Raw genomic sequence first — 143,547 nt, 5'->3', positions numbered from 1 at the left:
TAGAGGCCCAACCTGAGACCTGGGACCCTCACACTTGCCATACACACAGTAAGACAGTCCCTGCCTCAAAGAGTTTACAATCTACTTAGCCAAGACTGACAAAGGAAGACATCCTAGGGAAGCTGAGATGGAGAGGGAGGAAGTGACTTGCCCGAGGCTACATGGGAAGTCTGTGACAGAGCCAGGAACTGAACCCATATCTCCTGAGTCATGTCCTGCCTTACCATAGGGAAAAATAAGCCCTTCTTTCCCACAGCAGGTGTAGGCTCTCCTCCTTTCCTCTCCAAGGCAGAGATAACCCCTTCTTCCCTCTTTTGGAAGGACAATGGAAGAAAGGCTGCTTCTTCCCGTGCAAGGTCTTTGACCTACGGTTGTGTATAGCTGTCTGGTGTCACACGGGAAATGTGCTGTAGGAATCTAGAATTCATTGATAATGCATATCTTCATTCTTTCCTGGGAGGAAGGGAGCTTCATTGTGTCCATCATGGTTTATCCATAGTGCACCTTCCATTCTGCCCCCTTGGGGAAAGAGGCCAGCCTTATGGGTCTGGGAATCGGGATTCAAATCCCAGCCCTGCCACAGACTTTCTCGATGACCCTTCCTCACATGGGCACCTGGCCAGCAAAGCACGTCTACTTGTGTGTAAGCAGAAGCATGTGAGCAGTCCTATTGACATCAGTGGGATTTAACATGTGAGTCCAGTTACACACGTGCTTAAGTGCTTTGACGGAGAGGGGCCGGGGTTGCCTAACACTAGGCACCTAAATAAGAGCCTGATTATTGTAAAGTGTAGGGCACCCACTGCCCTCATTAATGTAATCAACTCTCAATGTCAGCCTCATGGGGCTTGAACCTGGGTCTGTAGGGACTCATCATGGGACCTAGCAGTTAGCTTGCATTACCTAGAACCAGAGCTCCTTGAAGCCCAGCCAGTGCTTAATTTGTAATGAAAGAGGTACCAGGGCTCAAGCAATTAGATGCCAAGACTCAAGCAATTTTTCTACATTCATAACTAATGCAGCAATCCCAGAGGTGCCGGGGCTCTGAACGGCCGAGCCCAGAGGTGCCGGGGCTCTGAACTGCCAAGCCCAGAGGTGCCAGAGCTCAGCCCTGGTACAAATTAAGCACTGAGCCTAGCTCAGATAGGAGGCTCCACCCCTGGGCCCCAACTGGTGGAACACTGGTGCTCAGACTGGCCTGCTTCCCCGACGTAAGCCAGAAGGAGGAACAGGAAGTTGTCTGTACAACCGGGCAGGGCCGGCTTTAGGAGGTGCTTTAGGAGGTGCACGGCCCAATTTGAACAGTTTCGATGGGGCCCCGGCAGAGATGACTTTAAAAAAAAAAACCACGTAAAAAAACACGTGGGGCTTGTACTCCCCGGGCGGTGCTCCAAGTCTTTGGCAGCACTTCGGCGGCGGGTCCTTCACTCACTCCAGGTCTTCAGCGGCACTGAAGGACCCTCCGCCGAAGTGCCACCGAAGACCCAGAGCAAGTGAAGGACCCGCCGCCGAAGTGCCACCGAAGACCCAGAGCAAGAGAAGAACCCGCCGCCGAAGTGCCGCCGAAGACCCAGAGCAAGTGAAGGACCCGCCGCCGAAGTGCCGCTGAAGACCCGGAGCGCCGCCAGGTGAGTAAAAATTAAAAAGGCGCCTCTAGCCAGGGAAGGGATTCTCACTGGGCGCGGGGCCCTCTTAGGCGCGGGGCCCGATTCGGGGGAATTGGTGGAATAGGCCTAAAGCCGGCCCTGCAACCGGGCTCCATCCTGCTTTGGACTGTTCACCCAGTGCTAGCTCTTGTCTAGGGTTACCATATTTGAACATTCAAAAAAGAGGACACTCCACGGGGGGTGTTGGCCCCGCCCACAGTTCACCCCTGTTCCTCTCACGCTCCACCCCGCTTGGCACCGCCACCTCCGCCTCTTTGCCTAGGGGCTGCCAGCACTGCAGGCTCCTGCTGGTGGACGGACACCGGGAGCTGCTCCAGGAAGCACCACCAGCCCTGGGACTTTGGACTTAGGGTTACCATATGTCCGTATTTTCCTGGACGTTTTTAGATATTTAAAAATTCCTCCCAGACGGCGATTTAAGAACTAAAAAGCCAGACATGTCCGGGAAAATACAGACGTATGGTAACCCCGCTCTTGTCTCTTAGTCCTGATCTCTTGGTGTCCTGACTTGACCTGATTCCTGGTATCTGCATCACGGCTTCTGACCTGGTCCTGAAGCTTGGCTGGTGTGGGGGCCCAGCCCCCTGCCCTAAGCTAACCACTAGGCCTGGCCCTGGCAGTCAGGCTACCATTATTTAGGCTCCTAAATGATGGATTCAAGTGCCTAAGTGTAGGCACTGAAATCTTTGGCCTAAATGTCCCTGATCCTCTATTTCTCCTTCCCCACTATGGGACTAGTAGCACTTACATCACAGCGCTGCTGTCCAACTGAGCACATTAGCATTCACAAAGCATGTGGAGATCCTCATCTGGACGGTACAAGAGCAGAACCTGATCCAATGCCCCTTGACTTCAATGACAAGACTCCCAATGACTCCCAAGGGCTTTGGATTGTGCCCAAGTATTAAGGCTTCCTGCTGTAGGTGATTGGAAGGGCAGTGCATTAGTTCCAGCTACCGTTCTGCAAGTCACCTTGCCCATAATTCACCCAAGTCATTTGCTGGTGTGGGGGGAAGGGGATCCAGATTGGGTTTTTGTCCATTTGGAAAAATAACGACGTAGCGATTTCTTTCACTCGCCCTCTCCTCTGCTGCACCGGTAGCTGTGCTGGCAGCATCTGAAGCTGATTGATTAGTTTAATAACAGGCAGTTGATATGCAGCCATAAAATTATGCACTTTTACTCATCAGCCTGATTGAACTCCTCTGCTGCTGACAGACCAGGAGCAGAACAGCAGGGTTATAATAATGAGGGAAACAGCCAGGGGAAAAGTTAGGGTGTGGTATTTTGTTGGGATTTTTTTTAAAGCCAAGGAAGAAAATGACCCTGAGGAGCCGTCTTTGGATAATAAATACCGAAATACACAGGGAAATGTTCAGATGCAATTAGCACTGAAGTGCCGCTAAAAATTCACAGAGCAGTGAGGCATCAGCATGGCTTCTTTTGTACAAACCCTGTCTCTGGTTTCCAAAGGTTGTGGGGCCTGATCTTGCGAAGTGCTGAGCCTGCTCCTGCAAATAGCTGAGCCGTCTCCATTTCCATGGATGGCAGTGGGAGTTGTGGGTGCTCAGCACCACGCAGGATCAGGCAGATTCAAGTTGGGTGCCATATCTGCTGGGACATGAATATGGGGTGCTGGACGACGTGGGCTTCCATTCTTGCAGATTCCTAACAAGGAGGAAGGGATAGCAGTAGCAGACTGGAGTGGGGGAGAACACGTGTCTGCAGTGCTAAAGGGGGTGCTAAAGGGGGTGATTGCTAGAACCCAAGTGGAGAGAGGATGGAGTGGTGAGAGCCTGGGAAGATATTCAATGGGACTAATTACTAGGGCTCCTGCTGTGTGGCCTGTGCCACATGTGAATATTCCCCGGCCTATTGATTATGCTTTTCAGGCTGAACTCTGCTCTCAACATCACTGGAGCCACTCCAGATTTACACCAGTTGAATTGAGATCAGATTCTGGCCCTTATAAATTACAGCATGCAAATGTAAAGCAGCCAAGGGGAAAAGAGAGGCTTTATCTGGCTGCAAATCGATGTGCTGGGGGAGGGAGAGAGCTTCCTGATGGAAAACAATGCCCCCCCCACTCCCCATTCTGCATGGATGGGCTCTCAAGAGTTTCTTTCCCTTTTACTTATTTTTCAGCACTGTTCAGTGCTTGGGTCTGCAGCACTGACTGTCATGTGACTATTGCACATTTTATTTATAAGATTCATTTGTCTCTGAGCAAGGCAGCTGCTTGTTATATCTGGGATCCCTGTTTGTCTCACTGCCACAAAATGTTTTAACCGTGTGCTGCATTTCCAACAGGTGTATCACATGAGAGCCGGGGCTAACAGGCAGGCATGGGCGTGACAGAACTTAGGGCCTGACCCAGGGCCCATACCAGCCTTCCCATTGACTTCAAGGGGCTTTCGGAGCAGGCCCTAGGCTGCATGTACAGCACTGTTGGATGTTATACATAGCATGTGTCCCCGTTCAAATCCATGTCAGTGGAGTGTTTCTTCTTCTTCTCCACCTCCCATTTACCCCATTTATGGGTTCTGTCTCCAGTGAATCTGACCTGTTCTCATGGGTGGTAGGTAATGGAGGCTGGGGGAGGATAAGTCTCCCCAAACCTCACACTGCTGGGAGGGGCCAGTGGTGGGTTTGGGGACCCCCTGCCACGGCCCTGGGGCTGGAGGAGCTCTCCCTCCCATGGCAATGGGGCCACAGTGGGGGCACAGAGTGTTTCCGGTCTTGGGTCCACAGTGGGGGGGTAGTGTCCCCAAGGGGAAGCCTCACCCGCTGCCCATGCCTGTTCTCATTCTTCGCTTGTCATCCATGGTCTCACGCTGGGCATGGCTACACTTGCAGATGTAGAGCGCTTTGAGTTAAACCAGCCTTCATAGAGCGCAGTAGGGAAAGCACTGCAGTCTGTCCACACTAACAGCATCAAGCACACTGGCGTGGCCACATTTGCGGCACTTGCAGTGGCATTGGGAGTGGTGCATTATGGGCAGCTATCCCAGCATGCAAGTGACTGCAACGTGCTTTTCAAATGGGAGGGGTGGGGTGGAGTGTGACAGGGAGTGTGTTGTGTGTATGTGGGGGGGAGAGAGAGTGGGGTTTTGGGGGTCTGAGAGCATGTCAGAATGTGTCTTGTAAGTCCAGACAGCAGCAGACCGCCCCCCCGCCTCTCTCACACACAGCATTCCACAGTAATGGCTTGCATAGCGGCTGTCAGAAATGGAGCTTTGAAAGGGCATTTCCGCATTCAAAGCAATGACAAGAGTGGCCACTTGACTTAAGGGGATTATGGGACGTTTCCAGGGGCCAATCAGAGTGCAGTAACGCAACACCTCATTCACACTGACGCACGGGCATTGTAGCCAAGGTGCAGCAAACGTTATTCCTCTCACCGAGGTGGAGTACCAGCAGCACTGTAGCTACGGAGTCAGAGCACTCTATGGATCTTGCCAGTGTGGACGGGTAGTGAGCTAGTGTGCCCGGGGCTCCTTTATTGTGCTGTAACTCACAAGGGTAGCCAAGCAATCTGTGTCCACTGGCTACCACTGAAACTTTTGGCTACCACAAAAACAATGAGAAGTCTTTGTGGTATCTTAGAGACTAACAAATTGATTTAGGCATAAGCTTTTGTGGGCTAGAACCCACTTCATCAGATGCATGAAGTGAAAAATACAGGAGCAGGTATAAATACATGAAAGGATGAGGGTTGCTTTACAAAGTGTAAATAAAGACTGGGAATGGTTGGATCATTACAAAACCTAAACTTAATTTGCCCAATACTAATTTCTCCCTACAGTTACTCACACCTTCTTGTCAACTGACTTTAATGGGCCACTCTTTTACCACTACAAAAGTTATTTTTCCTCCCTTGGTATGTGGCTGTTAATTGATTTATCTTGTTAGACTGACCTCACACTTGGTAAAGCAACCCCCATCCTTTCATGTATTTATACCTGCTCCTGTATTTTTCACTTTGTGCATCTGATGAAGTGAGTTCTAGCCCACGAAAGCTTATGCCCAAATAAATTTGTTAGTCTCTAAGGTGCCACAAGGACTCCTCATTGTTTTTGCTGATACAGACTAACACAGCTACCTCTCTGAAACCTATTGACTACCACTATTTCTATGTATAATAGAGTTCTGGATGCTTTTGTTGCAGTCATAGGTCTGTAGTGTAGACCAGGCCTAAGTTTGAGGGTGTTTATAAGTTAATGGAGTCCACAGTTAGATGCCAGCACTCAGTGTAAATAGCTTAGGAGGGAGTGACTAACATTACATGAATCCCAGCCTAAGCCTTCTCCCCAGGCATTGTTGCCAGTGCCTTCAGAACTGTCTGTCCCCGAACCTACCACCCTACCCAGTTCTTCTGACCGACTACTTCCACCTCCCTTGTATTCAGGGAGGAGTGTAATGGGTCACATCTGCTCGGAGTCAGCCAGAATTACCACACAGCTCCCTACAGGGTTCCAGCACCTGCTGTATCATGTCTTTGCTAGTCTCTTTCTAGCGTCTACCCTTAACCCTGGGGCTAGTTCATTGTCAACTAAAATCAGTGGGAGGCTTTCTGTTTTGGAGTTGGGTCAGACCCGAAGAGGAGTATTCCTGGCTGATCCCAAGAATTGGGGGAATGTGATCCTAGAACTAGAGGTGAATTAAGATTTATTGGGGTCCTGGGCACAAAGAACACTTGGGCCCCCCACATCCCAGGGACCCAGGGACACTGGAACCAGGGAGCCAAGCCTCCCCACTTTTTAACATGTATAGTCGCCTTGGGCAGGCGCAGAGCGGCGGCGGCAGGGGCTGTGCTTTTGATAAGCTGATAAGATGATCAGCTCCCTCGCCCCAAACCACAGCCCCTGCTAGCAGCGCCAGCCTCTTCCCAGTGGGGGGGATGAGGTGGGCCTTAGTCCCCCCTCGCCACAGGACCCTGCCCTAGCTCCTCCTCTTGCCCCTGAGGCCCTGCCCCCAGGCCAGGCAGGAAGCCAGAGCTGGGCTGTGTTAAGAACTGCCCAGGGAGCCCGGGCTGCTGTTGGGAGCCCTGGACTCTCCACCTGCCTTGGGTGGCATGCCCCAGCCAGAGACCAAAGTAAGCCGGTGCACCGTACCAGGGCGGCCCAGCTTCCCCAAGTGGCAATTTAAAGGGCCTGGGGCTCCCAGCAGCGGCTGGAGCCCCAGGCCCTTCAAATTGCCACCAGAGCCCTGCTGCTGGAGCCCTGGGCAGTGGGGCTCCGGGGGTTATTTAAAGGGCCGGGGCTCCTGCTGCCTCTACTGCCCTGGGCCCTTTAAATAGCCACCGGAGCCCTGCCGCTGCTACCCCAGGGCTCCGGGGGCTATTTAATGGGCCGGGGTGGTAGAAGCAGGGGGGTCCTGGGCCCTTTAACTCCCAGAGCTCTAGAGTAGTGGCAGGCCTCCTGGGGCTATTTAAAGGGCCCGGGGCTCCCACTGCCTCTATGGCCCCGGCCCTTTAAACCGCTGCCAGAGCCCCAGCTGCCACGGCTACCCCAGCGCTCCGGCAGGCTCTGGCGGCTATTTAAAGGGCTCAGGGCAGTAGAGGCAGGGGAGCCCCGGGCCCTTTAAATAGCTCCCGGAGCCCTGCTGCCAGAGCCCTGGGCTAGCAGCGGTAGCCGGGGGCTCTGGCAGTGGTTTAAAGGGCCCGGGGCAGTAGCAGTGGCCGAACCCTGGGCCCTTTAAATAGCCGCCGAAGCCCTCGGCTGCCACTGCTACCCCAGCGGGGGAAGGAGAGGGCACTTACTGGTACAGGGCGGGCCAGGGCTGGCTCTGACCCACCCATCCCCGCCCCTTCCGCCCACGACCCCAACCGAGCCCCGTACCGGTAAGTCCCTATTTCTACTTTCACCCCTGGCCCCAGGGGATGGGGACACCAGCCGGGGGCTGCTCTCAGCCCCCCCCCCACCTAGGGCAGATGGAGGAGGGGCTGGGCCCCGGGGAGAAGAGGAGGAGAAGGGGGCAGAGCCCTCCTCACACTTCTACACAGTTTCCGGCACTCCCAAGGCCTCCAAATTGGCTTGGGCCCCCTGGGCACAGGCCCCATGGGCCCTTGTGTTAATCTGCCACTGTGTCTAGACCACAGAAGTAGAAGTCAAGACTCCTGGGTTTACTTTCTATCTCTGCCAATGAATTCTTGTGTTGTTTCTAGACACAAGCTCTCTGTCCCTTAGGCCTGGTCTACACTAGGACTTTAATTCGAATTTAGCAGCGTTAATTCGAATTAACCGTGCACCCGTCCACACCAGGAAGCCATTTAATTCGACCTAGAGGGCTCTTTAGTTCGAATTCGGTACTCCACCCCGACGAGGGGAGTAGCGCTAAATTCGACATGGCTATGTCGAATTAGGCTAGGTGTGGATGCAAATCGAACTTACTAGCTCTGGGAGCTATCCCACACTGCACCACTCTGTTGACGCTCTGGACAGCAGTCCAAGCTTGGATTCTCTGACCAGCCACACAGGAAACGACCCGGGAAAATTTGAATTCCTTTTCCTGTCTGGCCAGTTTGAATCTCAATTCCTGGTTGGACATCGGGGCGAGCTCAGCAGCACCTGCAACGATGCAGAGCTCTCCAGCAGAGGAGTCCATGCAATCCCAGAGTAGAAAGAGGTCCCCAGCATGGACAGACCGGGAAGTCCTGGATCTGATCGCTGTGTGGGGCGATGAGTCTGTGCTTTCGGAGCTGCGCTCCAACAAACGGAATGCAAAGACCTATGAGAAGGTCTCCAAAGCCATGGCACTCAGAGGATACAGCCGGGATACAACGCAGTGCCGCGTGAAAATCAAGGACCTGAGACAAGGCTACCAAAAATTCAGAGCGGCAAATGGACGCTCCGGAGCCCAGCCCCAGACATGCCGCTTCTACGAGGCACTGCATGCCATTCTAGGTGGGTCTGCCACCACTGCCCCACCAGTGACAGTGGACTCTGAGGATGGCATAGTGTCGACGGGCAGTTCCTCGGCGTTGTTCGCCAATGGGGAAGATGAGGAAGGGTTTGTGGAGGACGGCGCAGGCGACAGCGCTTACAATACTGCTTTCCCCGACAGCCAGGATCTCTTCATCACCCTCACAGAGATCCCCTACCAACCCTCCCCGGCCGTTAACACGGACTCAGAATCAGGGGAAGGATCAGTCGGTAAGTGTTATAAACATGGAAACATTTCTTTATTAAACAACAGGAATATATACTATATAAAAACTAGCTAAAAAGTTGTCCATATAAAACTATATAAAAAGAAGGTCCACACATATAGGGATTGAACAGAAATCCTCTTGGGACAGTTCCACGAAGCTATCGTACAGGTACTCGAAAAGCCTCCGCAGGAGGTTCCTGGGGAGAGGTGCCTTATGTGGTGCTCCGTTGAAGCACACTCTTCCGCGCCAGGCCATCCTCAAGTAGAAAGGAATCATTGCCTCGACCAGCATGGCTGCATACGGTCCTGGTCTGTGCAGGGAGTCTCTCAGCATCCTCTCTCTCTCTGCCCGAGTGACCCGCCTCAGGGTAATGTCGTTCAGCGACTGCTGCATCTAAGTAGGGCAATTAGTGTACTGTTACTACTGTGAATGCTTGAGTTTTACTTTGCATAGCAAAGACCTTCGTTTAACAGCCACGTGTTGGAGGCCGCAGAGGAAAAGCATACAGTGATCTTTCCCGGGCACAGCCGCGAGGGGCTGGAACGGGGTCAGACTTTCTGCTTTCCTGATTGCCTTCTGCGGGAGGGCACAGCTATCCATTAACTGTTAAGCAGCCTATAGTCTAGGGCTTACCAGGCCTGGTAGATAAACGGATTCAGCTGTACCGCCCCGCTTGTCCGATCTCCGGTGCAAGACTGCAGCCACTGAAAGCGTATTCCGAAATCTCGAACTTGTCCTGACAGCTCGTGAGACTAGGTGCCCTGTATGGTCTTGTTCACAGAAACTGAGTAGACTGTGTTCAGTGTTCACAAACATGTATCTTTTCAAGGAAATCATTTCCTTTTTCCCATCACACAGCTGCGGCTCTTTCACGAACTGCCCCGCCATCCCCCTCACAGAGGCTGGCGCAGATTAGGCGGCGAAAGAAAAAGACTAGGGACGACATGTTCTCGGAACTGATGGCCTGCTCCAGAGCCGAGGCGGCCGAGCAGAGACGGTGGAGGGAGACCCTATGTCACCACCAGCGCTCACACATCGAACGGGAGGACAGGTGGTGGCAGGAAGACCAGCAGGCGACTCAAACCCTGCTTGGGCTAATGAGGGAGCAAATGGACACGCTCCGGCACCTTGTAGATGTTCTGCAGGACCGCAGGCAGGAGGAGAGAGCCCCCCTGCACTGTATCTGCAACCGCAATCCCCCGCCACAAAGTCCTGTCCCCCCCTCACCCAAATTTATTTTAAAACGTGTGTTGGAAGGGGGGAAACCCGGAGAAAGGGGTATGTAACCGCAGATCGAAGTCAACAGTCACTGAAACAGGCTCAGGTTCAGCTTCTCTGTAAATCAAGTGGACAGTCATAGGTTACCCTGCTCTCCGAGGAACCTAGCTTTCAAAGCCTCCCGGATGCACAGCGCTTCCTGCTGGGATCTTCTAATGGAACGGGTGTCTGGCTGAGCGTAATCAGCAGCCAGGCGATTTGCCTCAACCTCCCATCCCGCCATAAAGATCTCCCCCTTTCTCTCACAGAGATTGTGGAGCACACAGCAAGCTGCAATAACAACGGGGATATTTATTTCGCTGAGGTCCGAGCGAGTGAGTAAGCTCCTCCATCTCCCCTTGAGACGTCCGAAAGCACACTCCACGACCATTCTGCACTTGCTCAGCCGGTAGTTGAAGAGTTCCTTCTCACTGTCCAAGGCGCCTGTGTAGGGCTTCATGAGCCAGGTCATTAGCGGGTAGGCTGGGTCCCCGAGGATCACTGTAGGCATCTGCACATCCCCAACCATTATTTTGTGGTCCGGGAAGAAACTTCCTGCCTGGAGGCGTCTAAACAGACCAGAGTTCCTGAACACACGCGCGTCATGAACCTTGCCCGGCCACCCGACGTAGATGTTGGTAAAACGTCCCCTATGGTCCACCACAGCTTGCAGCACCATAGAAAAGTAGCCCTTTCGGTTAATGTACTGGCTGGCCTGGTGGGCTGGTCTCAGGATAGGGATGTGAGTCCCATCTATAGCCCCACCGCAGTTTGGGAATCCCATCGCGCCGAAGCCATCTCTGACGACCTGGACGTTTCCTAGAGTCACTACCTTTGAGAGCAGTTGCTCAACGATTGCGTGGGCTACTTGAATCACAGCAACCCCCACGGTAGATTTGCCCACACCAAAGTGGTTCGCTACTGACCGGTAGCTGTCTGGCGTTGCAAGTTTCCAGAGGGCTATGGCCACTCGCTTCTGCACAGTCAGGGCTGCTCACATCCGGGTGTCCTTGCGCTTCAGGGCAGGGGCCAGCAAGTCACAGAGTTCAAGGAAAGTGCCCTTACGCATCCTGAAGTTTCGCAGCCACTGTGTTTCATCCCAGACCTGCAGCACTATGCGGTCCCACCAGTCCGTGCTTGTTTCCCGGGCCCAGAATCGCCGTTCCACACCATGAACTTGACCCATTGCCACTATGATCTCCACTGCGCGGCGTACCATGCTTTGTGAGAGGTCTGCGCCACTCTCCTCACCGCGCTGCCGGAGCCTCCTCGCCCGATTTCTCAGCATCTGACTGTGGAAGAGGTGGACGATAAGGTGCGAGGAGTTGACAACGGCCATAAGTGCAGCAATGATCGCAGCGGGCTCCATGCTCGCAGTGCTGTGGCGTCCGCGCTGTAACCGACCAGAGAAGGGCGCGAACAGATTTCCCGCCGGCGCTTTCATGGAGGGAGGGCGTGATTGACGGTTCAATGACGACAGTTACCCAAAACCACCCTCGACACATTTTTCCCCCCAGCATGCATTGTGGGGAAATCCCAGAATTCAAATGGGCAGCGGGGACTACGGGAACTGTGGGATAGCTTCCCACAGTGCAACGCTTCCAAAGTCGACGCTGGCCCCGTTAGTGTGGACTCACAAAGTCGAATTAGTGTCCTTAGTGTGGATACACAAATTCGACTTCATAAGGTCGATTCCACAAATTCGACTTAAGTAGATTCGAAATAGTCTTGTAGTGTAGACGTACCCTTAGAGGAATGATTTAGGATGGTCCTAGATGAAAGTAATGGCATGGAACATCATTGCCGAAGATACTCTTTAGTATATATTATTTACAGAGCACCATATCCTTTCATGGCTCGTCACAGAGATAAATATGTGCTTCCTGTACCAAACAGCCTACTGTCTATGTGTTACAGCACAGAAGAAAAGGAAGACATGGTTTGTAACTGAAACTGTGGTGCTGTTGTTTTCAGAGGACTGCACTTTTCAAATTCTAAGAACTCTGCCTATGGGCAGCCATCTTGCTCTCAGAGCTGTTGCAGCCTGTTACAGAGGTGACGTTCTTACATACACTGTGCTCTCTCACAGAGACTTTGCTTTTGTTCTTTCTTAATGTAAAATGAAAGTAGAGCTCTTCAAAACGTTTCAAACAAAAATTAATGCAGTTGACAAGTGACTTCTTTTTAAAAGAGATGACCTTTGCAAAAAGCTTTAGGTTTATGTGTTGGTTTTTAAACAAAATCAGAAAACAATTTTTTCTGGTGTCTCAGGGTCCATTTCCTCCCTCAACTTTTTGGAGCAAATTGTGGAAAAAAATAAAATGACAAATTTTCACTATTCAAATTTTTCATGATTTTTTTAAACAAACAAACAGAAAAATTACTCCTTTTCAAAGCCTATGGAACAAAAAAAACTTTTAAATTCTTTGTGGAAGTTTCCTCCTCCTCTCCCCCCCCCAACCAACTCTAAATAAATGTCAGTTCAGATGGAAACTCTATAATGGCATGTATATGGAAAGCATAAGAGAAGGACAAGGCAGGTGAACATAACATGTGGACAGGGGCTATGACCAATAAAGATCAGCTGAGTCAAAAAGATGTTGCACAGAAATCTTACAAACTCGTCTGTATTTTTAAGCAGAGAGAGCAAGGGGGAGGGGGAGGTAGCACAGGAGCGGAGGGCGAAGAATACAGGGTTTGAATTGGGAATTCAAAGAGTGAGGATTAGTACTAGCTCAGAAGAAGAGGGTTATTCTCTCAGGGCTGGGGACAGCATGAAAAGAGGTGTGGGCAGAGGACACAAGGGAGCGTTGAGATAGGAGAATGGGCAGACGTGACACAAGGAAACTGATTTTGGGGCCTACGGTGTGGCCTGAGATACCTAACTCTAGGCACCCAATTTTGGCCTTAGTGAAGTTGCCAGCTATGCCACCATAATAGCGTATTCCTGTGGGGCGGGGCACGTCAGGCAGGCAACAGCTAGGACTACTGACTTAGTAAAGACACCTATCACTAGTGCATTCCTCGTTTGACTCTCTGCTCACCTGTTACCTGGGTTTAGATAACAGGTAAGTCACACCCACTCCATGTGGTGCTCTGTCCCCTCATACCAGCTGGACCACAGAGACTGGTGAGCCTATTGCAGCCTTGGCTAACAGAGCTGGGGTCTTCTAGCTCAAGCAGCAGAACAGAGGTCGGCAACCTTTCAGAAGTGCTGTGCCGAGTCTTCATTTATTCACTCTAATTTAAGGTTTTGCGTGCCAGTAATACATTTTAATGTTTTTAGGTCTCTTTCTATAAGTCTATAATAGAAAACTAAACTATTGTTGTAAGTAAAGTAAATAAGGTTTTTAAAATGTTTAAGAAGCTTCATTTAAAATTAAATTAAAATGCAGAGCCCTCTGGACCGGTGGCCAGGACCCAGGCAGTGTGAGTGCCACTGAAAATCAGCTCATGTGCCACCTTCGGCATGTGTGCCATAGGTTGCCTACCCCTGCAGTAGAGGCTCATGCATTTAGACCCAGAGTCCTCAGGTTCGATCCCTGCTGCTGATGGGCCACCCACAGGCATAGTGTTACACTAGATTGTTAGCTCATGGGGCCAGGGATTGACTGTTTGACTAGGGTGACCAGACTGCAAGTGTGGAAAATCGGGACGGGGGAGGTGGGTAATAGGAGCCTATATAAGAAAAAGACCCAAAAATCAGGACTATCCCTATAAAATCGGGATATCTGGTCACCCGAGTTTGGACAAGGGCCCTGAACCCTGTTTGTGATCCTTAGGCATGACCACAATAGTAATCATAAATGATAACCTCCTGTACCTCAGGCTTATCAACTGTGAGGAGGAATGCCCCCAAACACGGAGTCTCTGATTTTAATTGAATCAGATTCTCTTTATTTATTGATGTGGAGGGTCAGCAGTGTAATGCCATACGGAAAGTTCCGAGAGAATTTAATAGAGTAAATGATCATCTTTCCCTAGAGTTTTAAAAGTCTCTGGGATTTTGGAGTAGGTCTTACAGAATCCAATTTATTTCTATGAAGTCCTCGCCATTTCATCCTTTATTTTTTCCTCAGGACTTTCCACAAAAGGATAGAACAACTTGCTCAGCTTGAGACAAGGGAACAGTGCACCCAGCCAGCATACAGTTACATAAGAGCTTTCAGTCTTGCTGTCTGTCTCAAGCCCTTCACCATTTTGTTTTCCTTCATTAGGCCCCTGCTGCCCTTTCTCAGAACATCCCTCCCTGCTCTCTGTAACACAAACACCAACTGCAATCCAGCCAGAGCTGACAGGCCGTTTCCTCTCAGAACTGAAAGGTCAGGCGTCCTTGCCGCAGCCCGAGTTCCTGAGCCCAGACACCTTCTCAGATTCAGGGACGTCGGTTCTTTATTTTTCCTCCTGTACCAGGAGAGCCCTGTGTTTGCCAGGAAATTCGGAAAGTTGCAGGGTGAATGGGAGGGAAAGTGCCCTGTAGTGAAATACAGCTGCAGATGTAGTCACTGCTATTTTTTTGGCACTGTTAATGAGGGTGTATGTTATAGAATTGTCCCTGGATTTGCTTTCTTCTGGCTGGTTATTATACTGCATGCCATGGCCACTTGCAACTTCAGCCCTGGAGACAGAATTCAGACCCCCATGCTCCACTTGAGAAGGCCCTGCCTGCCTCTGAAGAGAGCCGCCATTAGCAGATGAGAAGCTCCATTAGAGAGTAGACACAACATAGGGTGGGATTTTCAGACGCGCTCCGTGTTGATGGTAAAACTCCCATGGTCGTCAATGGGAGCAAAGTTAGGCCAAAGGTGAATAGTGAAGATGGAGCCTATGACACATAGCCAACCAAGTCTGATTGCCCTTAAAAATAGCGAGGGCCTCTTTGCTGTTCATGGAGGCTACATATCCTGTGTGGCACTTTCAATACAAGTCCAGAGGCAGCAAAAAACCTGACTGTACTGAGGAGTCCTCTTTCCCCATTCCCTCAGTAAAAAAAAAAGGGCAGAAGAATTATTCCCCATGGGTCAGTTTTAAAAAGAAAGGAATCTAGTAAGTGCGAGTCATGGAATCAAGGCGTGACAGACAGCTGGATCCTTGTATGCAGTGTTGTAGCTCTGTCAGTCTCAGGATAGTAGAGAGACAAGATGGGTGAGGTAATATCTTTTATTGGACCACCTTCTGTTGGTCAGAGAGAAAAGATTTCGAGCTGACACAGAGCTCTTCTTCAGGTCTGGAAAACTTAGTCAAGAGTGTCACAGCTAAATACATGATGGAACAGATTAACATAAGTAGTTAACACATATTTCAAGGGACCATTCAAGGTGAAGTAGCCCATTAAAAGACAGCTATAGGGCAATTCTTCATTTGGTATCCAGCTACCACAGAGATGTACACGTTAAAAAGCAACTAGATCAAAAGACATAAGTTTGCCCAGGGCTAGGAGCTCAAGTGTAGATAAAATGCCAGTGGCCACCGCATTTCTAACACTACATTGATTAGATTAATAGGCTTCATATGTTTAAGTCCAGAAAAATATGAATGATAACTGTGCTAAGTATGTTTAAGAACAATTTATTAGATGCCCAAAAAGTCACAACCCCACAATTAAGAAAGGAAGCCATACTGGTTAAAAAATCCAACGTGCCTTAGAGAGGAAATGAAGGCAGGTCTAAAAAATAAACTAAGTATATAACCTTTTGAAGAATGAAGAAGTTGATAGTCACGAATATAAATCAGAAGCTAGGTGTAGTGAGGCGGTTTGGCTCCCGGCTGCACCTGAGAGGGAGGAGCCAGAACCGCCGCCACAGTGGGCGGAGCCATTGCCGCCTGTCCCCACCCCCGGAAGTCAAGGGGCGGGACAGGAAGTATAAAAACCCCAGCCCAGCGCTCAATTGCAGCCCGGCGGCCGGAGAGGACAGACATTCCTGACCGAGCTCCTGCTGGACCGAGCCTGCCCCGAGCCAGGTACCCTGAAGAAGGCTGGCCGAGCCTTCCCCAAGCCTGGTATCCTGAAGCGGACTGGCCGAGCCTCCCCCGAGCACGGTACCCCGAGGAGGACTGGCCGAGCCTTCCCCAGGCCCGGTACCCCGAGGAGCTACCTGAGCGTAACCCGGACCCGCGTCCTGAGGAGCAGCCCGAGCTAGCCGACACTCAGCACGACGAGGAGCCCATGGTGTGGGACCCAGCGCCAGACACCAGTACTGAGCAGGTACCCATGGAGGGGGAAATGGAAAGTATCCCGGGGGTAGCTGACCCCAGTCTGGCTACAGCAGACGTGGAGCTGATGTCGGTGTGTTGCGGTCAGGACCCCACCAACCCAGCAGCAGACTAACTGCTGCTGTTAGGGCCCCGGGCTGGGACACAGTGGAGTGGGTGGGCCTGTGTCCCCCCTGCCACCCCACTCATGGGTGGCAGTCTCCCCCTCACCCCAGCGCTCAGACAGTGAGCCCTGAACTATTGCTGTTGCTCAGCTCCTGCCAAGGACCTGAGCCCTGAACTATTGCTGTTTGCTCAGCCCCTGCCTGAGGGTCTGAGCTAGAACTGCTGTTTGCTGCCCCGCCCTGACTGAGGGCTTGGGGCTTAAACCACTGACTCTGTTTGCTCAGCCCCTGCCTGAGGGTCTGAGCTAGAGCTGCGGTTTGCTGCCCGTCCTGGCTGAGGGCTTGGGCGTAAATTACTGACTGTGTTTGCTCGGCCCTGCCTGAGGGTCTGAGCTAGAACTGCTGTTGGTTGCCCCGCCCTGACTGAGGGCTTGGGGCCTAATCTACTGACTCTGTTTATTTTTTTGCTCAGCCCCTGCCTGAGGGTCTGAGCCCGTGGACCTTCGGAGACTGACTTGCGGATTTAGGCCGTGTAGTGACGCGGTCTGGCTCCTGGCCGCACCTGAGACGGCCGAGCCCCCCCCACCGGACCCTTAACGTGGTGCCTTCTCTGAGGACTCTCGCCCAGGATGTGGGCGTGAGCTCTTGAGGCCGGTGAAAAGGGGGCCGCGGGAGAGAGGCCTCCCGCCCGAGAGATGGATCTTTCCCAGCTCCTGGCCCTCATGACAGAGAGCCAGGAGTGACAACAGGCAGCCCAGTCGCGCCAGCAACAGGAGCAGCAGGCCGCCCACCAACAACAGCAGCAGCAGCTCGTCGAGCAGCTAGGTGCTCAACAACGGCAGCTCATTCAAGACCTGGTTACCCAGCACCAGGACTTTCAGCGGCAATGTGTCCAGCAGCTCGCAGTGGCACTGACTCGACCGGGGGAACCCCAGCCAGGAGGTGCTGCAGGGGCCCCGCGGCCCAGCCCCCCAATCCGGCTGACGAAGATGGGGCCCGGCGACGACCCCGAAGCCTTTCTCATCACATTCGAGCGGGTGGCCGTCGTCGCCGGCTGGGCCCAGGACCAATGGGCCACCATCCTGGCCCCATACTTAACGGGGACTGCTCAGACGGTCTATTGAGGCTTGTCTGTGGAGGCAGCCCAGGACTACAGCCAGGTGAAAGCCGCTATTCTGTTCGCCCTGGATGTGAGTCCAGAGACCTACAGACAATGGTTTAGAAGCCTGGCATATCCTCCAGGGGCCCGGCCTCGGATAGTGGCCCAGGAGCTGCGAGAGACCTGCAAAAAGTGGCTACAGCCCGAACGCCGGACATCAGAGGAGCTGATGGAGCAGGTAGTACTGGAGCAGTTCGCTCATGTACTCCCGCCGCGAGGAAGATCCTGGGTCCTCCGCCATAGGCCGGCGACAGTGGCCGCGGCCGTTACATTAATGGAGGACTTCCTCGCAGCTGAAGCCCCACTGGGTGCGGCTGGCCGGACAGCCCCGCCCCGGACGGAGCGCCCCAACCCCGAAAAGAAGGGGGCGCCCACCCTCACGGATATACGAGTTTCCTCCCGTGGAGCAGAGGCCCGTACCCGTACCGCCGCGTCCTCCGGGAGACCCGCTTGGACCCCGGTGCCCGCACCAAGAGGGGACTACTGGCACCCGCCTGGAGGTAACCCCGGGACCCGGTCACGGACGGGACGAGCAGACCTGGGGCCCTGTTTCTCCTGTGGAGAGTATGGCCATTTACAGCGGGACTGCCCAGGACTGGAGTGTACCTTTAGCCAGGTTTACTCAGGGGAAGGCCGTGCCCGGCGTTGGCAAGCGGCCAAGATCACCGTGCCCGTGGTCATTGAGGGGCGCCCGACGGTGGCCCTCCTCGACTCAGGCTGCGGCCAGACACTGGTCTGCCAAACCGTGGGCCCGCCAGCTGACAACCGCCTGGGGAAGATTCAGCTGCAGTGTATCCACGGGGATGTACAGCCCTACCCAAGTACCCGGGCCCAACTGACTATTGATGGGGTCACCCAGCTGATGACAGTGGGACTCGCTCCACGGCTGGCGTACCCGGTGATCCTGGGTCGGGACTGGCCCGAGTTCCCCGCCGTACTACGCCACCATGCCAAGAGCAGCCCGCGGGTCACGCCAGCCTCAGAAGGGGAGGCCGCAGAGACCGAGGAGGACGAGGCAGGAGTCCCCGACCACGCCAGCCCGACAGGGGGACCTAAAGGTGCAGCCCCAGGAGTCGGCGAGGATCCCTCGGCGCCTATGGACTTCTGCTGGGATCAACGGGCCGACCCAACACTCAAACAGACCTATGACCAGCTGGCCATCGTAGATGGGACTGTCCTCGACCCACATCGAGCGGCGCAGTGGCCGCACTTTGAGCTGCGGCGGGAGCGCCTGTATCGTGTTGAGAGAGACTCCCGCATGGGGGATACCCGGACACAACTCCTCGTGCCTCAGTGTCACTGCCGGGCAGTCATGAAGTTGGCCCACGACATCCCAGCGGCCAGGCACCTCGGGCACGAGAAGACGCTGGCTTGAATCCTGGGGCGCTTCTTCTGGCCAGAAGTACACCAGGAGGTAAAGAATTATTGTAGTTCTTGCCCGGAATGCCATTTGGCTGCCCCAGCCCGAAACCCCAAGGCACCACTGGTCCCGATGCCTCTAATCGAGACCCCCTTCGAACGCGTGGCCATGGATCTGGTGGGGCCTCTCCCAAAGAGCAGTGCGGGGTTCCAATATATTTTAATCATAATGGACTATGCTACCAGGTTCCCGGAAACAATCCCTCTCCGAAACATCACCGCCCGCACCATCGCAGCTGAGCTGGTGAAGGTCTTCGCCCGCATCGGCCTGCCCCGGGAGATCCTCACAGACCAGGGGACGAACTTTACGTCATGGCTGCTCCAGCAGGTATGTGAGCTCTTGGGAATAAAGCAACTCCGGACCTCTGTATACCACCCCCAGACCGATGGGCTGGTCAAAAGATTTAATCGGACGCTGAAGGAGATGCTGCATAAGTTTCCCCAGGAGGACCTTCGCCAATGGGACCAGCTCCTTCCGCCCCTGCTCCTGGCGGTGCGAGAAGTTCCCCAGGCATCAACTAAGTTCTCACCCTTTGAATTACTGTACGGCCGGCAACCCCGGGGCCTGTTGGACCTCATGCGGGAAAACTGGGAGCAAGCCCCATCACCAGCCCAGGGCCTATTAAAATACGTACTCCAGCTCCAGGAGCGCCTTCAGCAGGCGGGAGCTCTGGCACGGGAGAATTTGAAAGCCGCCCAAGAGACGCAGGCCCAGACGTACAACCGGGGAGCCCAGACTCGGGACTTTCAACCCGGAGACCGTGTGTTACTCCTCCTCCCCTCCAGTGAATCAAAGATTTTGGCCCGGTGTCAGGGACCATATGAGGTGGTCCGGAAGGTGGGCCCGGTTACCTATGAAATTAAGCAGCTGGACCGGAAAAAGAAGATCCAGCGCTACCACGTCAACCTCCTAAAACCCTGGCGGGAACGCGAAGGTCTTCTGATTAACCCCTACCCGCCAGAGCCGGAGCTAGGACCCCAGGTCGCCCATACCGAGGACCCCGGGGAACCCCAGATTGGGGCGACCTTAACCGAGGAGCAACTCAAACAAACCCGGTGCCTCCTACAAGCCTTCTCCCGCTCCTTCACGGCTCAGCCAGGATCCACTACCTTGGTACAGCATCGAATCCAGACTGAGCCCGGGGTGGTGATCCGGGGCATGACCAGGCCCCTGCCGTATCATCGGAGGCAGGTCATTGAGGAGGAGGTACGGGCTATGTTGGACTTGGGGGTGATTGAGCCGTCGCAAAGTGAGTGGCGGAGCCCAGTGGTGCTGGTACCAAAGCCCGACGGCTCACAGCGGTTTTGCATCAACTTCAGGCGTGTCAATGCCATCTCCAAGTTCGATGCCTATCCCATGCCTCGGATAGATGAGCTGTTGGCCCGCTTAGGGGAGGCCCGTTATATTACCACCCTCGACCTAAGTAAGGGGTACTGGCAGATCCCCCTGGAACCAGCCTCCAGGGAGAAGACCGCGTTCCCCACCCCCACCGGCCTGTACCAATTTACCCGGATGCCTTTCGGCCTCCATGGGGCCCCGGCCACCTTTCAGCGCCTAATGGACCGCCTCCTCCAGCCACATCAGGACTACGCTGCCGCCTACCTGGATGACATGGTCATTTACAGTCCTCGGTGGGAGAACCACCTAGAAAGGGTCACAGCTGTCCTGAGGTCCCTGCGGAAGGCCGGGTTAACAGCCAACCCTAAGAAATGCCGCATTGGCTGGCAAGAGACCACGTACCTGGGATATACTATTGGGCATGGACAGGTAAAACGTCTTGTCGGCAAGGTCCAGGCCATCGCAACCTGCCCCCCGCCAGCCACGAAGCGCCAGGTGCGCCAGTATCTGGGGCTGGCAGGGTATTACAGACGGTTTATTCCCCAATTCGCGGCGATTGCCGCCCCCTTAACGGGGCTCCTGACAAAGGATAGCCCGCGGCAGGTGAAATGGACCCACGAGTGCGACGAGGCCTTCCAGACACTCAAGACGAGCCTCTGCAGCGAGCCGGTCTTGTACAGTCCTGATTTCCACCGGACATTTGTTTTACAGACAGACGCCTCGGAAGTGGGACTTGGGGCCGTCCTTTCTCAAGAAACAGAGGGGGAAGAGCATCCGGTTCTTTACATCAGCCGGAAGCTGTTTCCCCGAGAGAAAAACTATGTGGTGGTCGAAAAGGAAGCCCTCGCTGTGAAGTGGGCCTGTGAAGCCCTGAGGTATTACATCCTCGGAACCCCCTTCACCTTGGTCACCGACCACTCCGCCCTCCAGTGGTTAGCCCGCATGAAGGACCATAATATGCGGCTGCAGCGGTGGTACTTGGCCCTGCAGCCCTATGCCTTCACTGTGCGTCATAGGGCCGGGAAGGACCACGCTAACGCGGACTTCCTCTCCCAGCTGGGGGGTATGGAAGGGGCTGGCCCCGCTGCCCGGGAGCCAGCCTTGAGGGGGGGGCCGTGTAGTGAGGTGGTCTGGCTCCCGGCTGCACCTGAGAGGAAGGAGCCAGAACCGCCGCCACAGTGGGCGGAGCCATTGCCGCCTGTCCCGCCCCCCGGAAGTCAAGGGGCGGGACAGGAAGTATAAAAACCCCAGCCCAGAGCTCAGTTGCAGCCCGGCGGCCGGAGAGGACAGACGTTCCTGACCGAGCTCCTGCTGGACCGAGCCTTCCCCGAGCCAGGTACCCTGAAGAAGGCTGGCCGAGCCTTCCCCGAGCCCGGTATCCTGAAGTGGACTGGCCGAGCCTTCCCCGGGCCCGGTACCCCGAGGAGCTACCTGAGCATAACCCGGACCAGCGTCCTGAGGAGCAGCCCGAGCTAGCCGACACTCAGCACGACGAGGAGCCCATGGTGTGGGACCCAGCGCCGGACACCGGTACTGAGCAGGTACCCATGGAGGGGGAAATGGAAAGTATCCCAGGGGTAGCTGACCCCAGTCTGGCTACAGCAGACGTGGAGCTGATGTCGGTGTGTTGCGGTCAGGACCCCACCGACCCAGCAGCAGACTAACTGCTGCTGTTAGGGCCCCGGGCTGGGACACAGTGGAGTGGGTGGGCCTGTGTCTCCCCTGCCACCCCACTCATGGGTGGCAGTCTCCCCCTCACCCCAGCGCTCAGACAGTGAGCCCTGAACTATTGCTGTTGCTCAGCTCCTGCCAAGGACCTGAGCCCTGAACTATTGCTGTTGCTCAGCTTCTGCCTGAGGGTCTGAGCTAGAACTGCTGGTTGCTGCCCCGCCCTGACTGAGGGCTTGGGGCTTAAACCACTGACTCTGTTTGCTCAGCCCCTGCCTGAGGGTCTGAGCTAGAGCTGTGGTTTGCTGTCCGCCCTGGCTGAGGGCTTGGGCATAAATTACTGACTCTGTTTGCTCGGCCCTGCCTGAGGGTCTGAGCTAGAACTGCTGTTGGTTGCCCCGCCCTGACTGAGGGCTTGGGGCCTAATCTACTGACTCTGTTTATTTTTTTTGCTCAGCCCCTGCCTGAGGGTCTGAGCCCATGGACCTTCGGAGACTGATTTGCGGATTTAGGCCGTGTAGTGACGCGGTCTGGCTCCTGGCCGCACCTGAGACGGCCGAGCCCCCCCCCACCGGACCCTTACACTAGGAATTGTAGAAAATTGTAAGGAAAGCAAAAGGACACAAAGATAAATCTATGGCTGGTAGAGTTAAGTACAATGAGAAGGAGTTTTTAAAGTATATTAGGAACAAAAAGAATCCTAACAATAGTAGTGATACATTGCTAGATGGGAATGGTAGAATTGCCAATAATAATGCAGTCCAGTGACTTATTCATCTTTATCCATCATGAGGTCCAAAATAGAATTGCCTTATGTTGGGTACAATACCTTTTGTGTTAGAAAAATCATCTATAATTTTTAAAATGCTAATGATACTTTACTGCTGGCTGCATGCGTCTTCCAGCATATGTGTCCCAAATTGAAGTCCCCCAGAACAGCACAGTTTTTCCTTCCACGCATAACAGACCAATGCTGAGGCAACAACTCATCCTGATTTGATTCAGTGGTCTGTAACAGACCTCCACAATTACTGCCTCCTGGGCTTTGTTAGTTAGCACACTGATCTGTACGCATTCAAGATCCTGCACTTCTGAGCTAACTCCTACACTTGGCTACACTTACAAATTTGCAGCGCTGCAGCAGGGTGTGAAAACACACCCTCTCCAGGGCTGCAAATTGCGGGGCTGCAAAGCGCCAGTGTGGTCAAAGCCCCAGCGCTGGGAGCGCGGCTCCCAGCGCTGTCCATTATTCCCCACAGGGAGGTGGAGTACGGATAGCGCTGGGAGAGCTCTCTCCCAGCGCTGGCGCTTTGACTACACTTAGCGCTTCAAAGCGCTGCCGCGGCAGCGCTACCGCGGCAGCACTTTGAAGTGCTAAGTGTAGCCACTGGAATGGTGTCTTTAATGTAGAGCTCTACCCCCCACCTCTGTTATGCTCTCTATCCTTGCTGAGCAGTTATAACCAGTGATTTGGCATTCTAATGATGCAAATCATCCCACCAAGTTTCAGTAATGCCCATTTACCCAGGCTCCTAGCTTTGGTATATAAACAGTTGGAAAAATTTCCTTTGTTGCACATTTCTCCCATCAATACCTCATCTTGTGCTGTTAGTTTAACATCCTCCTGTCTTCTCCCGTTAGTCTCCAGCTGAGAAGATTAGCCCCTTGTTTGTGAGATGCCCGCCATCCTGTTCCTACAGCCCCCTCTCCCACTGGAATGTGGCCTGAAGCATCACAAAACCAAAGTCTTCATCTTCACACCGGTTGTGCCACCACCAGTGGTTCACATCCAGTATTTTCTGCCTTCTTTCAGTCATGAGACTGGAAAGATATTTGAAGATATCACTTGGACTTTCCTCTTCTTCATCTGCCTTCTAAAACCCTGAATCTCTCCCGAATCTGTGTAATTCCACATGGGGCCGAGTCATTGGTTACAATGTGTATCATCACCAGTGGAGACTTGCCAGGTGTCTTCATAATCCTGCCCAACCTTGCAGTTGTATCTTGTAATTCAATCTACTCTGAGCAGAGTACGACCTGCATTACTCTCAAACCTGCCCTGGACTGGTTGTAGGGGGATGGGCAGACATGAGTCCAGCCAAGTATAGCCCATCTGCTGTTCTTCATGCAGCTTTCTGAACAGGTGATGAAGCTGGTTCCCTGACCTGCCAAAGCTGTTTCTGAAGTGTAGGCAGGAGCTCAGTAGGGCCTGGTCTACACTAGGACTTTAATTCGAATTTAGCAGCGTTAATTCGAATTAACCGCGCACCCGTCCACACCAGGAAGCCATTTAATTCGACCTAGAGGGCTCTTTAGTTCGAATTCAGTACTCCACCCCGACGAGGGGAGTAGCGCTAAATTCGACATGGCTATGTCGAATTAGGCTAGGTGTGGATGCAAATCGAACTTAGTAGCTCCGGGTGCTATCCCACAGTGCACCACTGTGTTGACGCTCTGGACAGCAGTCCGAGCTCGGATGTTCTGATCAGCCATACAGGAAAAGCCCCGGGAAAATTTGAATTCCTTTTCCTGTCTGGCCAGTTTGAATCTCAATTCCTGGTTGGACATCGGGGCGAGCTCAGCAGCACTGGCAGCGATGCAGAGCTCTCCAGCAGAGGAGTCCATGCAATCTCAGAGTAGAAAGAGGGCCCCAGCATGGACTGACCGGGAAGTCTTGGATCTGATCGCTGTGTGGGGCGATGAGTCTGTGCTTTCGGAGCTGCGCTCCAAAAAATGGAATGCAAAGACCTACAAGAAGGTCTCCAAAGCCATGGCACTCAGAGGATACAGCCGGGATGCAACGCAGTGCCGCGTGAAAATCAAGGACCTGAGACAAGGCTACCAAAAAATCTAAGCGGCAAACGGACGCTCCGGAGCCCAGCCCCAGACATGCCGCTTCTACGAGGCACTGCATGCCATTCTCGGTGGGTCTGCCACCACTGCCCCACCAGTGACCATGGACTCTGAGGATGGGATAGTGTCGACGGGCAGTTTCTCGGCGATGTTCGCCGATGGGGAAGATGAGGAAGGGTTTGTGGAGGACGAGGCAGGCGACAGCGCTTACAATACTGCTTTCCCCGACAGCCAGGATCTCTTCATCACCCTCACAGAGATCCCCTACCAACCCTCCCCGGCCGTTAACCCGGACTCTGAATCAGGGGAAGGATCAGTCGGTAAGTGCTATAAACATGTAAACATTTATTTTTTAAAAAACAGGAATAAAAACTATATGAAAAGAAGGTCAATGCATATAGGGATCGAACAGAAATCCTCTTGGGACAGTTCCACGAAGCTCTCGTAGAGGTACTCGAAAAGCCTCCGCAGGAGGTTCCTGGGGAGAGGTGCCTTATTGGGTGCTCTGTGGAAGCACACTCTTCCGCGCCAGGCCATCCTGAGGTATAGTGGGAGCATTGCCTCGACCAGCATGGCAGCATAGGGCCCTGGTCTGTGCAGGGATTCACGCAGCATGCGCTCTCTGTTTCTCCTGGTGACCCGCCTCAGGGTGATCTCGCTCGGCGACTGCTGCATCTAATTAGGGGAATTACTTTAATGTTACTATTGTGAATGCTTGACTTTTCCTTTGCATAACAATGACCGTCGTTTAACAGCCACGTGTTGGAGGCTGCAGAGGAAAAGCATACAGGGATCTTTCCCGGGGACAGCCGCGAGGGGCTGGAACAGGGTCAGACTTTATGCTTTCCAGATTGCCTGCAGCAGGAGGGCACTGCTATCCATTAACTGTTAAGCAGCCTAAAGTTTACGGCTTACCAGGCCTGGCTGCTACACGGATTCTGCTGTCCTGCCATGCTTGTCCGATCTCCAGTGCAAGACCCCAGGCAATGAAAGCGAATGCCGAAAATTCGAACTTGTCCTGAGATCACATGAGCTTAGGTGCCCTGTATGGTCTTGTTCACAGAAACTTAGTAGACTGTGTTCAGTGTTCGCAAACATGTATCTTTGCAAGGAAATCACTTCCTTTTCCCCCATCACACAGCTGCGGCTCTTTCCCGAACTGCCCCGGCATCCCCCTCACAGAGGCTGGCGCAGATTAGGCAGCGAAAGAAAAAGACTCGGGACGAGATGTTCGCTGAACTGATGGCCTGCTCCAGAGCCGAGGCGGCCGAGCAGAGACAGTGGAGGGAGACCCTCTCTCAGCAGCAGCGCTCACACAGCGAACGGGAGGACAGGTGGCGGCAGGAAGACCAGCAGGCGACTCAAACGCTGCTTGGGCTAATGAGGGAGCAAACGGACACGCTCCGGCACCTTGTGGATGTTCTGCAGGACCGCAGGCAGGAGCAGAGAGCCCCCCTGAACTGTATCTGCAACCGCCCTCCCCCGCCACAAAGTCCTGTCCCCCCCTCACCCAAAATCACAAGAAGGAGGGGCGCTAGGGGCCGTGAAAACTGTCACTCCACCCCAGCAGAGCGCTCATGTACCAAACAGCTCTCATTCCCTAAAGTATGAGAATTGCTTCCCTTCCTGGCTCACCCGATCCCAAATCCCAGTTTCATCCCCCAACTGTGTAGTTGAGTATTAAAAATAGTTTGCTGTTCATTACTGTTTCCGTCATGTTTCTTTGCAGAAGACTTTGTGTGAAGGGGGGGGAGGGGTTTGTTAATTGCATAGGACAGCCACCATTAACAGGGTGGGGTACAGACATGGGGGCAGGATCAACAGCAGGTCACACACAGAGTGCAGTCACTAGGCACCCGGGTCACTCTGCGAGGTGTCTGCTGCCCCAGGTCAGTCTGGGAGGTGTATGTTGCCCCAGGGTCCGAGCGCCTGGCATACACAAATGGCAAGGCAGGCTGCCCTTACCATGCCCTTCCACCCTAGCCATGAACCTCTCCGATGCCCTGAGCCCCAGCCAGAGCCATCATCCCCCCACACCTACTCACCCTTCCCACACACCCCTCACCCCTTCCTGCAAACCCTCCTGTAACCGTCCTCCCCCCAGAGACCGGTGTAGGAGCAGGAGCCTGTCAGTCCTCGAGTGTAGAAGCGGTCTGTACATCACTGCACACCGTACCCACCACAGTCTGCATCCCTGTTTGAACCCTTGAACGCGAATTCGTTAGTAAAGAAAACTTTGTTAATTAAAAATGTTCCAATAACTTTATTTTTAAATGTCTGTTGGAAGGGGGGAAACCTGGTGAACGGGGTATGTAACCGCTGAAAAAAGTGAATAGTAACTGAAACAGGGGCAGGTTCAGCTTCTCTGTAAAGAGACTGGACAGTCATAGGTTACCCTGCTCTCTGAGGAACCTAGCTTTCAAAGCCTCCCGGATGCACAGCGCTTCCCGCTGGGCTCTTCTAATGGCACGGGTGTCTGGCTGAGCGTAATCAGCAGCCAGGCGATTTGCCTCAACCTCCCATCCCGCCATAAAGGTCTCCCCCTTGCTCTCACAGAGATTGTGGAGCACACAGCAAGCAGCAATAACAATGGGGATATTGGTTTCGCTGAGATCCGAGCGAGTCAGTAAGCTCCTCCATCTCCCCTTGAGACGTCCGAAAGCACACTCCACCACCATTCTGCACTTGCTCAGCCGGTAGTTGAAGAGCTCCTTGTCACTGTCCAGGGCGCCTGTATAGGGCTTCATGAGCCAGGGCATTAGCGGGTAGGCTGGGTCCCCGAGGATCACTGTAGGCATCTCCACATCCCCAACAGTTATTTTGTGGTCCGGGAAGAAACTACCTTCCTGCAGGCATCTAAACAGACCAGAGTTCCTGAAAACACGCGCGTCATGAACCTTGCCCAGCCACCCGACGTAGATGTTGGTAAAACGTCCCCTATGGTCCACCAGTGCTTGCAGCACCATTGAAAAGTAGCCCTTTCGGTTAATATACTGGCTGGCCTGGTGGGCTGGTGCCAGGATAGGGATGTGAGTGCCATCTATAGCCCCACCCCAGTTTGGGAATCCCATCGCGGCGAAGCCATCTATGATGACCTGGACGTTTCCCAGGGTCACTACCTTTGAGAGCAGTAGGTCAACGATTGCGTGGGCTACTTGCATCACAGCAACCCCCACGTTAGATTTGCCCACGCCAAAGTGGTTCGCTACTGACTGGTAGCTGTCTGGCGTGGCAAGTTTCCAGAGGGCTATGGCCACTCGCTTCTGCACACTCAGGGCTGCTCGCATCTGGGTGTCCTGGCGCTTCAGGGCAGGGGCCAGCAAGTCACAGAGTTCAAGGAAAGTGCCCTTACGCATCCTGAAGTTTCGCAGCCACTGTGATTCATACCAGACCTGCAGCACTATGCGGTCCCACCAGTCCGTGCTTGTTTCCCGGGCCCAGAATCGCCGTCCCATAGCATGAATGTGACCCATTGCCACCATGATCTCCGCGGTGCGGGATCCCGTGCTTTGTGAGAGGTCTGTGCCACTCTGACACTTCATGTCCTCACCGCGCTGCTGGAGCCTCCTCGCCCGATTTCTCAGCAGCTGACTGTGGAAGAGGTGGACAATAAGGTGCGAGGAGTTGACAACGGCCATAAGTGCAGCGATGATCGCAGCGGGCTCCATGCTCGCAGTGCTGTGGCGTCCGCGCTGTCACTGACCAGAAAAGTGCGGTAACAGATTTCCCGCCGGCGCTTTCAGGGAGAGAGGGCGGGAGTGACAGTTGAATGACGACAGTTACCCAAAACCACCCTCGACACATTTTTCCCCCAGCAGGCATTGGGGGCTCTACCCAGCATTTCAATGGGAAGCGGGGACTGCGGGAACTGTGGGATAGCTGCCCAGAATGCACCACTTCCAATGTCGATGCTTGCCCCGTTAGTGTGGACTCACAAAGTCGAATTAGTGTCCTTAGTGTGGATACACAAATTCAAATTCATAAGGTCGAATCCACAAATTCGACCTAAGTTAAATCGAACTACTCTTGTAGTGTAGACATACCCTAGGATTGCACCGGAAAGACTCATTGCACCAGTGCTAGCTGCCTGCAGTGCATGGTAATGGAGACACAGTGCCTGTCCTCACTGGGTGCATCTCCACTCACCACCAGTGAGAGCAGCAGCAGAAACTGTACTGTTGAGTGGTATATACAGCATGGGGCCTAACCCTCAGAGCTGCGCTCCTAGTCTCTGATGTGCCCTGCCTCATGCAAGCAAAGCCCCCTCATTGTCCACCTTCAGATCCCGCCTCAAAATCCAACTTTGCTGTGATGCCTAAAAAGACACGAGAGTGGTTAGGCTGCTGGTGCCTACCACGCTGACCAATATTGTCTCATTGTTTCTTGGTACTGCCCAACTGTTGTCTCCTGAATTACACTGTAAGCTCTCTGGCAGCAAGGACTGTATTTTTGTTCAGTCTTCTTACAGCACCTAGCACAGTCAGGTCCTGGTCCACGGCTGGGGATCCTAGGTGCTGTTGCAATGCAAGTACTAAATAAATTCACGGAAAAGCGAGCACAGTCCCAAGGGAGGTGTGACCACCAAGGCACCATCGTCAGAAATGTCATGTTTGGATTGTATTGTATGGTGTCTCAGGCGCGTGGGGCCATAATTCTCCGGTGTATATAAGCCCAATGGGGTAGGTAAAGACAGACAGTTTATTGCAGAATTAGCACCGCTTTTCCTGGCAGAGGAAAACAGTTTTGCTTATTTTCTGCACAACTTTTATTTTGAGCTCACAGCGAGGCAAAATGCCAGGGAGCGACAGCCTGTTTACCTAAGAGCAGCTAAAAGAGGCATGTAGCAATCAAGGTATTGAGTGGGTAGGGCTGAAAATAGATCGGCTTGGAAAGGCTTTGATCAAAAGCGATCAGCAGGGGACTGGATGGCTCAGAGCACTGGTAATGAGATACGGTGACTTTCGTACTCAGGAGGCAGGCTCCAATCTAGCCCAAGCTAATGAGTAGGCTGGGTGAACTAAACTGGTGAGCTCAGTCTGGTTCCTTGTGAGCTGCTGCCCACCGCATGGTTGGAAGGCCCAGGATGAAATGGGCCATGGAGACTGAATTGCCCTCTCTGCCCCTACTGGATATAACCATTCAGCCTCCAGAACTGTCAGGGGGTATTTTTCACTGTGCCCAATGTCAGAGTCTCTCTCTTTTCTTATAGTCAGTAAAGTCGGGCAGAGAATGAGTTATCACCATCTGTGCAGGCTAGGGGAAGAGGGAAGAATGCTGAAACAGGGCAGCATGGACAGGCCACTGGCCCTGCCATCAGGGGCGGCTCTAGGCATTTCGCCGCCCCAAGCACGGCGGCACGCCCCAGGGGGGCACTCTGCCGGTCGCTGGTCCCACGGCTCCGGTGGACCTCCCGCAGGCGTGCCTGCGGATGCTTCACTGAAGCCGCGGGACCAGCGGACCCTCTGCAGGCACGCCTGCGGGAGGTCCACCAGAGCCGCCTGCTGCCCTCCCAGCGACCGGCAGAGCGCTCCACGTGGCCGTGCCACCCCAAGCACGCGCTTGGTGTGCTGGGGCCTGGAGCCGCCCCTGCCTGCCATCAGCTGAAGTGGCGCTGGAATGTGCAGCTGCCATTAGGACTGATACAGACTCCGAACAAGGAGTTACAGGCATAGCCTGAAGCTGACTCGAGGAAGCCTGAAGGACAGATGCAGGTGAGAACCCATGAGACAGAGAGAGTCCTTCAGCTGTGGTAGCCGAGCAGCTAGACCGGGGCTGCAAGAGCAATACCCAAACCCAGAGAACCTGAATCACCAGTCTCCTGAAACCTCGCTGCCAACTCTCCACACTGAGATGATGGGTTTGCTCCCAGGCCCTGGCTCTGCTGTGTAAGGCCAGGGATCGAAAACAGAGAGGTTTCTCTAAAGAGCAGTGGGGAGACACCAGTATTTCTCTTTGCTGCCTGATGGACAGAGGGCACACCCAGAGCAGATGTTCAAGGCAGCCATGTTGGGAACATCCATTTGTTTATGTGTTCTCCTCGCCTGTTCTGGTCATTCCAAAATGGTCACGCTCCCTCCATTCTAGTGACAGCCTCATCTGGTCCTGGTTGCAGGTCCCATTGCCATGGTACAGGTTCCGCCTTTGAGCCACCCATGCTCTATATCAGGGGTTCTCAAATTTAATCGCACCGCAACCCCCTCCTGACAACAAAAATTACCACACGACCTCAGGATGGGGGACAGAAGCCTGAGCCCGCCCATGCCCCAGCAGAACATAATTTCTTAGTGCAATAATGCTGGGGCTGAAAGGGCTAATCCTGGGATCCATAAACAGGGGAATCTCGAGTAGGAGTAGAGAGGTTAATTTGGCACTGGTGTGACCACTGCTGGAATCCTGTGTCCAGTTCTGGTGCCCAGTATTCAAGAAAGATGTTGATACGTTGGAGAGGGTTCAGAGAAAGACATGAGAATGATTAAAGGATTGGAAACCATGCCTTATAGTGACAGACTCAACAAGCTCAATCTATTTAGCTTAGCAAATGAAGGTTAAGGGGTGGCTTGATCACAGACTATAGGTACCTCCATGGAGATGAAATATTTGATAATGGGCTCTTCAGTCTAGCAGAGAAAGGTCTACCAAGATCCAATGGGTGAAAGCTAAAGCTAGACAAATTCAGACTGGAAATACAGGGTACATTTTTAACAGTGAGGGTAAATAGTCATTGGAACAATTTACTTAGAGTTCTGGTGGATTCTCCACCAGTGGTAATGTTTAAATCAAGAGTGGGTCTTTTTCTGAAAGCTCTGTTCTAAGGATGATTTTGGGGACAGTTCTCTGGCCTGTGTCATAGAGGGAGCAGACTAGGTGATCACAATGGTCCCTTCTGGCCTTGGAATCTGTGAATCTATTAATCATAGATAGTGTATAAGAATAGATGGGTTGTGGGTTTGTTCCACATTGTAATTTCTGGGTTCTTTGCCTTTAGGGGTGGGGTTTTCAAAGGTGTCTAGGAGATTTAGATGCCCGGTTCCTATTTGAAATTAATGGGGACTGGGCATCCAGCTCTCTCAGATGACCTTGAAAATCTCAGCCTCGTTCTCCACATCAGTTCTCCTATGCTTATCTAGTCTGACCTCCTTTATATCACAGGCCACCAACACCACCTCATCCCCTCACACTAAACCCAACAATCAAAATTAGACCAAAATATTGCGACCCACAGGAGCGTCAATTATTATGTACCACAGTGTCGTTGCAGCCATGTTGGTCCCAGAATACTAGAGAGACAAGGTGGGTGAGGTAGTCTTTTGTATGGGACCAACATCTGTTGGTGAGAAAGACAAGTTTTCTCTGAAGAAAGCTCTGTGTAGCTCGAAAGCTTGTCTCTTTCACCAACAGAAGTTGATCCGATAAAAAGTATTGCCTCGCTCATTGTCTCTCTCTGTTATGGGCCACAGGCAGAGAAAAGGAGGGACTGAGGTGCACCAGTGCCTGAGGCCCCCGCCATGGCAAGGAAATAATTAAAAACTACAAACTGCAAAACTACAGCAGTGAGCAGCTCAGAGAAAGCTGCCAGATGTCTGGACTTTCCCACAGCATCTGTGCTTAGATAGAGAAATCTGAATGGAAAATAAAAATAACAAAACTTTGCAGCATGGCTATTTTTGCCCTGGGATCATGACGCCTTTCCGGTCTCCTGCTCTCAGATAAAACTGAGTGGATCTCCAAATGCACTAACTGTATAAATATTGGCAGCTCCCCGGCTGGCTTTTCATCACCAGCCAAATCTGCGGATGGCAGTGAGTTCATGACATCTCTTATGTGAGCTTAAAGGGGGTTGTTGAATACTCCGGCTCACTCCAGCTCTGCAGAGAACAAGATAGCAATAAAATGGTGTGACCTTCCGACTTCATTTGAAGGCCTTTCTTGCATGCTGGAAGATGGGTGTGCTGGCTGGGTGTGTCTGTCCACTGGGAAGTTGCATATGTCTGTGTCCTTCCTGTATAATATTTGAAGAATACATCCTCTTAGTTTTCATCCTTTCCATATTCTCACGTACACATATGATACTATCTCTGTCAGGGCCTAAATGATCAAAAGGTAGGCAAGCTGAGGGCTCCATCCAAATCCCATTGAAACGAATGGGAGCCTTTCCCTTGACTTTAGTACAGGTGGGATCTGGCCCCAAAGGAACCTACATAAAGGTTGGATTTTCAGAAGTGCAGCTATGGGCTGCTTTGAAGTTTCAATGAGCTGTCAGCAGGGAACCTTGTCAAGTGGAATTTGCCTAGCTGCACGGCTACTGTCATCCTAGGTGTGTTGTGATGCTGTAAATGTTGCAGATTAAAATACAGGGACAAAACAAGGGGGTAGACCGAGACATGCCCTTGGACAGTGGTTGATGGAGGCCGATATGATTTAGAACAGGGGTGGGCAAACTATGGCCCCCGGGCCGGATCTGGCCCATTAGGGCTTTGGATTTGGCCCATGGGATTGCCACCCCTGTGGCGCTGCGGCCCCCGTGCTGCTGCTGGAAGTGGCCGGCACCACATCTCTGCAGCCCCTGGGGGAGGAGGGGCAGAGGGCTCTGTGCACTGCCCTCACCTCCAGGCACCACCGCCGCAGCTCCCATTGGCTGGGAACGGGGAACCGCAGCCAATGGGAGCTTCGGGGAAGGTACCCGCAGGGGAGGGCAGCACGCGCAGCCATCTGTCCCCCATCCCCCAGAGACCACAAGGACATGGTGCTGGCCGCTTCCAGGAGCTGCGCAGTACGGCGCAGGGCCAGGGCAGGCAGGGATCCAATCTTAGCTCCACTGCATGCCACTGTCACCCCAGAGCCGCTCCAGGTAAGCGGTGCTGGCCCGAAGCCCACACCCTGAACTCCTCCTGCACTCTGAACCCCACCCCTGCCCTGAGACCCCTGCCACACCTGCACCCCAATCCCCTGCTGCATCCCTCCTGCACCCCTTCTGTGCCCAACCCCCCTGCCCTGAGCCCTCTTGTACACCCCGCACTCCTCCTCTGCCCCAACCACTTGCCCTGAGCGCCTTCCTGCACACCACACCCCCTCCCACACCCCACACTCCCTCCTGCACCCCAACCCCCTGCCCCAGCCCTACATTCATGGCCTTGCATGCAATTTCCCCACCCAGATGTGGGCCTCAGGCCAAAAAGTTTGCCCACACCAGAGTTAGACTGCAAGTACTTTGAGCCAGGGACTGTGTCTTCACATATGTTTGGACAGCACCTAGCACAGCAAAGCTTAGTTTAACATTTGCCAGTAGTCTAGATTCCCTGATCATATTTGTGTCTCTTGATCAAGTGCTCGTTCTAAGCCATTGTCAGGGCTGATTCCCTATTCTGGCACTTCGAGTGCAGAAGGTGGGGCCCTCAAGGATTCTAATAATTAATACTGGCCACTCCAGGCTTGTGTTAAACTCCCACGGTTACAGCTTCTCTCTGACCTTGGATGGGTAGATGCTGCCACCACCCAAGTGCAGAACCCCTTTGAGAGTCCAGGAAGGCGCACTTGGGAATTCCTTCCTGTGGGGTACCCTGAAGCCCTTTGTCACACACACACACACACACACACACACACACACACACACACACACACACACACACAAAGACACGGGGAAGAGCTGAGACAGAGGGAAAAAAAAGGGAAATCTGCCAGCTAATTAAGTAACACGTGCACAAACCTCTTAAGACACACACACAAAACAAAAAAAGAAAGAAAATACATCTGGAAACTCAGGCTAGATTTTAAAAGAGCAACTACAAGGATTAAGTACCAAGAATAGCTTCTTGAGGTCCAGCTTAAAGGTTACAAGTAAACCAAAAGCACCTGAGGTTAGCACAGAGGAATCCACAAGCCATAACAAAATAACCTAATCGTGTCCTCCTAGACATTTCCTGATCTACTTACATATCTGGGGTTTTAAATGAGTAGTTTCTAGGTATGATACTGATGATTTTTTCATACCTGGCCCAAGCTTCTTACAGTTTAGCTGCTGCCCTGTCTGCCTCTCCCCAGGAGAACAACCACAGACAGACAAAAGGGGAGTCTTTTTTTCTTCTTCAATTTTAAGAAGTCTTAGCCTTCCCATTGGCTCTTCTGGCCAGGTGCCCACTCCCTTCCTTTTACCTATGCAGAGCAGTGAGACTTTTTAACCCTTTACAGGTAGAGCAATTAGAGAACAGCTACTAAGAGAGATTTTATAGCTGCTGGCTGGCTGGGTGTCCAGAAAAGAAAGCTACCCTCCCTCCCTCCCCCTGCTTCATTTATCACAGTACCTTGGACACCTTGAAGTTGTTGTGTTTTGGCTTTTTTTAAATCTAGCAAAAGCCTAAGTTCCCAGATGTATTTTCTTCCTTTTTTTATTAATAACATTTACCTCTTTTAAGAACAGAATTGGATTTTTGTGTTTTAAGAGGTTTGTGCCCCTGTTGTTTAATTAGCTGGTGGCTACAGCTGATTTGCATTTTTTTCCTCTCTCTCTTTCTCAGCTCTTCCCTGGAGGGGGCGAAAGGGCTTAAGACTGGAGTCTGTGCTGCCCCTCCTCAGAGGCACGTACAGAAGTGCCTAGGAGGGCTGCTCTAACTTATCACAACCTCCATAAGGCTGCCGCTGGGCTGGGCAGCAGCCCATAATCCCCTGTAGTACGCTTCATTATGGCATCCCGCCCTGTGTGCTACAGCTTAGGTCAGCTCTATATTGCTCCTACACCAGTAGAATGCTCCCCTGGCTCCTGTATGGCCGCATCACTTCACCAGCCGTGTACAGGGACCCAAGCACGGGGAAAGGGATAGAGAATAAGACTGAGAATATATTATTGCCCTTATATAAATCCATGGTACGCCCACATCTCGAATACTGTGTACAGATGTGGTCTCCTCTCAAAAAAAAAAAGATATTCACTAGAAAAGGTTCAGAAAGAGCAACCAAAAAAAATTAGGGTTAGTTTAGAGAGGGTTCCATATGGAAAAAGATTAAAGAGGCTAGGACTCTTCAGTTTGAGAAAGAGGAGAGGGGAGGGGACATGAGATAAAAATATAAGAGATGTTGAGATGAGTGAAAAAGGATAAAGTATATTATTTATTTAACACAAACACAACACAAAAACTAAATTAAAAAAAATGAAATATAGGGCAAAAAAAATAAAAAAAAATCAAAGAAGTCTTCTTCTTTGAGGAACAGCTTGGAACTCACTACTGAGAGGAGGGGGGAGGAGTGAAGGCAAGGGGAGCTGGGGAAATAATAAGGGGGAAAAGGGCTAAATTCATGTAAGTCTATTAGATGGGATGGGTAAGAATGGTGTGGAATGGTGTCCCTAGCCTCTGATGGGAGATGAGGATGAGGAGAGATCACAGAGATGATCATTGCAGATCATGGTCCCTCCCTTTCACTCCCTCTGGCATAGACCTGGGCTTAGATGGATGGATGGGATAGATGGATGGTGGTCTTTTTTTCTTCTTATGTTCTTATGTTATGAAGAGTTCACCCCCTAATTGGCAAATATCCGGGCACAGCACTACCCATTAAAATTCAACCTTAGACTGACAGATTTTAAGGTCAGGAGGGACCATCAAGATCATCTAGTCTGACCTCCTACACATTGCAGGCCACAGAATCTCACCCACCCACTACTGTAATAGACCCCTAACCTCTGGCTGAGTTACTGATGTCCTCAAATCATGGTTTAGAGACATCAAGCTACAGAGAATCCACCATTTACATTAGTTTAAACCTGCCAGTGACCTGTGTCCCACACTGCAGAGGAAGGAGAACCCCCATCTGCAGGATCTCTGCCAATCTGACCTGGAGGAAAATTCCTTCCCAACCCCAGTTATGGTGATCAGTGTGATCCTCTGTACAAATAGGATTGCATCAAAGAAATACCTGACTCTTTCATCAATTTCCCCTCCTTACTGAGACAACCTGCAAGCTCCCATAATTTTAGCTAATGATCTGGGTCAAAAGGGATAACAATAAGAGACTCTGGAGTGCAGTGGAGTTTAAAGTTGGCCCAAGAGGGAATTTTGTGAACACTTCTTAGAAAACGTGTTTTCTTTTGTTTTAATTATGAAAATTCATCCGTTTAAAAAATCCAAACCTTTTGATAGCTGAATGGCTGGTAACTAAAGGAGGCGGGGCAGGGGCAGATTTCTTGAAAGTTTAATCAAAGGCTTTTCCTCGTGTCTTTTTTGAATGTTGAAATATGTGGCAGAGAGTTTTCTTTTTTTTTAAAGTCTTGAGAATGGATTTGAAACTGGATTATTGCTGCTCTGATTCCCCTGAGGCTGCAACGCTGGGCTGGCAATCCGGTGTGAGAGCTTCAGATAAAGTCTGAGTGAGCATCTCAACGGGTGTGTTTCTTATCCAAACCAAACCTGCCTAGCGTCTGAGGATGACTCACTGATTTATATTATACTTAGCACCACAGGGTATTCAGCCTGGTGACTGAATGTTCTAATGTCTCTTTCCAGGAAAAAGCCTTTGTGAAACAGAAGCGAAACCAGGTCATTGCCATGGTTTAGGGGAGTCGATTCTTTGCCAGAAACGGTACCGCTTCTGTTATGTCTATAGCTCGGGCAAACAAAAGGCCAGATTGTGAGAGGTGAGGAGAAGCTCCAACTCCTGCTACGTGAAGTCAATGGGAGCTGGTGGATCTTGCTCACATGCTCAGAGCCTAACTGAATGCCTCATTTGGGGTTGGGAAGGAGTTTTCCCCCAGGTTAGACTGGCAAACCCCTGGGGGGTTTCCACCTTCTTCTGCAGCATGAGCCATGAGTCACTAGCTGGTTTGAACCAGAGTAAATGGCGGATTCTCTGTAACTCCATAGGCGCCGGCTCCGTGGGTGCTCCGGGTCTGGAGCACCCATAGGGAAAAATTAGTGGGTGCCCTACCAGCATCTGCGCTCCTCCACCTACCTCCCAGTGCTTCCTGCCCAGCAAGCTCGGGGGGGGGGGAGGAGCAGGAATGCGGTGCGCTCAGGGGAGGAGGCGGAGCTGGGGCGGGGATTTGGGGAAGGAGTTGCAATAGGAGCAGGGAGGGGGCGGAATTGGGGTGGGGTCTTTGGGGAAGGGGTTGGAATGGGGGCGGGGCAGGGGCAGGTCCTCATGGAAGGGATGGAGTAGGGGCGGGGCTGGGGGCAGAGTGAGGGTTGAGCACCCACGGGAAACAGGAAGTCGGTGCCAATATGTAACTCTGTAACTGTAAGTCTTTAACCCATGATCTGAGGACGTCAGTAGCTCAGCCAGAGGTCCTGGGTCTATTACAGGAGCAGGTGGGTGAGGTTCTGTGGCCTGTGATGTACACGAGCCTTCTCTTTTGGCTGTCTGCACCAAGGTCTGCGCCAGCGTGGACTCCGAAACGAAGCCGTCCCAAAGAGATCAAAAAGCTTCACAGATCATTCAAAATGTCCTCAACAAGTTTGCAGGCGAAACAACCCAGGGGAGAGCTCAGATTTTTCCTGAGGTGACCGTACAGAAAAGTGTATGACCCCACCGTACAGAAAAGTGTATGACCTCCATCACAATTCTCGGGGAGAGTGGTGAGTGGAAGGGAGAAATAGATTGCATTTGGAGGGGATTGCATACAAGTTTTGCCATTGCCCGCTGAGGGGGAGAAAGGAGTGCTCTGTTACTGCCATCAGCCCTGTGGTTTCGTCCTAGCTAGGGTGGGTTGGGCTGTGCCTTAAACGAGGCGAACATCTGGGGTTGTGCCAGGGCTGTTTTACTGTAAGCACATCTGCCAGATGCTGGCTCGCCAGTCACTCAGCAAGTACATCTTGTTTGTGTTTTTTCTGCAAGTACACTCCCGGCGGGTTATGTCAGAGGTGAGGAATGCGGGCCAACCTCTGTCATGAGATCAGCCTGACATTTTTAGGCTGAACATGTACCGTATTTTCTGGAAGAGAGCACACACATTGTGCAGGGGATTTGGGGCCTGAGAGAAAATGAACGATTCCCCCCCTCCCTGCTTCATCGCCAGCCGATGGGGTAAGCCTGGGGTGGGCAGGGTTTGTGGCATGGGAAGAGGAGCTTGAATTAAAAGTGCCTGGAGGCTTCTCTGATTGATACCAGGGGAAGTAAGTTAATAAGGCGGCGCCCAGCTAGCCCAAGAATACAGGGGGTGGAAAGGTCACAGCCACTTTTGCCACCTGCCACAACCACAGAGATGGAGAAGCTGAGAATCAGGCCCTGTGTTTTAAGTGAATAAAATGGGGACTGAGCCCAATAGAAAATCTATAACATATCCATGGTGTTGCCTCCAACTAGATTTCCAAAGCTTTCTGGGTGGGGCCTAATAAACTTCAATTGTTTCTCTTTCATTCTTATCTGTTCGGTGGCATTTCTTTCCTCATTGGTTATGGGTGCAAAAGGGGAGGTTGGCCCAATGGCCAGTCACATTCAGCTTACCCGAGCAGGAACATCTACACTGCTGTTTTTAGCCCTGCAACTTGAGCTCCGCAAACCTGGGTCACTTGCCCCGGGTTCTGAGACTCAGCACCGGAGGGGTTTCTTTGCATTGTAGATGTCCCCGGAGGAGCCAGGAGGGCTCTTAGTCAAGCTGGTCAGAAAAGCTTTGACAGAACCATTTTCCATTAGGAAATGAAGTTCCATTGACATGGAACGGCTTCCCGAAATCATGTCAATTTCAATAAAATTTTGTTTTAGAGGGAAAAAAATGGGAGAAACATTCCGGCAATGCTGAAATGCCCCATTTCAACATTTTTCAGGGTGAACCATTTTGATTTTTCATTTTGATTTGTTTATTGTGTATGATATTATATATGACAATATACAATTTTTTTAAAATGTCAAAATTGATATGATACATTTAGATTGATCCAGAAAATTTCAAAATGTTCTGCTTTTGTTCTGAATCAGAATCTAAACAAGTTTCATAATCTTTTGTGAAATGGATTTTCCATCCTCTGCTCATTTGTAGTCCTTAGTGCCCTCTGCGCACAGCCACTATGTGGGGCAGAGGCACACCTCCAGTGAGAGGAGCCTGTTAAAGGCACCTCCTCTTCTTTTGGGTAAGAGAACGAGAGACAGGAGAACTGAAGGATGATCTGAGCTGGGCTGAAATGATGGACAAGAAAATGATCTGAATGACATTCTCATCCTGCTTTGCTCCAGTCGCTGTTTGTTATTCTTGCTCATTGTGTCACGACAACATTTAGGCCTTGATTCTGCATTCAAATTCTTTTTGCCAGTGTAAAACTTCAGTGGGACTCCTGTCAGGATTCCCTCCCCACTCTGAACTCTAGGGTACCGATGTGGGGACCCACATGAAAGACCCCCTAAGCTTATTTCTACCAGTTTAGGTTAAAAACTTCCCCAAGGCACAAATTCTTCCTAGTCCTTGGAACAGAAAGATTTGGGAAAAGGACCACTTGGAGTTCCTGTTTCCCCAAAATATCCCCCCAAGCCCTTCCACCCCCTGTCCTGGGGAGGCTTGAGAGTAAACAAGGTGAGCACAGCACAGCCCCTTGGTTTTTTAGGACACTAAAGCCAATCAGGTTCTTAAAAGCAGAACTTTATTATAAAGAAAAAGTAAAAGAAGCACCTCTGTAAAATCAGGATGGAAGGTAATTTTACAGGGTAATCAGACTCAAAACACAGAGGATTCCCCTCTAGGCAAAACTTTAAAGTTACAAAAAAAACCCAAAAACAAACAAACAAAAAACCAGGAATAAACCTCCCTCTTAGCAGAGGGAAAATTCACAAGCTAAAACAAAAGATAGTCTAACGCATTTCCTTCCTATTACTTACAATTTGTAATCTAAGATGTTTAGTTCAGGTCTGGCTTTAGGAGATGTATTTTCCCTGCTCTGGTTCTTCGCTGTCCTGGAGAGAACACACAAAGAGAGCACAAAACAAAAACCTTCCCCCACAGATTTGAAAGTGTCTTCTCCCCTTATTGGTCCTTTTGGTCAGGTGCCAACCAGGTTATTTGAGCTTCTTAACCCTTTACAGGTAAAGGAGGGATTTTATGCTACCCTTAGCTGTATGTTTATGACAACTCCATACTGGCATCAGCATCCACCCATGCTGATCCAACGGCGGGACTGAGGTCTTACACTGTAAACAGCTCAGAGGCAGGATCTTTCTCCAAGGTGCTCGACATACCTGTGGGAAGTATGAATAATTAATACTAAGCGAGGAACATGCACGTTTACGTTTGATAAGAAATCAGTGAAAAATAGTGAACTCGTTAATTTTTGTTACGCTCCTCCTTCAAATTGGGGGAAATAAGCCAACATGATATAGAGACCCTTGATCGCTTTGGGGAAGGTAGTCCAGAAAGGCTGAAGCTTGTATGCTACTCTTCCCCAGGTGGTATATTGATCGCCAAGGTAAAAATAAGCATCTTTAACCATCTTTGGCAATTCATTACCGATCAACATGATTCTCTGAATCACAAATTAACAGGATGGAAGGCACATAGATTGTTTTTAACTTTATCCATCTGGATTGTTATCCCAAACAGTAACAATATTAGCTTTAGCCATAATATTGCAGACTGATCCAAGAACACTATTCTGCAATATCTATCCGCTCTCTGCTTCTGACCCAAGCAAGCATCAGGGGACACCAGTTTCATTAGGCAGTGTTGAGCAGTTAGATGCTCTGTTTCTGCCAATACACACACTGCGGGTTCTTTATTGCCTAATTGTCCCTTTTTCTGAGATGGCTTACAACAAATTCAAACGCCATGGAAAAAGCAGTGCTTTAGCTGTCAGGGACAGGACTGTCACAGTCTGAGACAAGGTGGGCGAGGGAATATCTTTTATTGGACCAACTTCTGTTGGTGAGCGAGACAAGCTTTCGAGCCACACAGAGCTCTGCCTCAGGTCTGGGAAAGGAGCTCCCAGCATCACAGAAAAACGCAAGGTGGAACAGATTGTTTAGTGTAAGTAGTTAGCACATATGGTCAGGGACCACTCAAGGTAGGACTGAAAAGAACAGAAGGAGGCAGAAAGAAAACAGGTGAAGAAAGCCTTCAAACCCAGGGGCCTGATTCTGATCTCACTTGCAGCCGTGTAAATCAGCAGTGGTTTTAGTGGACTTGGTTGTTGCACTGGTATACAACTGATGTGAGATCAGAATCAGATCCCACATCATTAAGGCAGTAGAGCAGGAGTTACATATGTAATACCCATTATATTATGGTCTGTGGGTAAAATTTTCAAAAGCGCCTAAGCAGTTAGGGACTAAGTCCCATTGGCTTTCAATGGGACACGGGCTCCTAATGATTTAGATGGTCTTTGAAAATTTTACCATATATAATATAAATATATACTGTAAGGATTCCTCTGCCCCAACAGTTGGGTTGCTGGTGAGTGTGGTTAGAGGGTTAGAGAAAGGCCAGGAAATTGAAAGGGAAAGAAAACTCTTTCATGTGGTGCTGTCTGTAGCCAGGTGTAGTGGACACAGGCACTTCTGGCTTCCTTATTTTACCTAGATTCATAGATTCCAAGGCCAGAAGGGACCATTGTGATCATCTAGTCTGACCTCCTGTATAGCACAGGCCAGAGAACTTCCCCAAAATAATTCCTAGAGAAGATCTTTTAGAAAAAAACATTCAATATTGATTTAAAAATTGTCAGTGACGGGGAATCCACCATGAGCGACCCTTGGTAAATTGTTCCAATGGTAAATTATTCTCACTATAGAAAATTTACACTATATTTCCAGTCTGAATTTGTCTAGCTTCAACTTCTAGTCATTGGATCGTGTTGTACCTTCACTGTTACATGGAAGAGCCCATTATTAAAAATCTGTTCCCCAGAGAGGAACTTGTAGACTGTAATCAAGTCACCCCATAACTTTTCTTTGTTAAGCTAACTAGATTGTGCTCCTTGCATCTGTTAATATGAGGCAGGTTTTCTAATCCTTTAATCATTCTCATCGCTCTTCTTTGAACCCTTTCCATTCTCCTTGAATTGTGGGCACCAGAACTGGATACAGGATTCTAGCAGCAGTGGCCACACCCGTGCCAAATACAGAGGTAAAATAACCTCTCTATTCCCACTTGAGATTCCCCTCTTTATGCATCCCAGGATCATATTAGTTCTTTTGGCCACAATGTCTATTAAGAGCTTATGTTCAGCTGATTATCTACCATGACCCCCTCCTTTTTCAGAGTCACTGCTTCCCGGGATAGATGCCCCCATCTTGTTCGTATGGCCTACATACCGAGCTGGCCCCATCACTATAATATCAGAACCATTTTTTAATTTATTGTCACAATTCTCTTGTGAGGCAGGGAAGCACTGTTATTCTCATTTTAATGATGGGACTGAGACAGGGAATGTCTACACAGGGATGTGATTCCCAGCTGGATGAGACATATGCATGCTGGCTCTGATTTTACTCTGCTTGTTCTTCAGGGTAAAGACAGGCTGCTACAGAGACATCCCTCTGAGAGCCATTGGACAATATTTCATAAATTTCCTCCTCGATTTCTTCCACAGACTCCAGACCCTTGTTTTATTCTTTATTGCTGTCTCTGTAGGCTAGGAGATAGATGAACAGGACCATGATTTATGGACTCTGCCTGTGGAACAACTGTTTGATTTCTAATGCAAACAAACTTCACATAATTAGAGATGGGCTCAAGCTATAAAGCTCAATTCCAGATTTCAAATAGCCCAGACTCCAGGGGGTGACTGGATCCAAGCTTTTGAATCAGCCTGTTAGAAATATGACATAGGGAGATATACACCTATTTCATAGAACTGGAAGGGATGCTGCATTCACTAGGCAGGACCAAGTACTAATTTTGCCCCAGATCCCTAAGTGGCCCCCTCAAGGATTGAGCTCACAACCCTGGGTTTAACAGGCCAGTGCTCAAACCACTGAGCTATCCCTCCCCCTAGAAAGATGGGATTCTTTAGCAAAACTGGGATCAGGACCTAGATTTGAATGCTGAACAACCCCAAAGTTACACCGATGGGAAGCATCAGGTAAACAGATGATTTAAAAAAATGTGGACTCATGAGACATGCTAAATATACTGGCCTTTTAGTACCATCCCATCTATAGCTGCAAGGAGCCATTGGTTTAGAACCTAGAGGGTGGCTGGTCCTTGCATGATGACCACATCTACACCACCACTCACAGTGCTGGGAGGGCACTGAGTCATAGACTGTGAGCCTTGTGGGCCCGAGCACCACAGGATGTACCGCCCACAGAAGGCCTGATTGGCAGCGCTCCTAGGGTCTCTGATTGGTCCAGGGACACTATTTAAGCCTGGAAGGGACACCAGGAAGTTGTCTGTGCAACTAGGTGGCTCCTCAGCTGTTAGCAATGCCATATCTTTACCCTGCTCTGTTTTGTTCCTGTCCTGCTCAATTCTGGTCTGGCTCAGGATCTGGTTACTGACTTCAGCTCTGATTCCTGACGTCTGACTGCAGCTCCACCCACTAGACCTGGCTGCCCATGCCCAGGCTGTTACAATAGCCTTGTCTAAGCCGGGACATTACCTTAACATTTCCCACCTTTGCTACTCCTGCTGGCGGTAAGAGTGTAGGAAAGACCCGAGTGTAGACTTATTCTGAACAGGGTTCCTGACACACTGCTTAAAACACCTTGTCTGTTTTAGTGCTCCCATCAGCAGACACATCACCATTCTGTGCCTTGCCTTCCCCATCTGTGAAATGGGAGTACTGATACTTGCCTCCTTTAGGCAGCACTTCGAGATTTAGGTCTAGAAAGTGCTATAGAAGGGCTAGGTGCTATGATTCCGTTCTGCAATTCTGAGAGACCTTTGTTCAAAACAAAAGCATGAGCGAGATTTCCTTGCATCCTAGTGCATGGTGCGGAGAGGAGAGAAAGGAGGGAGCAGAAGAGGAGTGATTGCTGCAACTGCTGGCCTCGAGAAAGGCTTTGCTTACTGGGAAGCTGTGAATGGCACCAAAGCCAGGACTGTAGAGTGAAACAAATTCCAGCTCTGCCTTCCAGCAGGGCCTGATTTAAATTGGATGCTCGAATAATGGAGTGACTATCATCACATCTACCCAGGGACCTGCCTAGATGCAAGAGAGCAGGGGTGTGACAGGTACATCCATATACAGTCTATGCAAAGGTTAACAATGTCTTCCTTTCGATTCCCATGTATAAATGTGACTCAGAACATCCCCTTAAAAAAGGCTTAATGGCATCTTAGCCTGGAACATGAAATGTTTTCCAGGATCACCTTAAGCAAAAACAAAACAAAAAACCAAAGTGCCCACCGAGTCAGCACCTATGCATCTTCTGTTGGTGGAAGAGACAAGCTTTGGAGCTACACAGAGGTTATTGTTAGCTGTAGTATTTTGGACCATTTCTGTAGATTTTTTTTAAAATTAGGGCGAGGTTCCAATGTATCTTTATGATCAAATGAAGTGCAACAAGTGTGGAAATCTCATGCTGTCTCTAGAGGGCCTCTTTTCCTATATCAAAACTCCCATGCAGTAGACTCCTGGGCACTTTTGCTAACTGATTCAGTAATGAGTGCAAATGCAGTACAGGCAACACCCAGAGTTCAAATATCATGAGATGGGTTGGTTTAAATATCGTAGAATCATAGAACGACAGGACTGGAAGGGACCTCGAGAGGTCGTCTAATCCAGTCCCCTGCACTCAAGGCCGGACTAAGTATATTTTCTAGACCATCCCTGACAGGTGTTTGTCCAACCTGCTCTTAAAAATCCCCAATGATGGAGATTCCACAACCTCCCTGGGCAATTTATTCCAGTGCTTAATCACCTTGACAGTTAGGAAGCTTTTCCTAATGTCCAACCTAAATTGCCCTTGCTGCAATTTAAGCCCATTGCTTCTTGTCCTATCCTCGGAGGTTAAGACCAACAATTTTTCTCCCTCCTCCTTGTAACAACCTTTTATGTACTTGAAAACTGCTATCATGTCTCCTCTCAGTCTTCTCTTTTCCAGACTAAACAAATCCAATTTTTTCAATCTTCCCTCATAGGTCATGTTTTCTAGACCTTTAGAAAACATGACCATGGGTTTGTTCATTTTAAATAACATTCTTTCGGGGTTTTGAACCTTTACGGTCACACCTTCAACTGTTCCCTGTAAGCAGCAGGACTAGAATCTTCCTTTGCTTTTTAATGAAAGCTGAGAGTTTTACCGAATCATGTGACTCAAAGAGCTGGAACTTGAAGAAAAATACCAAATATTGTGAGACTCATGATAAAATAGCAAAAACTGGCAATGCTGCAAACATTAACTAGTTAATCTTTACAACATCTCTGTGAGATGGATAGGCAGGCCACATACCCTGCATGTCACAGATGGGGAAACTTCAGCACAGAGTGCAGGATCCTTGGTTGTTGTAATTAAATTAATTAATTCAGTGATGTTCTGCTAATTTACATCAACTGAGGGAATTGAGAGATTAAGTAGAATACTCGAAACCATAGAGCTTGGATTAGAATTCAGAAGTATAACTGGGCAAATAATGAATTTTTCATTTTGTCGGCTATTTCAAAAAGTTGAAGAAAAAAACTATTCCAGGTGAAATGAAATGTCTTGTTTCAATTTTGATCATATTTTAAATGTTTGGGGATTTTTAAAATAAACTTAAAGGAAATGTTTGAATCAAAAACTCATTTGAAAGCAAAAGATTGACATATTGCATTTTGAAAATATTGAAGTGAAACATTTTGATTTTTTTCAGATTTTTTTTTCAAAATGAAGAATTCAGCAAAATTGACACCAATTTGTGGAATGTTTCGGTGTTGCTGAATCTGCATTTTTTTGGCAAAAAAAGTTTCAGCTGACAAATTTTGCCCAACTCTATTCAGGAGTTCCTAGTCCTGGTCCAGTGCTTTGTCCACTAGACAAGATTGTGTCTCAGTTAGGACGTAACAGGCTCATCTCTCCTCAGAAGAGGCGCTGCAGGGGAATAACAAGGCTGAGGTCGGGGGTGACCTGGATCAGGCTTGGTGCCTGGTTGTAGGCAGAACTATCAATCTTCTGCTCATGAAGACAGATACGGGGTGGAAGCCCCAAACTCAGTGACGAGCTTAAAAAAAAAAAAAAAAAGAATAAGCACAACAAATAAGAATTTGAAAAAAATCAAGCAGTGGGCAATTCCATTTTCCTTGTTATCCCTTCGCCAGCTGTAATGATTATTTCTGATTTGTATTGCGCTCATGCCTAGAGACACCATTCAGAATCAGAGCCTTGCTGCGCTAGGTGCTGTACATACACAGAGCAAAAGATTGTCACTTCCTCAGGATAGTGACTATCTATCTGGCTTTAGCCAGCTGCTGCTCTTCCAGGGCTGGTTCCAGCTAGTATGGAGAGAGCTGGGAGATGGTGCTGTTTGACAGACGGGAGCTGTAGGTGGGTGTCAGCTGCATACCGTTGGCCCTGCAGCCTGCGTTCCCTATTGGTGCCATGCAGATGTTGAGTAACATGCGGGAGAGAGCTCAGCTTTGCACAGCTGTGCAGGTGTCGGCTCCAGAAATGGAAGAACAGTCCATAGCATCCCTCTGTGTTCAGTCCGAGAAGAGTACCTGAAATGGCTCAGGCTATCTCCATTACCCAGGCACCTCCTGGAATGTGTATCTTCTGCCACTGTATGAATGTCCTACATTTATAGACACCGACTCTGGGGGTACTCCAGGGCTTGAGTACCCATGGAAAAAAATAGTGGGTGCCCAGCATCCACCAGCCACAGCTGTTTGGGGGAGCTACCGATCAGCTGTTTGGTGGCTGGCAGGAAGCGCTCGGAGGAGTGGGCAGAGCAGGGGTGGGAAGAGGCAGAGTGAGGGCGGGGCCTCAGGGGAGGGGGCGGGGCAGGGGCCGGAAGAGGCGGAGCAAGGGCAGGCCCTCGGGGGAAAGGGGCAGAATGGGGGCAGGGCCTTGGGGCGGAGTGGAGGTGGAGCACCCACCGGGAGAAATAAAGGTCAGTGTCTGTGCCAACATTCACGCCATCCACCCAGAACCTGATTCGAATGACAGTCTTAAATGACAATGGTGACGGCAGAATTTGCCTCTGCGATTCCCCTCAATGGATCTCAGCTCCTTTGCTGTCCTTGGCATTCGGACAGAGCAGGGCGGCTGTGATCCTTCACATGCATCGTGGAGGAGGATTTCACCCTGACTGGAAAGCGTATAGAGAGACATTGCCATTTAGGAGTCCTGAAGTCCCTATAGTCCTAGTGCCCCACACAACTGGCCCTGTGCTCACTGTGAGAGGTGGAGGTGCTGTTTGGTGTCCGCTGGCCTGCTCCATCCTCCCAGGCACGAGCAAGAGTGACTGCAGGGAAAGTATTGACTTTCTTTGCCGAGTGCTGAAGAAGAGAGCCAGAATGTCAGACAAGGGAACTGTGGCTGTCTCTAGTCACAGAACAAGCAGAGCAAATGCTGCCTGGTACCCGCTTTCCCTGCATAATCTTCCCAGTTCACAGCAATGCTGCCAGGCTGGTCTTTTGTGTGAGCAACGTGGGCGACCCCGTGGGGCCCTCCGCAGGCTCACAGCTCGCATCTCACTCTCTTCTAGGGCTTGGGGCCACAGCAGGTTGAAGGCATCCCCTCTAGGAAGGTTGTCTCTGTCTCAGCCGGCCCCTGGACATCTCTGCTGAAGCACTCATGGGTGGCAACCTGTCTGCTAGGGGGCCACCAAAGAGCCAGCAGCTATTAGCAGCTTTCAATCACTAACAACCTGGGCCAGATTCATCCCACCAGCCTGGCGATGCTGTTTCCCATTGCCAGTCCTCGAACCCGCCCTGTCTGCTGTGAAGGATGTATGCCAGCTGCCCAGGCTCTCCTCCTTGACTAGCGGTTCAAGGCTGGGAGATGGCAGGGAGTCAGAAGTCAGTGCAGGGAAACAGATAACTGACAGGACAGGAGGAGTGAGGTGGAGAAGCCTGAAGGTGCAACAGAGAGGAACAATTGTATTTGGCACATTTATAGTGCCTGGCACCTGAGAATTCCAAAGCACTTTACAAAGGTGGGTGTTACTGGGCAGAGCAGCAAGGTAGGGCGCACTGCAGTGTGCGTAAATCCTCTCTCTCTCGAATGCCCTTGGGCAGCGTTCTGACGCCGTGCACACGAGGAGGGGCACTTTATATCGTCTCGCTGAAAAAGTTTGTCTTAACTAAAGTATTACAATTAAAACTCAACCCTGAATAATTGAAAAGTGCCTGAGCCCAGAGCCATGAATACAGGAATGTACATTTTAAATTATTTTTAATATGCTCTACAAGGCATCCATAAAAGACCTCTTGCCAATAGGCATTTGAATTCCTTGCGTTAGGCTTTGCAGAATTTAAATTCATTACACTGTGAGGGATTGGAACCCCCCCAGAATTTCAATTAGATGCAGCTCTCATATCGTCAAAAAAAAAGGGGAGGAGAGGGAAGACTGAATGGGGGATTGGAAACAGGACACAGCAGCTATCATCTGTAGGTCACTGGTTTCAATCCAGGCCAGGCCCTTAGCAATCTGCCTATGTTGCAATGAATTGTTAGCTTCAGCCCAGTGTCTCGGAAACAGGTGTCACATCATGGACACTGATATTTATTCATGTTTGTAAAGCTCTTGGAGATCCTTATCTGTATGTGCAATGGGCACCTTTCTTGGCAGCTAGGCCTATATCAATATTAATTGGCACCCTTGGCTATGTAAGTATTAGCTGTGACCCCCTTGCTGGCAGACAAATCAGAGATGCCAAGGATGGAATGGGCCATGGAGACCGAGCCATGGGATCTCTGCTAATCTGTCCCCCAACCTAGCTTTTTAAGGGCCTCCTCTCCCTGAATAGCTCCAGGAGTGGGCTCTGTATTATATTATATTATATTTTATATTACTGTAGTGTCTAGTAGTCATGGACCAGGGCCCATTATACTAGGTGCTTTACAAACAGAACAAAAAGACAGGCCCCACCCTAAACAGTTTACAACCTAAGACAAGAGACAACAGGTGGGTAACAGACAGACCACTGGGGCAACACAAAGAAACAATAAGACGCTATTATAATATTACATAAGTACAAACTCAGAGCAGTGTGATCTTCCTGAGTCTGCAGACAGACAGCACGAGTGCCTCTATCACTATTCACAAGCATCAGTAGGGGGGAAATGCCATGATTCTTGACGATTTTACTGATGCCTATAGAACTCTGAATACCAAACCAAAGTGATGTTCAGTTCACACTGCCACTGCTTGGTAAATCTCTGAGCAGTAGCAGAGGCACTAGTGCTGCCAATCTGCAGACTGGGGAAGGTGAAACTGCACTGTTTAAACTTGTTTCACATTCAGGAATTTAATTTTGCAACCTTAAAGGCTAGAAAAGAAATTTAAAACCAGAAATTGGAGCTAAAACCCTGCATACATTGATGGTTTATGGTCATGTAAGTGGTGATGAGCGAACCTGACAGTGATTCAGTTTGGCAAAGCATCCAAAACGCTGGACCCTTCTCAAAAGTTCATCTGAACTTCTGCCCTGTAGACACTGACCTGGCAGAAATCACAAGAAAACAAGATTTCTTATAGCTTTTCCAGCAACTCCTCTTTTCAACCAGGGGGCCAGGAACTGGTGTTTTGCTATTTCTGCCCGAAAGGAGGAAATTCAGAAGCATGTCAAAATCTTTTCTAGTGTGGTGAGTCAGTTCTTATTTTATCCAAACTGGTTCATTCTCCATCCGTCATCGTAGCCACATTCCAAGCATGCGACTACACTTTTGGGGGTCCCTCCCATCCCATCAGCCTCCCCAGCCTCCTGGCCCAGCAAGATAAAGATCCAGACCATCCCCGAGCCTTAGCCCCCTGATTCACTTCCCTGCTGGTCACATCCAGATGGATTCACGCTCCCAAATGACAAAATACTCCTGACCTCCCCCATGACAGTGGGGCCATCTGACTGCTGCCAAACCCTCCTCCCCCACACTTTGCGAGCGTCTGCTTCAGGCGCCCACATGCCTGGCTTGTCTCAGAGCCCTATAGATCCTCAGGCCAGAGCCAAGGCAGCTGACACGGACTGACCCCAGTTTAACACAGGGCAAGATGCATGGGGATACGGATGTAACCTTTCCATTATTGTGATGAGAGCATTAAAGAGGCAGCTACTGTCTGTCACCATTTGTGCAGTATTCTAGACAACGTGGTCCGTGAACCTAGCACGGCTGTCGTTTCCGACTCCCTTGTGTCCTGAGTTGGGGGATGGGGGTGTTTGTGTGTTTTCAATGCATCTAATACTAGGCCAGGAAAAGGCAGATCAACAACAACAACAAAAAAGATGATTCTCTCTTCAGGGAAGAAAGCGCGAGGGGCAGCGAAAGCTCAAAGGAATGTCTAATCCCTTTCAACTGCTAAGGGCCTTTCTGGGTTTGCAAGTGCCCCTCCTGTGAGGCACCCCAGCGTGGAGACATTGTCACAGGCTGTGTAGTCCAGCAAAACAGGAATGTTGAAAACTGAAGAGGCCCCGTTCCTGGGGAGGGGGGGGGGGATCGAGGGAAGGAAAGAACCGTAATGTCTACGAAGAAGAAAAACACATGGAAAGGGAAGGAGACAGCCTGCCATCTAGCGGGATTTGCAGGCTGCTTCATGGCAGCAGTTATATAACCTGAAAATGGGAGGCGGGGGAGGACAAAAAACCACCCCAAACTGTTTTTAATGCAAATCCAGTCCGAGCATTGAAACACAAAGGAATGTGTCTGCATGCTGGGGAATCTCAGGTTATTTCCCCGTGTCATTTTCTCTACCCGTTGAACTGCACAACCCAGCAATATTAGTGGCTGCACGGCCTTTCTCCCAAGACGTACAGGGCTATTGGGTACATCTGCTAGAGAAATGCAATGAGACATCGGAGCATAAATGCATTAAAAGAAATACACTGATCTCAAAAAGTTGAATCAAACGGCTGTGTGTTCTCTTGCTTTTTTCCTTCCAGCCTATCTTCCCCTCTCCTCCCACCTGATTCATTCTGTCCATCTAAAGTCCCACTGGCTTTTTCCTGCTCTTTATTACATTTTTTCCCTATTTTTTAAATTTAGGAATCATTAACAGGGTTACCAATCCTTGCCATGCAACCATCAGAAACAAAACAAGAATCATTACAACAGTGAGCTTTTCTTGAAAGCGATGTTATCCGGGACTGTAGTTATCAGATCTCTCTCTTTAACAGGGTGTTTACCATAGAACAGAGCGAGCATCTTTACAACACCTATGACATGTGGTTTCTAGTGACTGGATTGAATTGAGCAAAATCGTTGATTACACGCATTGAACAGACCAGGCACGTCTATCAAATGGTAATCGTCACCAAAAATGGACAGGTGTGTTTTTGTTTTTGGCAGGTGAATGTACTTTGTCGGAGTATTGAATAAAAGGTAACCAAATAGCTAAGTATCTATTTGTTCTTGGTCTATTTTGCTGGGTATGTAATTGGTGTGTTAATTTTTCCATAATGTCACCCTGACGTTTTATGAACCATTCCTCGCTAGCTGGACTTTATTCCTTTATTAAGCAATTCCTTCTCCTTTCCTTTCTTTGAAAAGCAGCTTCTCCTTCCTCGCCGTTCCTGTCCTGTCTCTCATTTGCCCCACACTGTGTTACCTCTGCCCTCTTCTGTCTCCTAGGTTGTTTGCCTCCCACCTCCCCTTCTTCTCTCCGCTTGTCGCAGCATCATCTCTGTCCCCCTTGCTCTTACCTGCACTCCCTTGAATGTCCCTGCTCCCTTCTCCTAGTGGGCAGAGCACTGACTGAGACAAAGACATCCTGGGTTCTATTCCTGGCTTAGCCACTGGCTTGCTGGGTGACCTTGAGCATGTCACATCGTCAAGCTCTGCCTCAGTTCCCCCCATGTAAAATGTCAATAATGTAAAGTGCTTTGAGGTCTACTGATAAAAATGCCATGTACCAGCTGGGTGTTATTGAGCCATATACCAGCTCCTTCCCTTCCCCAAACCTGAGTCTGTCTCTTTCTTCCCTCTTCTGGAGATTTCGCCGAACAGCCTGGAGCCTCTTCTTCCCTCACGTGGTTCTCCTTTAGAGGGGAAGGGGGAATGCATTTGGGAAGGTAAAAGGGGCATAATCCATCTGGGACAGCATCAGATGGGAGGAGGCAAAGGGTGAAATCCTGGACCCACTGAAATCAAAGGCAAAGCTACTGTTGACTACAGTGGGGCAGGATCTCACACTGTGAATCAGATGGAGGAGAAAAAGTGGGACAAAGAGTCCACTGACAGGGGGGAGTGGTGGCTTTAGCATGTAGATGCCAAAATATATTGATGGATACAGGCTTCCCCCTAAGCATGGCGGGGTTGGGGGGGAGTAGAAACCCCTGAGACTTCACTGCAAGGTGGGGAGAAGCCTGATAGGCAGGTGCGTTGAGTGAAGGGAGGGGATTGCCAGGGTCTTATGGTGGCTTCCATTGCTGCAGATACACATCTGAACCTCTGGGATCCCAGCCCTTTGGAAGTTCTCCCATCACTAGCTCACAGGTCCTGTTACAGCACGGAAGAGGGTTTGACACGAGGCTGTCCAGTTTGAGGCCATGATCATTAAGTTTCACATTAAAAATAACCCAACAGTCATCAGGATATGCAGAGAGCCCTGTGGCAGCCCCCATCCCCTGGGGAGGTGTCCCTGGGAAAAATCTGAAAATTATTGATGAGAAAAGCCTGGATCCCCTCTTCATTTGCCCCCCAACCCTCATGTTGCCTAGCAGCTCCTTTTTATAAGAAGGGACTCCCCATATATCAGGGAGTTTATATAGGTCCGAGTTTATACTCAGGATTGTAAGGATCCATGATGTGAAACCCAGGTCTGCAGAGCCTGGGATGACTGACATTCCCACATGCCACTGGGAGTCTGTGCTGAGCCACAGGAAGTACTGCCCAAAGGATCCAGTGTGACACCGCCCTATGGCCTTCTGATTGGCCAAGCACACTATTTAAACCCAATGGGTGGCCCGGGAAGTTGTCTGGGCAACCATCCAAACTTCTGACTCGCTGCAACTCCAGACCTTACCTTGTCTTCTGATCTCCAGTCTCCGACCCTGGCCCGACGCTGATATTGACTCTTGCCTCCTGATTCCAGCCTGGTACTATCTCTCGTCTCTGAGTGCGGCCTGATTCTGACTCTCGCTTATCGAACCTGGTGCTGGTGATTTCTCCCACCCCTGCTCACAGACTGCCGTCCTATGGCCGTCTTTGATATGTGGACCCCAGTCCAGCCATGACTGCTAGGCCTGAATGCCTTGCAGTTTGCTGAGACCCACTTTTGACCCCCTCTGTGGGAGCCCCTTAACAGGGATATGGAAGGGGTGGGTCCATCACCACCCACTGGACCCCATGGGATACCAGGTCTGCAGGTGCGGGTCATACAACTCCAACCGAGAACCATCTGCTGCAGTCCCAAGGGACACAGCTCCTAGGAGAAAATCAGACACTCCAAGAGCAGCTAGGGTGTCCCAGGAAGAGAAGTCCAGACTCCAGGCTTGGGTTGGGCCACTGCCTTCTGAACAGGGTCCCACAGTATCGCTACCGGAATGTTTTGATAGGACCCACCAGAAATTCAGTGGGTCCCTGAGCCAATGACATCTCCTTTTCCTCCCTCTCCCTGGAATGTGCCCCACTGACCAGGCCAGGGTGGGACTAGCCATGGGTTCGCTGGCCGGAGAAGCGCTGGATTAGGCCTCCCCACTGCAGCAGCAGGACAGGCCAATGTTAATGGACTGGAATGTCTTCCTGCCAGCATTTTCCACACTTTTTGATGACTCTCATTGTGCTCACTCAGCAGAAGCCACACTATGAAGGCTCCAGCAAGGGCCAGGTTCCTCATACTCTGCCCAGTTCTGGCAGTTTGCAGCTGACATTGAGTGGAACAAGGCACCCCGACTGCATCATTTTCAGTGTGGACTTAGTGAGGAAGTAAAGGAGAACCTTGCCCTGGTTGAGACCTCGACCAGCTTGGATGCCTTTATTGACCTCTCTCTCTGTATTGACAACTGGCTGCATGAGTGAAAGGAGGACAGAAGAGGCACCATGCCACTGCTTTGCCCACATCCCAGGGCCCAACCATGAACCAAAGCAAGTTGATTTAGGCCACTGACACTTGACCCTGGAAAAAGAGAAACAGCGACAGAACAATAACTTATGCTTTTGTGACAGAGCACCAGGATGTTAGAGGGCTTTGCCTTCACCCTCCCACTTCCCCAGTTTTTGTCACACAGACAGCAAGCAGCAAAAGACCAGAAGTCCGAAGTGCAGACAATGCAATATTTATTGGGATTAGTTTCCAAGCAAGCATATTCCGAAGCCCTTCACACCAGCTGGGCTTATCTCTATACGCCGGTAAGAGTCTGTTCCTCAGTGTTCCCTTCCCAGTTCTGATGCCGCAGAGCGTTTACCCCGCATCCCCCTTCCCAGCTCTGACACCGCAGAGTGTTTACCCCGAGTCCCCCTTCCCAGCTCTGACACTGGAGAGCGTTTACCCCAAGTCCCCCTTCCCAGCTCTGACACTGCAGAGTGTTTATCCTGTGTCTCCCTTCCCAACTCGGACACTGCAGAGCCATCCTATGTCCCTGTTCCCCATTCCCAAATCCTTGTTCCCGTTCCCCCCTTAACAAACATGATTCCAATTTCCCTTCCCCCCACTTCCTGTTTGACCCCAGTTTATATACTAATATTCTCAGCTATACCTTAACCAATCATTTTACTGAAATTTAACTAACCAGTCCTCGCATAATTCTCTAACCAATTATATCCCACTACCCTAATTAACTTACACCTAGCACAATTAATTATACAGCAGACAGAAACAATTAGAGAACCAGACAGAGTAACAATAGAAAAGTGGGGGCCATAATGGTAAAACAATACAGAAATGAGGGTTTCACAACCACAATCATTGATAAGTGATTTCTTGCCAGACAGGATGCTGTCAAACTAAGTTTTCTTTAACCATCTTGAGCTCTGTTTCTTTATCTGGTGGTGATGGGCACTATCGGGACAGGATTGTCTTCCTAACAGCCCAATAGCACCTTATTCAATGTGACGGGTTTGGAATGTGAGGATGTGACCGTTCGCTTCCCAGCTTACGGCTGCCCCTGCTGCTTAGCCAAAGGCCTTAGCCTAAGAACAAGGCCTCAGACTATCCTAGTGAGAGAAGGCCCATACACAGGCGGACTGTGATTTTGATTCTTTGTTTTTATACCCCTGTAACTATCTAAGGCCTGGTCTACACTACAGGGGGGTGGGGGGGTCGAACTAAGGTATATGCTTCAGCAGCGAAGCGCGCGCGTGGCTGAACTACCATACTTCCTTTCTCCTTTCCTACCTGTCCAGGATCGAACGACTCGAACTCCCGCCCTCCCCCGCCACCCGCCGCGCGGTGGGTTCGTGGTGAGGGAGTCGTCGGGAGTTGACTTCGAGCGACTAGCGCGGAGCGAGCGTATTAGACGCGATAACTCAACTCCGAGAAGCGAAACTCCGGTGCGACCGGGGGTAAGTACTAAGTGATAAAAATACACCTACGTTCTTATAGTATAGGCCTTTACAGGCAGGCCTGAATATCTAACGCAGGACATGCCCATGTCCCTTGCCAGTCGCAGACATCTCCCACCAAGGAATCAGGAAACAAGCGAGCCAGGCCATGTGGGAGGAGGGCAGCTTGGGCACCACCACCGGCACTATGCTCCTAAACTACCCTCCCAGCCCCTGAGGGAAAGCCAATCCATAACACGTGGGCCCTCCCCATGCTGCCAAGGACAAATAAAATTATGTACCATGGATGGGGCCCTGATTGATTCTGGGGCTACCAATAACTTCATAGAGGATAAAGCTACTCAAGCACTACAAATCCCCCTCTGATGTTTTAAGTCTACATCAATCTTTGGAGAGATGATAGATGGGTCCCTCCTTTCCCTGGAGACAGTGACACAGGAAATAATATCCCTAGAGGGCATACACCAGAGTCATTAGGAAGCGTTACAATTCAATGATCCATTCTCCACACTTCCCCCTAATTCTTGGTATCACCTAACTGGAGCAGCATGACCCTTGCATCTCCTGGCAAGAGAAGAAGATCAACTTCCCCTCTGAATACTACTGAAGGGTCTTCCTGCATGCAGCAGACCCCAACCTTTTGATCTGGGGCTTGTGCAGCCTATCAGAAGCAACAGCATCTGTGGGGGAACCCCAGATGGTGGTGACTACTAGTCAGAAGAAACCACTCCCAAGCCTGAATCCCCATCTCCCTGATAAGTATTGGGATTGTGCAGATGTTTTTGTAAAGAAGAATGCAGATACGCTACCTCTGCACTGGGATAATGACTGCCCCATAGACTTGCAACTGGCAGCTGCCAACTGGATCCAATGGATTCCCCATATCCAGGGGGAGCTTAAGGACCATCTTGAAAAGGTGAAAAGGGACTACAAGAGGTACGCAGACTGCCGACACCAGGAAGGCCCATCTCTCACAGCAGATCAAAAAGGTTGGCTCTGTACCAACTGGCTGATCTACAAGCTAGACCACCACTTCCTTGGACCCTTCCAGATCTGTCAGCAAGTCAACCCCATCACCTTCAAATTGCAGCTCCCTCAATCCCTTAACATACATCCTGTTTTCCCTGTATCTCTCCTAATGCCTTTCTTAGAGGACCCCTTTCCCGATCGGTCCCAACAGCCTCCCCTGCTGCGCCAGGTCCAAGGGCTTGAGGGATATATAGTCCACATTGTCCATGACTCTAAAATTGTAGAGGGGGAGACTGTACTACCTAATGGATTGGGAGAGCTATGGTCCTGAAGAGTGCTCCTGGGAATCTGCTGCCCGTGTCCTGGTAAAAAGGTTTCATCAAGACCACTCAGACACACCAGGCCAGGTGCTTGATAAGTTTATGGAGGGGATGGTATGATGGGATAGCCTAATTTTGGCAATTAATTTGGCAACTGATCTTTGATTATCAGCAGGTAAGTATGCCCAGTGGTCTGTGATGGGATGTTAGATGGGGTGGGATCTGAGTTACTACAGAGAATTCTTTCCTGGGTGCTGGCTGGTGAGTCTTGCCCACATGCTCAGGGTTTAACTGATCACCATATTTGAGGTCGGGAAGGAATTTTCCTCCAGGGCAGATTGGCAGAGGCCCTGGAGGTTTTTCACCTTCCTCTGCAGCATGGGGCATGGGTCACTTGCTGGAGGATTCTCTGCAGCTTGAGGTCTTCAAACCACAATTTGAGGACTTCAATAACTCAGACATAGGTTAGGGGTTTGTTACAGGAGTGGGTGGGTGAGGTTCTGTGGCCTGCGCTGTGCAGGAGGTCAGACTAGATGATCATAATGGTCTCTTCTGACCTTAAAGTCTATGAGTCTATGAGGTGCTAACCTGGAGGAAGGGGGCTGGTAATGTAAGGAACCATGGACTAGAATCTGGGTCTTCAGAGTCTGGAATTACTGACCTTCCCACAATGCCACTGGCTAGGGAGCACTGTGGGAAATAGGAACCACAGGAAGTATCACCCAACGGATCCAGAATGACAGTGCCCTGTGGCCCTCTGATTGGCCAAGTGGACTATTTAATCCTAGAGGGGGGCCCAGGAAGTTGTCTGGGCAACTACTGTGACTCCAGACCTTGCCTTGTCTTCTGATTGCCAGTCTCCAGCCCTGGCCTGACTCTTGCCTTCTGACTCCAGCCTGGTAACTGCTTCTGACCTCTGGTCTCCAACCCTGGCCTGATTCTGACTCTTGCTTATTGAACCTGGCTGTAATGACTCCTCTACTCCCTGCTCCCTGAATACTGTCTTGTGGCCATCCTTGACATATGGATCCCAGCCCCGCTGTGATTGCTAGGTCAGACCCCGTACACCCCGGTCTATTACAATCAGACAATGCAACATCCTGGGAAGGAGGAGACATAGCTGGCTTCCCTCTGCCCATTGCTAGGGGTGGGGGGAGGGGGAAAGCACCCATGGAGGAGAAGAGACCTACTGGTAAAAAAAGAAGAAAAAAAAAAGGGGGTGAACAACTCTATTTTTAGGGTGCCAGGATGCAGGAACCCTGCATAGGAATTGCCAGACCTGAGGTCCATCTAGTTCAGTATCTTGTTTCTGGTCAGTGCAAGATGTTTCTGAAGCACATGCAACAAACTCTGAGGAGGGAGTTCTGGAATAAGCTGCCTTCAAGATGTTTCTTCCTGACCCACATTAGTTGGAGGTTGGCCTATATCCTGAAGCATGAGAGTTTATATCCCTTCCAAATCTACTGGGTTGTTTTTTGTTTTAAATCCTTATTATTACAACACTGGATGTTCTTGCTATCCGTAGAAATGTACAATCTTTATTTTTTAAAGTCATGCTAAGCTGTTGGCTTCAATGATACACTGGCAATGAGTTCCACCAGCTAATTGTGTGCTATACTGGAAAGTATTTCCTTTTCCCTGTCTCAAATTTGCTGCCTTTCAGCTTCACTGAAACTTGTATTTTTGTTGCTGGAAAGCACAAGTGCCCAGGTTATGGTCTCTGTACCATTCAATATCCTGTCTACCTTTATCTTGTTCCAGCCTATTCATTTCCTCTCTTAGTGATAGAGTCAAGAAGCCCAATCTCTTTAACTAAACTTGACTTGATCACAGTTGATAAGTACCTACCTAGGGAACAAATATTTCATAATGGGCTCTTCAGTCTATCAGACAAGGCTCTAACAAGATCCAATAGCTGGAAGTTGAAGCTAGACTGGAAATAAGATGTGAATTTTTACCAGCAAAGGTAATGAACAATTGGAATAATTTATGGAGGGTTGTGGTGGATTCTCCATCACTGGCAATTTTTCAGTCAAGACCGGATGTTTTTCTAAACGATCTGCTCTGCTTCAAACAGGAATGAATTCAGGGAAGTTCTCTAGCCTGTGTTATACAGGAGGTCCAACTAGATCAGAGGTGGGCAAACTATGGCCCCTGGGACCCTCCTGTCTGGCCCGAGCTCCTGCCCCGGGAGGCTAGCGCCGCCCCGCCCCCCACCCCTCGCGGTTTCCTTTCCCCGCAGCCTCAGCTCGCTCCGCCGCTGGCGCAATGCTCTGGGTGGCGGGGCTGTGAGCTCCTGGGGCAGCGCAGCTGCAGAGCCCGGCCTGACCCGGTGCTCTGTGCTGCGTGGTGGTGTGGCTGGCTCCAGCCAGGCAGTGCGGCTGTAGCACCACCTGGTGCTGCAGGCAGCGCAGTAAGGAGGCAGGGAGCAGGAGGGGTTGGATAGAGGGCAGGGGAGTTTGGGGTGGTGGTCAGGGGGCAGGGGTGCGGATGGGGGGGCAGTGAGAGGGTGGGGAACAGGGGGTTTGAATGGGGGCAGGGATCCCGGCGGGGCAGTCAGGAATGAGAGGAGGGGTTGGATGGAGCAGCGGGAGGCAGTCAGGGGTAGGGGTTCAAGGGGCGGTCCCGGGGGGCCGTCAGGGGGCAAGAAGCGGTGGGGGTGGATTGGGGGCGGGGCCGGGCCACACCTGGCTGTTTGGGGAGGCACAGCCTCCCCTAACCGGACCTCCATACAATTTTGGAAACCCGATGTGGCCCTCAGGCCAAAAACTTTGCCCGTCCCTGGACTAGATGATCACAGTGTTCCCTTCGGGCCTTGGGATCTACGACTCTGCAATAAACAGCTTCAGTCTCATCTAGTTCACTTCAAATGTAGGAAAAAGAAATGTTCTCTAGGCCCCAGCTCTACTGGTGTGCTCACTGTACGGAAGAAGGCAAGGACACGCTCTGCGGATTTTTAGCCAGGCCACAACTTTATTAGTCAAATTACATCCAAGGTTCCCATCTGGGGACAGCCCAGCACTGTCATTTAAATCCCATTTTTTGGCCAATTCTTTGGAACCCCCCCTTCAGGGGGAGCCGATCATCACACTAGGAGAGTCTCTGGGAATCTCCACCCACCCGCTAGCATCCCTCCCTCTTTCAGAGGTTGAGACGAGAGCAGACCTCAACACTCAGCCAGCACCACCAAACAGCCCTTCGGTGGGGGCGGTCTGCCTGGGGGTAGTGTCCTGGCTCCTGGTTTGCATTTGCCACCAGGGGGTTAAACACGCTGCCTCCCATCTTGCAAGGAGATGCCATCGGGATGCCCACTGTGCCGCTTGCCTCAAAACTGTAAGCCACTACATTACATCAATGCCTCACCATGTGAGAACTTTGCTGCCGCTAAGCTGTGTGTCAGCCTCCTGCCACGCCAGCCTGTCTGCCTTGCCAGCAAACTCCTTGTAGCTCTGCCAGTCCAAACCTTGCCTTGCACTTGCAGGTACCAGTCAGTGAAGCCCTGTTCCTTAGCTCCAAGAGACGTCTCCCTGCAGTGTCCAGTCCCTCTCACTGGACACTCACAAAAGTTAAGTTCACTCTCTCCAAAGAGCCAGAGCATACGCCAGCCTCTTAGTTTGGCTGAAGATTCACACAGCAATTCAATCTAACAGCACTGAGATGGTTTTGTAATACAACAAGAATAGGTTTATTAACAAAGAACACAGATTTACGTGATACCAGGCAAGAATCAAAGAGGCAGAAAAGGGTTACAAAGAAACAAAAAATAACAGGCCTCAGACTTCCCTCTGCAAGCTAAAGCTTTATCTAAAACTGTTTCTCACTCACAGCAAGTTATCAACAGCTTCTATCCTTCACACCAAGAAGATCCACCATTCACAGGCTCAGAGGGTGCTGTTCCCTGGGTTTCTCTCCTCTTCTTTGTATAGTCCCGTGAACCTTTGAAATGTATTCCTTTGAATTTCCTCTTATCCCATGACTCTTATCCCCAAATAAAGGTTTTCTCTCCTGCTGCTTGTGCAGATGCCATGCTGTCTCCATCCTCCTCTGGTCAAGTTGCTCCTCTAGAACATAAGAACACAAGAACGGCCACACTGGGTCAGACCAAAGGTCCATCCAGCCCAGTATCTTGTCTTTCAACAGTGGCCAACGCCAGGTGACCCAGAGGGAATGAACAGAACAGGTACTCATTAAGTGATCCATTCCTTGTCCCCCATTCCCGGCTTCTGGCAAACAGAGGCTAGGGACACCATCCCTGCCAATCCTGGCTAATAGCCACTGATGAACCTATCCCCCATGAATTTATCTAATTCTTTTTTGAACCCTGTTATAGTCTTGGCCTGCACAACATCCTCTGGCAAAGAGTTCCACAGGTTGACTGTGCGTTGTGTGAAAAAAATAGTTTTTTGTTTGTTTTAAACCTGCTGCCTATTCATTTCATTTGGTGGCCCCTAGTTCTTGTGTTATGAGAAGGAGTAAATAACACTTCCTTATTTACTTTCTCCACACCAGTCATGATTTTATAGACCTCTATCATATCCCCCCTTAGTCATCTTTTTTCCAAGCTGAAAATTCCCAGTCTTATTAATCTCTCCTCCTATGGCAGCCGTTCCATACCCCTAATCATTTTTGTTGCCCTTTTCTGAACCTTTTCCAATTCCAATATATCTTTTTTGAAATGTGGCGACCAGATCTGCATGCAGTATTCAAGATGTGGGCATACCATGGATTTATATAGAGGCAATATGATATTTTCTGCCTTATTATCTATCCCTTTCTCTATTATTCCCAACATTCTGTTCACTTTTTGACTGCCGCTGCACATTGAGTGGATGTTTTCAGAGAACTATCCACAATGACTCCAAGATCTCTTTCTTGAGTTGTAACAGCTAATTTAGACCCCACCATTTTATATGTATAGTTGGGATTATGTTTTCCAATGTGCATTACTTTGCATTTATCAACATTGAATTTCATCGGCCATTTTGTTGCGCAGTCACCAAGTTTTGAGAGATCCTTTTGTAGCTCTTCGCAGTCTGCCTGGGACTGAACTATCTTGAGTAGTTTTGTATCATCTGCAAATTTTGCCACCTCGCTGTTTACCCCTTTTTTCAGATAGGTTATGAATATGTTGAATAGGACTGGGCCCAGTACAGACCCCTGGGGAACACCATTATTTACCTCTCTCCATTCTGAAAACTATTTATTCCTACCCCTTGTTTCCTATCTTTTAACCAGTTACCAGTCCATGAGAGGATCTTCCCTCTTATCCCATGACTACTGAATTTGTAAGCTTAATCACTTTGTTTACCTTAGATGTAAATGTATTTCCATTCCTCATCTTGCTCACTTTGCATTGGAGACACAGCAAAACAACCATCCTTTGTCTAGAGCAGGCTTGGGTATCCAGTGCCTCTAGAACATATTTTAAGAACATATTTCCAGCACACATAGATAACTCTTTGTACACAACCTGTACATAAACCACGTCATTATATTCATGACCAGCATGTCACCAATGTCCATACAATACCTTACAAGACACTCTTTGGCTAAGTATTCTGACAACAATGTGCTGGGTGTGTCCTTTGCCAGTTGGCACAAAGGGGCTGTTAGGGTCACACCTACTGTGTTACCTTTTGGGAATCTGGAACATAAATCAGCAAGTTCCTGCACTGGGCACATGCCACAAAGAGGTGCCAGCATCAACTTGTTTGCCTCCATCCCACCCCACATGGACTACCTAGGAGTTTGGCAACCCAATACCAAGCTCATCCCATATCAGAGAGGTGTGCGCCATCCTTTCGATAAAGCTCGACCGCGCTCTGGGCTGTGCAGCCATGTCCAATAACTGAGCCACCTTGCGACTTCAGCCATGTTGATACTTTCCGGCTGGCCTTCCTCCAGGCACCCTCTGTCTTTTGTGGGTGGACTGCAGTCTGCCAAACCCTGCAGACTACTGTCTCCAACCAAGCTATCCCCACACCAAGAAACATATTCACCAGCAATCCAATAGCCCTCAAGACAAAAGTGCATCCTGGCTGAGGCAAAGCTGTGAGCTTTTCATTGAATTACACTCTCTCTTGTAAGCCCAATGCACAACACTGTGCCTGCAAATCCATATCTTCAGCGGTGGGCTTGCTCTGATCCATTCTATGTGATAGACATGGGGAAGGTTAAAACCTGTGGTGCCTACAGCCCACCACCTGCACTGGCCTCCCATCAGCACCCTGAATCGCCAGCATCCTATGGCCTGGACCTGTGGCGCACCCAGACCCCACTGTGTGGAATCTGTAGGAGCCAGACTCTCCTGGTAGCAAGCCCAAGAAGGAAAGCCCCTTCCTAAACACTCCCACAGACTGGAAATTGGTTTGGCAGGACCAGTCCCCCAGGCAGGAACAGGGGACCCTCACCTGGTGGCCATCCAGCCACATAAGCCCACAGTGCCAGTCCAGGACACAGGTCCATCTCACCAGAGCAGTGCAGAGCAATCGCCTTACCAAGCCCGGTTTGATCTGTTTTTGACCCACGGACTGAGATGGAGAGAGTCACCCTCCCACTGCACATCCTGTCATTTGAGAGCTGCCCCGAAGTGTCTCCCTGGTCGAAGGGACTCAGAAGGCTACGAAGAAAGCCAACCGACAGGCTGCGTTGAAGAGTATAGCCTAACCTCACCGCAAATGGCAGATTGGAGGTAGGACCTCGACTAACTGCATAAGGACCTGCAAGGTAACTACCTTCCTGACATCACTCCATGTCCCAGCTGTCCAGGCCCAACCCTCCAACATCTTCTGCAGACCATGAATCCCCAACAGGGGTCCAGATGACCCACATACCTGCAGTCAAAGGCCACCTCAGTGAACCAGTTAGCTATTGTAAATCAGAGCTGTGTAAAGAGCCCGTGAACCACCGCATTTGGGGTTCTGGTATAAGCCAGACCCTGGGTAGTCCCACCCTCACCCGAATGCCTGAAACACCTCAAATACCATTGTGTAACCTAAAAAGGTGCTTGGTGCAAGTTGTGCCTTGGCTGCAGATACGGCTTCTAGCAACCAAGTTTCTATAGGGCTGCCAGCACCTGTTCGGGCACTTCCTGGGTCTCTGGTGCTAGTGCTCAGAATCTGTTGGCCAGCAATTGAGAGAGAGCATGGGCTATGCCAGGGTTTCTCAAACTGGGGTCCTCAAAGGTACTCCAGGGGGTCTGTGAGTCATGCCCAGCGCCGCTGGCCTGCTGATCAACTCCTCTCTCTCCCTCCCAGTGCCTCCTGCATGCCGCTGAAGAGCTGTTCCACCGCATGCAGGAGGCACTGGGAGGGAGGGGGTGGAGCGGGGATGGGGCACACTTGGCGGAAGGGGTGGGGCCTTGGGGTAAGGAGTGGAGAGGGGGCAGAGCCTGGGGCTGAGCGGGCGGTTTGGGGGTCCGTGAAAAATTTTAAATCAAAATGGGGGTCTTCGGGTTTCTAAAGTTTGAGAACTACTGGGCTATGCCATTGTTAAGCCTAGGCTCATGATTGCCAGTGAAATGAACAGTGCATTCAGGGCAACAGAGTAGGAAAGGCCTCACCAGCCTCATTATCCTGGGAGATATAGCGGACTGAGAGTTCACCACCAGGACAATTGCTTGATTGTTGCACCAAAACCTGACTCTCTTCTCCCTACACTCCCCACCCCAGAGCGTGACCACCCCCAGAATGGGAAGAACTCCAAGAATATTAGGTCCTTTACAATTCCAGCCTCCTCCCACTCCCAGGACCACTTGTGGACATGCCAACGCCTCCTGAAATACACGCTGAAATCTATCCCACCTGCTGCATCTGAGTGGACCTGCAGGTCAACCTTGAGCATGTAAACATTCCTCCATATGGACACCCTGTTATATTGAGTGAGGAAACAGTGCCAGGTCTTCCTTCATCTCCGTAGAGACCCTTATAAAGTGGTTCAGGGCCTGTACCCTTCTGTACCCAGTAGCGAACTGTGCACAGAAGGCGCACCGGGGGCTAGGACTTTGCAGCAAAGTCCAAGTGGCCCAGCAGGGATTGGAGATCCCTTAGATGAATTATTTTGGGGCCTGCTGATGCTGACAACCATATGGGTTAGCACCTTAAGCTTGTTTTGAGGAAGGCAGGATTGCCCCTGCACCATGCCAGGCTCAATGCTTAGGTATGTCAAAGTGGTGGCAGTGTCCTCAGTTTATAAATTGGAGAGGGGAACACTCAATGAGCCCACCATCTCCAGAAGAACCCAAAGTAATTGCTCACACTTCCACATCCCGGTCCTGACCACAACGAAGAAATGATCCATGTAGTACTTAATCTGTTGGCATCCTGAGCACCTCCTGGCTGCCCAGTCCAGTGTTGTACTGAATTGTTCAAAGGCTGTAAACGAAATCGCAAAGCCCAGGGGCATTGGTTTGTCCACATCAATCTGGCCATCAAAGGAAAAGCCCAAGAGGTTAAAGTCTGCTGCATGGACTGGGAGGAAGCAAGAGGCCAACTTTATGGTGCTTTTGGCAAGCCAAGCAGCAGGGCCTCATGAGTGAATCATGTGTCAAACGATGCATCGTGCACAGTTGTGATAAATGAAGGGGGGGGGGGTAGCTCCCTTTTATGGACCCAGCCAGCCAGTTAGCTATAAAATCCCAGTTAGTAACTGTTCTCTACTCGCTTTACCTGTAAAGGGTTAACAAGTCAAGTTAACAGGTAAAAGGAAAGGGAGCGGACACCTGACCAAAAGAGCCAATGGGAAGGCTAGAACTTTTTAAAATTGGGAAAATAACTTTCCCTTTGTCTGTCTGTGGTTGTTCTCCGGAGAAAGGACACACAGAACAGCAATACTATGGGAAGCTTTAAGCCAGGTATGGAAAATGGTCAGATCATGCCTAGAAACTACCCATTTAAACCCCCAGATATGTAAGTAAATCAGGGAATGGCTAGGAAGACACGATTAGGGTTATTTCTTTTATTTCTTGTTGGCTTGTGGACTCCTTTGTGCTAATCCCCAAATGCTTTTGTTTTGCTTGTAACCTTTAAGCTGGACCTCAAGAAAGTTATTTTGATGTGTAAGCCTTATGACTGGTTCTTTTTAAATCTAGCAAAAAGCCTAAGTTCCAAACGTATTTTCTTCTTTTTTGTTTTGAATAAAATTTACCTTTTTCTAAGAACAGGACTGAATGTTTGTGTCCTAAGAGGTGTGCATAGGTCATTTAATTAGCTGGTGGCAACAGCTGATTTCCTTTCTCTTCTTTCTTAGTTCTTCCCTGGGGGGCAGGGTGTGTGTGTGTGAAAGGGCTTGAGGGTACCCCGCAAGGAGGAATTCCCAAGTGCGCATTCCTGGATCCCAATGGGGTTTTTTGCACTTGGGTGGTGGCAGCATCTACTCATCCAAGGTCAGAGAGAAGCTGTTACCTTGGGAGTTTAATACAAGCCTGGAATGGCCAGTATTAATTTTTAGAATCCTTATGGGCCCCACCTTCTGCACTCGAAGCGCCAGAGTGGGGAATCAGTCTTGACAACGGTGCGCAGCTCGAGGTTAATCGCCTCGTTCAGCGATTCCCCCTGTAGGGCACAAGAGATGGTGAGTGGGGCAATACTCATCAGGCACTTTCTCATGGTACAAGGCCCAGGGGGGAGATATGGAGATTAGGCAATGGCATTTGCCAGAAAGGACCCACAACCCTGCTTCAACGAACCTCCTTTTGGATCTCATCCCTGGCCAGACCCTCCATGCCCTTAACCCATCTGAGGTTATTTACCATGACGTTCGCCCTCTCCCCTTCATACAGGATCCTAAAACCCTGAACAAAACCATCTCACAAGTATATCACATTCTCCTTCTTGGGACACTCCCCTAAAAGGGGGGGGGTTTAAGACACCCCAGTTAATTGGAGACGTTGCCTTGGTCAGCCGGGTTGGCCCCAGTCCTACTCCACAAGGTGCAGCAGCCCACGCCTCCCAGGGGAAGGTATGCTTAACACATGGGTGACCAGAAGATGCGTGCCCACCTCTACCATGCCCACACTCACGCCAGGGTCAGCTCCAACTTCTTCTTCGAGTGATTGCTCCTATGCATTCCATGTAGGTGTGCGCGCCGCGCATGCACGGCTCTCCGCAACTTTTTTACCCCAGCAACTCCGGCGGGCCGGCTGGGCACCTCCTGGAGTGGCGCCGCTATGGCGTCTGTCATATACCCCAGCCGGCCCGTCCGCTCCTCAGTTCCTTCTTCCCGCCCGTGACGGCAGTTGGAACTGTGGAGTGCTCCCTTAGTCCTCCACACCCCTAGCGTTTTTCTCCGATTTTGTGTACATAATTAGTGAGTTTAGTCATAGTTTAGATAGTTAGTTAGTGTTTAAGGAATTAGGGGGGTTCGCCCCGCCTTTTTCCTCACCCGGTGTGGGCTCATGCCCCAGACACCGGGATTCAAGCCGTGCTCGGCTTGTCAGCGGCTGATGCCCGTTGGGGACGCTCATGATTCCTGCCTTCGCTGCCTTGGGGAATCTCATCGCACAGATAAGTGCCCCATTTGTGCGGCATTTAAGCCACGGACTCGGAAGGAGCGGGACTCTAGGCTAAAGCAGCTCCTGATGGAGTCGGCGCTTCGCCCACCGGCACCGATCCCAGCGGCGCCGAAATCGTCCTCGGTCCGCAGAGCACCGGCGGCACCGAGCCGACACAGCACGGAAGTCTCCCATCCGTCGAAACCGGCACCAGCGTCCCGGCACCGCTCCCCATCTCCGGCGTGCAAGAAGAAAGCGCCAGCAACGGCTAAGACTTCAACCTCGGGACCGGTCACCCAGCCACTGCCAACACCTTCGGCACCGGCTGTGGTAGTGCACTCGCAGTGCACGGGTCCGGCAGCTCCGGCACCTGAAGAGCCGTTGAGCCCGGCTCCCCCCTGCTCCCCGGCACTGCCCGAGGTCGAGCTTGGTCTCCCAACTACGCCCGAGACGTACTCGCAGGCGAGGGAGCTTATCTCTATGACAGAGGCACCGAGCCTCCGGCCCCCGGCACCGCCGGTGCGGGCTGTATCCTCCGCGGGGAAACCGGCCATGATGAGGCGCCCAGGCGCCGATGATCAGCGTGCAAGGGACTTCAGCTCTCGGTCCCGTTCTCGCAGCCGGTCACCGTCCCGCCGACCCAAATCCTGACGCCGATCAACGCCTCGGGACCGTTCACCGTCTCGGCGCCGGTCTCACTCACGGTACCGCTCGGTGTCGCAGTACTGATCCCGAAGCCCCAGTCGACGGTACCGGCGGAGGTCCGCCTCTCGGGACCGCTCACGGCACCGTGGCGACCGCAGCCTCTCCCGGCACCGTGACCGTAGCTGTTCTCGGCACTGTGACCGCAGCCGCTCCAGGCACCGTGACCGCAGCCGCTCCAGGCGCCATGACCGCAGCGGTTCCCGACACCGAAGCCACAGTCGGTCGCCTCCCCGGCACCGATGCGACCGATGGTCCCGGTCGTGCTCCCGGTACCACGACGACCGGCATCGACCCACGGCGCCGCCAGCGGACAAGCGTCGGCCGTCGACAGGGCACTCTTTAAGCGCCTCTGCCCCCCCAGTGGTCGCGCCAGCCCTCCGTCGCTTCTCAGGTCTGCAGCGGAGCGGGTCTCAGGTCGGACACCCCGGGACAAACCTATGGTCCACAACAGTGGGGATTCTGGGTTCCGTGGGCGCAGCACGAGGCACAGGGCCCGCCCTTGCCCATGCGGCCACCGGGCTCTGAGCGTCGCATGCCAGAAGCGACTATCAGTAGGCCCCCGCCATCGCCAACGCCTGGGGCTTCTCTACCGCTTGCTGCAGAACAGCCGGACTCTAACGCGGCTGCTCCATCGCTGGACAAGCCACCACCGGAACCGGCGGTCCCAGGTCTCTCTTCATCCTCGTCGCCGGATGAGGCTGTCACAGGGTCGTCGACGGCAGACCCCCTGCCGATCGACTTGAGAGCACATCAGGACCTGCTCCGTCAGATCGCGCAGGCCATAGACCTCCTGGTGGCAGAGGTCGTGGAAAATGATGACCCAGTCACCAATGTCATCGGGTCAGAGGCCCCCGTGCGAGTGGCCCTTCCATTCATTCGCACGATCCAGCGTAACGCCACTACCATCTGGCAAACGCCGGCGTCCATCCCGCCCACTGCCCGAGGCGTAGAGCGCAAGTACTCGGTCCCCAACACGGGATACGAGTACTTGTATACTCATCCAGCTCCGGACTCCCTAGTCGTCCAGTCAGTGAACGACCGAGAGCGCCACGGTCAACCTGCGGCGGCTCCCAAGTCCAAGGATGCAAAGCGCATGGACCTCTTGGGCCGCAAGGTCTATTCGGCGGGTGGCCTGCAGCTCCGCATTGCCAATCAGTCGGCATTGCTTGCCAGGTACACTTACGAGATGCTGCTCTCGCTCTCTAAATTTACTGAACTCATCCCATCGGCCTCCCGCCAGGAGTTCAGCGCCCTCCTCGAGGACGGTAAAAAGTCCGCGCGCTCCTCCATCCAGGCCGCGCTGGACTCGGCGGACTCTGGAGCCCGCACTCTCGCCTCCGGGGTGACTATGCGGCGCATTTCCTGGCTGCAGTCCTCCACCTTGGCCCCGGAAGTGCAGTACACCCTCCAGGATCTGCCATTTGAGACACTCGGGCTGTTTTCCGAGAAGACTGACTCCCGGATACAGATCCTCAACGACGGTCGCGTTGCTATCCGAACCCTGGGAATGCACACGCCGGTGACCCAGAGGCAGTCGTTCCGCAGACAGCCGTCCCGGCCGTTTACTCAGGCCAGGTCCCAGCCCTATAATAGCCGCCGGAACAACCTGACTCGCCGCCGACCATCAGGCAGCAGGCGCAACCAGTCCCAGGCGTCCTCTAAGGCCCCTCAAGGGCCTAAGCAGTCGTTTTGATGGGACGCCCGAGGACGGCTCATCAGTCTCTCCAATGGATCCTTCCCCGTTGTTTTCCAACCGCCTCTCCCATTTCCTCCCGGCATGGTCTCACATAACGTCGGACAGCTGGGTCCTGCATACGGTCCAATCCGGGTACCGCCTTCAGTTTGTTTCGCCCCCTCCCTCCCATCCACCCTCCCTGTCCCTCTTCAGGGACCCCTCTCACGAGCAGTTCCTCCTACAAGAGGTCGAGACTCTGCTGAGTTTGGGTGCCATAGAGGAGGTACCGCCCGACCGGCGGGGCAGGGGTTTTTATTCCTGATATTTCCTCATCCCCAAGGCAAAAGGAGGTCTTCGTCCAATCCTAGACCTCCAGAAGCTCAACCGGTACCTGCTAAAACTCAAGTTCCGCATGGTAACCCTGGGGACCATCATTCCCTCCTTGGATCCAGGAGACTGGTTTGCCGCCCTCGACATGAAGGACGCATATTTCCATGTCGCGATCTATCCTCCCCATCGTCGGTATCTCCGCTTCATGGTCAACAACATGCACTACCAGTTTGCGGTGCTTCCCTTCGGCCTCTCCACCGCCCCGAGGGTCTTCACCAAATGCATGGCAGTTGTTGCCGCAGCCCTCCGTCGTCGTCGGGTGCACGTTTATCCATACCTCGACGACTGGCTGATTCGCGGCCCATCACGTCAGCTGGTAGCAGACCAAGTGACCGATATCCTGGCCCTTTTTCGAGAACTGGGCCTTCTCATGAACTTCGAGAAGTCCATTTTAATTCCGGCTCAAAGGGTGGAGTTCATCGGAGCAGTCCTGGATTCTCAATTGGCCAGGGTCTGCCTCCCGCACACTCGGCACCAGGCGCTGGTGGCCTGCATCCGGGATCTCCAATCCTTTCCCACGATGACGGCGCGGTCCTGCCTTCGGCTCCTGGGCCACATGGCGTCTTGCACTTTCGTGACCACTTACGCCAGGTTACACCTTCGCCCGTTCCAGACTTGGCTGGCCTCCGTGTACCGCCCGCATCGCGACCCCATGGACTTGGTCGTCACTGTCCCGAGGCCTACCCTCGATACACTCAGTTGGTGGCTAGTCCCTCAGGTCGTCTGTGCAGGAGTCCCATTTCGCCCGCCGTGCCCCTCCGTCACCTTGACCACGGATGCCTCGGACATGGGATGGGGGGCACACCTTGGCGACCTTCACACCCAAGGCCTCTGGTCGCCTCCGGAGCTCTCCCTGCACATCAACGTCCGGGAGCTCCGGGCGATACGGTTAGCATGCCAAGCTTTTCAGGCCCACCTCCGCGGGCGCTGTGTCACAGTGCTGACGGACAATATGACGGCGATGTTCTATGTCAACAAGCAGGGCGGCGCCCGCTCCTCCCTGCTTTGCACGGAAGCGCTACGCCTGTGGGACTTTTGTGTAGCCCACTCAATTCACCTGACAGCATCGTTTCTTCCGGGCATACAGAACATGCTAGCCGACCGCCTCAGCAGGTCCTTCCTTACCCACGAGTGGTCCCTTCGCCCAGACGTGGTGCATACGATCTTCCGGAGGTGGGGATTTCCCCAACTAGACCTATTTGCCTCCGAGGGCAACAGGAAGTGCAACCAGTTCTGCTCCTACCAGGGACGCTCCCGCGGCTCCCTGTCGGATGCGTTCCTCTGCTCCTGGAAGGATCACCTCCTCTACACCTTCCCTCCGTTCCCGCTCGTTCATCGGGTGCTACTCAAGCTTCGGAGGGACAAGGCCCGCCTCATCCTGATCGCTCCGGCCTGGCCGAGACAACATTGGTACACCCTGCTGCTCGAGCTCTCCGTCCGAGAACCCATTCCTCTTCCATTGTGGCCGGATCTTATCACGCAGGACTTCGGCCGGCTTCGCCACCCGGACCTCCGCTCCCTACATCTTACAGCCTGGTACCTGACTGGTTGACTCACGCAGAGCGTGACTGTTCGCAGGCGGTGCAGCGAGTCCTAACTGAAAGCAGGAAGCCTTCAACGCGCTCCACCTACCTCGCGAAATGGAAGCGTTTCGCTATCTGGTGCGACCAGAAAGGCCTTAATCCCTTTCTCGTCCCTATTCCGATTATCCTGGACTACCTCTGGTCCCTTAAGGAGCAAGGCCTCGCAGTCTCCTCCTTGAGGGTGCACCTGGCAGCCGTATCTGCGTTTCGTCCACCGGTTGAAGGCCACTCCATCTTCTCCACCCAGATGGTATCTCGCTTCCTCAAGGGCCTGGACCGTTTGTACCCGCCATACGGTGCCCTACACCGGTCTGGGATTTGAACCTGGTTCTGGCCAGGCTTATGGGTCCGCCGTTTGAGCCTCTGGCGACCTGCTCCCTGCTCTACCTATCGTGGAAGACGGCCTTCCTCGTCGCTATAACATCTGCGAGACGAGTATCCGAACTCAGTGCCTTAACCGTTGGCCCCCCGTATACCGTCTTCCACGCAGACAAGGTACAGATTCGACCGCACCCGGCCTTCCTCCCTAAGGTCGTTTCGGCCTTCCATATTAACCAGGACATCTTCCTCCCGGTCTTCTACCCAAGGCCGCACGCCTCGCCTCGGGAGCAGCAGCTTCACACCCTGGACGTCCGCAGGGCCCTCACCTTTTATATAGAGCGCATGAAGCCCTTTCGGCGTTCCACCCAGCTCTTCGTCGCGATTGCGGAGCGTATGAGGGGCGAACCGGTCTCCTCGCAAAGGATTTCCTCTTGGGTGACGGCATGTATTCGAACATGCTACGAGCTTGCTCGTGTACCATCTAGTCGCCTGACGGCCCACTCTACAAGAGCGCAAGCCTCGTCTGCCGCCTTCCTGGCCCATGTTCCCATCCAGGACATCTGTAGAGCGGCCACCTGGTCCTCTGTCCACACCTTCGCTTCCCACTACGCGTTGGTGCAGCAATCAAGAGACGATGCAGCCTTCGGCTCAGCAGTCTTGCACTCTGCCACGTCTCGCTCCGACCCCACCGCCTAGGTAAGGCTTGGGAATCACCTACATGGAATGCATAGGAGCAATCACTCGAAGAAGAAAAGACGGTTACTCACCGTAGTAACTGGTGTTCTTCGAGATGTGTTGCTCCTATCCATTCCAGACCCGCCCTCCTTCCCCACTGTCGGAGTAGCCGGCAAGAAGGAACTGAGGAGCGGACGGGCCGGCTGGGGTATATGACAGACGCCATAGCGGCGCCACTCCAGGGGGCGCCCAGCCGGCCCGCCGGAGTTGCTGGGGTAAAAAAGTTCCAGAAAGCCGTGCACGCGCGGCGCACACACCTACATGGAATGGATTGGAGCAACACATCTCGAAGAACACCAGTTACTACGGTGAGTAACCGTCTTTTTTTTTGCTGCCCTAAGCGGAAAAAAAGAAAAAGAAAGAAAAACCCGATTGAGCTGCCACCAAAGTGCCACCGCAGAGGAAGAGAGGGACTGAAGGACCCGCCACCGAAGACCTGGATGTCCCCACCGCCGAATTGCCGCCGAAGACCCACACATGCCGTCCCAATCAAGGACGGAGTGCCGCCCCTTTGTATTGGCCATCCCAGGCACCTGCTTCCTTCGCTGGTGCCTGGAACTGGTCCTGACTCACACCAAAACCTAAAGGATGCACACAAACATTTCCCTATCTCATTGTATTCCTAGCACGAAAGCCTTGGCTGGTCAGGTGGCACGAGCCCCCATCCCTCCTTTCACACCCTGACTTTACCACTGTACGGCCGCTATCGGAGTGGGGTCCTGTCAGAGGGTGCCCCCAAGCCACGCACTCCAGCCACAGTTCCTGGTCAATTTTATCCCAGGACTGGGAGGGATTCAGGGCTGCCCTCATTCTGAAGCGCTCATTGTACGAGAGCCATGAACTGAATTATATGCTCTACCTATGATATCCAGGTACCTCAGCAGGGGCCCATACGCTGCCAGATATAACTGTGCCTTCACCCCATGTAGGTGATGCAGGCTCCAAGACGGGTGTCCCAGTTCCTCTCTTTCGGGACATCCTGTCTTTTTCTCTCCTCTTGGCCTTAGCCCTCTCCTCCTGAACAGCAGGGAAGACACGTCCATGTGTTCCACCTGCCATATCTTCTCATGCATGGACCGGAGAAGATGGGCCCCCAACTCATCAGAAGCAGCTGAATATGAAACCACATGGAGGCCAACATTGGTACACCAGCTACATTGCTGCAGTAAAGGCTGTGGGGCCAGGAATGGGGGAGCCAGAGGTTGTGGAGCCCTGGGCTGTGGGGCCAACAGCTCGCATGCTAGAAGCTGGAAGGCCATCAGCTGAGGAGCCAGAGGGCCGATGCCTGGGGGGCCCGGGCTCCCCCACTCCATACCTGTAGATACTCGGCTTGTTCTGTGATTCCCCCCATCCTTCATGTGTTCCCTGTGCTCCCCCACAGGCCTGACTCTGAAGACACCCAGAGCTCCACCATTGCTCCCACCAGCACTGCCTGCCTGAGACCCTGCAGACACATTGCAAGAAATGTGCTAAGCCCCACCTCTGCCTGAGGGGACCAGACCACCAAGGCCTGCCCCCTGCTGTCCCTTTGGGCCCTGACTATTTGTGAAATCGCCTTGCTGCAGGGATTGGGGGGCTCCTGTTGCGCTCGACCACTGTCTTCCAGGGCTCCAAGCTGATCCCAAACGGACTGCATCATCTTCCTGAGTGCCTCTATCCCTGTCACCGCTCCCCTCCTGTCTTCTTGCTCTTTTGTCTCTGCTTCCTGACCCTTCGGCTGCCTCCTGGTCTGAGATCTGCAGCACACCAGCCCCTGCGTCAAGCTGTTGGAAGGGGTCGGTTAGCCAGCCCTGCTGCCCACTGGGTCTTGAGGCATCACAGGGTATGGCTGCCCTTTGAGCTCATGTAGCCCAGCCCTGGCAGTTGTGCTGTCCCATCCTGCAGCCAGCTGGCTACATTCCAGCAGAAGTGAGCAGGACCGTGTCTATGATCCATGCAGAACTAGGCTGCTGGACAAACTGGCAAACAGTAAGTGGCCCTGAGCACAGGGTTCCTTTTATGGCTCCAAATCTCATGCCAAGTCTCGCAAGACCTCCAGCCCACCCCTGGAAGTCCTGTGGGAAATGGAGATCTTGCAGGGATCTGGACCACCCTATCCTTTAATGCCCTCTCCCCTTGTGGAAGCCACCAAACTCCCCCTCTCACTAGGCTCAGGACCAGTCTCCCTATTCTGGAGCCCTGGCGACTTTCTTTGTGGCTCTGGAGGTTGGGACCAAAACTGGATATAGGGTGGAAACTCAGGTGCAGCTTTCACTCTGGAGTACCTGCGATCAATACTTCCTCTCCCTGCCCCCGAAGTGGGATGCTGCAGCTCAGTGGGGGAGCCAGCTCAGCTGCAGACAGCAAGTGTGACCAGCTGTCTGGCACAGTGGCAGAGCTTGCCCTGATGCAGAACAAGGTGGGACACAGGAAGGTCACCCAAAGGTCAGGCAGTAAAAGAAACAGCTACTGAAACTTGCATATCCCCAGACAAAACTAATGGAGGTAACCCGCTTCACTGGGTTCTTATCATTCACCACAGTTTTGTATGCCACTTCACAGGGGAATAATTTGCAGCAATTAACAGTGAGATAGCATCCGGCCTGGGTGTGACAGGGAGAGCTGAAGCTGCACTGAGTGATGGATGCTTCCAGCAGAATGTGCCCTTGACATGTGCATGAAGCTTACAAGTCAGTTTAATGTCACTCCCCTCCTGAACCGCGCCCTGAAGTTGCAGCCTTATGTTTGAAGTCAGCACGAGCTGCCGGAAACGAAAGGAATCCTACTGACACACTGTATCCTTCTAGCCTGCTGAAACAAGCCATGGGGTCAGACTAATTGGAAGCTCCTGCCTACGCCACTAATATGGCTATGCCTAGGCTATTTGCATCCAGATTGATTAGCAAGTCGAGCCACCTCCCAGGAACATGGAAGGGTGGGAGGAATCAGACAACCTGTGGCCAAGAACTGTTCTCATCCTTATAACCAGCTTGCCCTCTGATGGCTGGTTTCAGATGAGAGAAAACAGCAAAGGTCCTTCTATACCAGGGGTCGGCAACCTTTACTATCAAAAGAGCCATTTTGCCCCCTCTTCCACTAAAGAAAAATAGTCTGGAGCCGCAAAACATAACACTGCTTATAAACTTTTAAAAGTTTTAATCTTTTTTTAATTTTACCTGTTACAACAACAGAATACAACAAACAGAAGTGCAGTGTGCATGTGTAGGCCTACTTTGAAATAAATTAAACACTGAACTATGCAGGCCTTTTTGAGTCCTTCCCGTATTTGTGTAAAATTAAAATAAAACGTAGCCCACTTTAATATAAAAAAACATATAGTTGCAGCTTAGCAGTTTTAAAAAAGTAAACATAAAATTAGGAACGTTTTTTGACAAGTCCATTTCAGTGTGCTCTCATCCTCTTCGGGTTTCTTTCTCGGCCAGCAATCAACCGAAGCACCTGAACATACAATAAAAACTACATCAGCTCCGGGTCTGAAATAAATGTTTTTTTCTGAATAATAATAGCCTATTAAATGCTAGTGTTCTCACCTGTTTAATGTGACTTCTGTTTCTGAAGCTCGATGCTGATCTTCCCTATGTCGGGGCTGTAAGATGTGACTTTGATCTTCACACAGGACTGTAGGCTCTCATTTGTGAGGCGGGAGCGATATTTGGACTTTATGAAGTTCATGCTCGAGAAAACTTGCTCGCATAAGTATGTTGAGCCAAAGATGGACAGGACTCCAAATGCATACTTTTTCATGTTCATATACGTGTCGGGAATGGCACTCCATGTTTCAAAAACAAGTTTGTCGGGTTTGGGGAGGTTTTCAATATCATTCCATTTGTGCTCTTTAGCGAGAGTGGCCTTCTGACGGGCGACTTCTTCGAGATCCGCTGTCAGGCTTTTGAACTTGGACACCCATAAGTCTTTATCCGCTATGTCAGCCAGTTCAATTTCAAGATTGGGCTGACTTATCCCTGTGAATGCGGATATGTTCAGCAGGGATGGGTCGATGTCCAGCGGTGTGACAGGGAAGGACAGAGTGTTTTTTTCCTTTCTGAACTTGCTGAATCTTTCTCCAAATGCAGCTTGCATTGCCATAATTGCACGGTGTAAATAATCACAATTTATGTGATTGTTCTCTTCTTTGAACTCTCTCAGGGAGGGGAAGTGAGAGAGCGTACTCTCTGTACATCTCTGGCAAACACTGTCATCTTGCGCTCAAACGCCAGAACATCCTCCAGCAACTGCAGGGCCGTGCTTCCTTTCCTGGAGATTTTTATTCAGCATGTTTAAATGACTTGTCATATCCACCATGAAATAAAACTTTTCCAGCCAATCGAGGTCTCCCAGTTCGGGATAGCTGAGGCCTTTGCTTTCCAAGAAGGTTTTCACATGTTCCAGACAAGCAGCGGTTGCTTCAGCACGCCTCCCTTGACAGCCACCGAACTCTGTTGTGCAGCAGGAGATCCAAATATGCGCTCTCGACTTCATCTAACCATGAACAAAACTGTCAGTGGTTTAACCCGTTTGCAATTATTTTGTTCACTATCTTAATAACGAGGTTCATCACTTCCACACATTCAGGGGGGAATGTTTGAGCGCACAGTGCTTCTTGGTGCAAGATGCAGTGAAACGTCATCAGCTCTCAATCCAGCGACTTTTGAAGTAAATTCACAAAGCCCTTCTGTGCTCCTCTCATACTGGGTGCACCATCAGTAGACACTGACACCAGGTGAGTGGTGTTTATTCCTTTGGCTTTTAGACAACTCAAAACAGCCTCACAAATGTCCTGTCCCCGCGTTTGGCCCTTTAGCGGTATGAGTTCAATCAGTTCTTCCTGCGGCCCATCAGAGTTCAAATATCTGCATAACAGTGCTGTCTGCTCAATATCGTTTACATCACTTGACTTATCACAGGCAATTGAATATGCTTGAGCTGAATTGATGTCATCAATTTGCTTACTGGTGATTGTTGCCATTTTAATGGTCCTGTCCTTGACGGTCTTTGCAGAGAGAGGCATTTCTTTAATTTTCTGAATAATTTCCTGTTTGTTTTTGAATTCGGAGAATAGATGCTCTGATATTTTTATGAACGATTTTTTCATGTATTCTCCGTCTGTGAACGGCTTCCCCCTCCTTACGATCTCATGAGCTGCCACAAAACTAGCAGCTGTAGTTGAGTTTGGAGAGTTGATCCACTTCTTGAAAGTATGTTTGCTCTGCTCAACTTTCCGTAGTAGTTCCGAAATCACTCTCTTTCGCCCATCTTCAGTTGGGTACTTCTCAGAAAATGCTGAGTGCTTGTTTTGAAAATGTCTTTCAATGTTACATTTTTTGTTGTTTGCTAATTTCTCGCCACATATCAAGCACACAGGTAAGCCAGCATCGTTGGCAGTGAAGGCAAAGGAATCTGTCCATGCAGAATTAAACTCTCTATTTTCTTCTGAGATTTTTCTTTTTTGGGATGTATTCATGGTTAGCTTACCGCGGGGGTCGCACACTCAAGAAGCCGCCTGCAGGTAAAGGCGAGGGCTATAGACGTGGATGTGACGCATATTTTAATTGACAAATTATAAAAACTTTTAAAAAATTCGATGTTAAAGTATCACCTCGAACTCCAAGATAACTGTGCAACAAAATAAACAAAAATAAAATAATATATAAATAAAAATTAAATTAATAAATAACCGTTATTCTTTTTTTTTTCTTTCTTTTGTCAAGGCCGAAGGGAGCCACAACAAGGAGGCTGAAGAGCCGCATGCGGCTCCGGATCCGCGGGTTGCAGACCCCTGTTCTATATAGTTCAGCACTGACACAAAAGTTTGCCTTTAACTCAGATATTCGACGCCTGGTCTATCTGAAACTAAGGAGCAGGTTTCTAATCCCAGCTTTGCAGATGTGTGGTTTATCTATTAATGGTGTGGTTTGTTTATGACAATTGATCTGTCACAGAACGGTGTCCAACTTTTATTTTTTTCCTTTAAAATCTAAAGACAAGTAGTCAATCTGTTTTCGGGTTAGAGACCATTCAAATGTACCATAACTACTGCGCTACTCAGTAGCAATTCCACACTAGAGGCTACAACCAGGATTTCACTATAAATCACTCACCTTAACTTCACACAGGAAAATTGTCCAGCTTTTTCTGAATTCATTATTTAAAGACAACTCGACTGTAAAACTTCAAACTCAACGTACAGTTAAATCACATGAAAATCTAGGGCATCTAGGGCTAGGTTCAAATGTTGTTAAGGATTTATTTACAGGAAGTGGCCTTATCGCTTGATCTAGCAATAGGGGCTAGATAAAGTCCACAGGTGCTCTGTAATTCCCTCTTAAAGACACACTTCCGCCAGGCTGTCTATAATGAATCTAGATTTGCAGTCAACATTCTCCATTTTTATTTCCCTTTCTCAAATATCTATCAATCAATCTATCTGAAGGTTTTATACTGCTGTCCATCTCTGTAATATCGGAGCCCCTGCCGTGTTAAAACAGTAGCAACAGTGAAATTCCTGACCTCGTCGACTTCATGGAGTCTCAGGCATTTCTCCTTTTGCAGGGTCAGGATTCTGCTTGGGGGTAGGCTTTTTGGTGGGGAGGGATTGGACAGAGTTTTAAAATAAAAGGGGTGTTCAAATTGTGAGCATCACTTATGGTGGAAAGGCTTTCTCCAGGAGGAAGGTTGTGACCCAAGAACCTCTGCATGTCAACTGGCAGAGTGGGTGGGCAGGTGGACAAACTCCGGTCCATGGGCCACATCCGACTGGCCTGAGGGACCGTCCTGTCTGGCCCGCCTGAGCTCCCAGTTGGGGAGGCGCCCCTGCCCCCCACCCCCACTGGGCTGCAGCGTGACGAGCTGCTGGTGCCAGCGCAGCTCTGCATGTCCTGCTGCTTTGAGTGGCATGGTAAGGGGGCTGGGCCGGGGCTGGGAGGAGGGGTTGGCAGAATCTCTGAGGCTCCCCCCCGCGCCCGCCTCCGCTTTCCCCCCATCCAACCCCCCCATTCCCCGTCCTTTAACCGCCCCCCCCAGAACCTCTGCCCCATCCAACCCCTCCCCCGCTTCCTGTCCCTGGGACTCCCTTCCCCTTATCCAACCCCCCCGGCCCCAGCCCCTTACTATGCCGCTTACCCTGGTCTCCCCCTTCTCCTGGAGCCTCAATGCGCCGCGTCCACGAGTGGCCCTGGACCGTGCAGCAGCGTTGTGGCTCCAGCAGGACCTGAGCTCCTCCTGCTCAGAGCCGCGTGGTAAGGGGGCAGGGCTGCGAGCTCTGGGCTGACCGGTGGGAGCTCAGGTCCCGCTGGAGCCACACTGCTGCAGCGCCGTCCAGGGCCGCTCCTGGATGCGGCACGCTGAGGCTCTGGGAGAGGGAGGAGGTGGGGGTAAGCGGCATGGTAAGGGGCTGGGGCCGGGGCCAGGGGGGTTGGATAAGGGGCAGGGAGTCCCAGGGACAGGGAGCGGGGGGGGGGGAAGGGTGAATGGGGCAGAGGTTCTGGGGAGGCAGTCAGGGGATGGGGAACGGGGTCTGTGTGCAGGCATGGGCATTCCAGGGGTCTGTCGAGGTGGTGGTGGATGGGGTCGGGGCAGTCAGGGGACAGGAAGCGGGGCGAGTTGGGTAGGGGCTGGGGTCCTGTGGGGCAGATAGGGTGTGGGGGGAGGTCTTGGGATGGGGTGGCCAGAGGACAAGGAGCGGGAGGGTTGATGGGTTGGGCAGTCAGAGGCAGGACATGGGTCGGGGTCGGGTGTGGCGGGGGGGCAGACAGGCACGTGGGGCTTGTATTCACCGTGCAGTTCCCTACCGGATCTTCGGCGGCACTTCAGCAACAGGTCCTTCACTCACGCCGGGTGAAGGACCCGCCCCCGAAATGCCGCCGAAAACCTGGAGCGAGTGAAGACCCTGTCGCCACCGCCGAAGTGCCGCCAAGGACCTGGTAGGGAACCGGTTCTTAGGATTTTGGGAGCTCATCACTGGCTGCCATCACATGTGCGCCCCCTCCCCTGCTGCTGCCCCTCACTGTAGCCTCACTGGGGGTGGAGGATGGGGCTGCCCCGTGCCCGGCTTGGGGCAGGAGTGGTGACTGCAGGCGGGGGTGGGGGGGGCGGGGCTGTGCTGGTGGAGGGTCCCGCCGGAAAAGGGAAGGGTCCGTCCATTCAAGGCGGAAGGGCAGGGGCAGGGTCAGCCTGCCCTGGCACTAGTGGAGAGGGGGGCTCTAGGACCCTGCGGTGACAGTTGATGCAGGGAGCCGCCGAGCACAGTGGGACAGAGCTGCAGGAAGCAGCCGCCTGCTGCCCAGGGCGCAGGCAGGGACGCTTGGGGGAGGCGCCTGGGGGCAGAAGGTGGGGCAGTGGGGAGACCTGGCCCCTAGGGTGACCAGATGTCCTGATTTTTGGGTCTTTTTCATATATAGGCTCTTATTACCCCCCACCCCCGTCCTGATTTTTCACACTTGCTGTCTGGTCACCCTACGTGGCCCAGGACATTGGTGGAGCAGGATCGGGCCCTCCATTTGTATGTACTTATACATGATGGGGTGTTGAGATGATTTCTAAAAGATGATTTTGTTAGAGCCATAATGCAGTGATTTCCCGTGGGAATGCTCCACGCTGGGGTCAAATAGCCGGCTGAAAGAGAGGAAGGGCCAGCAGGGATCAATGAAAAGCAAAACACTGTCAATTCTAAAAGCTACACAGCTACCTGAGCTCAACTACTACAGCAGATTGAAAAAAATAACAAGTTCCCCCTTTAGTCTTTAACACTTCCCTGATCTTCTCCAATAGCCATCCTGGGGAAAGGTGATGTCAGAGGCAGGAAGGGCGTTATGAATCAACAGGGTCCTAGTGCAGTCTCGCAAGCAGGGTCTATGCTCAATTTTAAGACCAGTCACTTTAATTTTTGAAAACGTTTCTCTGTAAAATGTTAATGGTATGTCATGATAACATGCAAGGCAACCAAGGCCTCTCTTCTTGTGCTCACACTTGAGGACAGCTAGACATGTATGTGTGTATGTTTGCTCTAGACCTGCAAATCAGGTTCTTAGATTTATTATTATAATTTATTCCAGTACCCCCGAGAGGGCCCAAATGAGATCAGGGCATTGTGCGTGCAGATAATAAAAGAGAGTCTCTGCCCCAAAGGGCATGCAGTCAACATAGACATGACAACGAAATGAGATTATCCCCCATTGTACAGATAGGGAAGCTGAGGCATAGTGGCATCAATTTGGGGCTTAACTTTAAGCACGTGCTTCAGTGCTGTCCTGAACAGGAGTGGATTTAGGGATGAGTGCTTTAAAACGGTCAGGGCTAGAGAGATTAAGCAGCTTGTCCAAGGTCACAGAGGTAGCAAGGTGCTAGGAAATGACCACACATCTTCAGAATCCCAGTCCACTACCTTGCTCACAAAACCATGCTTCTTTCTCAAAGGCTTGATCCAGCAATTGAAGTCTCTCTGTGTGTTTGACAGTGCAGTCGTCTTCCGAACGTGGGGCTCAGACCCCCTTGGGTGTAAATGGAGGGCTAGAAACCCCCAAATGTGGGGCTCAACTCTTAGTGTATGTGTGCATGGGGGGGGGGAATCAGATATGCATAATATATGGGGCTCAGGGAATGTGTGTGAGGAGCACACGCTCCCAGCGTAGAGGACTCAGGGCTCTGCAGTGCGCATGTGGTGTTGGGAGCCTGGCACAGGCAACCCCAGAATGTGGGACTCAGACCCTGCAGTGTGTGTCTATGGGGAGGGACAGGTCATGTGGCTGAGACCTTGGTGTGTGTATGTGAGGGGGCACAGACACGCTCAGACGGTGGTGATCAGACCCTAGAGTGTGTGTATGCCCACAGTGTGTGTGTGTGGGGTGGGGGCACAGACATCGGGGCACTGGAACAATTTGTATAGTGGGGGTGCTGAAAGCCACTGAACCAAATGGTAAACCCTGGATATGATGGAAACCACTTCAAGCCAGAGGGTGTGGTAGCATCCCCAGCACCCCTAGTTCCAGCACCCATGACAGACATGTCCCAAATGTGGGGCTCAGACCTGTTGTATGTCTGGTACAGACACACCAGACTCAGGGCTCAGAGCCCGCGGGGGGGGGGGGGGGGCGGTTACAGACACCATCAGACTGTGGGGCTAGGACCCCTGGGGGGAAGAGACACCCCTGGGCTCAGATTGTGAGTGGGAGCACAGACACCCTCAGGCTGTGGGGCTCGGATCCTGGGGGAGGGCACAGATACCCCCAGGCTCTTACCCCAGAGAGGGGGAACAGACACCCCAAGCTCAGACATGGGCACAGATGCCCCCAGACTTGGATCCCGGGGGGGGCACAGACACCCCCAGGCTCGGATCCCGGAGGGGGGCGCAGACACCTCCAGGCTCGCATCCGGGGGGGGGCACAGACACCCCCAGGCTCGGATCCCGGGGGGGGCACAGACACCCCAGGCTCGGTTCCGGGGGGGGACACAGACACCCCCAGGCGCGGAGCCCCGGGGGGGCACAGACCCCCCCAGGCTCGGCTCCCCGGGGGGGACACACACACCCACAGGCTCGGATCCCGGGGGGGGCACAGACACCCCTAGGCTCGGTGCCGGGGGGGCACAGACACCCCCAGGCTCGCATCCTGGGGGGGGGCACAGACACCCCAGGCTCGGTTCCGGGTGGGGACACAGATACCCCAGGCTCGGTTCCCGGGGGGGGGCACAGACACCCCCAGGCTCGATGCCGGGGGGCACAGACACCCCAGGCTCGGATCCCGGGGGGGGCACACACAGCCCCAGGCTCGGATCCCGGGGGGGGCACAGACACCCCCAGGCTCGGATCCCGTGGGGGGGCACAGACACCCCCAGGCTCGATGCCGGGGGGCACAGACACCCCCAGGCTCGGATCCCGGGGGGGCACAGACACCCCCAGGCTCGGTTCCGGGTGGGGACACAGACACCCCAGGCTCGGTTCCTGGGGGGGCACAGACACCCCAGGCTCGGATCCCGGGGGGGGCACAGACACCCCTAGGCTCGGTGCCGGGGGGGCACAGACACCCCCAGGCTCAGATCCCGGAGGGGGGCACAGACACCCCAGGCTCGGTTCCGGGGGGGCACAGACACCCCCAGGCTCGCATCCTGGGGGGGGGCACAGACACCCCAGGCTCGGTTCCGGGTGGGGACACAGATACCCCAGGCTCGGTTCCCGTGGGGGGGCACAGACACCCCCAGGCTCGGTGCCGGGGGGGCACAGACACCCCCAGGCTCGGATCCCGGGGGGGACACACACACCCCCAGGCTCGGATCCTGGGGCACAGACACCCCAGGCTCGGATCCCGTGGGGGGGCACAGACACCCCCAGGCTCGATGCCGGGGGGCACAGACACCCCCAGGCTCGGATCCCGGGGGGGCACAGACCCCCCCAGGCTCGGTTCCGGGTGGGGACACAGACACACCAGGCTCGGATCCCGGGGGGGGCACAGACACCCCCAGGCTCGATGCCGGGGGGCACAGACACCCCAGGCTCGGATCCTGGGCACAGACACCCCAGGCTCGATGCCGGGGGCACAGACACCCCAGGCTCGGATCCTGGGCACAGACACCCCAGGCTCGATGCCGGGGGCACAGCCACCCCAGGCTCGGATCCCGGGGGGGCACAGACACCCCAGGCTCGGATCCCGGGGGGCACAGACACCCCAGGCTCGGATCCCGGAGGGGGGCACAGACACCCCAGGCTCGGATCCCGGGGGGGGCACAGACACCCCCAGGCTCGGATCCCGGGGGGGGCACAGACACCCCCAGGCTCGCTGCCAGGGGGACACAGACACCCCAGGCTCGGATCCCGGGGGGGGCACAGACACCCCCAGGCTCGGATCCCGGGGGGGGCACAGACACCCCCAGGCTCGGATCCCGGGGGGCACAGACACCCCCAGGCTCGGGTCTCTCTCCCGGGCTCACCCCAGGCCGGCCGGCGGGCGCCCCGCAGCGGCCCCTAGCGGCGCTGCGGCGGCGGCCGGTGCCGAATCTGCGGCGCGGCGCGGCGGGGCCGTGCGGAAAGTGCCGCGCGGCGGCGGGGGCTGCGTGCGCCTGGCGTCCGGGATTTCATCATGCGGCGGGGCGGGCCCAGGCGCGCGCCGCTCCATGCCGCCCCTTAGCGCCCTGCTGCTGCCGCCGCCGCTGCTGCCGCTGCTCTGCCGCCGCCTGCCCGCGCTGCTGCTGCGCCCGCCGGCCGCCCCGCTCCGCTCCGCCCGGCCGCCGGCAGCGCCCCGCGCCCCGCCCCGCCCGGCCAGCGCCGGCATCGGCATGGACCGACCCGCCGCCGAGGCGCTGCTCCTCCCGCTCCGCCAGGCGGTGCGGCTGCAGGTACCGGGCTGTCCCCGCCCGCCCCGTTATCCCCCTGTGCCGCTGGGTCCCCTGCCGAGCGGGGCTCTGTAGCGTCCCCTGTGGAACTGGGTCCGTATGGGGGGGTGTCTCCCCTATAGAGCAGGGCTCTGTAGCATCCCCTATGGACCTGGGTCCGTATGGGGGGTGTCTCCCTTACAGAGCTGGGCTCTCTAGCATCCCCTATGGACCTGGGTCCGTATGGGGGGTGTCTCCCCTACAGAGCTGGGCTCTATAGCATCCCCTATGGAACTGGGTCTGTATGGGGGGGTGTCTCCCCTATAGAGCAGGGCTCTGTAGTATCCCCTATGGAACTGGGTCTGTATGGGGGGTTTCTCCCCTATAGAGCAGGGCTCTATAGCATCCCCTGTGGAACTGGGTCTGTATGGGGGGTTTCTCCCCTATAGAGCAGGGCTCTATAGCATCCCCTGTGGAACTGGGTCTGTATGGGGATGTCTCCCCTATAGAGCAGGACTCTGTAGCATCCCCTGTGGAACTGGGTCCGTATGGGGGGGTGTCTCCCTTATAGAGCTGAGCTCTGTAGCATCCTCTATGGAACTGGGTCTGTATGGGGGGTGTCTCCCCTACAGAGCTGGGCTCTGTAGCATCTCCTGTGGCACTTGGTCTGTATGGGGGGGGGTGTCTCCCCTATAGACCAGGGCTCTATAGCTTCTCCTCTGCCCTATAGGACTGGGTCAGTATGGGGTGGGTGTGTCCTTGGGCTCTATAGCATCCCCCCTGCAATGAGACCCTTATGGGGGGTGTCTCCTTGGGCTCCATAGCTTCTCCTTTACCGATGGAACTGGGTCTGTATGAGGTGGCAACTCCCCTTTAGAGTTGGTCTCTATAGTTCTCTCTGCCCTACAGAACTGTGTCCATATGAGTTAGGTATATAGGGTGTCTTTTCCCCCATAGAGCAGCATGGTGTCTCTCCCTGTATAGAGTTGGTCTTTATAAGCTCACTTCCTCCTGTTCAGAGGTGGGTCTATGGGTTATCGCCTCTTCCATTCCATAGAGCTAAGTCTCTGTGGCATCCCCCACCCCCCAATTTAGAGAGCTAGATCGGTATAGGGTCTTTGTTGTATATCTGTGTGTCCCCAATGTAACGGTGGGGCTTCACGGTTCCCTTTTAAATAAGAATGCCTTGCTCCAGCTCTCCTCCCTTTTATAGCTGGGCATATAGGTGCATATCTCTCTTGTAATAAAGCTGGAATTATATGACTGTGCCCTTCTATCCCTGTTATAGCTGATCTGTGTCTGTGTTTTCTTCCTCATCTAGAGGGATCTGTGTATTCCCCTTCTCCTTACACAGCTTGATCTCTCTCTGTGCACCCTTCTCATCTCTGTCTGCATATACCTCTTACGGCTTGTGGACTCTCCACACCTTTTCGTAGCTAGACCTAGATCTCTATGTGCCTGGGTTGCCCTTCATGCCTTCTTAGCATAGCTAGTTCTATATAGTCTCCCTGTTTAGCCACACACGTGTGTGTATTCCCTATATACTGCTGGATCTGTGTGTGTTTGCCCCTTACATATTTCCGTTATGTAAATGGATCTATATATTTTTTTTTAACTTACATCACTACTTCAGTGAGTTTTTGTTATGACTCATTGTACAGCAAACTGAGTGCCTTGGTGGGGAATCTCCGAGTAATTGCAATTATAATAGCTAAACCCAGCTGACTCACTTTCTCCCCATGCCAGTAATTTGGGAGTTGCCACCTGCCTTTAAAACAGAAATATATGAATGTCCCTTTCCCCGTGCTCTTGGGAATGGGACAGAAATGTGGGGTGTAAGAGAGAGGTTTGGGAGGGAGGGGGATGAATGATGCAGGTGCAGTCTTCCATGGCGTGACATGCTATGGTAATAGTAAAAGGAGGGTGTTTAAGGTGTCTTAATAGAAATAGAATAAGGAAGATAGATGCTCTCGTCCAATCCAAATGGAGGGTAGATGCAATTTAATTAAACCTGAGGGAGCCTTGACCTAGAGAGAGAGATTATCCCTACACGACCAAGCCGGTGTTTCTTCCTGCAGCAGTGCCTGATGCAATAAGCTGCTGTGATCCTGGGGTGGATCCCTCTCTGCTTCACTGTTTGGGACAAAGCTGCAGCAAAATCTGCCACATCAAATAGTGCTGTGTGCTCCTCCTCCTCTGGGCTGGGCTCATGTCTTTAATTAAATTGTGTCCAGTCAGCAAGCATAATTGTTTGCTTCATTTTTTTTTTCTGCCCTGTGTCCGAGTCCTTTTCCTTGTCGTACGGAACAAAGAGCCACTGCATACCACTCTTTTGGTGCTGAATGCAAAGCAGTGTGATGAACTCTTTTGAGTCTGCAGTAGTTCCCTGGACCCTTTGTCTTGACTTTCTTTCCTTCCAGATCCCCTAACTCAACAAAGAGGGGTTTGGTTTACTACTTTTCTTTTTTTCTCCTTCAGATCCCTCCCTCTGCCACGTTAGCCTGGAATTGCAGTTCAACCCAGCAGCCCTGGAGTGAAATTTTCACATTTTGATTACACTGGTTAACAGGAAGGAAGCAGTCAAGTGCAGTTGCCAACTTTCTTTATCCACTGTGTTATAGTAGCTGACATGTTAAGTTTATTAGCCCAGCCGGTCACATTTTTTGTTCCCTCTTTATTTAATTCACTTACTGTCAGTTCTCTCCTATTGTAAAGTCAGCCTCCCTCTTTCCCCAACCTGAAACATGAAATCCTAGTTGCAGCCTGTTCCTCTCTCATTGCCTGTGTGCAGTGATTTCACTAGGGCTGAGCACCATGCAGTAGAAGTAGATTGTAAACAAAGCTGGCAGTGTAGAAAAAATAAAAATCAGGTTCACATTTTTTTAAAATGAAAGAAGAGTAGGTACAGGAAAGATGCTAAACTGGGAGTATTAAACTAGGGAAGTTATTGATTTTTTGCATGTACTTCACATCTGTAGCTGTCTTTTCTCTTGTTCCTTGCCTCTCAACATTTCTTCCTCAGTAATTCAAGATAAACAGGTTTTTTTGGCTAGATAATTCCTTTTTGGGGGATGGAGGGAAAGACTGTTCATTCACTTAAAGCCAACGCAGTCAAGAAGCAGAACTAAGCTATCTACAGCCACTGCTTACAGTTTATACTGATGCAGCTGTGTTGGTCAGGGGTGTGAAAAAACCACAGCCCTGATCGACGTAGCTATGCCAACAAACCTCCCTGCCTAGATGCAGCTATTGACAACAGAAGAGTGCTTCTGTCGAGGTAGCTAATGTTGTTCAGGGAGGTGGTGTTTCTACACTGGTAGAAAAACTCCTTTTGTTGGTGTCAGCAGCATCGCGCTATGCTAAATAGGCTCTGAAGTGTTGACGTAGTCCCAAAAAGTATTATAAAGCCATATTATAGAGTATGTAGGGGTTAATAATTCCACATGATTGTTTGCCTGTCACATTTCCTGGGTTGTGGGGGATGGGAATCCTTACCATGTGGGATAGGGAAACCCTTCTATAACTCTTGCAAGATGATGGTAATTAGTCAGGTTCCAAGGCCCTACTGTGTCTTGCTTTCTCATAAAGTTGTGTTCATTTCCTATACCTCTTTGAAAAAAGCATGAACATCAGAGAAACTCTAATAACCATAATAATGCTTGTGCCTATTCAAACAGACTTTATTTTTAAGGGGGTGTAGTCACATATTGAGATAAAAATAATTGCAAGTGGGTGGGAAACAGTTACTTCTGAGGTTCTTTAATGCTATCAAACTCAGCTGATGCTCACTTTCCAATTTCAAAGTGTTCCCCCACCTCCAGGACCTTGGCCAGTTTCCACATGGTTGTAGAAACTCTCAGGCAGCCTTTAGAGCGTAATGTCCCTCACCCCTGCCTTTCAGAATGGAATCCATATCTTAGATTCTCCTGTGTTCTTCCTCAGGGGGAACTGGTAAGAAAGCTGAAAGAAGAGAAGGCTCCCCAGGTGGATGTAGACAGAGCTGTAGCAGAGCTCAAGGCTCGGAAGAGGATCCTAGAAGCCAAGGTGAGTCTGAGAATTAGATCTGTGGTCTAGAGGGTTTTGCATGAGCATACTTGAATTCCTGCAGTCAAGTGGTGGTGTTTTTTAAATGCATATATTTAAAAGAGGAAGTGGAGCTCAGGGAAAGCTTGTTTATCTCACCAACAGAAGTTTGTCAATAAAAGATATTATCTCACCCACTTTGTCTCTCTATGTTTATGCTAGACTGTCTTGACCAGTAGATGCAATGTTCCAATCTACTTTTTTAACCTAGGATTCATGTTATATCAGCATGGGACTATGTACTCTCTTACCTTTTAATTATAAAGTGGTCAGTTCAGTGGCACAGATGGCAAAGGTAGTGATTGAGAGCGCTTGATAACTTCACTTACCTTAGTTCCTCCTGTTTGGCTGACGCATCAAGCAGTTCAGTTCCTCCACTGATTATGGTCGCTGGCTAGTTGTGCTACTTCTTTCCAGATGATGCCAGCGTATTCAGTATCCTCTGTCGCTGTCTTCGGACACTTCTTCCTTGGCCCCTCTCGCTTTCTCTTTTCTTCCTTGCTGTTTGTGCCACGGGGATTCAAGAGCCAGTCACTGTTGTCAGTTCGGATGCCCATGACTCCTTCCCAGCCAGTAGAGTTGTTTTATAACTTGCAGTCAACTTAAAAATCGCATGTTGTAAACAAATATATTTCTTCCCTACATTGCTGATAAGAGCTTAGATTATCAAAAGTGAAAGAATTTTTAAAATCCAGTGTGCATGTCACTATTCTTTGTTTACTTTTTGCATTTCTGTCAGCTGGCAAAATGAAACCCCTGCAAAGTCACTTTATATGTTTCACTTTCAGATTCTTTAACACAATGTTTGAGTTACAAACCTGGCAGGGGAGATTTTTGTTTAAAAACAATTCTGTTCGCTGTAACTTAACAAATTTTTAAAAAAATATTTCCAGTGACCATATTTTTTTTTTCCAAATTGAAGGCCAAATTTAAGTTGTCCATTTTTAAAATACAGTACTGTTCTGAAAAGAGGCTCTAAAAATGACATTGCGGGGTTCCAGGTTTATTGTCTTGATTTCCAGATCAGATTTGCTCAATATATGAGTAAAAATGTATCTTCCCCACACCCCCCAGCCAGCTCTGCAAACTCACCTTGTGATCTAAGAGCAGGTTCTGGGTACTTTCTGGCTTGTATATTACCAGATTAAAAAAAAAAAAAAGGGTGGTGGGGGGGAAATTCTGTTGTTAGATACATTTGGGTAACCTTATTGTCTTCAGTGGTGGTGCACTTCAGAGGGCGGAGGCTGCTCCTGTGCTTGGAACTCAGCTAATAATTAGAGCACCAGAATCAAATCTAAATAATTCAATTAGTTCTTCAAAGCAGGCCAGAGTGAGAAGTTATTTGTCTCTTAAGTCAGCAGCTATGACTGGAGATGCACAAGGAGGCAGTCTGAGTAAGACTGAGTCACTTTTCAGAGTGGAACCACGATTTAAAACCCACGATTTGCTCACGGCTAGTCTCAGTTACAGTGACTCATTTTTTTAAAATCTGTTCTCTGGTGATGTCTTGTAATCCTGGCAAACTTCATTTAGAGAGGCCATGAGTCAGGTTAGGAGTCTTGGCACCCCTTTCAGCCACTCCTTTTCCATGGGAAAGGCGTGTGTAGGATCTGGTGCAGAGGCTTGTTTGTCAGTTACACAATGTGTGTGGGCTGTATTCATATTTATTCCAGGATGACCTTGCAACACCGTCACGTGTCTTTGTCAGCACAAGTGTTGATTGTCATTCCTGTTTGGCAAGGCTTCCAGCCATGAATGTTCATCAGTGGCAACTTGAGTGGAAGGCAGCAGTGTGGATGCCTGCTGATTGGAGCCACTAGACAGTATCACGCTGGCCCTGTGACTTCCACATTGGCTGCATGTAAAGGGGAGGTGTCGCTCTAAGTGGGCACAATCGGCTTCCAAACCCTTAACGGTGCAGGGCACATCTGTGTTTGAGAGTTCCTCTGAGAGGATATAGGCTGGGCTCAGATACCAACTTATTTCCATTTTCTCAAGTCAGTAGATGACCGAGCCCTTATGCAGGGCCCAAAGATGTAGACATTCCCCTTGCAGCTATCACATGCTCCCCTCTCCGCTTCTTAAAAACAGTGAAGCCAAATAGTTTAGAGTCTCCACTCCTTCCTCGGAGTAACTGCAACATAGCCAGCTTAGCACTGAATCTCTAATAGTGACCCAACGCGTATTGGTGGTAGTGCGTGGAATCTCTATATTCTCCTATTGTTTGAGGTCTCTCCTGAAGCGCTAACCATCTTTTGCCATTCAATGTCAGGCCATGCCTCTATCATTTCCCTCTTCCCCCATCTCCTTGTCAGAAACTCTTTCCTCCCGCTGAGAAGTCCTGGCAGTTTTTGAGATGTCTCTAGTCCTTACAGAGTGTACTTCTCTCCTTCCTCAGTCTGTACTTTAAAGCTATTGTTTTGGCACTGTCAACTATCTTTCTTTAAAAACAAAACAAAACAACCTGATATCAATTTAATCAGGCAGATTTACTTATTGGTAGGGCCACACCAAATTTATGGTCCATTTTGGTCAATTTCATGGTCGTAGGATTTTTTAAAATAATAAATTTCTTGATTTCAGATATTAAAATCTGAAATTTCACTGTAACTGTAGGGGTCCTGGCCCAAAAGGGGGTGGGTCGCAAGGTTATTGTAGGGGGATCGCAGTATTGCAACCTTTCTGCTCTGCAGCTGGTGGCAGCGCTGCCTTCAGAACTGGGCAGCCAGAAGGCAGCGGCTCCTAGCCAGGAGCCCAGCTCGGAAGGCAGCAGTGCAGAAGTTAGGGTGGCATGGTATGGTATTGCCACCCTTTCTTTTGCACTGCTGCTGGCAGCGGCAATGCCTTCAGGTCTGGGCGCCTGGCCAGCACTTGCCGTTCTCCAGCCACCCAGCTCTGAAGGCAGCGCAGAAGTAAGGATTGTAATATCACAACCCACTACAATAACCTGCAATCTCCCTCCCCTCCCCCCATAACCTCCTTTTGGGTCTGGACCCCTAGTTGAGAAACACTGGTGTCCTCTGTGAAATCTGTATAGTATAGGGTAAAGGTGCACAAAAGACCAGATGCCATGGTCCGTGATGCACTTTTCATGGACGTGAATTTGGTAGGGCCCTACTTATTGGCCTGAAGCTAATGGGAGCTGCAGATGCTTTAGCATTCCTGAAAATCAGGCCTCTTTTGTTTATATGCTTAAATGTGGGTTTAGGTACCTAACTGCAAGCACCCACGTTTTAAAACGTTGGCCATAGCGCTTTAAGTTAGTGATATAAGCCAAAGCAGATTCAGAGTAAAAGGTTTTAGTTTAACCTTGCCAGAGTACCTTAGTCCACTTTATATAGTTGTTTTAGAAACAAAAAATTCTCTAAGTCATTTGTCAGAATAGATTCAGTTGCTCAAATGTCTTAATGAGGAGAAAAAACACTGGCAATAATGAATGCGGTCGGTGATCAGATATCACAGCAATGTGCTTGGTATAAGAATCTATATTAGGCGAGTAGACTGAAATTCCTATACACTTGTTTAATGAAAAGTAGGTGTTGTCTCTGCATATCTTTTGTCATAATGTGTGTTGATAATAGTTATTAAAACTTAATGGGGAAGGTGACAGCTAACGCATATGTTCTGAGTCTAAACTGTTGGTTTTTATTACCAGCATTGTTTTACTGTAATCATGTGGAATACATGGGATTGTATTTGCTTTGTCTGATATTTGAATTCAGATCACAAGAGGATGGTATAAAACACATTCCTAGTCTTCAGTCAAATGCTACCATTAGACATCTGATACCTATAGCTTATATTATGTTATACAGAAACCCCAAGTGTCTCAGAGGAAGTGTGCTTTAGAAGTAGTCGTTGCTCGTTGTACAGATGGCTAGGAAATTTCTCCTCAACATATTACAACATGGATGCTCTTCATAATCCTCATTATCAAAATCCCAGTAGCATCCAGAGCCTCCCAATACTTGTGCAAGTGTTTAAGCTCACAGAGCTCACTTTTCAAACTTGATGGCTAAATCTGGCATTTGGACATTCACCTTAGCAGTTAGGCACGTACCTTCCAATTTGAACATCCCGATCTGGGAGGTGCCTGTGAAGGCTACTTTCGAACAGAGGTCATTTTGTCCCATAATGGTGATTGAGGAAGGACTTATTTTACTGCCAGTAACTGGAACCATTGTTTATTTTCTCCCTGCCTGTTTTACAGGAGCTGGCTTTACAGCCCAAGGATGACATTGTGGACAGAACGAAAATGGAGGACACTCTGAAGCGGAGGTTTTTCTATGATCAAGCTTTTGCTATTTATGGAGGTACAAGCTTAAACAAATTTAAATTCTAATCACTTTAGGGTAGAGTGTCTGTATACGATTATGAAGTGCCATGTTCACCTGACATGTTACGTTGTTGATGATGATAATTAGGGCTCCGTGTCTGTCATGGAGGTCGCTGAAGTCATGGATTCCATGACTTTCTGCAACTTCCGTGACTTCTACAGAGGCCAGTGGGGCTGATCCCAGGGCCACCAAACAGCTGGACTGGCTCTGCAGCCAGCCGTTCGGGCAGCCCCACAGCCAACCACACTGGCTGCTGCTGGAATGGCCCTGGGGCCAGCCCGTGCAGCGGTCCCTCAGGCGAGCAGCCACTGCTCTGGCGGTCCCCGGCTGCTGGTGCTGTGTCTGGCCCCAGCAAGAGCCCCCTGGGGCGCTCCCCCCCCGGGGCGTCCCCCTCTGCAGCAGCCCTCCCAAGATTTAGTTGGGTATTTATAGTAAAAGTTATGGATAGGTCATGGGAGTGAATTTTTGTTTATTGCCCGTGACCTGTCCGTGACTTTTAGTAAAAATACCCGTGACTAAATCGTAGCCTTAATAATAATACTATGAAACATCAGTGGGTTTTTGGAAAGTTGGCTTTACCCTGTCTCGAAACTTCTTTCAAGTATGTGCGGGTGCGAGTTCCATCTTGTGCTTTCGGAATGCAAATAGGAAGATCAGAGAGAGAATGTACGCTGTCCAGGGAACTAATGGAAATAGGGTGGCTGGGGATTTTTTTAAAAGCCAAGTGATTACCTTCTTTCCTAATATCCGCACGTCTTTCTCTGAACTTTCCTGGCCAAGTTAATGTTAACATCACTCAAATACCAGATTCTGCTGCTGCTCTCGATCCTGTTACTGCGGTGAAACTCTTGTCAAGGAGTTGCACTGAGCAAGTGGTTAAATATGGTAGTCAAACCTTTTCAGATAACCAGATGTGGTTCTCAACCAGGGGTATGTGTAGGGTATGCAGAAGGGGTACATCAACTCATCTAGATATTTGCCTAGTTTTACAGCAGGCTATATAAAAAACACTAGCCAAGTCAGTACAAACTAAAATTTCATGCAGACAGTGACTTGTTTATGCTTCTCTATATACTATACACTGCAATGTAAGTACAATATTCATATTCCTATTGATATATTTTTAATTTACCATATATACTCGTTCATTAGCCTGTTCGTTTATAAGCCGACCCCCCCCAAAATAGCTGGGTTAAAAATAGCAAAAACTAAATGACCCTTTCATTAGCTGACCCTATATTTCACGGGGTTGGAAGATTTTGGCTCCTGGCCAGTCAGGGTAAGCCGCTGGCGGGTCGGGACGTTTTGTTTACTCGGCGCGTCTGCAGGCATGGAGCCCCTCAGCTCCCAGTGACCACGGTTCGCCGTTCCCAGCCCAATTAGGGCTCCATGCCTGCAGACGCTCCAGGTAAACAAAACAACAATGTTTTGTAAGCACCCTGGCGGGCTGGGCCGGTTTGTTTACCTGCTGTGTCGGCAGGTTTGGCCGATCGCCGCTCCCACTGGCTGCGGTTCACCGCTCCAGGCCAATGGGGGTGTCGGGAAGTGGCGGCCAGCACATCCCTCGGCCCGCGCCACTTCCCGTTGCCCCCATTGGCCTGGAGCGGCGATCGGCCAAACCCGTGGATGCGGCAGGTAAACAAACCAGCTCCTGGCGGGCCGCGGGCCAAAGGTTCCGATCCCTGGATTAGATATTCAATTCAATGATTCCATCGAGTTTAAAATCATCACATTGTGGTGTAGACCCATTTATAAGCCGAACCCCGCTCTTCGATGCATCACCTCTTTTTACCAAAAATATTCGGCTTATGAACAAGTATATACGGTATATGGAAAGAATGAGAAAGTCAGCAATTTTCCAGTACTAGTGAGCTGTGACACTTTTTTGAATTTTTATGTTTGATTTTGTAAGCAAGTAGTTTTTAAGTGAGGTGAAACTTGAGGTACTCGAGACAAATCAGACTCCTGCAAGGGGTACAGTAGTTTGGAACAGTTGAGAGCCACTGCATTAGAGTAGCGCTGTCTGTCAGGCTGCGTGTCTTTCCTGTGGTGTGACCTCAAATTCCAGAGTAAATTTTCAGTGTCGCGTTTACAGGCTGACAGTCTGGGCCTTCCTGCTCTTTTCTTTCATTGTAACGTAACGTATTTGCTACTCTCCTTTCATCATTAAGTATAAACTGGTGGGTGTACATACGGGTGTACGCATTGTGTTACAGTATAGCTTCCCCGCAGAGTATACGAGTGTCCATCTTCTCTCTGTATGCAGCTCCCTCCTCCAAATACATTTTCTTCCACGCACTCCCCACTGGAGGAGGAAGTGTGGTTTGTATATTTATAGACCATGTATCTGAATCTGGTTGAGTTTTGGCCACAAGCTGATCACCCAGTGCACTGTGGGACTGAACTGTATTAACTTTCTCACCTAGGGCCCAATTCTTGTAGGTACTGAGCACTTCCAACACTTGGCAGGATCGATCCTTCCCATTGTAAGCTTTCGAAGGCAGAGCCTGTTTCACTCTGGTTCGTACGAAGAAGCTCGTACTCTGAGGGTGCCCAATAAATAACCTTGGACTGACACCTAAAATTTGAAACATTGTAGTTTGTGGGCTTTGGGTTTTTTTAATCAAAACAAAACTGCTGTGTAAGATGGTGTAACCCATATTTTACTTCTCTCGTAGGTGTTAGTGGCCTGTATGACTTCGGGCCTGTTGGATGTGCTTTGAAGAACAACATTATCCAAGCTTGGAGGCTGCACTTTATACAGGAGGATCAGATTCTAGAGATAGACTGCACCATGCTCACCCCAGAGCCAGTTCTGAAGTAAATATGGGCCCTTCTTCTTGCAGTGTGTGTTCATTTCTGGTAGTGATAGATTTCTTTGCAAGCCCTTGTAAAAATAACCACAGGAATATGAGACTAGGTCACCCAGTTTGCTACCCTGATACCTTGTAGCAATGCAGAATATCTAGGTGGCTGCACTTAGCTAGGTAGGTAGTGGAAGCTGCTGTTCAAGTAGATATCTACCAAAGATTTGTATATGGGTCCCATTATCGTAATAGCTCAGAGCCCCACAGTCTGTAGTGGATTTATCCTCATAATCCCCCTGTGAGTTAGGGTGGTGCTCATATCCCCATTTTACAGATGGAGGAACTGAGTCACCGAGACTGTGACTTGCCTCAGGGTCTCACAGGAAGTGTGGTAGAGCAGGGACTTGAACTCGGATCTCCCAAGTTTTAGATTAGTGCCCTAACCACTGCACATTGCTTCCTCTCCATGTGGAAGCCTGGCAGAAATCACCACCATCCATTAACGGTACAGCTATTAATGGTACCAGCCGTGGAGACTGAAGTCCTTTGTTTATCCACAGCACAGGTAGAGCAGAGAAAGCAGCAAAGCAATAGGCCTCATACAGCTCCCGAAAGGTGCCTCAGCCCTGCCCTGGAGGCAACACCTCGAAGGGTGAGAGTGTAATTCAGCCTCCATCCCTCTCCCGTCCCTAGCACCTCTGCTCAACTGGCAGCCAGGGTGCTTCGTGTGCTCATGGCTGCATGGTGTGGTGTGGGTGCTTTCTGGGAATTGGACTGAGATCACTGAGATGGGTCAATGAGCCAGCACTGGATAGTAAAGACTTTCACCTGGTAACAGCTTGAGTCACACTCAAACCTGTGACGGAAGAATGAGTGTCCAAATCCCACTGCTAGTCACCTGACCCATCGAGTTCCCCCCACAAATGCATCCTTATCTTGCTCCAGTAATTATGCAGTAAACAAAAGAGAACGTGGTGCTATTTTACTCGCCCAATGTATGAACCTAAAATGGATTTGGGGTAAGGGGGGTATCCAGGCTTTCTCAAGGATCCTTATGGCCACAGACGATTTCTGAATGAGGAAACTACTAAATACAGGTCTGTAAACTGAAGCAAGAATGAGCCTGCACTTTGGTTGTTTGGTTTAGAGGAGCTCTCTTTAATGTCGGTCTTCATTGTGGGCTCACATGCTACTCTGGTGCTGTCAAGTGACCATATGTGTTTCTAAAGTAGTGTCTTCCGTTCCAGGACCTCTGGCCATGTAGAAAAATTTGCTGACTTCATGGTGAAAGATGTGAAAAATGGGGAGTGTTTTCGTGCTGATCATCTCTTAAAAGGTACATTCTGAGGGCAGGACTGGCTGAGACATTCCTTGTGAGTGCTTTTTGCTCCGTAGGGGAATGCCCTGCTTATGAGGATAAACAAGATGACCTAGTAAATCTCTTGCATATTAATGTCTATGGTTCAGTAAGGGAGACATTCACCCCAGCGTAGGTGACCCTTGCAAGCCCTCCACCTGATTTAAACATTGTGTTAAGGTCTGAAGTGATGCATGGGACCCCTGCAGTGGAAGGATTTTCACCTAATAGAAATAGTGTACAACAAAGATCTCATTTTTATTTTCTAGTAATTCATAGATTAAGCCACAAGGGATCATTGGATCATCTAGTCTGGCTTCCTGCATAACAAGCCTGACCTTCCATCTAACAAATCTAAACAAAGCACACAACGGCCATGCTTTAGTCTTATTTTTCTTATTGTTCTGGTGTTGGCTGAAACTTGCTTTTTGATCGAATCTCAGGTTAAATTTACTAGAGAGATGGTTGCAGGACAAAGCTGCTGGACTGGACTTGTTTCGTGGAAGAGGCATTTCGAGGGTCCTGTTGAGCTTTATATGCTCAGAATCTAGCCTACATTGGAGGTTTTAAACATGTACCCTGGGCATCTTCTCAGGTTGCAAAATCAGTGTGATTCTTTACAATTGTTTAATACAAATCAACCATGGAATCCTAGACACTGGAGATGGAACAGATCTACCTCTTGTCCATTCCCCGGTCAAGTGACGGATGGGTGCAGTCTGGCTTTAAATGGCTCATGCCAAAGGGACTTCCATCATTTCCCCTGGTGATATTGTTCTGCATCTAATAGATATTAGCATTAAGAAGTGGTCTCAGAATATTCAACTTAATATTTTCTTTGCCTTTTATATAACATGCTAACCAAGAGTGTGTATGTCCCCTCTATGGCTGATCCACAGAGGAAAGCCACCTGTTACTATCTGCTAGTGGACCAAATCGTTTTGTTCAAGTGGTAGAGATCTGTACTTTGGATCTAGAGGTCCTGGGTTCAACTCCCCACTGATCACTTGTCCTGTGGAGGGTCGCTACACTTAATAAGAAAAGAAAAGGCTGTGCAAGCTAGTAGCAGTGAATTCGTATGTATGTGCATGAACACACGATAGAAGGAAAAGCCTTTCTGAAATGGGAATAGATTTCACTCTCACGCTTCCAGTGCCTTACCCAGAGTGGGTTTAAAATAAGGGGCGGGGGAGGAAAGAGTGACACGGGTCCTGTTTGCTAAATATACGCAACATACCCCATCGTCCTCTCTCAACAGGAAACTAGAGAATGTCAGAAATAACAAATTGGAAACACTGGGCCACATCCTCAGCTGGTGTAAATCAGCGTAACCCCACTGACTTCCATGGAGCTACAGTGATTCACATGAGCTGGGAATCTGGCCCATTGCGTTTTGTCCGGTGGGAATGTACATGTACTCATGCTTTATAATCCTCTTGATTCATACAGTTTTAGGGTTAGAGTGGTTCGGTGATATTGCTCAAATGTGAACTGATTCCCTACTTCCAATGCTTACAGCTCACTTGCAGAAGCTGATGTCTGACAAGAAATGTACAGCTGAGAAAAAGACAGAAATGGAAAACGTTTTAACACAGGTCAGTGCTTGAACAGAGGATGATGAAAACTGGATAGATGACGTGGCAGAGATGAGGTGCGGTACAAACATCCAAGAGTGGCATCCTGTCCCGTCTCCCTAAGAGAAGAAGCACATGCCACTTCCCACATCTGTTGTTAACCTTCCACTGGGCACCGTTTTTTCAAGCAGACATGAAGGCTGTAGCATTAGACGTAAATGTCCCAAATAAGCACATCCCCCTATATGCCCATCAGTCTCCTAAATATACTTAAGATGCTGCTTTCCTTAAAGGAAATGTTCCTTTGGAAAACAGCTCAGAGGGCCCTATCGGCATCAAAGCTGCTATAGCATCACTTTGTGACCGGGGGCAGAATTTGTGGACCTTGCTCAGATGTCTGCACCCCATGTGCCCATTACCTCACCGGGCTCACTGTGCCTCTGTGTACAGGAGGTTTTTTGGTTAAGCAGATCCACCACCTATTGCTCTTCAGAGAGAGACTGGTCTCATGCATGCTTCTGCAGCCAGACGGTTGCAGATCTGTCCAGAGAGCATCTCTGTGGCCAGCCTCGTGAAGAGGATTGCACCCCTGTTGAGCCTCCCAACGCCCAGTCATATGCAAGGCTCAGCCATTTGGGCCGTATGCAAGGGACAAGAATTATATCTGTAAGGTTTGGTGGTAGCTTTTTAAATAATTTTTGTACTGGATCAAAACCTGTGGTGATGTCTCTAGATACTTGAATTGTTTCTCTGTTTAAGTTGCTCCTGTTTACCATTAGCATGGTTAGTGCTGCAGGCTAACATTCCTGGGCTGCAGTGTGTAGAGATTTGTCTTCATTTAGTTTGTTTTTTGATGTTCGTTCCCATGGCTTTTAGAATAAGTGCTTTCACAGCCGCATACAGTGCAGATGGCTCTCTCCAGATATAGTACTGTGTATCTCAGTGTATTGCATCACAGAGTCCTGGTCAATAACTCTTCCACAGTACAGTACTGAACTTTGACCCTGTTACATTTGTCCCTTTGTGCTGTCCCCTGCTGTAGCTGGAAACTTGATGTAAAGCTGGCACTGCTCTCAGTGTTAGACACTATTAATATGGGAATCTCCCTGTCTGCTCCTAGTTGGGAGCTCTCTCTGATATGCCAGGGATCATAGAAGTTAGGGTTGGACAAGGCCTGTTTGATCACCAAGTCCAATTCTCAATGATCTCTGCCACTGTGAGGTGTGGTTACCTTGATAGAGGACCTATCTAATATTGAACACTACAGGTTAAACTAGTAGTTCAGCAGTTCTTTTAAATCAGTCTCTCTCACACAGCTGTCTGGGATCTCCTTCTGCTCTGATTTATAGGGGAGACGGGAGGAGGCAGGGCCCTGTAAGGGTGGCGACATCTCACTCATGGAAACCTCCAGTTAACAAATTGCCGTTAGACTTAGTACGCAGTATGCTTGTGGAACCTCTTTAATGCTGCAGTCAACTTCTCTGCTGCAGATGTGCTCGGCAGCGCTGTCATGCAAGGTGTGATGCTTGGCATGGGTTGTCTGGCGCAGCAGGTAATTACAGGGCTGTGGAAGGAAGAAGACATGAAAGGAGGCAAAACATTGCAGAAATTGTAGTTGACTTTCTTCTTCTCCCTCCCAGCAATTCCCTTTTTTCTGCCTCCCTCCTGCCCTGGCTGGTTTGATTGGAACTGTTCAGAAGGAGGTTCTCTGTAGGTGGTGGTGCCATCCTAGTGACTCGGTTGCCACTTCATACCCAACCTCAGAGCTTGCACCTCTAAAAAGATTGCAGGCCGTGAAAGGCTCTGGCCTGCAGCTGAGCCATAGACCCCTAAGGTTAACTTCGGCCCATAGTTTTTCAAAACATGTTCTTCTATCCCTGCTACAAACCTTAGCTCTCACCCCAAATAAAACACAGGGTTCCAGTCCTATAACAATCTCTTCCAGTGTGTTCCTGAACTCGTGTTTAATAATAGATGGGAAGGGGGCGAACCATCACTGCTTTAACCTTGTCTTGTCATTTTAAAATAACCATCCTTGTGTTTTGTTGCTAGTTGGACAACTACAGTCAGCAAGAGCTCGCCGATCTCTTTGTGAATTACAACGTGAAGTCTCCCGTCACGGGGAACGACCTGTCCCCTCCTGTGTCTTTCAATCTGATGTTCAAGACCTCCATTGGGCCTGGAGGAAACATGCCGGGGTAGGTAGCAGCCTCATGCTGCCCGTTTTCTTTTGGCATGTGGCTACGAGTGACTGTAATTTTCCACTGCCCAGGATTGGAAATGAGATCTGTACGAAACTGAAAACAAGCTACTCATGCAGCCTTCCCTCTGCAATTCGCTCCTGCCCAGTCTCTTCCCCAGGCTGCTGTAGAGCTGCTATTGCAAAATAGACTCGTGGACTCTTAAGATGAGAAGGACCATCATGGCTGTAGTCGCCCATGCAGTTCTTGTGCGCCTGCTCTACTCGAGAGGCTGTAGTGGCTGGCGGATGTATGTCATTGTAGGCTAGATTGTGTGGCACAGGCCCTGGACTCCTGTTCCCCTTGCAACAGAACATTATTGGTTCCACAGGTGACCTCTGTGGCTAAGCAGGAAGGGGCGTGAAGCTAGTCTGTCATAATGTTAGTTACGTAGCAAAGGTAGCCGTCATGTGTGGCCCGTGGCCGCCATCTTGGTTGATGCTCCAAAGATTGACCTGGGGACCTCCGGAGCTAAACGCATGGGCTGCTACGGCTTGGGGTAAAGATCCAGGCTCTCTAGCTGAGGCTGTAACAGACTCCTCCTCTGTGGACTGGCCCAGAGCAGGACATGGAACACCCACTCACCAGTGGGCTATGTTAGCATTAGCGCCGGAAGCCTTAAATGAGCTTAGAAAAAGATGAGGCCATGGCTGATCTGTGTATATAATTACCCTGGGAGGGTTCTATAATTGCTGGGGTTCATAAGGGCAGCATTGCTGGACTTGCTTCACCTCCATATGTGCCACTATTGGAGGGGTACAAAGAGGATAAGCATGGCCCCTGAATTTATAAGAAGAGCTGCAATCAGAAAGGTGAGTGGACCATCCCTTGCTCTCCTTGAACCCTAGGTGCAGCACCTGAATCAGCCTTTGCTGCTGTAAAGAAAGCAAGTCTTGGTGCTTGTTGATAATCTGTGGTTTCCTGTTGAACTCCGCATGGTTGCTGCTTCTGAGAACTACAGTGCATGTTGCCTTGATGTTTTGTGCCTGGAATTAGAGACCTGAGATGAAAACAAAGCTGCCTCATTTTTTGCATTGAAACAAAGTTTGTCTTGTTTCCCCTCCATTCACCCACATATGTCTTGTTTTTCTTTCAGCTATCTGAGGCCAGAAACTGCACAGGGAATTTTCCTCAACTTCAAACGCCTTTTGGAATTTAATCAAGGCAAACTGCCTTTCGCTGCTGCCCAGATTGGAAATTCCTTCAGGAACGAGATCTCACCCCGTTCTGGCCTCATCCGAGTCAGGTACTGCAAACCTTTTCCCCCACCAGAACATCTGGCAGGTGATCAGCTGCCTCTCGGGAAATCAAAGCTCCATTTGGTCTGGGTGTCCTTTTCACTGATTTTCCATCCACCCTGTTCTTTGGGAGAATGTCTTGTGCGTTGTAAAAGGCTCCGAGTAGCTGCATAATAAACGCCTTAAAGTAATCAGAGTTCACTGGCAAAAAGTATCTTGGTTATGAGACTCTTGCTTCAGAAACATTGATAAGAATTTGTATTGGGCATGAAAACTTGGCATGAAAACCTGGTTAGACCTTGAGACAAAAAAAACTACTCCAATCTTAGATCATATGACAAAGAACAAACAGGGACTTTATCTCTTAGATAAGGTGCTACGGGACATTGGTCAAGCAAGAGACCCTCAGATCTTCAAAGCCTTCTGCTTAGGATACATGGCATCTGAAGTGGGTACAATATTCAATTTCCCTGCCCTAGAATGCACTAGGAGTACCTCCTAAAATGTTCATGGAGTTTCCACAGACTTCAGTGGGTGAGAGATTGTGCAGCTAAAGCTTTGAGGAATTTACCTGTAAGCTGATCGCTTTGTGCGTGGCTAGTTGAAAAAAAAAGAAACCTGCCCACCTGACAGAGCTCATAAAAGCTTGGTCAAGAAACCAAAAATGGACCTATTTCACTTTTTAATGATGGCCTTAGTATTGAAACTGTGTCTTTTCTATGTAGATATCTTGTCCCCTGGTATGTTTGGCATTGCAGCTCTGGTTCGCAGACCCAGATTCTGATCTCTGATTGAAACTTCTTTAGCTTCTGATTGATGTCAGTGGAATTACTCTGCAGTTACACACAGTGCATGTTGTAAAATTGATAACTGATTAACATAATGACGTTTTATGGCATTAGCAGGGTGCAGTGGCATTACTGGCACTGAGGTTTTTTCAGCCCTCCTGTTCTCCTAATTACATCTGTAAACTGATGGTTCTTGTCACCGAAACCCTTATCCAATACAATATAAATTATAGACTTGTGATACTTTCATAGGAAATTGTGCTATAATTTTTTGCAGTAGAATAACATCCTGGTGCTTGCAAAATAAACTTAAAATTTTTAGTGATTATACAAAACTCTCTTTCTTTAAGGTTCCTGATCACAAAGTAACTCACTGCTAAGCAATTTGAGGTACTGAAGTTAAGAAAGACCTAATGTATAAATATATACATAGTGAAGCAATAATGTAAAAGAGAACATGCACCATTGTTTAATATGGAGATATACCTATCTCATAGAGCTGGAAGGGACCTTGAAAGCCTTCACAGCAGGGCCAAGTACTGTCCCTGACAGATTTTTTTGCCCCCGATCCCTAAATGGCCCCCTCAAGGATTGAACTCACAACCCTGAGTTTAGCAGGCCAATGCTCAAACCACTGAGCTATCCCTATCCCCTCTAAGAGGTGGGTTTGCTGCATGTTGCTATCTTAGCGCTTCTCTTGTCTGAGGCTCTTTCACTTAAACAGGATCTCTGAGGAAAAACAATGAGATCCACCTTTGGGGAAATTTTCCACCATGAGTGCCTGTTAATGTATTTACTCTATTTTACTGCAGGCAAACCAATTGCAAAAGTATCTTGCATGACAAGAGCCTTCATTTAAACACTCAAACAGAAGGCCTGGTTTTCAGAGGGGTGAGCCAGCTGCAATGTCTGCTGAAGTCACTGAGCACCCACATCTCCCATTACCACCAGAAGTCAGGCTATTTAGGGATGTAAATATGGATTTAGGTGCCCAACTTTAGTCTCCCACTTCTGAAAATGTTGTCCTGTGTCACTGAGTCGTTCCCCTGGCACAGCCATCTCAATGTCATGCAGTTAAAATTTGGCTTGTTGGATGGGGGATCATGGACTATTTCTTAATTTCTGTCTTTATGATGCCATGCAGAATACTTTTGCCATCTGTTTGCTTGTTTGCAGTAAAGCAAAGTAAGTAAACAAATGTTTCTTGTTAGACGGCCTGCATTGAATACTGGAAAACCTTGCAGTTTTAAATCTTATCTATGCTGTTAAACAGAATAGTGCTGGAGCTTCCAGTATTGCATTTTTAAAGATGTACCATGAGTGGTTCTCTTCTCTCCTCCCCCCTCCCCCCCCCAATAAAGCTTTCTAACTAGATTTCACAAGGTTATCAGGGTGAGGCCAGGTCATAACTTGTGTGAGAGACCTCCAGAGGATACACATGATTTAGGAAAGGATTTGGGTATTTCAGTAGGTGGCATTCTTCCCTCTGAGTCAGTGATGTGATAACCAACGTCTAAAGCAGTGGTTCTCAAACTTTTGTACTGGTGACCCCTTTCACACAGCAAGCCTCTGAGTGCGCCCCCTGCCCCTTATGAATTAAAAACTCTTTTTAAAATATTTAACACTATTATAAATGCTAGAGTGAAGCGTAGTTTGGGGCAGAGGCTGACAGCTTGCAACCCCCTGAGGGGTCCCAACCCCCAGTTTGAGAACCCCTGGCCTAAAGGCTTCCAAGAGAATTTGTAGGTACCTTTTAATAGAAGCTAAAGGGGGTGGGGAAACGCTCCAACATCTGAAGAAAAGTGGCGTGTTATCTAATCTGTTTGTTCCCTTGGCACTGCACTTGGTGGTGTTTTAACTCCTGATTTGCGTTTTTAACAGGCTAGAGCACATTTAAAAGGCTGGTGGGGAAGGTTCTTCCTGGGAAGTGTGCATTAATGCTAGCATGTGGCTCTGTGTTCTGCTTAGAGAATTCACCATGGCAGAAATTGAGCACTTTGTGGATCCCAGTGAGAAGTATCACCCCAAGTTCCAGAGTGTGGCAGATCTCCACATCCTCCTGTACTCCTCCAAAGCCCAGGTCAGTGGGCAGTCCGCCCACATGATGCGTCTGGGAGATGCTGTTGAGCAGGTAATGTTACTCGCATGACCATTCATAACTTAATTCTATAGCATGCTTGCAGGGGTAAATTAATTCCAAACTTGTACATCAGGAGTACCTTCATGGAGTCCAGTGGAGTTACTCCACGTGGGCACCTGTGAGATCAAAATCTGGCCTTCATCAGTACGGAAAGGACACAGTCAGGTAGCACTGTTGCATAGGTTAGGCTTCCAGGTTAGTTTTTGGGAGAGGGAGCACGTTAGGGGTACAAGACCTGCTAAAAGGCTGGGGGCAGCCTGAGAATCCAGACCTCCTTTTTGCATCACTGGCACCAATACGCTGTGTTGGGTTTGAATCCCGAAAACCCTGATTCTTCATCCGAGTGAGTTAAAGAAAGAACACGGCTGGTCACCTAAAAATAGACACTGAATGATCTAATACAGAAACGCATTTTGACTGAAAATCCTTTAGGTTGGGAGCCATCTTTTTGTTCTGGTTGTGCAGAGATTAGCACAATGGGGTCCGGTCCATGACTGAGGTTGATAAGCGTTACCACAGTGTAAATAACATGCACTGTTGTATAAAAAATATACTGTTATGTCTGTACGTGTTGGAGACTTTTTGGTACAATTCTTTGTTGATATTAGATGTTTGTAACAGAACGTTGGTGACTGTTGTATTGATGGTATGAGATGACTGGTAGCACATGGGGAGGGGTTTGTCTTGCAAATTAATGCAAAAAGAACAAAACAACCTCACACAAACTGTCAATATGATAATTAAAGATGATTCATCAATAACTCTGCTCAAATTCCCGGCATCCAAAGTGATGCCCCTTTGGAGGGGTGGGGCCAGAAGCGATGGGAGGGAGTAAGAAAACTCTTTCCCTATCCCCTCCTTTTCATCTTAGCCTCTACGTATGTTGTTCTTTAGGACCTGATCTAAACCCTTTGGACTCAGGTTCTGGGTCAGATTAAAAAAAACACTTGCTCCTCCAGAGCCTCTAATCCTGTTAATGGTTTTTCTTTGAACTCTCCCCATTGTGGGGCCCGTGCATTGAGCCTGGTAGGCATGGATTCCCACTGCCTTACAGGCATTCCAAAACACCCCCTGAGGTAGCTTTGTAGAAACCCCATTTTAGAGGTGGAAAATCAAGTGCAGAGAGTCCGAATGACTCGCCCAAGGTCCCACAGCAAACCAAGGGCAGTGCCGGGAACAGAACCCAGGAGTCCTGACTCCCAGTTTCCCTGTCTTAATCATTAAACCTTCCCTCCATAATCTACAGAGCTACACTTCTGAACTCTAGTATTTAAAGGTGGACTTTTCATAGATTCCAAGGCCAGAAAGGATCATAGTGATCATCTGGTTCTGACTTCCTGTATAACACACACCATAGAACTTCCTCGAAGTAATTTCTAGAACGCCTCTTTCAGCAAAGCATCCACTCTTGATTTAAAAAGTGCCCGCGATGGAGACTCCATCATAACCCTTGGTAAATTGTTCCAATGGTTAATTACTCGCTCTATTAAAAATTTACACCTTGTTTCCAGTCTGAATTGATCTTGTTTCAACTTCCAGACGTTGGCTTGTGTTATACCTCTCTCTGCTAGACCAAAGAGCCCATTGTCAAATGTTTGTTTCTCTGGGTACAGTGGAAAGATGTTGTGTGGTATTCTGCTACATGGCAAGTTCAGTAGTTTCAGTCACAAATGATGCGCTTGCAGCACTTTCATTGGGAGATGTTACTGCGCAGTACAGAGATTCTGCTGTACTGAGCTCATGATGCAGTGGGTTTCAGGAAACATATTGTATCTCAGTTTACCACATGCAAGAAGTTGTCCCTCTAAAGGGAAGTAATATCTGCTGTCTCCAGTCTTTCCCAGGCAACAAAATGATGTTGTGGAAATTAACAAAGTGTTTTTTTTCTCTCTCTCTCTCTCTAGGGTGTGATCAATAACTCTGTACTAGGTTACTTCATTGGCAGAATCTACCTCTACCTTATAAAGGTTGGTGTATCCCCGGATAAGCTGCGCTTCCGACAGCACATGGAGAACGAGATGGCTCATTATGCCTGTGACTGCTGGGATGCAGAGTCCAAAACATCCTATGTAAGTTGCAGGATTAAACCTACCAGCAGGGTCTTGAGTTGCGCTTTCCCCATGCACTGATACGTTCCTAGCCTGGCACGCCACTAGTAAGATGGCCTCCCAACTCTATTTATTAAAGCAAAGAAATTAAACAGGTAGGTTTAAGGCTGGCTCTCCTCTCTGTTCAGCTTCATGCTCGCACAGCTCCATTGACTACAGTGGAGTTGCTCCTGATTTACGACTGCTGTAAGGGAACGTTCGCCGCCGTGCAGAAGGAACATGTGATGTAAACCCTAGTCAGAGGACATAAGTGGCATGTGGATGAATTGCACCCAAGTGAGAAGAGAATTAGGCCCGTGTGGCTTCCAGCTTGTTACCCCAATAAAATCAGTGGTGGAGGAGACAGTACTGCTGGAACTGTTTACCCAAAGCAGCTTCCTTCCTGCTCCATCCCCAGCCCCCCTTTGACTATGAGGGCTAAAAAAAGGGACTCCCTGCTGCTGGGCCAGCTAGTTCTACAGGAGCTGTTTTCCCAGCACCTCTTTTCCTACTCCACCCCCGCTCCCCCTTTGCTGCTGGAAGAATTTTGTGATGTCGGGACTTAGTGTACACTGTGCTTTCCTCTGATTATTTGTTTGGGCTCTTAAGATCTTGGGTGTATATATATATTTTTTTTAGTGACCAGGAAGGTTTGTTAAGGGTGTAGCAGATGTTGAAACCCTCCTTATTGCATGTTTTTAGAGAGCTTATTGCTACTTCTAAAAATCTCGTTGGCGCTCTTTATATTAGTCAGCAGTGATATTTTTGAATGGAAGCTTCTTAGGGGGTTCTCCTATTGATCAGTTATGGCAACTGGAAAGAGAAGAAGCCTCACGTGTAAGAGAATCAGATCAAATCCTTTGGCTGGAATTGGGTAGGGAGAATGAGCAGTTTTCCCGTTAGAGTAAAGCCCTCTTTGCACCTGACTAGTCTTTTCAGGTGGGACAGGGTCCACTAATTCTCAGACTGCTGAAACTACTTTGAGAATTCCATGGAATTGAATCACAAGACTGGGTCAGAAGGCCGATGGAATTCTGCCAGCCACTACGAACGTAGGCCCTACCATCGCAGTGAGCTTCTCATGGCAGATCCCTGTGAGAGGCTCCGTTGAAGTCAAGAGGGCCAAACGGGGTTGTTTTCTGCATACTCAAAGGAAGGCCCATGCAGAGCTCATTACAGGATGGGGGCTTTAGGAACATAGTACCAGAAGGGACCTCCTCGGTCATGGAATCCAGTCCTCTGCTCTTCTAGGGTTGGATAGATGGTTCTGTTAATTAAGAGTTTGCTTTAGTTTAAGGTATGAGTAAGGATCTCCAGGTTTGGCTCTGTATAGGTAAAAATACAAGTGTTCTGGCTGAACATTAATCATCTCAACTCCTTATTGAAATAGCTGTGGGGTTGGCCATCAGTAGTGTGTCATCACAGCCCACTAATGGATGTTGGTACTATGTGTAAGGTTGTACCAAACTTCTAAGCTCAAGAAGCACTGGAGCTTGCCTGAAACTGAATCATCCCTTCATAGAAGAATCCTGTAGAACTGAAGAGAGAAGGATTTCTCTGTTCCTACAGAATGTTTAAACCAACTTACAGAATTGTGTAGCAGTGGTATAATTCTACAGGATGGTTTAAAAATTCTGTAGAAATTGTCTATAGTATGTCTAATAGGTTTTTCTGTCATACCCTATTGGTTTCCTCCCTGTAAAATTCTGTAGGACTTTCCTGCATGGAATGTGTTGGAGCACAGGGATGTTTCCTGTACACACATCCTCGTTGGGTATGCCTACACTGAAGAAGAGCTTTGTGTAAGCACAAAAGCATCTCTTTCACCAACAGAAGTTGGTCCATTAAAAGGCATTACCTCACCCACCTTGTGTCTCGAATACTGTGGAGCCAACACGGATACAGCAACACTGCATGCAGCACATTTAGATGTACCCAAGCAAGCTTTGAGCTAGCTAGCTCAAATAACAATAGCAGTGAAGCTGCACAAGCCTACCCTGATATGTACTTGAATGGCTGGCCTGTGCTGAGGTGGTATCTGGGCTATCTTCCGAGCCTGCTTGGGTATTCACACCTCTGATTGCAACGTAGGCATGCCCTTTGAGTCCTTCTCTTGCCAATTGGAATTTCATGCAAGCGGGTTTTGACTGCATGTACATGTGCATACACACACACTAGCACAACAGAATGAATGGAGAAGACCAACGCACCTTGTCTCATGTATGGCCACATTGTAAACCAAACAGCTCACTGGTTTTGCTAAACAGATTTGGAATTCATGGGCAGTGCTTCGTGCCAATTAATTTGTTTACAGACGCTTCCTTTCCACAGATATGAACATATACAAGGAAATGCTTCAGTCAGTTGTGAATCATGTGACTTAGCTCTTAAGCATGCATCTTTGACAGTTGTAAAGAGGCGAGTTGGTTACTCTTCCCCAAGCTCATGAAGTGATAAAATCCCCAATGATACCCAGTTACTCAGCCCATCTCATGCACGCTGATGTGAATCTAAAAAACCTACGCTGTTACCCAGGTCCTCAGCTGGCATAAGTCTGTGTAGTTCCACCAGCCTCACTAGAGAACCTGGCCGTGCATGTGCACCTCTACCTCGATCTAACGCTGTCCTTGGGAGCCAAAAAATCTTACCGCGTTATAGGTGAAACCGGGCTGTTTTGAACTTGCTTTGATCCACCGGAGTGCGCAGCCCTGCCTCCCTCCTTCCCCCCCCTCCTCCTCCCCCGGAGCACTGCTTTACCGCGTTGTATCCAAATTAGTGTTCTATCGGGTGGCATTATATCGAGGTGGCGGTGTATATGCACCTTGTATTTTACATAACTGGTTACTTCTCGAAGCAAATGGAGGCACATTCAGATTAGGGAGGAGCTGGTGGAACTAATGCTGCTTATCATAACAGAGCTAATTAGGTAGAAAAACCAGCCCTGGGAGCATGGCGGGCTTAGGGGCAAACAAACATGTTTGATGGTTAAGCGAACAAAAAGACAGACTCTTAAAAGCTTCCACTTTTGCTTTTCTAGGGTTGGATTGAGATTGTTGGCTGTGCTGATCGCGCCTGTTACGACCTCTCCTGCCACGCCAGAGCCACCAAAGTTCCTCTTGTAGCTGAGAAGCCTCTGAAAGAAGCCATATCCTTTGTGAATAAAACTGTTCTCCCTAAAGCTAGGTAGCATCTGAAACTGAAATGTCCCAAGGCCTGTGCAGTTCTGTTCAAAGTTAGACTTTTGAGTGAGTGTCGAGGTTAAATCAGGCGGCCTTGATGCTCGTAGCAGTGTAAAGAATATCTTTGGGGCTGACCCAGCAAAGACTTCGGCATATGAATAACTTTACTCAGGTGAGTAAAGGAAATACAGGCCAAAGTTTGTTTCCTGGCTCCTTGTTTTTGATTTATTTTCATAAACACAGTTTAAACATTACATGAGTTACTTGCAAAAGAACTTTGGAGCATTTAAGAAGGATGTGAACCTTTGTCCCCTACAGGGGGTTGGGAGGGACTGCTTCCCAGATTGCCCTGGTACCCGTCCGGCGTGTTTCCACTGAGGTGATGAGCGGCAACTGGTCAGTGGGCCTTTTCTTGAAGATATTGGATTAGATTCTGTTCTTGGGTGCACCAGTGTAAATCTGCAGTAACTACACTGAAGCAATTGGTGTCACTACAGATTACTCAGGTGAAACTGAGATCAGAAACCAGCCCAGTGTGTAAAAGTCTTATTCTTGCTCTAATAGCGACCCTATTAGCTGCATGTATATGCTGATCTAAAGTACTGATAGGGACTGTTTACTTCCTGCTCTGAGGTAAGTTACTCAAACCGGTGTCAGCACTGAATAAGAGACAATGACAAAACCCAGGTTCTGTAGGTGTTGCAGTAATTGCATTTGTTACCCAGTATGAACTAATGAAAGTGTCGGGTCCCAGTGGCCTCTGAGCTCTGTTTCCTTAACTGCTCTGTACAAAACAGCCAACGTTGTTCAGTTTGAGGGAAACAAGGGAGCCATTGGCAAGGCCTACAAGAAGGATGCGAAGCTGGTGCTGGAATACCTTTCCATCTGCGACGAGTGTTACATCAGCGAGATGGAGAAGCTGCTGAATGAGAAAGGGTGAGAAGGCACTGGGTGTGGGGCTGAATGAGGTTTTCTTAGCAATTACCTATGCCAGGGATACCCCAAAAGCCACTCGAGTAATCTCAGTGCATCCTGCACCAGCCTTGCCAGTAACTGAAGGCCATGATAAAATGGTTCATCTGCAGTTTTTACTGCTGGTGGCTCAGCCGAGAGACAATTCTTCACTGATGGACAGAATACAGTTACATGTAACTATTAGGGTTTTGTGTGTTTTATGCTTTGGTTTTAAAAGGTATGTGCATTTACATGCAAACTAGGTGCAGCCTGCTGGCTCTTGGCAAGCTTCCCTTTGTGTCACGTAGGAGCCAGTCCTGCAAGGTACCAAATGTCACCTGTGAGGGGGTGAGAGCCCTCAGCTCCCAATGAGTTCGCTGGGAGACGAGGCTGTTCAATGACTTGTGGGTTGGGGCTCATGAGCTGGCCAGTGCCGACAAAGGCAGTCAGGTCTATTTTGAAATAGACGTTCACATGGGAATGATTCGTGCCCAGTATGGCTTGGTTCATCAATAGGCTCATAAGAATAAGAACATGAGACTGGCCAGTCTGGGTGAGACCAATGGTCCACCCAGCCGAGTATCCAGCCAGATGCTTCAAAGGGAAAGAACAGAACAGGGCAATTATCAGGGGATCTTTCCCCTGTCCAGTTCCAGCATCTGGCAAATGGGCTTGTCGAACTATCGTTTGGTAAATCACTGGTGGGAGTAGCACAGGCGGTAGCAGTCAGTCTGACTTTAGGTGCCGTTTGGATTATTGCGGTGCTAGAGAACTGTGAATATGGAGGGGCTGGGCACAGCCACATTTAAGTAGGTTTTCCAGTTGCTGAGTTCGGATTCTCTGCCTGACTTCAAAAAAAGCTTCGTTACATTTCCGAGCAGCGTTAACTTAAAAAAAATAAATAAATAAAGCTGTTGCTCCTATGTTATTTGAAATAGCTTGTGCAGAACAAGTCCAATGGTGTAACTGATACACTGTGCGTTCCTCCCCCCTCGTATTAGAGCCAGTTTGGGGTTTTTTAAGTGTTTTATGAGTGTCAAAATAACCAAAGTGCAAGAAAAACAGTACTTGTAATACATCCAAACCAGGCCTATGAGACTGAGAAATTACCACTGGGTGCATTGGTCCTGCAGAAGTCCAAACCAGAAGAAAGTTAACCCAATTCCTTAACTCTCCAATTGAGCAAAGCAATAGCAGCATTTTTCAGTGTACGTAGCTTTTATGGCAAATGATGGCAGTAGTCCAAACTCGACTCCCTGATATATCCACATTCAGGATGTGCCTCTATAAACATAATCTCCTCTGGGAAATAGGTCTCAATGCAGGCAGCTTGGCACGTAGCCTTTCATAAATGCACCCATTCCTGTATTACGCACACTCCTGGAAGCCATCAGTGTAGTATACCTGAGACACCACTACTGATTCACCAGCACGGGTGATCTCAGCTGGCTGTGTGCTGAAGTGCCTGTGGCTAGACCTGTTTTACGGGTGGTCAAGTTTAGATGATTCTATTCTGTAGGCAGCTGCCATACAAAATGAGGCAGAGTTTGTACTATAGCAGCAATTTGCCAGCTGGAAGTTTAATAAAATAAACTGCTGTTTGTGAACGGGATATTTAGGGCCAGGCTGACGACAGTGGGAATTCTGCCTGACTGACAACAGCTCGGGGGTCAGGAAGGGATTTGCTCCCCCTCTCCCAATGTATTTTGGGGGGTTTCTGGGGGGTTTGAAAATCTCCCTTCTGAACATCAGGGATGGCCATGGCTGGAGATGGGACATTGGGTGGGGGAGGCCAGGGCTCCGAGGTGGCACCATGCAGTCACTCAGGTGCTTGGCTGGCTGGTTCTTGCTCAGATGCTAAGAGTAAAACTGAGCGCCATATGTGGGGTTGGGAGGGAATTTTCCCAGCACAGGTCAGTTTGGCAGTGACCTGAGGGGTTTTGTTGTTGTTGTTGCCTTCCTCTGCAGCATATGGGTGCAGGTCACTTGCCAGGATTAGCTGGCTGTATCTCACTCCTTTCCCTGCCATAGCGGGGGCCTCAGACTGATCCCTCCTGTTCTCTGCCTGTGGCACATGTCTAGTCTCCTGTGGGCTGTAATAACTTGGCATAAGTTAGGTTGTTGAGTTTAATGTGGGGGTGCTGGGTGCTGTAGTGGTGGTGGCCTGTGCCATACAGGAGGTCAGATTAGTTGATCTGGTTGTCCCTTCTGGCCTTATACTCTGACTCTGTTTCTGATTTGGCCCTGTAGCAGCTGTGGGTTAACTTTTTTTTGTCCGGGTTGAGAGAGTAACACCAAAAGCTGTAGGAATCAGTCAGAAATGGATTTGGACCCATCCACTCGTTTGGGAAGCTTTAACAGATCGAAAATATCTTTGATTTTTCCAATTCCCATGCAGAGGTCAGGTACTCGCCATCAGAACTAAATTGACACAAAAAGTATGTGTGTGTTACAGTACATGAAAAGTCTGTAGTGAGCAAATGAATGTCTGGTTGTCTTGTGATTAATTTTTCTTTTTATGTATTTCACCCTGGAACCCTTCCATATTGTAATTGAATTTGCTCCTGGCTATTAACCACATTGCTTTTATGTTCACCAATGATTATGAAAAATTTTATTTTACAACAATAATAAAAATACTCAAAGTTTTTATCTAGCATTTAAAAAAAAAAAGACACGCTACATGTTTCTTCCTTTGATCTCTGGAGTTTGAGCGGACTTTTCTGTATAGCCCCCAAACCAGTTTTTCTTTATTTAAAAAAAAAAAAAAATTAAACCAGCGAAACCACCTGAGGGAAAGTGACATAACTGGTTTTGTTGACTAATACTAAAGCATGGTATTTTCTTTACAGGGAATTCACTGTTGAAACTGAAGGGAAAACTTTTCAATTAACAAAGGACATGGTCAGTGTGAAAAGATTCCAGAAAACACTGCATGGTAAGTTTTATTTACTTTTTAATCTTAGAGATGGGAAGCTGATCACAGTACATGTTGAATGCAGGAGAGTTGAGGAAATCTGAAAGTTGTGGCCAAAATGTTGAGACTTAGGTGCATAAAATTAAGCACCTAAACCAGTACATAGGTTGCTAAGTAACTGGCTCAATCCCAGAGGTGCTGAGAATCTGCTGCTTTCATTGACTTCATTGGAAGCACCTTGGTCAATCAAGCCATTTTTATTACGATGCCTAAGTTTAGGTACCAAGCTTTGTGGCTAATCTTTTTTTTTTAAGAAATGTTCCCTCTGTCTTCAGATGAATTATTTCCTTTCAGGATAAGTTCCAGCACAGGATCAAAGTTGATCAGACAATTATTTTATAGGATTCCGTCTTATAAAAGAATCATTTCTGTAATTAACAGTAGACAGTCTTCTATCTATGGTACTTATATGGCCCCCATTACCACTATAGGTGAGGCACTTACAATGTTCAATGTATTTAGCCTCATAACATCTCTGTGAGGTACGGCAGTGCTATTCTCCCCATTTTACAGATGGGGACTGAGGCCCAGAAAGTCTAAGTGACTAGAGCTGGTTGGAAAAATTCCCCAAAAACATTTTTTCATTGTTTGCTGATTCATCAAAATGTTTCGCGAAACTGTTCAGTTTTGACAGACTTCCGACACAACCCAGGCTTGGTCTCCTGCCTGGTCTCCCACCTGGGCTTCCAGGGCCCACGGCTCCAGGATGGCTCGCCATGAGGATGGCCTCAGAGTCAGGGACCCCATGGCTTGTGAACTCTTGGGCCAGCTGGCTCCTCAGTCTGCTCTAGGAGTTGCGGAGCTGTGAGTGTTGCAGATCCCAGCTCCTCAGCAGCCCACCATCAGATTCCCCACCAGGCTGAATACAAGAGTTTGGTCACTTTCATTGCTGCCATTCAGTGATGCCCAGTAGTGAACACCGACAGTCATGTCAGCTTTAGTCAGAAGCTTCCAGTTAGTTAGGGTGCCTGGCCTCACTGCAGCCTGCCAAGCAGGTGGCTGGGGATCCCAGGGGGCAAATGTCACTTTGGAAATACCATGTGTCTGAAAGGAAAATATTGCAGGATTTCAGTTCTGCAACGTTTTTTGAGGATTTGGCTTTGTCCCGATTTTTCCAAAATCCTGACAACTTTTGTGGAAGTGAACTTTGTTTTGCCAGCCAGCTCTATTAATGACTTGACCGAGGTCACGTGGGAAGTCCGTGGTCGAGTTAGAAATTTAACCCATTTTCTAACCCAGAGATCCAAGTAAGCATCCTAACCACTGGACCATTATCCTTCCTCACCATTTTTTTAATCATTTAAGAGCCAGTCCTGCAAGATTCTAAGTGATTCTGTTAGGTGCAGAGCATCCTTAACTCTTCCTCCGCCTCGGAGTCTGCTGGCATTAGCAAGGTCTCTAAGTGCCTGTCAGTCAGTGGTAGAAAGTAATTACACTCGTAGTCCATCTCCGTTTTACTGTCTCAGAGCAGTCAGTTGGAGTTTTGGTTGCTGGTCACTTAATTTGTATTAGTACAGACTCAGAGTTCAGCTTATCCAGTGCTGGAAGAGGAGGCATAGCCAGAGTGAAGGAATCTGATGTTCTGTATTCACATTCCATAGGGCTATGGCTCTGAGAAACAAATTTAAAATGGCATAAGATGTCCTGTAAATATTATCCTGGAGGGAGAAGGTATTGTGGCAAAGTGGCTGGCAGAGCAGAACTGGCCTGTTTCACAGAACAGTTACTTTCCTAACCAGTGAAGATGGGAACATGAGGCTAGTACATCAGAAATGGCTTTTCAGCATCTAAACAAAATAATTGTCGCTTAGTTTCTAGAACCAGCTTATGCTTCTAACAAACTGTAGCTTCTCAATTTGGCTGCCAAGGCTTTTTCTAAAATGCTGTGCCGTCTCTAGCCAGCGCAGGCATTAACTGGGCTAGGCTGTGAAAGCTCCTATACAAACCAGGAGGACAGCGGGTGGGGGGAGAATCCTTTTAAATAGTACAGCCCTCAAGGTACTGTGTTTTAAATGTGTTCTGTAGAGTGTAGTATTGCTTACATACGACGTTTCATCTTCAAAGGGCTTTACAAATACAAACTAATTCACGTGCCACCTCTGCTGGCATTTCACATATGGGGACATTGAGGCAGATAAATGGAAAACTCAAAGGGAGTCATTGATGGAGCTCAGGTTGGAATTTAAGGGTTTCTCTCCCCCTCTCCTTTGCTTAGACTAATAGATTCATAGTATAATGATAGCACCCATATAAGCACCTGTAGTCCAAATCTTGATCTCCAAGTAGTCCCATTGGAAGCAGAGCTATTTAAACCCGTCTCTTTATACCTTCAACTGCAGTAAATCCAGCCTTGTGTGAAGGAGTGCAGGTTCAATCAAATAACGGTGCTTTTGTAAACTGCCTTTCTGAATGCAATGTGTTTTGTGCTCTAGTGGAAGAAATAGTCCCGAATGTGATTGAGCCCTCATTCGGAATTGGAAGGATCATGTATACAGTGTTTGAACACACGTTCCGTGTCCGGGAGGGAGATGAACAACGAACGGTGAGCCTTCACGTGCCTTTGGGTTGGCTGAGAAGCAGCTGTGGGCGTTTGATTCCATGGACTCCCACCACCAGATACAACTGTGGGATTTGAATTATACAGTGAAATACACAACAGATATAGGAAAACCCTGTCAGGTCACCTAGTTCCTCTCCCTACCAGGGCAGCTGCGAGTTGTGCCCAGGCACTTACAATGATCTGGGACGGTCTGCACTCTAAGCTCCTACTGTACTACTTTGGAGGGGAGAACTTTTCCCTGTGGGCAGAAACTTGGCAGGTCTCCCTCTAGAGGAGTGAAGTCCTTTTAAATGATTTGGCTGTGCTCTTTCACAGTCTCGGTACCATGCAGGCAGACTCACAATCCTGGCTTGTGAGATCTCCCTGCAACTGAGGTCGGAGGGAAAGAGTGCATGTTATATGTCAGACCGTGGCGGTGTCCTTGATGCCCACGCTGCAATCCACGGAGCACTCTCTGATGGTCCATGGAGAGCTATCTAGCTCCTGGTGCCAGCTCCCTTTCCTTGTTTCCCACTGCTAAATTGCTTTTAAAGAAGCTACATTCCTTTTCCAGCTGAGGTTGCTGATGTGATGGGATTACAAGTGGGCGGGGGGAGGGAGAAATTGTCCGTTATCTAGTCTTTCTGTTAAGATGTGATTCACCTGTACAAATACTTGGGACCCTGCGCTGTGTGCAGTCGGAAGGGATGGGATGAGGTGGAGTAAGATGAGAGCATGAAGGCTGGGGAAAGAATCTTCCTCTCAATTCCCCTCCCTTTGGAACGTTTTTGTGTGTTAACTTTGTTAATAATGAACTAAATCTCAGTAGAACTGTTTACATCGATGCTCCCGATCTTAATCAAGTCTCTGTTTGAATTGGAGAGGGGGTGTCCTAGATCCTAAGCACCACCATCCAGGGAGATGCATTGGGACTAAATATTTTAGTCCCCCCCCCCCACACCTTGGTTTTCAGGTGTTTCGGGTGAAGCCTGCGGTTACCTCTGCCGCTGTAATGATTTACAGAAGGCCAGCTCCTCAGCTGGAAGAAAGTGGCCTACCTCTCCTGATTTCACTGGAGCTCTGCTGACTTACCCCAGCTAAGAACCTGGCCCAAATTGTAGCTGCGTAATAATGACATTGGTGTGTGTGTGTTTTGACTCTGTTTGTGTAGTTCTTCAGCTTCCCTGCTGTTGTAGCGCCCTTCAAATGCTCTGTCCTTCCTCTGAGCCAGAATCAGGAATTCATGCCGTTCGTCAAGGAGCTCTGTGAGTAAATGCAGCGCCGCGGATACCCACATGGCCACGGATTGGAAAGATGACTTTTCTGTTTCAGGAAGATAGGAAAGATCCAAGCGTGTGGGATCTTTTCACGTTGCTTTTTTAGTTGCACACACCTGAGGTGGAGGGAACTCCAAAGCTTTCAGCAGCTTCTGTCATTTGAGACCACCACATTGATATGAGCCAGCCTTGCAAATCTGTCATATTCAGCTTTTCAATGTAGGCACAAAATCTGCTCCTGTGCTCTGTGTCCTGATGAAAAAACTATTATTTACTTGCATGTCAAAGTGACTCACCCTGCCCATGTAATGGCTGTGGTGGGTAGTGTGTTTATTGCTTAGGGCAGGGCAGGAGCCCAGACTGCTGCGTCCTGTTCCCAGCTCGGCCACTCGCTTGCCACGTAGCCTCTGAATAAAACCCAGACCTCTTTGTGCCCAGTCCTGCCCCTCTGGGTAGGTCAAAGCACTTTGCAAAGTGGTACAGGAGAGCACAGTAGCAATTGCTGTGTAAGTCAGTGGGACAGCCGCAATGTTAGGAATCAGGGCTTGCTTGCAGCTTTTTGTTTTCAGCTCTTTGAGATAACATGTCTGGGCCCAGACACTGAGATGAACTGCTTCTTCAGTTAGTGTTTCGCTGCTGACCTTCAATGTCAGGCTTGAGAGACCCGTGATTCAGTGTCATCTTAGAAGAGACTTGGCAATGCATCATAGAGTGCTAACCCTGCACTGTAGTGTCTGCCTGGTGCCTGGGTTAGAGCCTGAACTCTTGTGTGGGCCTCGAACCCAAAACCTTCTGTCAAAATAGTCACTTTTTACTTTCTAGCCCCCAAATGCACACAGCCTCCCCCCAAGTTATTACTAATGCTGTACCCGAATTGCACTAGGTGCTTTATAGGCATAGAATAGGGACCAGTCCTTATCCTGAGGAGCTTAAAACATAAGGGCCAGAATCTCCCACCCTTGCTTTGTGGGCAGCCGCACTGACGGCAGCCAGGTGGCGACACTGCACTGTGAACAGCTTCCAGTTAAGAGTTGGGCCGAGCAGCAAATAACCAGCTTCGGGAGTGGTTGTGGGTCCGCCTTGCCGGGACAGTAATGCCTGTCCCTTGGTACTCCCCTCCCCCTTTTCTGTTTGTCGCCCTGTGGTTCTGTGTCCTTCTGATCCTCCAGCCCAGCGGGGCTGTTGCTAACCCTGGGACTCTCCGCTTCTTCCAGCTGAGGCACTCACCAGGAACGGCATCTCCCACAAAGTGGACGATTCCTCCGGGTCCATTGGCCGGCGCTACGCCAGGACCGACGAGATTGGCGTGGCTTTCGGCATCACGATAGACTTTGACACGGTGAACAAGGTGCCTCACACAGCCACTCTAAGGGACCGTGACTCCATGCGTCAGATACGAGCCGAGGTAAAATGCCTGCATGTGTGTGAGGAAAGGAGTTAAATGTATTTAACTAGAGCAGGGATTGGGCCTGCTGCCTCTGAACCTGTGGGTGTATTGGCCTTGCTGTGACCCGTGCAGGACTCACGTGCGAGCCGTGTGTTCTGAAGGTGAGGAGGTGTTACCCACCAGCCTGCCAGTGAAACGAACAGAGGAGTTGCTTTCGATAGCCAGAGGGAGAGGTTACCCCGAAAGGAGCCTTGACCCGTTTAGGCCCCAGCTAGAAGGCTGACCCGCTCACTGTGAGCGTGGGCCATTGTGGGTGTAGTTGCTGACTTGTGTATGTAGCGCTGAGCTGTCCTCCAGACAGTCCTGTGGTGACCTGTTACTGGGGGGGGGAGTAGGCCTCCGTGAGGCCTCAGCATGGTGTCTCCGCAGGCCGTTTTGCAGGCTGTTCAGTGAGCTGTGACAGACAAGTGACCATCTTGGACCCCCTCCTTCTGGTGAACTAATCCCTGTGGCCTCTTGAGGTGCTTTAAAAGCCCTGTTTTCACTTGCTCAGATAGATCTTTTCAAGTGACAGCTGATCCCACTGCCAGGGTTACTGGGCTGGCCCCTCTCTAGTCTCTGAGTGCAGACTCTGAGCTCTTGGGTGTCTCTCAGGGAGGAATCTCACAGTCCTTGCACTCAGACCAGGGCCTGGGTACACCACCTTGTGTACATCAGCCACTTACCGCCCTGCAGGTCCAGCTGGGCTTCAGGCACCTGCATTTAGTGATACTGACCAACAGCATTTTTGAAATGCAGGATTTTTATTCAGCAGTTGAAAGAAAGCATTAGAGAGAGAAGATTTTCAAACAGCCAACACACATAGCTAGTCTGATCTGAACCTTCACTGCAAACTAAGGGTTTATCTACATGGGGAGATTTACCAGCAGACCTATACAAGTATAACTATAGCAGTGAACCTATACCAGTATAGTTCTGCTGGTAAATTTCCCTGTGTAGACAAGCCCTTGATTACATAGGACAACTTCTCAAAGTACAGGAGCAGAACAGAACCAATGTACATTCTCCCAGCAAGCCCAGATTTTCCTGTGTCTCTGTGGGAGTGAGTCTGGGTCTCTCGGGGTTGGTCTACACTGCAGAGGCTACAGCGGCGCAGCCGTGCGACTGTAGCACCATGGTGTAAACACTTGCTGCAGCGACAGAAGCGGGTTTTCCATCACTGTAGTGAATCCAGCCCCTTGAGAGGCAGTAGCTAGGCTGACAGAAGAATTCTTCCATCAACATAACTTGTCTATACCGAGACCTAGCTTGGCTTAACTACATCTCTCTAGGTCAATCTAGGGTTTAGGTGTAGACCAGGCCTGGGGGTCCATCTGTCTGACCCACCACCTGTTCAAAGTGGTTTGGATGCTGCCCAGGAGAGTGGGCGAGAGCCATTCAAGCTATTTGCTCTTAATAACCCTTAGTGCAAGCTGTTAGGTGGCTATTAGAAAGGGTCTCCTCCCCCTTTCCTGAGGTGGGTAAGCTCGGCTTGGCTCCCCAGACTGAAATATTCACACACACCACGATATGGCACAGACACACCTGAGACAGCTGCAGCCAATACTGCTAATCATTCAAGAGCACCCAGGCCAACGTCACCGTGACATCCTTGGGATTCTCCAGAATGAAGGGAGCCAAAATGGTGGCCACAGCTGATGTGGGGGACCTGCAGTGGAGGAGTCTCCTGTTGGTCACAGGCCTAAAGGGGACAGCCCTGCATGCATTGTGAAGAGCAATCGCTTGATGGGCCCCTCAGACAGGCAGCACAGTAGCTGTCCTGGGCCTGGTCCAAAGTCCACTGAAGACACTGGAATTACCCCCATTGATGTCAATGCGCGCTGGCCCCAGTGTGACTAGTATGTCTGATTTTTCCCAGTGACCCTTCAATCAATTCATACATGGTCTCTGTGACTCTCAAACTCTGCCCCTATGAGCACACACTCACGATAGCAGAGAGTAAACTCAGCAGGTCCCGAAGCAGCCACTGTTTGTACTCATGTTACATTGCCCCAGGGCTTGTCGAAATCCCCTGCTTGCACGTTCATTTGGACCATTCCATTCTTCTCTGCCTGTCCCAAAGTGTTGTGTGACAGGGCTCCGCCCAAGTGATGGCTGCATTTCACTAGTGAATCTCCATGCTATGAGTAGCTGATCAGTATTCGCTATGTTGAAAAGTGATCTAGAATTAAAATGCCCTGTTGCTTGGAGACACGACCACTTGATGTCCCAGAGTTTGAGGAAGAGTTTATGGCTGTAAAAATATTACATGAAAATGTTGGACAGATCTGCTCTCATCAGATGGTAACAGTTGATCATGTGGCAGTATTTGTAATACAGTGCTAAACATTAACCATGTACACCAGTGGCTCTGGTGATCCCTTTCACATAGCAAGTCTCCGAGTGTGACCCCCCCCTTATAAATTAAAAACACTTTTAAATCTATTTAACACTATTATAAATGCTGGAGGCAAAGTGGGGTTTAGCGTGGAGGCTGACAGCTCCCAACCCCCCTGCCACATAATAACCTCACGACCCCCTGAGGGGTCGTGACCCCCAGTCTGAGAACCTCTGATGTACATGTAGGATGAAAGAAATCACCTTGGTGGTGGTATGGTCTCATGTCTTGCCTCTTTGTGTGCACTCTCCTTCTAGGTCTCTGAACTTCCTACCATAATCCGTGACCTGGCAAATGGCTGCCTAACTTGGGCTGACGTGGAGGTAAAGTATCCACTCTTTGAGGGACAAGAGACTGGCAAAAAGGAGACAATAGAGGAAGACAATTACCTGAAATAAGCCCCAGATGATGTCCACTTTTTACTGTTCATGTTAATATGAAATAAACTATCATGTGTATTATTCAAAGCTGCATTGTTTGTGCACCCAGGGACTATGTTTTTTCCTCAATTGCTGCCTGATTTTAACTTTAAACTGAAATAATGGCAATTAAAGGTGTTATGAATAAAAAAGCCATTGCATTTGCTTGCTTTTCCGTGTTCGTGCAGCCTTGTACTTTGCGAGCTTTGACTTTATCACCCACTTGTTTTGTTAGTTCTTGTGGGCCCAAATGGGAATTGAGTGTATAAAACGGGTCGGCAACCTATGGCACGCATGCCAAAGACGGCACGCGAGCCGATTTTTAATGGCACGCTGCTCCCTGCCAGGACTCCAGTGTGCCATTAAAAATCCTGCCGGTGTGGCAAGCCACAGGGTCCGCGCTCCAGGGCCAGAGCGTCCGGCCAAGCGCAGCAAGCCGCTAGCCCCTCCCCCGCCTTCCCCCCCCCCTTTACGCTGGAGCCCTGCCGCCGTGCGTGCAGCACTCTGGGGGCCGGGGCTGCGTGCTCCAGCCGTGTAGTGTATCTGGCTTTGCTTGGAGCCTCAAGGTAAGAGGTCTGGGGCTTGGGGGCAGTCGGGACAGGGAGCATGGTGGGTTGGATAGGGGGGTGGGGGGGCTTGGGGTGGGGGTCTCCGGAGGAAGTCAGTGAGCAGGGGTGGTTGGGGCATGGGAGTCTTGAGGTCTGTTTGGGGGGGGGGGGTGGATAGGGGTCAGGGCACAGGGAGCAAGGAGGGTCCTGGGGGCAGTTGGGGGTCTCTGAAGGGGTGGTCAGGGGACAAGGAGCTGCGGGGTTGGATGAGTCAGGAATTCGGGGGCTGTCAGGAGGCAGGGGTGTGGAGAGGGATTGGGGCAGGCAGGGAGCAGGGGAGGGGCGTTGTATGGGTCTGGAGTTCTGGGGGTCCTGTCGGGGGCGGGGAGCAGTTGGATAGGCATGGGAGTCCCGGGGGGTCTGTCTGGGGGGTGGGGGTGTGGATAAGAGTCAGGGGACAGGTAGGGGGTAGGGTCCTTGGGGGGGCAGTCAGGGGACAAGGAGCAGGGAGGCTTGGATAGGGTCCTGGGGGGCAGTTAGGGGCAGGGGTCCCAGGAGGGGGTAGTCAGGGGACAAGGAGCAGGGAGGGTTGGGGGTTCTGAGGGGGGCAGTCACCCAGCCCTCTGCCCTGAGCCCTGCACCCACACACACACCCCAGGCCCCTGCCTTGAGCCCTGTACTTCCCTCATACACACCCAGCCCTCTGCTTGACTCCTTCACACCCCCCCCACACAACCCCAGCCCTGACTCTGGCACCCCCACACATACCCACCCCCCCTGCCCTGACACCTGCACCCCCCTCACATGCCCTCTGCTGACTCTTGCAGCCCCCCACATCTCCACCCTGAGCACCAGATGGGAGCTCCTGCACCCGCCCATTCCCACCTGCACCCCTCACACCAATGGGAGCTGCCCAGGTAAGTGCCCTCACATCCAAACGTGCTGCCCCAACCCTGAGCCCCCTCCCCCATTCTAGCTCCCGGCCAGACCCCTCACCCCCAGCCCTGTGCTCAGTGCACTCCCACTCTCAGCTCAGTGCAGAGAGAGGAAGAGAAGGGGCCAGAACCAGGGAGAAGGTAGGTACCCACTATATGTGGGCAGGGCCGGGACCCCAGACAGGCAGCAGGCTGAGCGGGTCCGGCAGCTGGGATCCTGGCTGGCAGGAGCCGGCGGATGGAACCCCTGAGCGGCAGTGAGCTGAGCGTGCCGGCGGCATAAGATCAACATTTTAATTTAATTTTAAATGAAGCTGCTTAAACATTTTGAAAACCTGGTTTATTTTACAATACAACACTAGTTTAGTTATATATGTGATGGGGCAACGCCGGATGGCTTCAGTAAAGTACTGAGGAACAGGTATGTTAGCCCCAGGCTAAACAAATCCCTAGTACTGTGGTAACCAAATGGCAGTTGCTCCAGGTTAATCAAGGCACCTGGGGCCAATTAAGATCTTTCTAGAAGGCAGTGGAGATAGCTACACTCATTAGAACACCTGCAGCCAATCAAGGCAGGCTAATCAGGGCACCTGGTTTAAAAAGGGAGCTCACTCCAGTCAGGGGAGGAGGAGCCAGAGGAGAGAAGTGCGTGTGATGAGCTGGGAGCAAGAGGTACGAGGAGCTGAGACTGAGAGGGTGTGCTGCTGGAGGACTGAGAAATTAATATACAATCAAGCATTATCAGACACCAGCAGGAAGGTCCAGTGGTGAGGATAAAGAAGGTGTTTGGAGGTGGCCATGGGGAAGTAGCCCAGGGAGTTGTAGCTGTCATGCAGCTGTTACAGGAGGCACTATAGACAGCTGCAATCCACAGGGCCCTGGGCTGGAACCCGGAGTAGAGGGTGGGCCCAGGTTCCCCCCAAACCTCCCAACTCCTGATCAGACACAGGTGGAGTTGACCCAGACTCTGGGTTCCACCAGAGGGGAAGATCACTGAGGTGAGCAAATCCGCCAATAAGCGCAGGACCCACCAAGGTAGAGGAGGAACTTTGTCACATATAATATATAGACTTATAGAGAGAGACCTTCTAAAAAAAATGTTAAAATGTATTACTGGCATGCGAAATCTTAAACTAGAGTGACTAAATGAAGACTCAGCACACCACTTCTGAAAGGTTGACGACTCCTGGTATAAAAGAAGGCTGGTCCAGTTGGACATGGGTTCAAGCCCCTGCTCTACCATAGATTCCAGTGTGATTTTTGGACAAGTTACTCTGTACCTCACTTCCCCCTCTGTAAAATGGGGTTGGGAGGATAAATACATTAAAGTATGAAGCACTCAGATATTATGGGGGTTGTAAGTACTTAAGATAGACTCAGCTGTGGGCTGAATTTGGCCTTGTGCCAGAAGGAACTTCACACTTTCTGGAGAGAGAAATACAACAATCTATTGGTTTGTTGGCAGGAGTGGGTATTTCTGAAACTTCATGGAGGGCCGAGTAGCCTCAAGCCACAAAGACTAACCTCTAATAGTGATGCTTTGCACTCTCCTGCTGGAGAGTTTGACGTGCTTTGTGTCTCAGGTTAAGTGTCATTACTCCCGCTAGCCTTGCACAGCCGACACCGCTAAGCAAGAGAGTTGGATTGGTCCTTGTACAAGAGAGGGCTTGATTTTCCCTGATTGACGTGAATGGCAATACTCCTGTTGACTTCAGTGGCACAGGGTTGGGTGCTCACAGTGTGGTTGACAAATGTCAGGTGCACCTGTCCAGCCCTGTTGACAGTAATAAGGCTGCACAGATGTCACAGAAGCCTGCAGAACCATTACCTTTGCGGACGAAGCACAAAAGGAAAATCCGCTTGGCTGACAGAGAACAAGCGGAGTGCAGCCCTGGCAGTTAGTAAACATCTTTTCACATGTAAACTGAGCCAGGCCAGAAACTTCCCATCCCTCAAATACTTTTGAGAGAGTGAAATTTTGTCATTCTCAAGTAGGGCCAAAAAATGAACCTTAAAAAATGTTTGCAAACTGAAACAGAACTTTTTGTTTTGGGTCAATCAAAACATCAGTTTGATTTCACCCTTTTTTTTTTTTCTCCCACTGGTATTTTCAGTCTAGTTAGGTTACATTTTGAAACAAGAAATCATTAGACCAGAAGTTTTCATTTAAAAAATGTCAAAACACACACTTTGACAATGGAAATTTTTCAACGTTTTTTGTTTTGGAAATTTGTCAAAACAGACCCTATTACTGAACAAACTCCGGTTTGACAAATCCATATCTGATGAAAGGATTTGTGGGGAAAAGTTCCCGAACAGCTCTGTAAAGCACACGTGACATGGCAACTGTCACAGGGCAGTGAGCATAGAACCGCACAATGCCATTGTAACTATGTGCAGCTCTGCTCTGCAAACCCTCCCAGATAACCTTTAACTCTTTAATGCCAACACCCTGAGGCAGGTCAGCACTTCAAGCTACAGTTGCTCAGCCAATGGGTCACAAACAGGCTTCAGATGGTTGCAACTACCCTGCCCTTCTCATACTGCTAAACACGTGAGAGGCCTTACTAGGAAAGAGGCAGAGAACTACAGCTCTAAATCACCCATTATCCATCTACAACAGGTTCACTTCAGCAGAGACTGGCATTAGAATTCCACCCTTCTGATGATATTGGCTGAGCGGAGACTCCCCTTATTTACAGCAATATACAGTGCAAAGATGCACTCCGCCAATTTCTAAGTAGACGCAGCCTATTGAAGGCAATTCACCCCATTCACAAAGATTGGGTGCCATTGACTGCGCAAATAGCACAAGCTGCAGCTAGTATTATGCACTGAGACTGTGACAGTGAGTCATTACCCTGGAAAGAGCAAAGGTTAGTGCAGTGACAAACTGTGGTGTGTGAGACGGGAAATTACTTTACCAATCCGCTGACTTTCCAAATCCAAGTTGTCCCCAGTGGGAGGGTGGAATTTTCTTTAAGCCCAAAGAAAGTCTTTGATCTGAAACCAACGCATCTTACAAAGGATGGGAGATGGACATCACAGGGGGAGCAGAGTTAAGGATGGTTGGGTGAACAAAGCAGGGTTTCCATAGGACAGCACCTGATGGCAGGGAGCTGGAATTCTGCAGAGCCTGAGACCTTCACAGACTCCCTGGCTGTTTTCCCAAGCTTGCTCCTCTGAGCTCCATACCTTGAGTCCTCCCACCTGTGGACCTTTTACGGATCTCTGTACGTCAATAGGCACCATGGTTCCTGGTGTGGACTTTGTAAGGACTTCAGAAATAGTCTGCAGGAAGCACTCGTCCAGCCATGGTAGCTGTGGAGAAGATGATGGCGGCAGATTACAGGGGCTGTTAGTGCCAGGAAGTCTGAGCCGTGGAAAAGGGGCTAATCAATAATCTTCAGGCTTTTGCTGTTGCACCTCAAACGTCTGCAGAGACCTGACACCCATCTTGCAATTCCAGATTCCCCATCAAATAACTTCCCAGCTATGTCTAACTCTGCTTCCCCATCTCACAGTAGCTCTTGGGCACCTGAGCTTGCCCAGAGCTTTTAAACAAAATCTCATTTGAACTTTCTAGGAAAAGCTACATTTGAGCTAACAAAACCACCCCCCGCTACACCCTGGAAGAATTTTCAAATCAAGATGAATATTATTTTTTCTTCTTTTGGCCTGACTTCCCACATCTCACAAACAGCTCAGATTTAGGCAAGACACTGTTCACTTGATCACCTGTAAAACCGGGAGTAGAAGAGAACTTTATCGAACACAGAAGAGGAGCGGCCAAAGCTGGGTTTGTCAACATGATGAAAGCAACAGTTCAAATAACCAGACCTCTCATGCAGCTGAGTTAAATTTCCTAAGGTGCCCACACAGCAGAGAATTGATTATAGTATCAAAACCATTAGGGTGGGATTTAGGGGAAAAAAGCCTCTAGGACATAGCCGCACAAGTCCCACTGCCTTTAAATAGGACTTGTGATCCTAAGTGAAATGCCCGAACATTAACGATCCAGGGACTACCCTGTCATCTGAGGGGAGGGCACCAAGAATGAAAGTGTCCCTGCTGTGTGTGCCTTTCATGAAGCGTGGGGGAAGGAGAAAAGCCGCCAGGAGCATGTGTCTGAATCCCTTTGCTGCAATTCTTGGGGGACACGGGGAAACGGCACAGACAATAGGGCAGCCTGAGGCTGTTTAACAGGGCACAGCAGGTTAGGACAAGACTCCAAAGTCTGGATTATTTCATGACTCCAATGGATTAGGCCAACATGGTCCAAAGTGACAGGCGACTCTGGATGGCTTCTTGTTTTGGGTGCCCAGCCTGGTTTCTGCAGCACAAGTGCTCAGCACTTTCTGAGAATCAGACCCCTTAAAAATGTCTCAAATCAGGCACTCGATATCACAAGTCACTTTGGAAGATTTTGGCCAGCGGCCTCAGGGCCCCTTGAACACCATGCCAGGGCCTCAGTTTACTGCTGATGGGGAAAGAAGAGCGCCAGCTACTGAAACACTCACCTCTTCTGCTTCGTAGGGCAGCAGTCGCAGGGCTATGCTTGAAGCTCCAGCCACTCTGTCAGCCAGTGGCAGAGTTGTGAGACTGGGTGCAGGCCCCAATGCAAAAAGCAAAGAAACCTGGAATTGCTGCTCTTTATTCCAACTGTTGTATTGATGGGTTTTCATTATGCTGTTCAGTGGACCATGGCAGGGAGAGCAACTTCCTATTGGCTCAGGAGAAATACTCCAGCCCCATTCCCACCAACACCTGAAGTCATGGAACACGCAGGCAAAATTGCTCAGGATCTTTAGTGAAACACATAACATGAATTCACTGGGGTTTCTCCCCCCGCACCCTCATTAGGAGGTTAGGCAGATTTGTAGCGAGACACAGGGTAGCAGAGCTAGAATGAAGCTGGAAACTGCAGAAACACTCCAACCACCCAAAAGAATCACATCTGATTTCCCCTCTCCCCGATCAGATGCTGCTTCTGATGCTCAAGTGAGTGAATCTGACAGCAGTTAATTATCGTTAAGGTACCGGAGTGGCTTTACAAGAAACATAAAATCCTGTTGGCATTTCAGGTGGCAAATTGTGGCCAGCTGATGTGAATCAGAGCCACTTCTATTGAAGTCAATGGGATTCCTAGCAGAAAGGTGCTTTAGGGGATTCCACAGTCAATTGAGCCAACGGAGGGAGCTGTGCAAGGATCTGTTCCCCATGCATTCAAACCAGAAGGCAAGGTGTATGCTCACACGAAATGCTTTGAAATGAGCATACCACATCTTACTGACTGAATTCAATACAGCTGTACTGTAAAATATATATATCAACCACCCTGATACCCAGCTACAGTGCAGTGCAGCATACGGTTAGGTTGTGCAATACATTGTTCAGTGGCTTTCCAGTTGAGGGTAAACAATCAAATACAATGAAATGCCTTACAAGAAGTGCCTGTGCTAGGCCAGTCCTAGCCTTGAGGCACTGTTCTTCAGCATGCCCTAAGGATCATGCCTGCTAGGGGATCCCATTTTTGCAGGCCTTTTGGTGATCATTCAAAACAGGGTTGGTTGATTGGTTGGTTTGTTTAAATCAGATCATTCAGAACCTGTGCGGCTGATTGGCTACATGAGGTGCATGGCTTGTTCTCACCACCTGATGGAGCTGTTGCTCTATAACTCACCCTGAAAATGCTGTCGGTCATTTGGGAATACAGTCAGCACCAAGCTGCCAAGGATCTTGTCCCCTAGTAATAGAGATTGGGAAGTCCTGCTAAATCTTGCAATATTTGGTGCTTTTTAAAAAGCACCAGCTCCTGGAGTCAGGTGATTACAGGAGACTCTCAGCTTTCAATTAAATTAAAAAATACGTTTCTAGCCCTCATTCATTTAGAGAAAAGCTTGAAAACGTGAACAGCAACTGCTTAAAAACCCATAGGTAAATAAAACGAACCCAACATGATTGTAACTTTATATCTCATGATTTTTAAGTCAGTCTCATGTTTTGGCTCTTGGTTTTCAGATGGCTGGGGCTAGCAGTACTGGCATTGTTTATAATATGTATTGTAGCATCTAGAGGCCCCAGTCAAGATCAGCGCCCCATTGTGCTAGGTGCTGTACAGACTCCTGGTGAGAGGCAGTCCCCACCCCACAGAGCGACAGTCTAATGTATCTGCTCAGCGGAGTTATGCCCGGGATCAATTTGGCCTAACATTACTAAGCACGGGTGTCCCACCAGGCTTTCCTGCCCTGCTTTCTTTTCCTGATGTAGGATCCAGGAAAAATCCTTAAGGATCCCAGACTACAACACAGCAGTACTTGCTGCTTCCCCTCTTTTCCATGGCTCTGGGCCGCTTTCTGCATTGCTGAAACTCGAATTAAACCTGGGAGGCGTTGTCACGGATCCCTCGCTGAATGGACAGATGAAGTGCTGAGCTGTTCCATTTGATAGAATCTCTTTTGCCAAGGCTGCATTTTCGTAAATCTCACCCTGGAGGAAAGCAGAGAAATCTGACGGCGCCACGTGGGCTTTTTGAGAGACAATCCTGTCTGTGCTAGCAAGGATGGGAGCCCTATGCCTTACCTCCACTGGGGATCTGTCTGAATTACAGCCACTGGTTAGCAGCTACTGACACAGCTGCACCAGCACAACCTGCTAGGGTAAAGAGGCAAACTGCGACTTGCACTTCCCCTGCTTGACACTGAGCTGCCTAGGTGCAGAATGCAATTTATCCTGCCTGCCCTGGCAACTAGCCTCCGCTGGCCGAAATTGGAGCTAATCCCTGGTGGAGCCTGGGCCCTAGTGTAGCCAAGACTCCTGCAGCCACTGCTGTTTTGAACAGCATGTTGGGTACACGTGCTCTGAGCAGTGTGACAGAGCCTAGTCCCTCGCCCGAATAGGCACCGCTGTTCAACGAGGAACGCTTTTAAAAGAAACGCAAAGGAGGGTGCCTGGAAATTCTGTTTCAGTGCGAGACCAGAAGCCAGCTCCCCTGCAATAGCTGTTGTTGGGTTCTGTGGCTTGGCAGCTAAATAATGACTAACAAAGGCTTCTGAATACTTTTCTTTGTATTTAATTAAACCTGTGCACAAGTAAATGGGGAAGAGGGTCTGGGGGAGGGCGGAAAAGCACCAGCTTGACAAAGGCTTCGGTGAGCGCGGCATGAGTCAGAGTGCGCCTGTTAGCGAATAGAAGTTTGCTTAGTGGAGCCACTCAAATAATCCCCCCTGGTTATTTAGTTTTGTTTTCAGGGAATAATTTGCATGAAGCCACGTGAGTGCTGACAAAATGCAGTCAGCTGCGTTTGGCCAGAGAGTCTGGTGGATGCCCTGGGTTGAATTAGCTCAACTTTAATAGCATCCCTCCTAGCCGAAAACAATTGCAATTGCTTTCGCACGGCGCCTTGTATGTGGTCCAAACAAGGCAGGTAAACAGCACCTTCTGCTCAGTTATTAGCGGGGTGCTTACTGTCATGGCTGTGCTGCCTTAGTCAGCTTCGCCACGTTGCTGTATCTTTGCCACTGGAGTCCTAGAGCAACGATTACCCAAGAAATGGCTGCAGAGATGCACCATGTCTCCGTTCCGGGTAACAGCCCCCGTATCTCCCCTCAGGGCTCCAGCAAACGCCATCCACTCACCGGTTTCCGGGTCCCCTGGCTGTCACCTCTCTTGGGCGGAGACATGTCTCTCTCTCTCTCTCCAGTCTGACCATGAACCCGGTTCCCGGCCTTTGCTGCGTTATTCCCAGGAAACAGTCTGCCTAGCAACAGTGTAACTGGTCACAATTAAGCTACCACGCGGCTCTTTCTGAGCAAGCACATTTGTTCCGAGAAAACCTACTAAAAAAGCTGCATACATGCTAATATCTTACCAGAGATCACCCCAACTCCGACAGGGGCTCTGGCCTGGTCACACCCCAGGAAGGGGTCTCTTCTATGGCCACAAGACATCCTCAGCTCACGTGCACGGAACATTTTAACCCCTCCTTTATACATTTCAGGGGTCTTTGACCTGGAGTTCCCAGGACCAGGGGATCGGTAAACTATGGGTTGTTCTCCCCAGGGCCGAGCTACAAAAGGCCCCTCAAGTATTGCCTCGGAAACCCACATTGCACGTGTCATCCCAAACAGTTCTTTGGAGATCCTAACATCACCCCACGATTTACGTTCGTCTGTCCCCCAGACCAGTTACATAGGACTGTACAGTGCTCCAAGAACACATACACAGTTGCATTTGAATACCGTGGACCCCGGAGGTATTAACCTGATTCAATGAGGTTTACCCAGGCTATTGCAGGAAATGGCTCTTGGTCACAGAATGTGCTGCTGCTCACCCATTTATTCAGAGCATCTGGGTCTGCGTTTGCCAAAGCCTTTAGTGGTGAGCTGGCAGTTCCTAAGTACAAAATTATCTCTTCCTCTCTAGCCATTCTGTGCGGGTGAAAACAACCAGCGCTTCACATCAGTTCTATTATAACATACTAATCTGGCATTTAAGGGCTGAGCCAAAATCCATCCCCTCCGCCTGTGCAAAATATCGGGACAAACAAGTAAATATTGGGACAGTCCCGATAAAACCTTGGCCATAGGAGAGCCTGCACTGGACTAAACAAGAACAGGCTATTTCTCTCTTGATAGGTGGAGACTTATACTGTGCATTTCCCTTTGCTTTGCCACTGATGGACGTCTCTTTAGCTCACCTTTCCGCTTTTTCCATAGAGTTGTTCATAGGTTCTAAGGCCAGAACGGATCATTCTGATCATCTAATCGGACCTCCTGTGGGACACGGGCCAGAGACCTGTCCTGAATTCATTCCTCTTTGAAAAACCTTGAGTCTTGATTTAAAAATTGCCAGCAACGGAGACAAGAAAGAGTCTATACAGATTAACACGGCTTATGCCCAAATAAATCTGTTAGTCTTTAAGGTGCCACCGGACTCCTTGTAGTTTTTGTGGATACAGACTAACACAGCAATGGAGAATCCACCACAACCTTGGTAAATTGTGCCAATGGCGGTTAATGACCCTCACTGTTATACATTGGCAGTTTGAGTTTGTCTTCAGCTTCTAGCTGCTTCCCCCACAAGAACTTTTCAACCATCTTCTGTGCTTCCCTGAGCTCATGGAGCCACCTCTCCAAATCAATGCACACAGCCGCTACCCTCTCCTCCTCCCAATGCCTTCTCAAGAGCCACTTCTGCCTCCCTGTCCATTTAAACCCGCTTCTGAGAATGGCTAATGCAGGTGGCGTCTCCTGACTGTCCCGTGTCCATTATCTTAGTGAAAGGGACAAAACTTGGAAGCTTCCAAATTGTTCCCTTGGCTAAGAATCTACATAAAACAAGGCTGTGGTGGGGCCGACATTTTGGCTTAAACCCAAAGAAGTGCATCCACACACCCTTTTACACTGGTTTAACTAAATCAGCTTGAAACCCCACTTGCAGGAAGGATGGTCCAGTGGGGAGGGAGTGAACCTGGCGCGGCGGAGAGCTGGGTACAATTTTCTGCTCCGCCACAGACTTCCTTGGGCAAGTCACTTTGGCCCAGATCCTCAATGGGACTTAGGCACCTAATTCATCGGGAGCTTGGCACCTCAATACCTTTGAGGATCTGGGCCGCAGGGTGTGTCCTCACCAAAAAGAAGAAGAAAAACCAGCAACCCTGTCAGAAACCGAGCTACAGCAGGGTCAGAACAAGGCAAGCACAGGGCTGGGAGCTGGACCGGAGCGAGCTAGGGTCTGTGGCATCTGTCACCGCTAGCAGGCAGGGTTCAGTGCCAGGCCATGAAGTGATACCAAGGAGACTGAGTTGCTGTGTCTGCTACAAGGCTTATATACCTGCCTGAGCGTCACCAGCCCAGCCCCCGGCTTGTGGATTGGCTGAGCCTGGCACAGGAGTGACTCATCCCCACTTCTGGCTAATCAGGCCTTAGCTCAGGGATGACTCATCACCTCCCAAATCCCAGGTCCCCTATAGGCATTAACTGGAGCTGTTAACCCAACTTAAAAGCCAAGATGCCTTGTCTTCACTGTTCGGTCAGCTAACTAGAGGTAAGGACACCCCTGAGTCCAGCGGTCCCCAAACTTCTCAGGGTCATGCCCCCCCCTTACCCCTAGCCATGCCCTCCCCCTGGATGGGGGACGGACAGAGATAAGGGGGCCGAGGCTGCGTGTGGAGCCATGGCCAGGCTGTGGTCAGGGGCTGAGGCTGGGCACAATGATGGGAGCAGAGCTGGGAGAGGAGCTGGACTGCTTTCAACTACCTGAAAGGGGGTTCCAAAGAGGATGGAACTCGGCTGTTCTCAGTGGTACGAGATGACAGAACAAGGAGCAATGGTCTCAAGTTGCAGTGGGGAAGGTCTAGGTTGGATATTAGGAAAAAAAATTTCACTAGGAGGGTGGTGAAGCACCAGAATGGGTTACCTAGGGAGGTGGTGGAATCTCCCTCCTTAGAAGTTTTTAAGGTCAGGCTTGACAAAGCCCTGGCTGGGATGGTTCAGTTGGGGATTGGTCCTGCTTTGAGCAGGGGGTTGGACTAGATGACCTCCTGAGGTCCCTTCCAACCCTGATATTCTATGATTCCCTCCCTGCCCCCTAGGGGGGCACACCCCACATTTTGGGGACCTCTGCCTTAGTCCCTCTGGTCTAGATCCTCAAAGGTATTTAGGTTCCTAACTTCTGCTGCCATCAGTGGGAGCCGGGCCTCAATTCCTCACCCATCAAAGGGGGGAAATTGCACTTCCCTAGTGCACAGGGTTGCTGGGAGGGAAAATACATCACAGATGGTGAGGTACCCAGGCTGACGGGGGCTGGATAACTACCTGGCATACTTAAACTGGTGCCACTTGCTCATACAGATGGATCCTCCGGCTGCTTTGACCTCTGAGATTCCTTACTCACAAGAACGGACCCATCCTTCCTGTGCCCTTTCCAAGCCTGTTCGATTATAAACCTGTTGCATCCTGTCATGATCCTAGACTCTGAGCTCCAGGGCAGGGACTGTCTGTGTTACCCGCTTGCCCAGTGCCTAGCACTGTTAGCTGCTACTGCAATATAAATAATCACAGTGGTGATTCACTTTGTGTGAGTCATTGCACTGCTCGGTGCCTCAGTTTCCCCACCTGGCGATAATGATATTTGCCTTCGTTTACAAATAGCATCGAGCTCTATGGAGCACAAGTGCTGAGGCTCTAAGTATTATTATTTATTATGCATATGGGGGGAGTACGTAGCAGCCCCAGTCCTGAGTCCGGACCCCACGGTGCTGTACAACCAGGGTAGAAGTTGCACTGACAGTGGCGAAGGAGTAACAAAGGGCTCGGTGTTCAAACGAGACTAGTGATTTGGGATGCATCAGGTTTTTGGGGAGGATCTGAGTTATAGAAAGTGCTAAGCACCTGCTCTCTGCAAACCAGGCCTTTTTAAGGCACCTCAATTTGGACACTCAAAATCGCTGGTCACTTCTGGAAGCTCTTGACCCCAAACTTTTCCTTTCTGGAAGCTGGCAGAAGCTTGGAATTTAGTGCCTGCTCTTTGTGCAGTTCTGCCTCCCCGACCCGTCTGCCTTCTCCAGGTGCCTGTGCTTCCATCAGGAGGCTTCTTTTCATCCCTGCTGCTTGGCTGAGAAGGAAAAAAAAAAGAGTCTGCAATGACAAGGTGTTTATTGTTCCCTCCTCAGCTGCCACTTCAGCTCATCTGAAGCCAGAAAGAGGAGAAGCTCCGCTCAGTCACTGTCAGTCCTCAGCTCTCATTTCAATACACTAACAATAATAACAGCCTTGCTAATGCAACACAGCTTGACAGTTACAAGAACAGGGGCTTTTCAAGTGGGTTTTATTTTAATTTAAAAGGACTTTGTAGGTTCTTATGTTCTTCCCTCTTCCGCCCCCTTCCCCCGCCATCTTCTTGCTTCTAGCCCAGGGATGCCTGTTTTTCTACGCACTTTGTCTTGTCTCTAAATGTGCAACACCTGAGTGAGCTGTGGTCAGGGGCGGCTCTAGGAATTGCGCCGCCCCAAGCAGGGCGGCGTGCCGTGCGGGGCGCTCTGGCGGTCGCCGGTCCCGCGGCTCCGGTGGACCTCCCGCAGGCATGCCTGCGGATGCTCCACCGGAGCCGCGGGACCAGCGGACCCTCCACAGGCATTTCTGCGGGAGGGCCACCGGAGCCGCCTGCGGCCCTCCCGCGGCACGCCGCCCTAAGCACGCGCTTGGCGCGCTGGGGTCTGGAGCCGGCCCTGGCTGTGGTGTCCAAGACACTGCTGGTTGTTCTGGTTAGAGCTGGTGTATCGAATGCATGTCCAGAGCTGATTAGATTCTCCAGACAGAGGGATACTGTGGGTCAAATCCTGCTCCCAGTTAAGTCAATATCCAAACTTTAACCCATAGTCCATAATACCAGCACGATGCAGGGAACCACAGTCTTTCTTACACAAGAAGCATTTCTCATAGAAAACAGCTACAACTATATAGACCAACACAAACATCTTTCCACACAGCTCAAGTTCCAGCTTGGTTTTTCTTGTTTGCCAGCAACCATCAATGCTATATGCTCTACTGTGATATCTAGTGGTGGAATAATATACTGCAAGTAAACATGTCATTACAAATTCCTTGAAGGTAAGCACTGCTACAAATTTGGAGCCACCAATGGGAATCCATGCCTGCAGAACTAGTTAGGCTACCGTCTGTTTCTCAACTTCTCCACATTTGTTCGAAAGGGCAAATGACATGGGCTCTAAATAAGGGTTACATTTGAATTGGTTTATCAGGTGTTGCTTCAAACAGTGGATTCAGCTACACTACTGTGCTAGTTTGGGTGGGATCCTGGCAAAGCTATCCCAGTCCAGAGCATTATTAACACTTTTCAGAGCTAAGCAATATTATTGCCAGAGATGCAGGGCAATAGCTGGAATGTCCAGTATTGAAGATAATGGAATAGCTGCTCTGTGCAAACATAAAGGTTGCATAGCCCCTCCCTGTGTCCTGCAAGACATCCCAGAACCTTAAAAGCAGCAAAGAGTCGTGTGGCACCTTATAGACTAACAGATGTTTTGGAGCATGAGCTTTCGTGGGTGAATACCCACTTCGTCGGATGTACCTTAAGAATCTCAGCAATGAAGAACGATCGTCTCTGTAGACTTCATTATTTTAGACACATTAAGAGAAAAGTAGCTAATTGTGCATATTCTTCCCTTGATTTACATCTATGCCTGTAAAATCAAAGCGATTCACACAAAGTCAGGGCCTCAACTATTTATTAAGAGAGTTAAAGAAAAAAGCTGGATCATGACCTAAGAGGTGTATTTAGTCTGACTGTAAGGGCCATGTTCATTAGAATGCTCCAGCTGCTTTGTGCAGCTCTAGGAATGCAAAGCAGCCAGGAGCCAGGTTTAAACTGCTAGCTGAGCTGGATTCACAGCTGATTTGAGTCACGGAGAAGCCCAAAGCAGCCATAAAGTACTAATTAATTTGGCCCCAAGCCTTTAATTTTGAACTAGGGGGCGTTTACACTGTGCTTCACCATCTCACCACAAGAGGGCGCGGTGAATAAGAAAATAGCAAGCCTAGCTGAGGTTGCATTATTGAGAAGGATAGAAATCCTTTGAGAAACAAAGCATCATTTTAAATCCCTTTCTTTTCCCGATGTGGCTGGCTCCCTGCTCCCAGCACCTCCTACCCATTAGTTCAAGAACAGCATTGAATTCATGAATGACTTTCAACTAAGCTGCTGTAGTATTTCCAGAGTAGCCCCAAATCAAGGGCCCTTAACACAGGAATCTGGTTCAGCTTCCATGGAGTACTGGGAGGGGGCAGGGGGCTTGAACCCATGTCTGCAGCCAGGCTTCAGCCAGCAGTGTGCTAGTACCAGCAAGAAGTGGGGGCGGGCGCACCCTAGCTCACCACAGGCATCCCCCCCACAAAGCTCCCAATTGGCTCAGCCGCACTATTTAAGCCAGAAGGAGGCACAGGAAGTTACCTGAGAAACGTGGGGAATTCCATGGTTAGCAGCTGCATTGGGCCCTGTCTTCCTGTCTGACTCCTGTTTGGGTCCCGGTTTCTGCCCTCCTGCATTTTTTCCAGATTCCTGCTTCTACACCTCACCGCTGGCTCGTGATGCTGGCTTTGACCAATAGGCCTGACTGCCAACTTGTCTCCAACCAGTACGCAGGGCTTGCGGTAGAAATGTTAATTTTCATTGAGATGCCCTATCTGATGGTTGTTTTCCCCTCTCCCCATCCCCCCACCATGGAGTCCAGCCCTGATTCCCTGATAGCACAGAGTCAGATCTGAATCTCAAGCAGGCAGCTGGGCTTTTTGTATGGGAGTTCTTTAAATTAATAAAGTTTTAACACCAGCCGAGCCTCTTGCTGAGCACTGGGGGAAGGACGAGGTTGACCATGTGTGGGGCTGACGGAGAAACACGGCAGGGCCAAGTCTGCTCTTTGTGGTGCTGGTGTAAATCTGGAATAACTCCATGGGGTCAGTGGAAAGGCTCCAGATGTGCATTGGTGTCACTGAGAACTGGCTCCAGCCTACGACTGTTGGAGGCCCAACACCAGCCCCGTGTCTGGAATCAGAGAGATCTGTGTCTAGAATGGGATCCCCTCCCCAAGCAGTGATACATGGGCCCCAGGGGGCCAAGACCCATCACTGCAGCAGGTGACAGGCAACATCTAGCAGTGAGGACAGAGAGAGCATAAAAAAAGGTACCAATGTGGATTTTTTTTCCTTAAAAGGCTGGATCCTGCGCTGAGCTGAGCTCCCTCCAATACCATTGATTTTAGTGGGAATCGAGGGTGTTCTGTACCTCCCAGGAAGTGTCCATTGTCTTGCTAGACCTGGCCCCACATGTCATGTGCTAACAGTTGAAACCATCTGCTATGGAAATCAATGGGAGTGTTTGTGATGGCTTCGATAGGTGCTGGATCAGGAGGGGCCTAGTGAAATGAACATGGCAGGAAGGTTGGAAAATGCCCCCTACCTTCGGAGAGTACCAGAGTGAAGGGAAAGAATTTAGCAAACCCTTGACCTGGTCTGTGTAGTGCCAGGATTTGCTTTCCTGTGGAACGGAGCAACACTCGATGCTGAAAAACAGGTGGCGCTGCTTAAGGGATCGTTAAGAACAGAGGTAAAACGGACAGATGTACTTTGGAAATTCAGCTTAATCCCTTTGGACTCGTATCTTTGCTGTGACCTGCAATTCACCTGTCAAAGGAGATAACGATGCTTAAATATTTATAGGCAAAGGCTACAGAATATGCTTCTAATTCATCCTTCTGCCACACGCATTTCCATGTTCATTTCCGAGCTGATCATGTAACACCCTGTTGTCTGCTTTAATCTGCTGCTCTCTCCCCTTTGAGTGCATGGGGAAATATTGTTCATTCGCTCCATTTTAATCTGGCTAAAGCTACGAAAAGGGAAATCAAGTCAGCTGGGAAACCCAGGACCTGCTTTTTAACTATATGTCTAGGCCATGCTTATCCCCATGGTCTCTGGTGCTAAGGGAGTGAGTTATTTGCCATTGGATGTAATCCCCATTTTTCAGATACGTGTAGAGAGCGTCTGAGAGGTTGAGGAGGCGGAGCCATAATCAATCACCTGCTCAAAAGGATTGTGGTTGTACAATGATCTCAGAGCTGCAGCCATGGGCCAGCCTGGCAAAGCTAAGTGTGCCTCTGGGGAGTGTACGGCTTCTCCTGAGGCACCTGGCATTAGCCACTGCTGGAGATGGACTCCTAAATGAGTTGGGCTGTTGTTAGTCTGTTCCCACCTTCTGAAAAAGGAGGCTGCCTAGGACTACTATGAGGTGTTCTGATTCCAGACCAGATTTGCAAGTGTCCAACTCCCACCAAGGAGGCTGAATGTTCAGAAGAGCTCAGCTCCCCATTGGGCACCTAAATACGGGCCGGGTTTGCCGAAGGGTATGTCTATGCTGCAGTAAAAGATCGCACCTGGCCCAGGTCATTTGACTCGGCTGTGGGGCTATAAAATTGCAGTCCGGGCTCTGGGACCTTCCCTCCTCACAGGGTATCAGAGTCTAGGCTTCAGCCCAAGCCTGAACAGCTACTCTGCAGTTTTAGAGTCCGTAAGCCTGAGGCCTGGTCTACACTACAGAGTTAGGTTGATGCAAGGCAGATACGTTGACCTCACTATGGAATTGTCTACGCTAAAATGTCACTCCCGCCGACGTAACTGCCCTGCTACGCAGTGCTGGATACCGATTTCAAAAAGAGGGTGGCCAATGAGAGATGCGGTGGCGGTGCCTGCGGACAGGGCAGTGCGCAGAGCCGCCTGGCTGTGCCTCCACGAAGGAGCCAGAGAGGGGATATGCTGCTGCTCAGGAGCGGATTTACCAACGACACAGGGCCACCAAAATGCAGGACAAATACCTGACAACCTGCCCCCAAGTCCCAGCCGGTGGTGCAGCAGGGCTCAGGCAGGCAGGCTGCCTGCATGTCATGGCCGGTGGGTGGCCCCACGCCGCTCCAAGAAGAGGCTGGCTGCTGGCATGTCTCTGTGCATCCCGAGGAGGGGGGAAGCAGGAGGCTCCACACGCTGCCCCCGCCCTGGGCAGCGCACAGAGACCTGCTGCCCCTCTCCCCCCAAGGGGCGTGCAAAGACGTGCCAGCAGCAGGGCTAAGGTGGCTTCCTGCCCACTCTGCCTCCCTTCTTCCACACTGCTTCACTCCTGGCATGTACCTGCGGCCCCTGTGTGTGTTTCTGCACACTGCCTCCGCCCTGAGTGCCGACTCCGCAGCTCCCATTGGCTGGGAACTGAGGCCAATGGGAGCTATGGAGATGGCGCCTGCAGGTAGCAGAGCACGGAGACCCCCTGTAGCCCCTCGCCTAGGAGCCGCTGCTGGAGGGGTATGTGTGCCAATCTCTTTGGGAGCCATGCCGTCTGAGATAAGTGCCACCCCCCTCCCACACCCCAACTCTCTGCCCCAGCCCAGAGCCTGCACCCCACACCTCCTCCCACACACCAACCCCCTGTCCCAGCCCAGAACCCGCAGCCAGCACCCAAACTCCCTTCCACAGCCTGGGAAAGCCCCAGGCTGCGGCCTAGCATTGGGCTAACAGGTAGTGGGGGTTGCAGAGGGCAGCCCAGGAGTAGGCCAAGGCAGCAGGTCCAAACCCAACCTTGCCAGTGATGAGTAGGCTGATACTCCAGTCTGCCCCAGGATGCAGGGGTTAGACAATGACTGGCAGTAGCCATTTACTGAGGTGAGGTGGGGATAGTGGGTGGGGGTCCCTGGGGAGGGGAGACCCTAAGACTGAGGGGTTTCTGTCGGGGGCAGTGCCCCAGATAACAGGGGGCACCGGGGTCCAGGGAGGGAGACGGGGGCCAGAGGACAGGCAGATCACTGGCCTGAAGAGGGCGCTCTGGAGCTGGAATGAGCTAATTCCCGGAAGTCACCAGCAGGAGGCGCCACAGGGGTGAGTCCGCTCCTCTACAGCTCTGTTCAATAGCTTCATCAACGACTTAGATATTGGCATAGAAAGTACGCTTATTAAGTTTGCAGATGATACCAAACTGGGAGGGATTGCAACTGCTTTGGAGGACAGGGTCATAATTCAAAATGATCTGGACAAATTGGAGAAATGGTCTGAGATAAGGATGAAGTTTAATAAAGACAAATGCCAAGTGCTCCACTTAGGAAGGAACAATCAGTTTCACACATACAGAATGGGAAGAGACTGTCTAGGAAGGAGTACGGCAGAAAGGGATCTGGGGGTTATAGTGGACCACAAGCTAAATATGAGTCAACAGTGTGATGCTGTTGCAAAAAAAGCAAACGTGATTCTGGGATGTATTAACAGGTGTGTTGTGAGCAAGACATGAAAAGTCATTCTTCCGCTCTACTCTGCGCTGGTCAGGCCTCAGCTGGAGTATTGTGTCCAGTTCTGGACACCGCATTTCAAGAAAGATGTGGAGAAATTGGAGAGGGTCCAGAGAAGAGCATCAAGAATGATTAAAGGTCTAGAGAACATGACCAATGAAGGAAGCCTGAAAGAATTGGGTTTGTTTAGTTTGGAAAAGAGAAGACTGAGAGGGGACATGATAGCAGTTTTCAGGTATCTAAAAGGGTGTCATAAGGAGGAGGGAGAAAACTTGTTCACCTTAGCCTCTAAGGATAGAACAAGAAGCAATGGGCTTAAACTGCAGCAAGGGAGGTTTAGGTTGGACATTAGGAAAAAGTTCCTAACTGTCAGGGTGGTTAAACACTGGAATAAATTGCCTAGGGAGGTTGTGGAATCTCCATCTCTGGAGATATTTAAGAGTAGGTTAGATAAATGTCTGTCAGGGATGGTCTAGACAGTATTTGGTCCTGCCATGAGGGCAGGGGACTGGACTCAATGACCTCTCGAGGTCCCTTCCAGCCCTAGAATCTATGAAAAAGTCCATTTTGGGGGAATCCCAGGCTGGACGCTCCCATCTGAGTCCCA

The 143,547-nt window shown here is 50.1% G+C and overlaps 1 protein-coding gene across 2 annotated transcripts; it reads left to right on the top strand.

The window, feature by feature from the left end:
- Nucleotides 1-85,695: 85,695 nt before the first annotated feature.
- On the top strand, nt 85,696-123,765 carry GARS1 (glycyl-tRNA synthetase 1). Of its 2 annotated transcripts, XM_039526566.1 has the most exons (17): nt 85,696-85,822; nt 89,741-89,842; nt 94,092-94,194; nt 96,897-97,038; nt 98,273-98,361; nt 99,901-99,977; nt 102,009-102,154; nt 103,293-103,442; nt 106,191-106,353; nt 108,267-108,431; nt 111,487-111,594; nt 112,419-112,564; nt 115,435-115,520; nt 117,992-118,101; nt 119,270-119,363; nt 120,590-120,780; nt 123,457-123,765. In XM_039526566.1, exons 1-17 carry the CDS (start codon nt 85,763-85,765, stop codon nt 123,595-123,597), a joined length of 2,073 nt encoding a protein of 690 aa, XP_039382500.1. In that variant the 5' UTR covers nt 85,696-85,762; the 3' UTR covers nt 123,598-123,765. The 2 variants fall into 2 exon arrangements, with proteins under 2 accessions (XP_039382500.1, XP_039382499.1); XM_039526565.1 differs by lacking the exon at nt 85,696-85,822 and having other exon boundaries at nt 89,546-89,842.
- The last annotated feature ends 19,782 nt before the right edge of the window (nt 123,766-143,547 follow it).

Source organism: Mauremys reevesii, linkage group 2 (assembly GCF_016161935.1).
Source record: "Mauremys reevesii isolate NIE-2019 linkage group 2, ASM1616193v1, whole genome shotgun sequence".
NCBI lineage: Eukaryota > Metazoa > Chordata > Testudines > Geoemydidae > Mauremys > Mauremys reevesii.
The sequence above is the reverse complement of the archived record's forward strand: the minus strand, read 5'-3'. Positions and strand labels throughout refer to the sequence as shown.

Coding starts and splice junctions, on each gene's coding strand:
- GARS1 (XM_039526565.1), top strand. CDS start 89,561: ATGCTATCAAACTCAGCTGATGCTCACTTTCCAATTTCAAAGTGTTCC. Junction 98,362..99,900: donor TGCTGATCATCTCTTAAAAG/GTACATTCTGAG, acceptor CAATGCTTACAG/CTCACTTGCAGAAGCTGATG. Junction 115,521..117,991: donor ATTCCAGAAAACACTGCATG/GTAAGTTTTATT, acceptor TTTGTGCTCTAG/TGGAAGAAATAGTCCCGAAT.